A 141497-nucleotide genomic window follows, 5' to 3' on the forward strand; every position below is an offset into this window, starting at 1 on the left:
TCGCAGCTCCCGGTGTGTGCGGGGCGGGCGGGCTTGGGAGCCAGCCTGCGCCCTACTGTGGCTTGTACTTGTCTACTTGTATTAGGTGAATTTAAAAATGCTATTTCTTTTGTTTTTTTACAGTGCAAATATTTGTAATCAAAATAAATATAAAGTGAGCACTGTATACTTCACATTCTGTGTTATAATTGACATCAGTATATTTGAAAACGTAGAAAACATCCACAAATATTTAAATAAATGGTATTCTGTTACTGTTTAACAGCACAATTAATCGCGATTAATTTTTTTAATTGCTTGACAGCCCTAGTTGTAATTTGAGTTCAGTGCTGACTGATTTCATGGGCTGGTCTCAAAACTCCTTCCATTTGCTTTCATCCACCAACGGTGCTTGCCTTCCTGGGGTTCTCAAACTTCATTGCATCCTGGCCCCCTTCTGACTGGAAAAACTGCTACACAACCCCAGGAGGGGGACCGAAGCCTGAGCCCACTGAAGCCCGGGGCGGGGGGACAGCTCGGGCTTTGCTTCAGCCCTGAGCGGTGGGGCTCAGGCTTCAGCACCAGGCCACAGCAAGTCCAATGCCAGGCCTGGCGACCCCTTTAAAATGGGGTCATGACCCACTTTGGGTTGCTGACCCACAGTTTGAGAACCGCTGCATGGTTTAGCCAATTGTTATTTTGTCTCTCTACTTAGCACCCTAGTGCTTTTTCACATGTCCCATTTGTATATAGAACTTGATTCCCAAATATTCGCTAATGGCCAGAATTTTCAAGGTTCAAGGCACCTGGATACTTTTTAATATGCCACTAGTAGCCTAAATCCTTTTAAAAATCTGTCCCTAGTGGCGTTATAGTATCTTGTATGAATTGCTTCTCAAAAGGACATTTCTATGGTATTATTTACTAAGCATAGATATACAACCCCAAGATCGATTGACAGCCCCAAGAATTCAAACCCCATGAGTTATGCACCCAAAAGTCTAGAATTTAAATAAAGAAAAAATAAACTTTGTTTTCCTTTTATTTATCTTTTTATGTCTGAGCCTTTAGAGCATACTCGCTTCATACTTTTACTGCTACCCCTTCCAAAGGGTCCATATACTTATGTGGAGGAAAAATCTAGTAGGCCTAGACTAATAGGCCTAAAACTTTGGTCAAGGTAATTGTGTATATGAAGCATAAGAAGAGAGTGAGGAAAATTCCATTGTGGGGCAATTGCATCAGCACAACTTAAGAAATGTAACCATAACCGCTCAAAGTTAGAAAAGACCGTTAACCACAAAGGAAACACCTGTCAATAACAGGAAAAGCTGTATTCCAAATAAGGTAAAGTACTGTTAAAGCTTGCATTACATGCCAAATAAGGAAAAGACGCTCTTGATGAAAGTGTGCTTAACTAATTTTGGTTTTCAGCTATATAAGCTCCTGTATTTTCTGTTTACGGTAGAGCAGCTCCGGCTGACTCTCCCTGTATGTGCATGCTTGACTAAAGCTGGCCTCAGGCTTGTTCTGATCCAAAACACAATGCGTGGTTAATTTTCCACCACACCTAGAATGGCTGTACAATCCTGTAACATTCAATGCCATTTTGCCCTTCCGGGAACATTTGATTCCCCACCACCACTTGTAATTAACAATTGATTTAAAAACCTTATTTCTGTGAGTAACCCCCCATTCTGCACACACTGAAATGCACATTTTACTTTTCTATGATGTCATTTATTGTATGTATTGATGTTGATTTTTCTACAACATTTTTTATACTTCTAATAGCTTATTTTAAGTTCACAGCCTTTTATGGGTGCTACATTTTTTGTGGTGATACCTTTCAGGACTGTTCTTCATTCTGACACATGTACTAATTTGTCCGGCCAAAGTCAAAGGTTTTTTAAAATGAACTGTTCTGTTTCTCCTTTGCCTTAGTCAGGAAGGAGGACACAGTGCTGACCACACCTATGCTGTGGAGAAATTTACCATGCATTGTGTTTGGATCAGAACAGCCTGAGGCTCCTTTATTACAAGCATGCAGGGAGAGCTCTGTCGAAAAAGGGAACACAGAAGCTTATAGTATAGATCAAAACCGCATTTCGTTACACATACTTCCTTATTAATATTTTCCCTTATTAGGAATACAGCAAAAACAAGCTTTTCCTGTTATTCACGGTTTGTTCTTTTGCGGTTAACGGCTTTCCTAACACTAATTGTTGCAGTCACATTAAACAAGATTGGCTGTTGCAATTGTGTCTTGTCAGTAATTTTCCACACTCTCTCCTCCTGCCCCTTGACCACTTACACAGTTTTCTTGACCAAATTTTAGGCCTACTCTTATTTTTCCTTTACACCTAGTTTACCTTTTGGTGAAACTGAATTACTTTGCCTCTTTTATGTTTTCACAGTGGGACAGCTAATGCAGATTAGTTACCCCATGGTATAAACACCCATTGTCTTATAGACACAGACTATACTGCTGACTCCGATGTTAAATGAACGATTATTGTTGATGGGCTGAAAACTCTGGCACTGATTGTGTGGCTACTACTCCTGCTCCTTTGCCAGGCTCTGTGTCTGAATGTCTGCGCCCATTTGTGAGGGCAACCTTGGAAAACCAGTTGAAGCATTTAAAACTAAAGGAATTAGTAGGGGATTCCACCCCCTCCCCATAATTTCCCTTATTCCTTTCCCTTTACTCATTGAGGGCTTGTCTGCATGGTCTGACACTAAAGGTCTGAAGTTAATGCACATAAATTCTAGCACCTTAACCCCCTGTGTGGATGCTCTCATTCAGAATTAAGGTGGCCTTAATTTTGACAGTGGCAGTCAGGGTAACCACAGACCAGTGCAGGAAACCTTCCCCCAAAATTCTAATAATTATCAGACCTTTGATCTGTCTTGAACATTTTTAAAGTTTTGTATCATCCAGGTGTAACCCACATTAGGTTTTTCAAGTCCAAAAAGGAGGAGTGAAGCAGTGAGGCACTCATCTCACCTTTCCTGAGCATTGCGTTGGGTAGAAACGCCATTACGATATTTCACAGTTTTGGCCTGACAAAATTTCAATAAATGGGTTAAGGTTGAAATTTAAAGTGATCTGGCTCCTTCTCCCTGCCCTGCGCCGGTTAGGACATCTGTTCTGAGCAGGAGAATAAAGGCCGGATAGTGATGGGAGATCGTGCTGTGCAGGGATCCCCTCTATAAGCAACTTAGACAAAGTGGGGGCACTCTTCTCCCATGAGAACGAACCAATTGATTCACGGTTTTGGTGCTTTAAAATGTAAAGATTCCTCTTTGATCTCAGCCTTTAGATGCTTGCTCACCACATGCTATGCAAACTTTATCTCTTACTAGCTAAGCACTGCCGGAAAATGTAACTTAGACAGCATTGTCTGTTACCTCTGTCTTACATGAGGATAGTTACATCAATGAGTCTGTGGCTGCGATAGGTGTGAGGACGCACCCTGACAGGCATAGCATAGGTATTTTCAGCTCACATAAAACATTATGATGTGTCTCAGCACAGGTGCAGCGTGCGGGGCTGATCTCCTGGTTCAAAAGCATCCAGAAATAGGCTGTGGGTGTAGTTACTAGACATGCTCTGTATTTGTTTCCAAAGCTGTATAGGATGTCCACCTCGCAGGCTGCTCCCTCTTTATTCACCTGATAGCTGAGGCAATCAGAGCTTGGAGGGGAGATCTGTGTTTAAGACAGTCCTGTGTCATGGAGTCCCAGTCTCGGTGCTCTGGGACTGCTCTGAATGAAGCCAGGCAGGACTCTAGTACGGTGTGTCTCCCCTCAGGGCACACTGGAACCAGGGCAAGAAGCCTCCTCAGCTTCAGCACCTCGTGGGTCTGACATTGGAGCGTTCAGCACCCCGTCACACCGTGAGCTCTCAGCAGGGAGTCCACCTGGATGAGACACCTGGGGAAGCCTTACACCGTGCCCCTTAAAGGGGCCATGCACCCCAGCTCTGCAGTCAGCAGTGACTCCCAACCAGCTTGGAAAACAGAAGGGTTTGTTAGTCGTTGGGAACGCAGCACAGAACAGAGCTTGTTAGCACAGAAATCAGGATCATTCAGCAAAGTCCATCTTGGGGGGGATCCAGAGCCCTGGACTCTCCCCGCTGAGTCCCAAACCAGGACACTGACCCGCTTCCAGCTGCCCAGCCTCAGTCACACCCAGCTGCCCTCCTCCATGCTTTCTCTCTTTCCTGGACAAACAGGTCACCTGGCCTCCCCTTCTCTCTTTGTTCTCCAACACCTTTGCCTGGCTCCTTGCAGAGGACGGGTTCCGGCCACCACTTATGAGGATACAGAGTGTTCAGCCATTCTCTGTGCCCAGGGAACGAGCCTGCAGTCACCCCTGCCCTCTAGGTGTTGTCACAATGATCACACACCCTTGTGCCACCACCTCGAAGCTTGAGTAACACATCAGGGAAACTGAGGCACACACGCATTATTCCGAGAAAACATTAAGAACATTCCCACTTTGTCACACCCTGGGGTATCAGTGGGCTGCTTGGTGCAAGAGCAGTGCTTGGTGCACTGATCATAGTGTTGTGAAAGGAAGGAGACCCTGACATTCTTCACATCCGATGAACCCAGGTGCTTCTGCTACATACGGTCACATTACAGAGACTGAGGGCTGGATTCACAATGGCATGTAGGCACCCAGACCCTAGGCTAAACACATAAATCTGGTATTAGGTGCCTAAATCCCAGTTTAGGCTCCATGGAGCCATACAAAACTCTTGACAAACCCCCTAGGTGCCAAAGCTCACTCAGCCGTAGCTATATTTTCAGGGTAAAAGTTACCTGGGGAACCTTAGTTTCTCCCTCTGAGCATGCGCCCTGCTAACTTCTCCGGAACATCTGGATCTAGATATCGGTAATGGCTACCTCTAGGAAATTGTGCTGGCCGCCATTTGTGCTGTAACGCCAGCAGGGAGTCCCGGGGGTCAGGTGGATGTGAGAGGTTTTGCCTACAGGCCAGTGATGAATTAATGAAGCCCTACAAATCCCCACAGTGGCCTAGCAGGGACAGTTCCATAGGCGGCACCCTGGCTGGGGCAGACATAAGGGGGTTTTGTCTAGAGCCCAGTGACGGGTTAATCTGGCCCTGCGAATCACCAGAGGGAACTTGGCTGCAAAGCACTGACAACTGAAAACTTTGTTGCCCGAGTTAGGGGAGCGGGCTTTGTAGATTAGGCCCAGGGCTACTTACTCCTGTGGGAATTCTACTCCAAAATGATTAAAAATTATGCACCAAAAAATTAAAAATTCTGTGCATAATATTTTAAAATTATGCAAATCACACACAGAGTCAGTGTCACCGTGAAATGTGTCCCCTGACGTTCTGGGCAGCCTCTTTAGGACCAGGACCCCTTCACCCCTGAATCCTGGTTGATATTGGGGACTCTCTGGAACAATTGTTGGTCTCCATAGACATGTCCCTTCTCCCCCCTCCCTGGGATCAGAATGGCTCCTTTCTTTTGTCCCATTGACTTGGCTTTTATGGATGCTGCCCCCATAGTGCTGTGGTCAGGAGACGAGGAAGCTCTGAGGGGCAGGGTCTGGGGCAGGGAGGTTTCAGTTGAATGGGTTTATGGCTAGGGCCCAAAAGGAGCTGGAGTGATGTGGGAGTAATCAGTGGGCTCCCTCATTCCCAGCAGCAGGAAGTGAATGGCAGTTACTGCAGTAACTGGTCACTGCTGTGCAGAATCCCCATTCCAGGCAAAATCCCTGGCTGCAGACAGGAGAGGTTTATATTGTAAGGCAGGAACATTCCCGCTGCTCCCCAGGAGCCTCTCCCAGTGCAGTAACCCCAGCCTAGCCTGGGCCCCCTTCCCAGGGAGGGCACTGCTTGGAGGGAAGCTATGAGAGACCTTCACCCCCTCTCCCCTCTATGAGAGCCGTGCCTTAACCCGGGCTGCAGGGGGAGGAGGCTAAAGAGGTGCACCGGGATGTGTGGGCAGGAGGGGCGAACAGGGATGCATTAGGTGACAGGAGATGGGTGATGGGAATGCAGGGGCTAGGATGGGGGCAGGGAGGATGGGGCAATGCAGGGGAGTCAGGCTGTAGGAGGAGAATTATGGGGCTGAGGGGAACGAGTCTGCAATAGAGGAAAGATCTGAGGGGGGGGCACTGTGAGGGAAAGGGAGGATGTGGGGAGGGGAGGCTGGAGGGAGAATGTGAGAGCAAGAGGAGACTGGCTGGGGAAGGCAGAGCCAGATGGCAGGGAGAAGGCAGAGGGGTGGAAAGAGATACAAGAGCAGCTCTCCCACCCCATGGGGTAGGAGAGGGTGAAGGACTTCCCCACCCAGCAGCCAGTGGGGAATTTTTTTCCTGGTTCTGGTCAAACAAGCATGTGAGGTGAGGAGACTGTCCCCTCAGGGCTCAGAAACTACAAAGCAAATATCCACAGGCAGCCTCCTCCCCTCCCCGCACACCCTGCTTCCAATTTATGATTTGATTTAAAAATAAAAAGGACACACTCCTCCTGATTTGGGGTCTATCTCCTGAGTGTTTGGGGCTGCTCAAGGCCCTGGTTTGATTTCCATGCAGAATTCAGATCTCAGCCAGACCCCTTGTCAGACTGGAGTAACTGCTGGTTGTGGCAGGCAGATGGGCCAGTGAAATTAGCCTCTGCCTGCCTGGATCTGGGGGCTGCAGGGGCAGGACAGAGAGACTCATCCTTATCTGGTTATTGCCAAAGGAGGGCTCTGGTTATTGCTAAAGGAGAGGAGGAGGCTGGTGTGCGTCTCTCTCCCTGCTCATGCTATCAGCGCTCTGGAGTTGAGCTCCCTGGCTCACAAGCTGCTGCCTCCTCCATTTTGACCGGGGACTCCAGATTGAGAAGCTGCTTCTTACCCAGCAGAGGAGAGACGTCTGTTACAGCCCCTCTGTGCCCAGCCTAGGTGGGGACTTTCTCCGGTGGCTGGAACCAGTCCCTGGGGCATCCCCTGGCTCTTCGGTAACCAGCTCCTCAGCTGGAACCTGCAAGTGATGGAGAGACCCGGGGGACAGGGCTGGGGCCGGGCAGGAAAATGACTCTGCACAAAGGCCCCCTTTTAGGGACCTGCTGGTGAGTTTGGCCTACGTGGGGAGGGGGCTCCCTGTGTGTCTGCAAGTCCCAGAGCTGCTGTGCCCATGGACACAGCCAGGTTCAAACCCCTGTTAGCAGTGGCTGATCTGCCTAATGAGAGCAAAGGCCCACGTCAATGGGGCAGTCAGCAGTTCTCCCATGGGGAGGGAAGACGATAAAAAGGGAGAAAGGAGAGACTGGAAGGGGCAGCAGGAGCAAGAAGTGGGGAGGGAGTTTGCCAGGTCCAAGACCTGTCTGGATCCATTCCCTGCACCCCCAGGGCAGAGTGACTCTCCTGGGAACAAGGCGAGGAGCTGAGAGAAGAAAAGCCAGTTGCTGACTCTGCTGAACACCTCACTATCTGGAGAGAAGGGGGGTAGCTTTAGAGGGGGTTACACGATAATGTCATGGGGAGCCCCCAAAGTGGTTCTTTCGATTTCCTCTTTTTCTAGCATTTGGCACAGAGATAATCTTACGGGGAGGGTTTAAAAGTGTCCCTGGTGGGTTTAGTTCTGCTGGGTGGGGCCTGACCTGGCAGCATGGCAGAGTCCAGAGCATGTGTCTGCAGGGAGGGAGCCTGGGGGGAATCGGGGTGTGAAATGGACTCGAGCTGCTTCTGTAACCTCCCCCCATCACCCCTCTCGCCCTGACAGGCTGAGGAATCACGTCCAGATTTCGCTGCAGATCGTCCGGACTTCCAGGGGACAGGGAAGGGAAATGGTTGTGATGGAGCCAGCTCAGGTAGGGGATTTTCAGGGAGCTGCAGGGGGGTGTTGTAGAGGGGGAGGGGCAGGAAAGACTCAGGATGAAGCAGGGAGGGGACAGGCTGTGATAAACCTGCTGATATTCTGAGTAGGTCCATTGACGTGGGGGAGGGGGTGGAGAGACACTCCCCCATTTCTCAAAAAGGACACAACCCCCTTGGGCAGGACTGGAAACATTTTCCAGACTCCCAGTGCTGGAGCCTGAACCCACTAGCTAGAGGCTGCTGTGAAATACGAAGGGAAGCTGTCGAGATTCCTGTCCCTGTCCCTGTCCCCGGCTCAGAGCTCTGCTTCCCGTATCAGCCTGTGGCTGGCAGGCGTGTGGGAAATGAGAAGACCCTGCCCTGCTCTGTCTTCTGTGGGGGACAAGCAGCTCTCACCTTCTCCCCACCCCCTGAAGCCTCCGGGCTGCTCTGAGCAGGGTGGGGGAGGAATTCTGCTACACTGGTCTTCCCAGAGCTTCCGTGATGATTTTATTTTTTCTTTCTTCCTTTCCCGTGACTAGTGGGATTGTGGCTGGGGCAGCAGGTGCTGAGTGGGGGACTCTTGTTGTTCCAGATGCTGGTGACCTTCGAGGAGGTGGCTGTGTATTTCACAAAGGGTCAAGGAGCTCTGCTAGATGCTGATCAGAGAGCCCTCTACAGGGACGTCATGCAGGAGATCTACGAGACGGTGACCTCACTGGGTAAGGGATTCCTGTCCCCTCAGTTATGAGAAAATGTAGGGCCTCCATTGCTGAATCTGGTCAGGTTCTTCCCTGGTCAGTTAAATTGAAGGGGAATGGGTTGTATAATCCACAGCTGCCCTGTGAGAGAGACCTGCATCTCCATACCCTCACCAATGGGATAAGGGTGTCAAACCTAATGGACATGTTAAACCATCCCCATCCATCCAGCTTTCAAGGGGGAGAAGCCGTGTATTGTGCCATCTATATTGTTTCTCATTCATACAGATAATCCCTGTTCACCTGCCTCCTTGGGAATCACTCCAGCCATAGGGAAGGCTCTGCAGCTTTAGAAATAGGCCGGGGTTCTCTAGAGCTGTGTGTTTGTCAGCAAGGCCCCCAAAGTGCACAGATCCTGGGAACTGCTAGTGAGGGCGTAACAGTTCTCCCCAGATGTCTCCCCCCACCAAGGGGGCTCAGTGACATGTTCCCGTCCCCTTGGATTCGATATTCTCCCAGCACAGCACCGGGACATGGAATGCCCTTTATGACGGACACTCTCTCAATGCTGCATGCATCATAATCTGGTCTGATTTCACCCCCTGCGCAGGGTTTCCCATGCCCAAACCTGAGCTGATCGCCCAGCTGGAACGAGGGGAAGAGCCGTGGGTGCCCGATCTCCAGGCCTCGGAGGAAAGAGAGATCTCAAGAGGCGCCCGCCCAGGTGAGGACTGACATAGAAACCATCTGGCGAATGAAGGAAAATGTTGAGAATCCCAAAAATGTGGTGTGAGTAAAAGCCCTGAGTTCTTCCTCATCTCACCCAAAGCAGGGCTGGAGTCAGCAGATATCGCTCATGGCTCTCCACCCGTCCTGTTAGCTGCACAAGTTTCCTTCCCACTTTTCTTTCTCTCTGAGTGTTTCGGGGGGATGTGGAGGCAGAATCCAATTGCTCAGTCTTCACAGCATTTGCGCGTTGGGTTTTCTCTTGGTGTTATTCCTCTTTATCCCTAGCACAATGACTCCTCTCTGGATTGTCTCTCTCCCAGCAGGTGATGGGAAGGAGGAGGAGAAGCAACATGAGCACGTTCCTGGGGAAGTGGAATCACAGGAGACCTTTGTGGGAAGAGCTGAAGGGAATTTTTCCCAGTGTTTGGAAGAGGGAGAAGCCTGGGGAAATTGGCACAGGTCAGAGAAGCTGCTGGTTAACTACCCAAGGAAGAAAGTGGATGAATCCATTAAATGTTGGGAAGGAGACAAGGATCCCACAGCCCAGCAGACAAATCCCAAGGAAGAAAAACCCTATCAGTGCCTCAAATGTGGGAAAGGATTCATTCTGAGATCACATCTTGTGACACATCAGACAATCCATACTGGACAGAAACACCTTCAATGCTTGGACCGTGGAGAAAGCTTCAATAAGCACTCAGACCTGAATAACTATAGGAGAAACCACATGGGAGAGAATCCCTATCAATGCCTCGAGTGCGGGAAACGTTTCAGTGGAGAGTCAGCTCTAATTATGCATCAGAGAATCCACACAGGAGGGAAACCCCATAAGTGCTCAGACTGTGGGAAAGATTTCACACGTAGATCAGCCCTTGTTATACATCAGGCAATCCACACAGGAGAGAGACCCCATAAGTGCTTGGACTGTGAGAAAACTTTTATACGTAGGTCAGACCTTGTGAAACATCAGGCAATCCACACAGGAGAAAGACCACATAATTGCTTGAATTGTGGGAAAAGTTTCATGTGGAGATCAGCCCTTACTCAGCATCAGGCAATCCACACAGGAGAGAGACCGCATAAGTGCTTGGACTGTGAGAAAACTTTTATACGTAGGTCAGACCTTGTTAGACATCAGGCAATCCACACAGGAGAGAGACCACATAATTGCTTGAATTGTGGGAAAAGTTTCATGTGGAGATCAGCCCTTGTTCAGCATCAGGCAATCCACATAGGAGAGAGACCCCATAAGTGCTTGGACTGTGAGAAAAGTTTTATACGCAGGTCAGACCTTGTTAAACATCAGGTAGTCCACACAGGAGAGAGACCCCATAAGTGCTTGGGCTGTGAGAAAAGTTTTCTACGTCGGTCAGCCCTTGTTAGACATCAGGCTATCCACACAGGAGAGAGACCCCGTAAGTGCTTGGACTATGAGAAAACTTCTATACGTAGGTCAGACCTTGTTAAACATAATTGCTTGGATTGTGGGAAAAGTTTCACAAATAGATCAGCCCTTGTTAGACATAAGGCAATCCACACAGGAGAGAGACCCCATAAGTGCTTGGATTGTGGGAAAAGTTTCCTGTGGAGATCAGCCCTTGTTCAGCATCAGGCAATCCACACAGGAGAGAGACCCCATAAGTGCTTGGACTGTGAGAAAACTTTTATACGTAGGTCAGAGCTTGTTAAACATCAGGCAGTCCATACAGGAGAGAGACCACTTAAGTGCTTGGATTGTGGGAAAAGTTTCCTGTGGAGATTAGCCCTTGTTCAGCATCAGGCAATCCATACAGGAGAGAGACCCCATAATTGCTTGGATTGTGGGAAACGTTTCACAAACAGATCAGCCCTTGTTAGACATCAGGCAATCCACACAGGAGAGAGACCCCATAAGTGCTTAGACTGTGGGAAAAGTTTCATGCAGAGGTCAGACCTTGTTAAACATCAGGCAGTCCATACAGGAGAGAGACCCCATAAGTGCTTGGATTGTGGGAAAAGTTTCCTGTGGAGATCAGCCCTTGTTCAGCATAAGGCATTTCACAGAGGAGAGAGAACCCATAAGTGCTTGGACTGTGAGAAAAGTTTTATACGTAGGTCAGACCTTGTTAAACATCAGGTAGTCCATACAGGAGAGAGACCTCATAAGTGCTTAGACTGTGGAAAGAGTTTCAGAGACAGATCAGCCCTTTTTAAGCATCAGGCAATCCACACAGGAGAGAGACCCCATAAGTGCTTGGATTGTCAGAAAAGTTTCACAAACAGATCAGCCCTTTTTAAGCATCAGGCAATCCACACAGGAGAGAGACCCCATAAGTGCTTGGACTGTCGGAAAAGTTTCACAAACAGATCAGACCTTGTTAAACATCAGGCAGTCCACACAGGTGAGAGACACCATAAGTGTTTAGACTGTAACAAAAGTTTTACGTGGAGATCAGTCCTTGTTAGACATCAGGCAATCCACACAGGAGAGAGACCCCATAAGTGCTTGGACTGTGAGAAAAGTTTTGTACGTAGGTCAGACCTTGTTAGACATCAGGCAATCCACACAGGAGAGAGACCCCATAATTGTTTGAATTGTGGGAAAAGTTTCACACAGAGATCACACCTCATTAAACATGGGATAATCCACACAGGGGCTAAACTTCTGTGACACACGGCCAGAAAGGGTTAAGAAACTTGCAAAATAATTGACCCAGATTCAACTTTTAGAGACATATTCAAAAATTCTGTAAATGGTAAATACAGCCATTCCACGTTAGATAGACTAGAACTTTGAAATGTAAACTTTATTTTTAAAGACCTGGAAGAAGATGGTAACTGTAGTAGTCTGTGTTTACTTTTATCTTGTTAGAGGTTAACAGTGTAAACAAACGGTTCCTGTCTAGGGCTGTATTCTGTTGTCAGAGATCAAAAGGGAATATTAACATTTAGATGAAACTTGGGTGTAATAATGTCATTGTCTGCATGTCTCTTTAAAGTCTGTGGTTAACTGTCTATGAACTGCTTTATGGATAATTACCTTATGTTAATCCCTGTAATTAATTACCTGTGACGTTTAGGAAATAGAAGCTTACTTCAAACGCTTATTGTTCACCCAAGGACTGCCTGCTGATGAGAGACAGCAAAAATCTCTAGAAAAACTCTTGGGACCTGATCCTTTTATCTCAGTTCTTCTTAAACGTTATTTGGGAGGGAGTTTGAGTAGTAAGACTGAGATCTCCAGTCCAGCTGGACCCCCCTGATATTGAACATTTGGACATTGGACTAGAACGTGATGAAATGATTCCGAAAAGGACTCTTTGCAATTGTAAAGCACCATCTCTGCAGTGAAACTGCCCTAAGGACTCTGTTCATGTCTGTGTATATAATGATCTTTTAACCAATACTCTCTCTCTTTTCTTCTTTTAATAAATCTTAGTTTAGTTAATAAGAATTGGCTGTAAGCGTGTATTTGGGTAAGAACTCTAGTGTTCACTAACTTGGTGGGTAATGTGTCTGATCCTTTGAGATTGGTAGAACTTTTTATATGATGAACAAACCCCACCATATTCACTGGACTGTCTGGGAGGGAGCCCCAGACTGGGTTGCTTCAAGGGAACTGTGCTTTCGCCTCTGTGTAGCCAGTAATGTATTGTAGAAGCTGTTTTGTTGCTGGCTTGGTGAATTGAAATATTGGAATATCCACCAATTTTGAGGATTGTCTGCCCCATTCTTTGCAGTTTGCCCTAACTGAGGAATCTCAGTGTGCCCCTCAGGACACTGGTAACAACTTCACAAATGCCTTGCCTGTGGGAAAACGTTTCATTCAGCGATCGCACCTCATTAAACATCAGAGAATCCACCCAGGTGTGAGAGACCCTAGGAATAGCTTGACTGCAGGAAAAGACTCAATCCGAGCTCACACATCCGTGACCCGCACAACAGAGAGACCTTGAATGTGCGGGAAGCTTCATTTGGTGCTCCCAGAGTATCAGGCATCAGCAAATCCACGCATGGAAGAAACCTCTGAGATTTTTTCAATGTGGAAAATGTTCGACATGGCACTAACTCCATACTGCACACCAGAGACTCCTCCATACATGGGGGAAATTCTCTTAGTGCCCTGACTAGGGCTGGTCACAGTGGTCTTGTTGGGATTAGCCAGTGCATCTGTGTGACCCTCCACCAGATTTCCTGGTGTAAACTGTCTGACGCTGGGAGAACAGCTGCCAGCACATGCCAGAGCCCTAGACCAATTCACTTGTGTATTAGGATAGATCAAAGTGATTGTGAAATGTATAAGAGGGTATTTGGTGTTTAAACTTCATGACAACTAATGGGACATTACTTGCATTGTTTTCACTTAACTATATCTTGTTATAATGTAGTAGCGAACATTTCCATAGTGTATACCCCTGTAACTAAATAACCCATCAAATGAGGAAGAAGCCTCATGGAATACAAATGAAGAACTTGAACAGAAAAGAGCTAATTTGAAGAAAGTGGGTGTTGTGTGTGAGGATCAGGACTGGGAGCAACGTAATATGATGTGATTTTTGTTTAAGTGATCTTTTATCACAAAGTCCAGTTTGTTTAGGTGGCAAGACAGACTGGAGAGTCTGAGGGGACTGTCCATGAGTCTAGGGTAAGACTGGGATAGTGATCCAGGAGTTCACATTTGTCACTAGTTTGGTGAAATCTAATTACAGAACACATCACCAGCTTGGGGTATCTACCCGTTTTTCTGCCAGACTGCCTGTAGGTTGGCACTCATAGCTGTGAACCACTCCAGAGAGCGTGACAAACTCCCCCTGAGCATCTTATCTATTCTGATCCCCTCCGTTAGCAGAGTGATCGTTAGTCCCTGAGTTCTCTCTCTGGGGCCGGATTGTCTCATTTCCAGATAGTATCACATTACCCTGGGCCGTGCTGAAAAGCATTCAGTGTTTGTACATTTTCTCCCTTATGGGCCAGAATTAAACAAATGCTAAAAAAGTGGGAGCAGGGACAGTAAAATGTGGTGTTTTAGCTTCTGTGCTATTTCAGGGCGATGGGGTGAACCCGAGGGATTCCCTCTTTCCCCCAGCACCGTCACCCTTCACACTCAACACAGCAGCTTCTGTCCCAGCAATGGAGAGTTTTATCCTGTCCCCGTTCTACCCCTGCACCTCCCAAGGTGTCACTTTCCGCCGCATCCCTGGTTCTCCATACTTAGGAATCACAGGTTTGATGTCCGTGATCCCAAGTCAGAGCCCTGAGGGCTGGAGAAGGAAGTGTCACAAACCAGGAAGGGAATAAAAATTAATCTGAAGGCACATTTTGACCTTTCTGATCTTATAGCCCTGCTTGCATCTCTTGGTAAAATTGCTTTCAATTTTTGTCTAGGCTAGTCCAGATCATTTGTAGATGAGAAGCTGGTTTGTGAGTTTTTGATTTATTATGATGATGCTAAAACTTTTGTAAGTAACAGGATGAAATAACGAGATGAGAAGTAAAGCAGGTCTAGCCCCTTTAGAAGAAAATGGGTACACTTATTTTCTGGATTTTGAGTCTTCAGATTCTCTAGGATTTCACATTATGAACGTGAAAATGTTTTATCGCCCACCCTGTATTGTGGCTTTTTCTCTGTTCCCGAAGGCTGTTTGGTCACGTACTTGGATGTTAGATTAGTCTGCCAGGACGTAGTTCAGATTTATTGACGGTGTTAGGCGGCTTATTTCTTCACCCACTTACTTCCCTGGTCCTTCTCGCATGAACAGAGAACATCAATACCCGAAGTCCAAAAGTGCAAACAATTCGATGTTTATAGGGGTGAACTTCCAGCAAGCATGATTCGAGTTTCCTTCCTCAGTGTCCCCCTTCCCAGCTCTGACACCACAGAGCCTTACACCTGTGTCCCTGTTCCCATTCCTGCCCTTAGCCAAACATGATTCCAATTTCCCCACCCCCATTCCCTGTTCCCATTTCCCCCACCCACACACTCACTCCCTGATTGACTGCAGACTACATAGTAAAACTTGAGTTCTGCTTAGCTATACCTTAACCAATCATTTTCCTAACCAATCCTAACATATTGTAACATGATTATTTAACCAATTATATCCCACCACCTTAATTAGTTTACACCCAGCAAAATTAATTATACAGACAGAAACAATCACAGAACCAGACAGAGATTATACAGACAAACAATAGGGAAATGGGGACTACAGTGATAGAACAAACACAGAAATGAGGATTTCCCATCCCAGCTATTGATAAGTGAGTTCTTGCCAGACAGGATGCTATCAAACTAAGTTTCCTTTTACGTCCTCTAGGCTCTTCCCTTTCTCTGGCAGTGATAGGCATTATCAGGAGAGGAGTGTATTCCTAACAGCCCAATAGCACCTTCTTTCAATGTGACTAGGTTGGAATGTGAGGAGGTGACTGGTCTCTTCCCAGCTTATGGCTGCCTCTGCTGATTAGCCAAAGGCCTTAGCCTAAGCGCAGGGCCTCAGAGTGTCCCCGCAAGAGAAGGCCCTTACACTGGCAGACAGTGATTTTGATTCTTTCTTTTATACCTCTAGAACTAGCTAAGTGATAAGAATACACCTAAATTCTTAGCATATAGGCCTTTACAGACAGGCCTGAATATCTGTATCTTAACAGACGGCTTCATGAAACAAATGTTGATTTGCAAGAACACTCCATTTCAATTAAATTTGTATCTTTTTCTACCCCTTGTCAACTGATTTTTTTCCTCCAAACAATGACAATTATCAATATCCCTCAGCGCAAACACTGAGGGTGCAAGCTAGATTCACTCTCCCAGAGGCAGACACTGAAATGGGGAAGGAAGTTACTGCCTGATCGCTGCAGTGATGTGGGGCATAGCTAGGAGGGGTAGAGGGTGGGAGATGGTGGGGTGGGGAGGGGGAAACAGAGCTGGGAATCTGCTGGGTTTGCACCTGAGAGCCAGGCAGTTGAGGCTGAGAACTGTGAACTCGCTGCATCAGAGCCTGTCATAACCATACAGCTAAGGGTAGCCTAGAATTCCTCCGTACCTGTAAGGGGTTAAGAAGCTCAAATAACCTGGTTGGCACCAGACCAAAAGGACCAATGGGGAAAGAAGGTACTTTCAAATCTTGTGGGGGAAGGCCTTTTTTTGTGCTCTTTGTTTGTGCTCTCTGCTGGGACTGAGAGAGGCCAGGTAGAAATCCATCTCCTCCAACCAATCCTGAACCAGTCTCTAATATTACAAAAATAGTAAGTAAAGCCAGGCAAGGTGTGTTAGAATATGTTTTGTTTTAGCTTGTGAATTTTCCCTTTGCTAGAGGGAGATTTATTCCTGTTTTTTGTAACTTTGAAACTAAGCCGAGAGGGAGTTCCTCTGTGTTTGTGAATCTTTTGTTCCCCTGTAAAGTTATCTTCCATCCTGATTTTACAGAGGTGATTCTTTTACCTTTTCTTTCAATAAAATTCTTCTTTTCAGAACCTGATTGATTTTCAGTGTCCTACAGACCCAGGGGTTTCGGTCTGTGCTCACTTTGTAACCAATTGGTTAGGGTATTATTCTCAAGCCTCCCCAGGAAAGGGGGTGTAGGGCTTGGGGGGATATTTTGTGGGAATAGGAACCCCAAGTGGTCCTTTCCTTGATTCTTTGTTTAAATCACTTGGTGGTGGCAGCATACCACCCAGGGACAAAGGATTTGTGCCTTGGGGAAGTTTTTAACCTAAGCTGGTAGAAATAAGTTTAGGGGGGCTTCCATGCGGGTCCCCACATCTGTACCCCAGAGTTCAGAACTGGGAAACTGCTGGATTTGGTGCTGAGAGCCAGGCAGCTGAGGCTGAGAACTGTGAACTCGCTGCATCAGAGCCTGAGAGAGACAGGGATTCTCCTGCAAGTGTCTGGTCAAGTGGTGCTTGAATTGTAAAATGCTGTGAATCCCGCTCAAGAGGAATGTTGTGTGGAGGGGGCAGTGTCTCCTGACTGCTGAGAGGACAAGGCTGGGCTGAGATGAGAAGGAGGCCAGGGATGTCACTGGGCAGCTTTGAAGTCAGGCAGATCCCTATTGTGGAGGCCAGAAGGAGATGAGGAGTCTGACAGCCCATCTTGTTGGGGACACTGGGGCATGGCCACTAGGTAACTCGAGGGGATGGAAGACCACGAGTGTCGATGAAGCCCCCTTGCACTAGGCCCCGGTGTCCTTGGCCCCCCCTCCCGCCTGGAGGCACTCGCAGCAGCTCTGCGTGCTAGGCCCAAGTGTCCTTGGCCCCCCGCCTGGAGGCACACACAGCAGTTATGCTGAGAATCTGCAACAATACGCTGCAGAGTCAGACTGCCTGAAACTAAGCAAGGCCAAACAGGGCAGATATGGAAGAACAATGCTGAATAAAGCAGCTTTATGTATAGTTTAATAAATGATATAGAGAACCAGGGAACTAGCTGGGAACTGGATTGGCTGGCTATATTGATACTTGGGGCAGTTTGCTATTGGATAAGTATGCTGGGGAAAAGGATGTATAAAAGTCTGTGTAACTTCCTGCTCTGTGTACAGGATTTGAGATTCAAATCTCCCTGTACCTATTTGAAGCTTCAAATAAACTTTTCTGCTTCTCCACCCCGTTGTGATTATTGGGTGTAGCACACCGGGTAACGAACCACTGAAGCTGTTGTTCAGCCTCTCGGCACTGGGTGCCGGCAACAAGCTGGTCACCCCTTCCCCCATCTACCGCTGTGTCCTGTGTGGGGACGATAGCGACTGTCTCTGACCCACTCACTCCAATCTGCATCCCTGTAACCTGAGCTCTTTGGAGTCCCTGCTCTCGGGGGGTTTGCTTCTGTGACGGGCTCCCAGCGCCTCTCGCGGCTTCTCGGCACGTTTCTCCCAATGTGTAGCTGTTGCTCTCTTGCTGGCACTTGGGGGAGTTGGATGGAGCCGTGGGCTGGGCTGGGACTGGACTGGGCTGGGCTGGAGCTGGGGAAAGGAGTCGGCCTTTTGCTTGACCTTTGGAACAATAAAGTAGAATTTAGTTTCTCCCACTCCCAGTCTCCTTTGCTTTGCATGAAATGGCTGCCAGCTGCAGAGGTAAGGTGAAAGGTAAAGGTGATGCAGACGTGATCTGGGATGGAAATGTCACCCAGCCAACTTCATCCCTGCCCTGTCACAAGCTCCTCAAACTTCCCAAAGAGAGAAAACTCACTGAAAAATTGTGCCTCCCTCCCTGACCCCAGTACAAATCAGGAACAGTCTGATTGGGCTCCCGGGCTCATCCTCCTCTCCCTCCCCCTGGTACTAATCAGGAGTAATCCCACTGGGGCCCTGTGACCTATCTACACCAGTGTGAGGTTGTTGTGAGAAGAGAATCAGACCATTGGCCTCTAGGTCTATTTGCAGGAGACACACTCATGCATTGTGCTAAAGTGATTGTGATCACTGAGCTGGGTTTCCCAAAGCCCCTGTTCTCTCAGCCTTACCACCAGTGTTTCCTCTAATTTTTCCCACCCATGTGCAGAATGAATTTTGTTATGTGCACCTATATGGAGGTGATATGTGACACAATACCTTCATATCAGTGCACATAACAAAACGCACGTGGTGGGGGTGGGTCCAAGGGATTCAGAGTATGGGAGGGGGCTCAGGGCTGAGGCAAAGGGTTGGGGTGCAGGGCTCCGGCTAGGGTGCAGGCTCTGGGGTGGGGCCAGGAATGAGTTGTCTGGGATGCAGGAGAGTGCTCCGGGGCTACGTCAGGGACAGAGGACTCCCCCCAGCTCTGTCTCCCCACAGCAGTACCTGGGCTGGGGGGGAGAGGCACCTCTCCCCATTGTGGCTGCAGGATAGGCTCCCCTAGCTCAGTCCCCGCAGGTTCAGGCCGGGGCTAGGTTCAGGGAGAGGTGCCCCATGACAGGGCTGGGCCAGGCCACCCTGACCGCGGCTGGTCCAGGCTGGGCCAACACACTTGGGTCTCGGCTGGGCTGCCCCGGCTGCAACTGGATTCAGGCCGCGCCGTCCAGCCACGGCTGGCTCCAGGCTGGGCCACCCGGGTTTGGGCTTGGCTGGGCCACGCTGCTGCGGCTGGGTCCAGGTTGGGCTGCCCGGGTTCGGGGCTGGGCCAGGCCACCGGGGCTGGGTTCGGGCCGGGCTGCACCTGGCTTGGGGCTGGTCCGCCTGGGTTCGGGCCGGACCGCCCTGACCATGGCTGGCTCCGGGCTGCACTGTGCTGCCCCATCCTTGGCTGGGTGCCGACCGGGACGCCCAGGTTCGTGGCCAGGCCCTGTAGCCCGGGTTCAGGTTTGGGGCCGGGCCAGGCCACTGTGGCTGGGGCGGGGCCGGGCCGGGGTAGGTGCACCCCAGATGCAGCAGGTCCGGTCCACGGCATACTTGGGGCTGGGCAGTGGCCCTGGCCATGGCATATTGGGGGCTGGTCTTGGTTGGGGCCAGAGAAGGGGCGCCCATCTCCCGGCCGCGGCAGGTCCCCAGGTGGGTTCTCTGCGCGGCGCTAAATAGGCTGCTTACAGGGAACTTAGCTCACCACCTGCCTAATTCTACCCCAGTCCCATTGCAATCACTGGGGCTAGGGGCTGAAAGATTGTGGAGATGGGAGGGAATGTTATCGCTGAAATCTCACATGCATCATCCCCCCCGCCCCCATTTCTTCTGCTCTCTCCCTCTCCTTTTGCCTTCTCTCTCCCACACGTCCGGCTCAGCCCCCCAAGTCAGCGCCACATTTTGCACCAGTGCCGGTAGCCTGTGAACAGAGAGGCAGCTCCAAGCAATGCCTTAGCCAGCCCAATGCGGAGAGAAGTTTGCCACGTCTCAGAGGGGCTGATCAGCCGGCAGGCCGTGCCCAGTTTTCTCCTGCAGTGAGGCTGCAAGGGAGGCTGAGCCCCGGCACCAGAGGCTGCGATTTCTCTTTGCTGAGCTTTTCTCTCCCCTTTTGTGGGTCGTTGTTTTCTTTTGTCTCATAGGGAGCAGGATTGGACTCCAGCCACAGCTCCAACCTGTCTCACCTCATTTATTCTCTTTTCCCCTCAAAAGCACAGTTAGTACCATCCTTAAGGCAGCTAAAAGACTGTGAAGCAGGGATTTCCCCCCTATGGCAACAGATTCTATCCAGCTTGTTTTTACCATGAGAGGATGCCGTGCTAACTGCAGCCAAACCCCACTTCTCTGTTTAATGCTGGAGCGCCGAACGAGGGATTTGTTAACGTCTTACCCACCGCTGGGAATGAGACATCCCCATATCAACACCACAGCTCCTCGAACAGGGAGGAAACATCTCCATCAAGTTGCAGTGGGGGAGGTTTAGATTGGATATTAGGAAAAACTTTTTCACTAAGAGGGTGGTGAAACACTGGAATGCGTTACCTAGGGAGGTGGTAGAATCTCCTTCCTTAGAGGTTTTTAAGGTCAGGCTTGACAAAGCCCTGGCTGGGATGATTTAACTGGGAATTGGTCCTGCTTTGAGCAGGGGGTTGGACTAGATGACCTTCTGGGGTCCCTTCCAACCCTGATATTCTATGATTCTATGATTCCATTTTCAAATGTCGCTGGGAAAATTGATCCTTGTCGGGTTTAAACCCCAACCCCCCACGCTGTGAGAATGACTCAGCACAGTCAATTTTCTCCCAAACTGAGGGAATTTGGTATTATTCAGTAATTCCAGAGAGAAATAATCTGTGAAGGTCGAGGAGAATTTATAGCAGCATTTGATAATGAGGAAAAATCTGAGAAGATTTACACAAATTGGCTAAGTCGACAGGAAAAAGCAAAAATCAGAAAGGTTTTGTATCAAGTGGGTATTTAAAGGAAAAATAAGTGATCTTTATGCAGAGATTATATTAGTAATTCTTCAACAGAGAGAAAGTGATCAATATCTGAGTGGAGTGCAGTAAAAATGAGTAAGTGAATAAAAGGGAAAATGTGTACCACAATAATTGATTATGGGAGAGAAAAGGGGCAAGATTGGAGGATGTAATATGTTCCTATTCAATAATTCTATGGTAGAGCAGGAAAATTGGAGGGAATTTCTATCCACTTTACCCTCAAAATATTCCAGTAAAAGCATGTTCTGAATGGTGCAAAGTCGAGCGCTCTGAGGCAAGGCCAGAATCAAGGAATTTTGTTATGTGCACCTATATGGAGGTGATATGTGACACATTACCTTCATATCAGTGCACATAACAAAACTCATGTGGTGGGGGTGGGTCCGAGAATCAAGGATGTCTGGGCCTTGTTAATTCAGCCCCCTTGTGTCTGTGCATTATTATATAATCTTTAATGACAGGATCACAACTGCAGCGCTCATTAACACAGGACCCTGCCTCATTCAGGGTATGTCTATCTACACTGCAAAAATAAAACGAAACAAAAACACAAGCAAAAGAAGACACTGCAACAAGCCTCAGAGTGGGGGGTCAGCTGAATCTGGTTGTGGAGAGGGGCTTGGACTGTAGGGATAAAATTAGCAGAGCAGATGCAGGGGCTGGAGCCTGGGGTCTGAGATCCTCCCCACTTTCCAGGTTTCAGAGCCCCGACTCTGCCCAGCCCCGAAGGTCCCCAGGAAGGGGTGTTCTGTAAAGTCCAGCCCTGTCCTGGAACAGTCAGAGGAATGTTAAGGGTGTTCTCCCTTTAAGGAGTCAATGTGCAACAGTTTGTTACTTTTCCCCAGAGTCACTGAACAGTTCCATTTAAACACAGTGGCTGGATCGATCTCTTCCAGAATCCAATGAACCTTTGAAAAGGATTCTTCTGAGGATGGCCTTCAGACAAAAGTCTATTTCGAGCTGTGAGCCAGGCGACAGGCCCTCTGTTTTCAGGGCAGGGTCCTGCTTCTTTCTCCCCCGCCAGAGCTGGGTGTCTGCTAAAATGCAAAATGTTTAGCTCCTGCCCCCTCTGGTGAAATGGATGGGGTCACACCCCCTCTTTAGTTTGAGGGGGTCTGTTTACCTGAGATGCAAATACATTCTCATCGTCCTTCCAAGTCCTATGGCAGAAACTCCCAGGGCGATTTTTTTTTTTTTTACATTCATAATTGATGCAGCAAGCCCAGAGGTGCTTAGGCTTTGAACTGCCCAGCCCAGAGGTGCTTAGGCTATGAACGGCCAGGCCCAGAGGTGCTGTCTGGGGCCCACCCCTGGGAAGCCCTGGCACAAATTAAGCACTGGAAAAACGACATTCCTATGTCTAGGGTGAGGTGTCACACAGAGTCAGCGTCCCCGGGAAATGTGTCCCCTGCTGCTAGGGCTCTGGGCAGCCTCTCTAGGACCGGACCTCTCATCCCCTCGTTCTTGAGGATATTGGGGACCCTCTGGAACAATCCCCAATTTCCATTAGAAACGCCCCTTCTCCCCCCTCCCTGGGGTCTGGATGGATCCCTTCTGTCCAGTCACTAGCAGGGTGGCTTCCATGCACGATGCCCCGTTAATGTGGGGAGAAGCTGCAGGAGCCCGGGGAGATGGGTCCCCAGGGGGCAGGGTCCGGGGCAGGGGGGCTGCAGCGCGGATGGTTGATCGCTAGGACCCAGGAGCGGCTGGGGGGCGGCTCTGGGGGGAGGATCGCGGGGCTCAGCCCGGCCCAGGAAGTGACTCGCCGCCGCTGCGGGGACTCTGGCTCCCGGCGAGATCCCCGCGCCCCGGCGGCTGGTGCTGGGAGCCCGGAGCCCGGGCTGCAGCCGGGAGAGGGGAACCTCCAGCCGGGCTCTGCCCGCTGCTCCCCGGGAGCCTCTCCCAGGGCAGAGCCCCCAGCCCGGCCAGGGCCCCTTCCCGGCCCGGCCCCTGCCCCGGGGGCCCCGCTCGGAGGGAAGGTAAGAGAGACCCGCCCCCCCCGGCACCCCCGGGCTGCTCCCCACGGAGTTGGCTGCGATTCCCTGCCCCGGGCCCGGGAAAGCTGCCGCAGCCCCCGGTGTGCGCGGGGTGGGGGGAACCAGCCCGCGCCTGCAGAACAGGCCCATTGGCACGGCTGGGGGGGGGATTCCCCCTTTTCTGAAGCAGGAAACACCCCCCCCCCGAGCAGGGCTGGGAAAACGGACCAGACTCCCAGTGCTGGAGCCTGACCCCACTGGCCAGAGGCTGCTGTGAAATACGAAGGGAAGCTGTCGGGATTCCTGTCCCTGTCCCCTGCTCCGGCTCGGAGCTCTGCTTCCCGTCTCAGCCTGTGGCTGGCAGGCGGGTGGGAAATGAGAAGACCCTGCCCCGCTCCGTGTGCTGGGGGGGACAAGGAGCTCTCACCTTCTCCCACCCCCTGAAGCCTCCTGGCTGCTCTGAGCAGGGTGTGTGTCTGGGGGGGGGGGGATTCTGCTTTTCTGGGTCTCCAGCCCCATGGCTAGTGGGATTGTGGCTGGGGCAGCAGGTGCTGAGCGGGGGACTCTTGTTGTTCCAGATGCCGGTGACCTTCGAGGAGGTGGCTGTGTATTTCACCCAGGGGCAGGGGGCTCTGCTGGACCCCGCTCAGAGAGCCCTCTACAGGGACGTCATGCAGGAGAATTACCAGACGGTGACCTCGCTGGGTAAGGGATTCCTGTGTCCTCAGCTATTATAAGCTGTAGGGTCTGCGTGTCTGACTCTGCTCAGTTGGATTAGGAAGGAATGGGTCTCAAAGTGAAGTGCTTCTCAACCAGGGGCCCCTGTGGGGCCTCGACCAGGTTTCAGGGGGGCCGCCATGCAGGGCCAGCGTTAGATTTGTGGGGCCCAGGGCACAAATTGGGAGCCCCACTGCATAGGGCTGGAGCTAAAGCCTGAGCAATTTAGCTTTGTGGGGCCCCATGGGGCGTGGGACCCCGGGTATTTGCCCTGCTCCCTACCCCCGAATGCTGGTGCTGGCTTTTATAGGCAGACAAACAGTTGGTGTGGCAGAGGTGGGCCGTGGCGTTTTTATACCATGTCGGGGGGGCCTCAGAGAGAAGAAGGTTGAGAACCCCTGGTAGAGTCCACAGCTCCACTGTGAAAGATACGCTCCTCTCCATGCCCCCTTCAAGGAACAGGGGAGGCAGAAACCTAATGGACAGGCTAATTCATCCCCATCTCTCCAGCTTTCAAGGGGCCAGAAGCAGGGGATTGCCCTGCCTGTGTTATTTCTCCTTCACACATCATTCACCAGTCCTCTCGGGACGAGCTCCATCCATGGGGAGGGCTTTCGGTGCTGCAGGCTCAGGGGTGCTGGGACAATCTGTACAGTGGGGGGCTGAGAGCCATTGAACCAAACTGTAAACCCTGGATAGAATGGAAACCACTTCAAGCTGGGGGTCTGGCAGCTCCCCCAGCACCGCTAGATCCAGCACCGATGTGCTGGTTTGGAAATAGGCAGGAGTTTAACACCAGAGCTGCGTGTACCAGAAAGTCCCCCAGAGCTCATCTACCCTGAGAACTCCTAGTGAGGGCATGACAACACCCCTCCCCCAGATATCTGCTGCTCAGAAAGCGTCAGAGTTACCATAGTCCCATGTAGGGTCAGCTAAAACTCAGGGAATGTTCCTTGTGACAGATTCTCTACCAATGCTCCATGCTCCCTGATCTTGCCTGTTTTCACCCCCTGTGCAGGATTCTCCATTCCCAAACCTGACCTGATCGCCCGGCTGGAACAAGGGGAAGAGCCGTGGGTCCCGGATCTCCAGGACAGTAATGAAAGGGAGAGCCCGAAAGACACCCGCACAGGTGAGGAGTCAGGAAACCTGAGACAGAACCATCTTGAGAGTGAAGGAAAAAGCTGGGACTCCCAAAATGTGCTGTGAGCGAGAGCCCGCAGTTCTGCCCCTTCTCACCCAGGTGAGGGCTACAGTTACAGGTTTCGTATCATGAAGGCAAATATCAAGTCACAGCTTCCCACCCATCCTGTTAGCTGTCAGGAATTTCCTCCCTGACTTTCCTTCCCTGGGAGTGTTTGGGTGGGATGTGGAGGCAGAATCCAGTGTCTCCATCTCCCCAACAGTCACTGTGTTGTGTTTTCCCTCTTTGCTATTCCCCTTTCTGTCCTTTCTCCCGGCACAGGCAGTGACTCCTGTCTGGGTTCTCTCTCTCCCAGCAGGTGATAGGACAGTGAGTGAGAACAAGGAGCAGAATCAGCAGGAGGAAGGTTCTGGGAAAGTGGAATCGCAGGAGATAGTTTTGAGAAGAGCTGAAGGGAATTTTTCCCAGTGCTTGGAACAGGGAAATGCCTGGGGAGATCGACACAGATCACCGATGCAGCTGGGAAACTATCCCAGGAAGAAACTTGATGAATCCATTGACCGTGGCGGAGGATGCAAGGATCCCAAGGAAACCACAGTCCAGCAGAAAAGTCACAGTGAAGAGAAACCTTACAAATGCCTTGACTGTGGGAAAAGTTTCCGTTTCAGTGCAAGCCTTATTAAACATTGGAGAACCCACACAGGAGAGAAGTCCTATAAATGCCTAGACTGTGGGGAAAGCTTCAGTGAGAAGTCAAACTTGATTATGCACCAGAGACTGCACATAGGACAGAAACCCTATAAATGCCTGGAGTGCGGAAAAAGATTTAGCCAGAGATCACCGCTTATGGCACACCACAGATCCCACACAGGAGAGAAGCCCTATAAATGCTTAGTCTGTGGGAAAAGCTTCAGTAAGAAACCATGTCTTATTGTACACCAAAGACTGCACACAGGAGAGAGACCATATAAGTGCCTTGAATGTGGGAAAAGTTTTAGTCAGAGTTCAAACCTTACTGCACATCAGAGAATCCACACTGGAGAAAGACCCTATAAATGCCTCGAGTGTGGGAAAGGTTTTATTGAAAGTTCACACCTCACTGCACATCAGAGAATCCACACAGGAGAAAGACCTTATGAATGCCTTGCATGTGGGAAAAGTTTCAATTTGAAATCAACCCTTAATACACATCAGAAAACTCACACAGGAGAGAAACCCCATAAATGCTTGGACTGTGGGAAAACTTTCCGTCAGCACTCACACCTTATTGAACATAGGAAAATCCACACGGGAGAGAGACCATATAAATGCCTTAAGTGTGGGAAAAGTTTCATTCATCACTCAAACTTTATTAGACATCCATGTCTGAAGACAAGAGAGAGACACTATAAATGCCTTCAGTGTGAGAGAGTTTTCTATGCACGATGGAACCTTATTAAACATGAGAGAACCCACACCAGAGAGAAACCATATAAATGCTTGGTCTGTGGGAAAACTTTTGGTCAGAGCTCATACCTTATTAAACATAGGAGAATCCACACAGGAGAGAGACCATATAAATGCTTTGAGTGTGGGAAAAATTTCATTCATCACTCAGTCCTTATTAAGCATCAGAGAATCCACACTGGTGACAAACCGTATAAATGCCTTGACTGTGGGAAAAGTTTTGCTGACAGAACAAAACTTACTAGACATCAGGCAATCCACACAGGAGAAAGACCCCATAAATGCTTGGTGTGTGGGAAAAATTTCATTCAGAAGTCACAACTTACTATACACCAGAGAACCCACACAGGAGAGAGACCCTTTAAATGCCTGAAGTGTGGGAAAACTTATATCCATAACTCAAAGCTTACTACACATCAGAGAACCCACACAGGAGAGAGACCTTTTAAATGCCTGCAGTGTGGGAAAAATTTTATTCATAACTCAAAGCTTACTAAACATCAGAGAACCCACACAGGAGAGAGACCCTATGGATGCCTTGAGTGTGGGAAAAGTTTTATTCAGAAGTCACATCTTACTACACATCAAAGAACCCACACAGGAGAGAGACCTTATAAATGCCTGGAGTGTGGGAAAACTTTTATTCATAACTCAAAGCTTACTACACATCAGAGAACCCACACAGGAGAGAGACCTTATAAATGCCTGGAGTGTGGGAAAAGTTTTATGGAAAGTTCATCCCTTATGAAACATAGGAGGATCCACACAGGAGAGAGACCATATAAATGCCTTGACTGTGGGAAAACTTTCAGTCAGCGCTCACACCTTACTCAACATGGGAGAATCCACACAGGGGAGAGACCCTATGGATGCCTTGAGTGTGGGAAAAGTTTTATGGAAAGTTCATCCCTTATTAAACATGGGAGAATCCACACAGGAGAAAGACCCCATAAATGCCTTGACTGTGGGAAAACTTTCAGTCAACGCTCACACCTTACTCAGCATGGGAAAATCCACACAGGGGAGAGACCCTTCAGATGCCTTGAGTGTGGGAAAAGTTTTATGGAAAGTTCATCCCTTATTAAACATGGGCAAATCCACATGGGAGAAAGACCCTACAAATGCCTTGAGTGTGGGAAAAGTTTTATGGAAAGTTCATCCCTTACTAAGCATGGGAGAATCCACACAGGAGAAAGACCCTATAAATGCCTTGAGTGTGAGAAAAGTTTCATTCAGCACTCAGTCCTTATTAAGCATCAGAGAATCCACACAGGTGACAAACCCTATAAATGCCTCCACTGTGGGAAAAGTTTTATTCATAACTCAAAACTTACTAGACATCAAGCAATCCACACAGGAGAGAGACCCTTTAAATGCCTTCAGTGTGGGAAAAGTTTTATTCAGAATTCACATCTTACTATACACCAGAGAGTTCACACAGGAGAGAGACCCTATGGATGCCCTGAGTGTGGGAAAAGTTTTATGGAAAGTTCATCCCTTACTAAACATGAGAGAATCCACACAGGAGAAAAACCCTATAAATGCCTTGAGTGTGGGAAAAGTTTCAGTTTAAAATCAACCCTTAATACACATCACAAAACTCACACAGGAGAGAAACCCCATAAATGCCTGGACTGTGGGAAAACTTTCAGTCAGCGCTCAAACCTTACTCAACATGGGAGAATCCACACAGGAGAGAGACGTTATAAATGCCTTGACTGTGGGGAAAGCTTCAATAAGAGCTCAGAGCTCACCAAACATCAGAAAATCCACAAAGGTGAGAGACCCTAGAAATAGCTTGTCTGCAGGAAAAGATTCAATTCGACTTCACACATCAGTGATCAACACAACAGAGAGACCTTCAATGTGGGGAAAGCTTCATTTGGTGCTCCAGGAGTATCAGGGATCCACAAATCCGCACAGGGAGAAACCTCTGAGATGTTCTCAGTGTGAAAAATGCTCCAAGTGGAGCTGACATCAGAGACTCCTCCTCACAGCAGGGAAATTCTCTGAGTGCCCTGACAAGGGCTGGCCATGGTGACAAACCCATTTCCTCATTCCCACACACAGGGGCATTTGGCTCCCAAGGACCCAGCTACCCATCGCTGGGGTGAGGATACAGCAGCAGCTGAGCAGCAGCTGGTCAGTGACCCTCTGGCTCTGCCTGGTCTAAGCAAACCCCAGGCAGAGGAGAGGCCCCGATCAGCACCTCCTCCCTGCTACAGCCCTGGCTGCTGAGCTGATGGGCCAGAGGTGGGGGAAGAAGAGAGAGAAACTCCTGCAGATGCTCCCTCTGCCTGGCTGAAGTTCCCCCCCTCCCTTCCTCTCCCAGCCGGGATCCCCCTGACATAGAAATGAAGAGAAGGACACTTGGGCCAGGCCCCACCTTCATTTTAGACCCCTGTCCCCACCCCCCATCTTCCACCAGCCCCTGGGCTGGGCTCCCCGACTTACCTGGACCTGTTCCCTGCAGGGGGAGAGTCCCTGGGGGTTAGTAACTCCTCCCCTCCCCAAATCCCCCAGGGCGCTAGGCTCTGGGGATCAAATATTGAGGGACCAGGAGGATGGGTTTTGGGGAGGGAACTGGGGATTGAATGGTTGGGGCTGGTGGAGCTGGGAAGCAGGGGGAGCTGGGTGCTGGATCACCGAGCGTTTGGGGATCATGGGATAAGAGGCGAGGAAGAGCACAGGGGTAGAGAGGTGCTGCCTCTCCTCGCTCTCCCATTCTGCCCCATCTCCCTGCCCCCGCTGCATTCAGACAGCACCACTGGGAGGGGCTGATTCCCACAGAGCCATTTGGGGAAGGCCGAGAGATCCCACCTCTGCTTCCGAGCATTTATCTATGCTAGGAAATGTGGTTGGGATTAGCCAGAGCATCTCTGTGACCCTCCACCAGATTTTCTAGTGTAACCTCACCCTGAGCATCTTATGTGTAAGGCTGAGATTTTGTCATGGATATTTTTACTAAAAGTCACAGACAGGTGACGGGCAATAAAGAAATATTCACAGAAGCCCGTGACCTATCTGTGACATTTACTAATAATATCCGTGACAAAATGGGGAGGAAGAAGTCTGCAGCACCCATTGCTCCTGGGACTCTGGGGTCCCATGGCAGCCAGGCAGATGTGGGGGCCCTGGTTGCAGCTGCATGGGCCTCCTGACTCCCGTGTTTCAGAGCTCTGGGGCCCCTGCAGCCCAGGGAAGTTGGGAACTGTGGGGGGGCCTTGCCCCCCGCAGTGACTCATAGATCTGGTGGCCACTCCTGGCAGCTGGGTGCTGCGGGGTACTCCCACGGCCTGCAGCAGCTTAGAGCTCCAGGGGGCAGCTCTTTGCTACTGCACGCAGCAGGGGAACCCCGCAGCTCCAAGCCACCATGGACTGAAGTCACAGAGGTCTCTGGAAGTCACAGATTCTGTGACTTCTGCAAATCCATAACAAAATCGTACCCTTACTTATGTGTTCTGACCCCCTCCCATTCGCAGAGTGATCATTAGTCCCTGAGTTCCCCCTGTGGGGCTGGATTTTCTCATTCCCAGATAGTCTCACATTACTCCAGGCCCTGCTGAAAAGCATTTAGTGTTTGTACATTTTCTGCCTTATGCACCAGAATTAACTAGATGCTAAAAAAGTGGGAGCAGGGACAGTAAAATGTGGTGTTTTAGCTTCTGTGCTATTTCAGGGCGATGGGGTGAGTCTGAGGGATTCCCTTGTTCCCCCAGCACCATCCCCCTCCACTCTCCACATAGCAGCCTCTGTCCCAGCAATGGACAGTGTGATGTTGCACTCTATGTGATTTTTTAAAAATATGCTTATGAGTGTGAATATAATGTAACTGGAATATGCTTCATGCAAAAGGTCTCTTGTAAGGTATCATTACAAAGTTTATAATCTACTGAGTGTGGTCATCCTATTTGTATAAATGTATCACTCTTGTATCTGAAACTAGACATATGAAATATAACTCTGAGGTCCTATTGTAGTTATGCAAAGTGGGGGCCATTAATGGTGGTTTGGAATCTTAATGGCCCCCATTAACCAGGACAATTGACTGTAGATGGCTCTGTTTTACTTGGAAGTCTCCCTGTATATGTGTGTGCTGGCAAGTGGGTAATGAAGTCTTACAGTGACATGTGATTATGTCACCTGAACTGGAATCCATCTTTAACCTGGTGCTTTTCCATTGAGGAGGGGTGGGAACCCAGAGGGACAAAGGATTCCCACCTTATGCAAAAGATATAGAAGAGGGTGGAACAGAACAAAGGGGGCGGCCATCATGAGAAATCCCCTAGCTACCACCTGAGCTGGCACAAGGGCTGGACCAGGGGAAAGGGTTGTGCCCAGACTAGGAAGGCATCCAGTCTGTGAAAGAAACTTATTGAAACATCTCAGAGGGTGAGATTTTATCTGTATTCAGTTTTATTACTGTGTTAGACATAGACTTGCGTGTTCTATTTTATTTTGCCTGGTAATTCACTTTGTTCTGTCTGTTACTACTTGGAACCACTTAAATCCTACTTTCTGTAGTTAATAAAATCACTTTTTACTTATTAATTAACCCGGAGTATGTATTAATACCTGGGGGGAGGGGCAAACAGCTGTGCATATGTATCAGTGTTATAGAGGGCGAACAATTTATGAGTTTACCCTGTATAAGCTTTATACAGGGTAAAAGCTTTATACAGGGTAAAACGGATTTATTTGGGGTTTGGACCCCATTGGGAGTTGGGCATCTGAGTGTTAAAGACAGGAACACTTCTTACGCTGCTTTCAGTTAAGTCTGCAGCTTTGGGACATGTGGGTCTGTGTTGGAGCAGACCCTGGGTCTGTGCTGGAGCAGACTGGCATGTCTGGCTCCACAAGACAGGGTGCTGGAGTCCCAAGCTGGCAGGGAAAGCAGGGGCCGAAGTTGTCTTGGCACATCAGTTGGCAGTTCCCAAGGGGGGTTCTGTGATCCAACCTGTCAGTTTTATCTTCTCCTCATTCTACCCCTCTGTCTCTCACGGTGTCACTTACCACCATATCCCTGGCTCTCCAAGCTTAGGAATCACAGTTTTGATGTCTATGATCCTAAGTCAGACTCCAGAGGGCTGGAGAAGAAAGGGTCATAGACCTACGAGTGGGTGGGGAAATCCCATTGAACCTAAAGCACAGTTTGGCCTTTCAGATCCTATAGCCCTGTTTACACCTATGGGTGAAATTAGTTCCCAGCTTTTTCTAAGCTAGTCCAGATCATTTGTAGATGGGAAGATTTGTCTTTCTTTCTCTTTCTTTTAGTATAATGATGCTAAAACTTTTGCAACTAATACAACCAAATACGGAGGCGAGGAGTGAAGCTGGTTTAGCCACTACAGAAGAAACTGGGTACATTTATTTTCCTGATTTTGTGTCTTAAAGGATTCTCTGAGATTTCACTTTATGAACATGAAAGTGTGTTATAGCCCACCCTGGATTGTGGGTTTTTCTCTCTTCGTGAAGGCTGTTTGGTCACATACGTTAATATTTAGTTTGACAGGATGTAGCTCAGATATATTGAGGACTTCACGAGACAAATGACCATTTGCCAGAATAGGCCTTTTTTAGATTTTGTTATTTTAATCTTTATCTGACCCTTTGTCATGAGATTTTTGTGTGTGGTTTGAACAATGACAGTGATCAGTATCTCTCAAAACAACCACTGATGGTGCAAGCTAGATTCACAGTGCGGGAGACAGAGGAATGAAGTTACTGCCTGATCCCTGCAGTGATGTGAGATACAGTTTGGAGGGGGAAAAACGAGGGGAAACAGAGCTGGGAAACTGCTGGGTTTGCTCCTCAAAGCCAGACGGCTGAGGCTGAGAACTGGGAATTCACTGCATTAGAGCCAGAGAGCGACTAGACTTGGCCTGTGAGTGTCGTGTGAAGCTGTCCCTGAAATCTAAAGGACCATGAATGACACGAGGGGGCTGTGCCTCCTTATTGCTGAGATGCCGAGGTTGGGCTCAGGCAAGAAAGGAGCCGGGGATGTCAACAGGCCTGGGCAGCCTTTAAGTCAGGCCGACCCCCATCACCGAGGCCAGAGGGAAATGAGGAACCTGACAGCCCAGCTGATCACCCCCTCCCCCTGTATCCCAGTGTCCTGAGTTGTGATGACAAAGATTCTCTTTGCCACACTGATCCCTCTTGTGACTAACCCCTTGTGCCCCATGTTCACCACTTGCCTATGGTTATGATATATAGTGTACAAAGAGTGCCTGGTGAGGGATCACTGGAAAACTCACGATCAGCTGAATATTATGCCATCGAAATGTATGTACCACCAGTGCATGTAGAATGGTGAGATTTTACTGTATGTTTGTTACTAGGGTGACCATATTCCAGGTGCCCAAAAAGAGGACACTGATGAGGGGTGGGAGCCTGGGGGGGGGGTAGAGTTCTGGGTGCTGGAGGGGGTGTGGTGGGGGTATTCACGAGGTGAGGGCAGTGTCGGTCACTGTCACAGTGGCAGGGCATTGACACAAGCCCAGAACGCAGCGACAGCCGTCCGTCAGCACCTACCTGTGGGACCACCTGCCCAGGGCTGGGGCCTGGGTGGGAGGGATCCGGCAGCAATCAATCGGCTGCAGATGTAGGGGAATGGACCAATCAGCTGTGGATGCCAGGAACTAGACCAGTTGGGAAGCTGACCAATCAGTGCCATTCCTGAGCTGCAGCCCATCTGCTCTGCAGAACCCCTGGACATTTGCTGTTATAGGAAAATCCCGCTTGGACAGAGAAAGCAGGTTCAAAAAAGAGGCTCTGCGGGAAAACCCGGACATATGGTAACCCTATTTGTTGCTGAAATATGTCGTCGTTCTGGGGAACGCCCACAGACTAACTCCTCAGAGACGAGAAAGATCTGACCATCTGTGTTAGAAAACTCTTATCTGTCTGTCCACCAAGAGGAAGAAGGGGGTAAACAAAGAAATTTACAATTCATCCAAAGGACGCTTTTGGAGCTCACATATGCCATGGAGTTGCCTGACGCCATGACCCAGCAAAGACTTTTCCACTAGAAAGGCTGTGAGTATAAGAAGGGGGGGAAAAGCCTCTGGCCACATCCCCTTCCTCATCTCTACTCACAGTAGCAAGTTCGCTTGAAAGACAATAGGAGCATCACTGAATTGAGGGAAGTGGTCCTAGCTGGTCCCTCCTGTAAAGTTCTAAGCGCCACCAAAGAGCTGTAAGGCGGCAGGGAGCGCTGGGAGGGGGCGGAGCTGGGATGTGGGGCACTGGGGGTGGGGAGAAGGAGGCGAGGAGCAGGGAGCTTGGCTGCTGGTGGGTGCGGAGCACTTGATAATTTTTTCCCTGTGGCTCTCCAGTCCCAGAGCACCCATGGAGTTGGCGCCTATGGCTCCCTCCCAGGGGCCTAGCTGCCCCACAGGCTCTTAGTGGGCTGCCTGCCCACCACTCCCTGTTTTCCGTAAAGAGTGGGGGAAGGCACCTGCAGCTTTTCAACTCCCCGTTCCCTGCTGGGAGTGTGGGAAAGCCACCTGGGGCTCCCCCTCCATCACTCCCCTACCAGGTTGACACCAGACCATTAATAACTACTCTGAGTACAGTCTTTCAACCAGTTGTGCACCCACCTTATAGTAATTTCATCTAGACCAACAAATTCCTCCCTGCTGGTCAGAACTGAGTCTAACCCGACTGTCCCATGGTTACTTCCCCCACCATAAGAAAGCAGAAGTTGTCCCTGACATGTACCCAGCACTTATTGCACATTGGGTGCTGATGATAGGGTGGCCAATTGCCCGGTTTTTGAGCAGAAAGTCCAGTTAAAAAGGGAACCTGACATTGTCCGGTCAGATCTACTGACTGGCCACCCAAAGTCGAGTTACTGCAGGTGGGGAGGCACTGGGTCATCACCCACACCAGCCCCACTCAGCCGGGGCTGCCTCCTACCTGCATTGGGCGGCTGCAGCTCCCAGCCCCGGCTCCACAGGCAAGTCCCTCCTGACCTGGATAGGGAGGGTGTAAAATGAGTGGATGGGGGAGGAGCCTCCGGGGGAAGAGGCGAGGCAGGTGTGGGGCCTCAGGGGAAGAGATGGGGCGGGGAGGTTCCAGCACTCCTGCTGGAGTGTCTGGGTTTTTTAAATTACCAAATTGGGAACCCATATAGCTAGCTGAGAGGCTGTGAAAAATATTAACAAACAAACAAATATCACTTTTCACAGCAGCAGACTTACTAGCTAGCAGTAAATAAATTACAATGATTTGGGTGTGTATCTGGGTAAGGGGACTGTTGGCCCCTTACTGAAACTTAATGGGGGGGTTTTGGTTGGCTCCCTCCCAGTACCAAAAGCTAAGGGAAGGACCAATGAGAAATCAAGGCCCTGAGAGTAGTCCCCAGGGCCGATGGGGAGAGGCTAATGCTCTAGGTCAACCTCGTTGACAGGGCAGGCAGGCCAATGAGGGAGTCAGGAGCCCGTTCTCTGTGTGAGCTGGAGCTGCCTGCCAGAGAAGGGCAGAGCTAAGGGGAGAGCAGCAGCCTGAGTGGGGCTGGAGCCAGAGCAGCAGCAGTGCTGAGGCAGAGGGGGGCTGGGGCTGGGGCTGGGCCAGTCTGGAGCCGGGTGCGGTGAGCAGCTGGAGAGAGCGAGGGGGACCCTGGGCAGAGGGCCCAGCGTAGGGAGATGCCCCCAGCCAAGGGGCCTCGTAGGCCAGACTTGGAGGGGAAGCCTAACCCCAACAGGAGGAGGCTGACGCTGGGAAGAAGGGTCCTGCCACCTAGAGCCTGAAAGCACGTGGCCACCGTCAGTGCACGTGTCTGACCCGCAGCATCCCTGCAGCACAGCCAGGGCCTGGGCAGGAGGCCTGAGACATGTGAGGAGCAGACTTGGAACTGCCCTTACATCTCAGAGACGCTGGTTGTGGTTCCCCCCATGCCCACAGAGCGGGGTGACATGTTTTCCTTTCACCTTTCCCATTTTTTTCCTTTTTTTTAAATTACTTGCTGTTTAATTAATTTGTTCTGAACTCTGTGCAATGGTCAGTGAAGGTGTCAGGGAAGAGTCCAGAGCGAAGAGAGTACCCCGCAGTGGGGACACTGTCACCCCTGTCTTCAGTGATCACAACAAGATTGGGGGTCGAGCCCCTCAGGAATCCTTAGCCCAGCCTTGTCAGGGTTATGGGGACTAGAGTGGAAGGGGAGTCCTTGGGGTCAGGCAGGCCTCTGGATGAAGGGAGTGGGAGCGAGGACTCAGATCCTTCTGCTATTCAATTCCACTGGGGTGGGGTGTATAAGCCAGGAAAATTCCCCACAATAGAGGGACCATTCCCCCGCTTAGCTCTCTGTAGGGGTCAGCACCACCATGTTGCACAATGGAAACTTAACAAAATTACCAGACTTAGTGATGGACATTGGAGGGGGCTCCAGGCTGAGGCAGGGGGTTGGGTGTGGGAGGGGGTTCGGGCTCTGGGCTGTGGGTGCAGGTTCTGGGGTGGGGCCAGAATTGAGGGGTTCAGGGTTGGAGCTCTGGGCTGGATGTGATGTGTGGGGGGGTGAAGGCTCTGGCTGGGGGTGCAGGCTGTGGTGTGGAGTTGGGGATGAGGGATTTGGGGTACAGGAGGGGGTTTGAGGCTGGGACCAAGGGGTTCGGAGGATGGTAAGGGGATCAAGGCTGGGTCCTGGGGGCGGGGGTAAGCGATCCAGTTGCAGGTGCAGGCTCTGGGGTCGGGCTGGGGATGAGGGGTTTGGGATGTTGGAGGGTGCTGCGGGCTAGGACCAAGGAGTTTGGAGGGCGGGAGGGGGATCAGGGCTGGGGCAGGAGTGTGTGCCGCGGGAGGCATATTCAGGCTCTGTGCAGCACTTCCCTCAAGCAGCTCCTGGAAGCAGCGGCATGTCCCCGCTCTTGCTCCATCTGCAGGTCTCAGAGCCACGGGGAGGGGGAACGGAGGCAGCCTGCAGAACCCCCTGGCTGCGCCTCTGCCAGCAACAGCAGGGATGGGGAGCCGCTTGCGGGATCATCCCCCATTGACCTCAACACTGTTACCGTGGACACTTGTGTCCGGGTACAGACATGTTACAGCCCCCTACCTATGTGCACATCTCATGGTTTTTCCTAAAGTTAATTAAGTGTTTTAGGGAAAAGTGTCAGAGCGGCCACCAGCCAGAGCTGCTGGCCGCACTCTGAGGCCACCAAAAATGTGGCCGTGAGAACCCCTGGGCTCGATGCTCATGAGGGGCCCTTCTGACCTTGGAGCCTGTGAGTGTAACAGGAGCCGGGCACAGGGATGCTGCAGCGCGGTGGGTTGATCGCTAGGACCCAGGAGCGGCTGGGGGGCGGCTCTGGGGGGAGGATCGCGGGGCTCGGGCCCGGCCGCAGGAAGTGACTCGCAGCCGCTGCGGGGACTCTGGCTCCCGGCGAGATCCCCGCGCCCCGGCGGCTGGTGCTGGGAGCCCGGAGCCCGGGCTGCAGCCGGGAGAGGGGAACCTCCAGCCGGGCCCTGCCCGCTGCTCCCCGGGAGCCTCTCCCAGGGCAGAGCCCCCAGCCCGGCCAGGGCCCCTTCCCGGCCCGGCCCCTGCCCCGGGGGGCCCCGCTCGGAGGGAAGGTAAGAGAGACCCGCCCCCGGTCACCCCCGGGCTGCTCCCCGCGGAGCTGGCTGCGATTCCCTGCCCCGGGCCTAGGCAAGCGGCCGCCAGGTCCCGTTGGGGGCGGGGGGAGCCAGCCCGGGCCGTGCTGGGGCAGCCCCACGGAGTGGGGGAAAAGATCGGAGTGAGAGCTTTTTCTTCCCCCAAAATTAAACATATGCATGGCTGAGTCATTATGCACGCGTGCAATAGTGCAAAACTCCCCCAGGAGCAGCCGCTGGCCAGCGAGCCTCGTGTGAAGGCCAGAGACCGTCTCTGCTAAACTGCTGCCTGATCCAATCTCTTCCCATAGCGAATCAAACACAGAGTCAGTGTCTGGACAGCCTCTTTCGGACCAGGACCCCTTCACCCCTGAATCCTGGTTGATACTGGGGACTCTCTGGAACAATCAGGGGTTTCCACAGACATGCGCCTTCTCCCCCCTTCCTGGGATCAGATTCTCTCCTTTCTTTTCTCCCGTTGACTTGGCTTTTATGGATGCTGCCCCCATAGTGCTGTGGTCAGGAGACAAGGGAGCTCTGAGGAGCAGGGTCTGGGGCAGGGAGGTTTCAGTTTAATGGGTTTATGGCTAGGGCCCAAAAGGAGCTGGAGTGATGTGGGAGTAATCATTGGGCTCCCTCATTCCCAGCAGCGGGAAGTGAATGGCACTTACTGCAGTAACTGGTCACTGCTGTGCAGAATCCCCATTCCTGGCAAAATCCCTGGCTGCAGACAGGAGAGGTTTATATTGTAAGGCAGGAACATTCCTGCTGCTCCCCAGGAGCCTCTCCCACTGCAGTAACCCCAGCCTAGTCAGGGCCCCCCTTCCCAGGCTTCAGCCCCTGCTCCCAGGGAGGGTACCGCTTGGAGGGAAGGTAAGAGAGACCTTTACTCCCGCCCCCCAGGCAGCCGTGCCTCCCGTTTACACCCGGGCTCCAGGAGGAGAAGGCTAAAGAGGTGCAGGAGTGGGGAACAGGGATGCATTAGGTTACAGGAGATGGCTAATAGGAATGCAGGGGGCAGGATGTGGGGGCAGGGAGAATGAGTAATGCAGGGGAGTCAGGCTGTAGGAGGAGAATTATGGGGCTGAGGGGAATGAGGGAAGATGTGATTGGGGGGGCACTGTGAGGGAAAGGGGGGATGTGGGGAGGGGAGGCTGGAGGGAGAAGGTGAGAGCAAGTGCAGACTGGCTGGGGGAGGGAGAAGGCAGAGGGGTGGGGAGAGATACAAGGGCAGCTTCCCCACCCTATGGGGTAGGAGAGGGTGAAGGACTTCCCCACCCAGCAGCCATGGGCAATTTTTTTCCTGGAACTGGTCAAACAAGCATGTGAGGTGAGGAGACTGTCCCCTCAGGAATCAGAAGCAACAAGGAAAATATCCACAGGCCGCCTCCTCCCCTCCCCGCACACCCTGCTTCCAATTTATGATTTGATTTAAAAATAAAAAAGACACACTCATGATATTGGGGTCTGTCTCCTGAGTGTTTGGGGCTGCTCGAGGCCCTGGTCTGATTTCCATGCAGGATTCAGATCTCAGCCAGACCCATTGTCAGACCCGAGTCACTGCTAGCTCTGGCAGGAGGTGAGCGTGGATGGGCCAATGAGATCATAGAATCTCAGGGTTGGAAGGAACCTCAGGAGGTATCTAGTCCAACCCGCTCCTCAAAGCAGGACAAATCTCGAACTAAATCGTCTCAGCCAGGGCTCTGTCAAGCCTGACCTTAAAAACCTCTAAGGATGGAGATTCCACCACCTCCTTAGGTAACCCGTTCCAGTGCTTCACCACCCTCCTCGTGAAAAAGATCAGCCTCTGCCTGCCTGTCCCTGGGGGCTGCAGGGGCAGACCAGAGAGACTCATCCTTATCTGCTGCCACCAAAGGGCTCCGGTTATTGCTCAGGACGAGGAGGAGGCTGGTGTGTGCGTCTCTTGCTGCTCATGTTATCAGCGCTGTGGAGTTGAGCTCCCTGGTTCAACCGGGGACTCTAGATTGAGATGCTGCTTCATACCCAGCAGAGGAGAGATGTCTGTTAAAGCCCCTCTGTGCCCAGCCTAGGTGGGGACTTTTTCCAGTGGCTGGAACCAGTCCCTGGGGCATCCCCTGGCTCTTCGGTCACCAGCTCCTCAGCTGGAGCCTGCAAGTGATGGAGAGACCCGGGGGACAGGGCTGGGGCCGGGCAGAAAAGTGACTCTGCACAAAGGGCCCCTTTCAGGGACCTGCTGGTGAGTTTGGCCTACGTGGGAAGGGGGCTCCCTGTGTGTCTGCAAGTCCCAGAGCTGCTGTGCCCATGGACACAGCCAGGTTCAAACCCCTGTTAGCAGTGGCTGATCTGCCTAATGAGAGCAAAGGCTCAAGACAATGGGGCAGTCAGAAGTTCTCCCAGGGGGAGGGAAGACGATAAAAAGGGAGAAAGGAGAGACTGGAAGGGGCAGCAGGAGCAAGAAGTGGGGAGGGAGTTTGCCAGGTCCAAGACCTGTCTGGATCCATTCCCTGCACCCCCAGGGCAGAGTGACTCTCCTGGGAAGAAGGGGAGGAGCTGAGAGAAGAAAAGCCAGTTGCTGACTCTGCTGAACACCTCACTATCTGGAGAGAAGGGGGGTAGCTTTAGAGGGGGTTACACGATAATGTCATGGGGAGCCCCCAAAGTGGTTCTTTCGATTTCCTCTTTTTCTAGCATTTGATGCCGGGATGCTCTTACTGGGAGGGTTTAAAAGTGTCCCCGGTGAGTTTAGTTCTGCTGGGAGGGGCCTGACCTGGCAGCATGGCAGAGTCCAGAGCATGTGTCTGCAGGAAGGGAGCCTGGGGGAAATCGGGGTGTGAAATGGACTCAAGTCTCTTCTGTAACCTCCCCCCATCACCCCTCTCGCCCTGACAGGCTGAGGAATCACGTCCAGATTTCGCTGCAGATCGTCCCGTCTTCCAGGGTACAGGGAATGGAAATGGTTGTGATGGAGCCAGCTCAGGTAGGGGATTTTCAGGGAGCTGCAGGGGGGTGTTGTAGAGGGGGAGGGGCAGGAAAGACACAGGGTGAAGCAGGGAGGGGACAGGGTGAGATGTACCTGCTGATTTTCTGAGCAAGCCCATTGACAGTTGGAGGGGGGGGGCGCGGCGGGACATTCCCCTATTTCTCAAACAGGACACAACCCCCTTGGGCAGGGCTGGGTACATTTTCCAGACTCCCAGTGCTGGAGCCTGAACTGACTAGCCAGGGGCTGCTGTGAAATATGAAGGGAAGCTGTCGGGAATCCTGTCCCTGTCCCCGGCTCAGAGCTCTGCTTCCCATATCAGCCTGTGGCTGGCAGGTGTGTGGGAAATGAGAAGACCCTGCCCTGCTCCATCTTCTGTTGAGGGACAAGCAGCTCTCACCTTCTCCCCACCCCCTGAAGCCTCCGGGCTGCTCTGAGCAGGGTGGGGGAGGAATTCTGCTACTCTGGTCCTCCCAGAGCTTCCGAGGTGATTCTGTTTTTTCTTTCTTCCTTTCCCGTGACTAGTGTGATTGTGGCTGGGGCAGCAGGTGCTGAGTGGGGGACTCTTGTTTCAGATGCTGGTGACCTTCAAGGAGGTGGCTGTGTATTTCACCCAGGGGCAGGGGGCTCTGCTGGATGCTGGTCAGAGAGCCCTCTACAGGGACGTCATGCAAGAGATCTACGAGACGGTGACCTCGCTGGGTAAGGGATTCCCGTCCCCTCAGTTAGAAAATGTAGGGCCTCCATTGCTGAATCTGGTCAGGTTCTTCCCTGGTCAGTTAGATTGAAGGGGAATGGGTTCTATAATCCACAGCTGCCGTGTGAGAGAGACCTGCATCTCCAAACCCTCACCAGTGGGATAAGGGTGTCAGACCTAATGGACGTGCAAAACCATCCCCATCCCTCCAGCTTTCAAGAGGGAGAAGCCGTGTATTCTCCAATCTGTATTGTTTCTCAGTCGCACAGAGAATTACTCCAGCCATAGGGAGGTTTAGAAATAGGCAGGGGTTTAACTCCAGAGCTGTGTGTGCATCAGCAAAGCCCCCAAAGTGCACAGATCCTGGGAACTGCTAGTGAGGGCGTAACAGTTCTCCCCAGATGTCTCTCTCCCCCAAGGGGGCTCAGTGACATGTTCCCGTCCCCTTGGATTCCAGATTCTCCCAGCACAGCACCGGGACATGGAATGCCCTTTATGACAGACACTCTCTCAACCCTCCATGCACCCTGATCTGGTCTGATTTCACCCCCTGCGCAGGGTTTCCCATGCCCAAACCTGAGCTGATCGCCCAGCTGGAACGAGGGGAAGAGCCGTGGGTGCCCGATCTCCAGGCCTCGGAGGAAAGAGAGATCTCAAGAGGCGCCCGCCCAGGTGAGGACTGACATAGAAACCATCTGGCTAATGAAGGAAAATGTTGAGAATCCCAAAAATGTGGTGTGAGTAAAAGCCCTGAGTTCTTCCTTACCTCACCCAGAGCAGGGCTGGAGTCAGCAGATATCGCTCACAGCTCTCCACCCGTCCTGTTAGCTACACGAGTTTCCTTCCCACTTTCCCTCTGAGTGTTTGGGGGGGATTTGGAGGCAGAATCCAATTGCTCTGTCTTTGCAGCATTAGCGTGTTGGGTTTTCCCTCGGTGCTATTCCTCTTTCTCCCCGGCACAATGACTCCTGTCTGGATTGTCTCTCTCCCAGCAGGTGATGAACGAGGGAGTGAGGAGGAGGAGGGGAATCATCATGAGCACGTTCCTGGGGAAATGGAACCACAGGGGACATTTGTGGGAAGAGCTGAAGGGAATTTTTCCCAGTGCTTGGAAAAGGGAGAAGCCTGGGGATATTGGCACGCGTCAGAGAGGCTGCTGGGAAACCACCCAAAGGAGAAAGTGGATGAATCCATTAAATGTTGGGGAGGAGACAAGGATCCCACAGTCCAGCAGACAAATCCCAAGGAAGAAAAACCCTATCAGTGCCTCGAATGTGGGAAAGGATTCATTCTGAGATCACACCTTGTGACACATCAGACAATCCATACTGGACAGAAACCCCTTCCATGCTTGGACTGTGGAGAAAGCTTCAGTAATGGCTCAGACCTCAATAACCAGTGGAGAAGCCACACAGGAGAGAAACCCTATCAATCCCTTGTGTGCTGGAAATGTTTCAATTTCAAGTCAGCACAAGTTACACATCAGATAAGCCAAACATGGGAGAGACCCCATAAATGCTTAGACTGTGGGAAAAGTTTCATACAGAGGTCAGACCTTGTTAAACATCAGGCAATCCACACAGGAGAGAGATCCCATAAGTGCTTGCACTGTGAGAAAAGTTTCACATGGAGATCAGCCCTTGTTCAACATCAAGCAATCCACACAGGAGAGAGACCCCATAAGTGCTTGGACTGTGGAAAAAGTTTCATATGGAGGTCAGACCTTGTTAAACATCAGGCAATCCACACAGGAGAGAGACCGCATAAGTGCTTGGACTGTGAGAAAAGCTTTATACGTAGGTCAGACCTTGTTAAACATCTGGCAATCCACACAGGAGAGAGACCCCATAAGTGCTTGGACTGTGAGAAAAGTTTCATTCAGAGGTCAGACCTTGTTAAACATCAGGCAGTCCATACAGGAGAGAGACCCCTTAAGTGCTTAGACTGTGCCAAAAGTTTCAGAGACAGATCAGCCCTTTTTAAGCATCAGGCAATCCACACAGGAGAGAGATCCCATAAGTGCTTAGACTGTGGAAAAAGTTTCATATGGAGGTCAGACCTTGTTAAACATCAAGCATTCCACACAGGAGAGAGACCCCATAAGTGCTTGGACTGTGGGAAAAGTTTCATACGGCGGTCAGACCTTATTAAACATCAGGCAATCCACACAGGAGAGAGACCCTACAAATGCTTGGACTGTGGGAAAAGTTTCATACGGAGGTCAGACCTTGTTAAACATCAGGCAATCCACACAGGATACAGACCCCATAAGTGCTTGGACTGTGGGAAAAGTTTCATACAGAGGTCAGACCTTGTTAAACATCAGGTAATCCACACAGGATACAGACCCCATAAGTGCTTTGACTGTGGGAAAAGTTTCAGAAATACATCAGCCCTTGTTACACATCAGGCAATTCACACAGGAGAGAGCCCTCATAAATGCTTAGACTGTTTAAAAAGTTTTGTATGGAGGTCAGACCTTGTTAAACATCAGGCAGTCCATACAGGAGAGAGACCCCATAAGTGCTTGGACTGTGGAAAGAGTTTCATATGGAGGTCAGACCTTATTAAACATCAGGCAATCCACACAGGAGAGAGACCCCATAAGTGCTTAGACTGTGGGAAAAGTTTCACACAGAGATCATATCTTATAACACATCAGAGGATCCACACAGGAGAGAGACCCCATAATTGCTTGGATTGTGGGAAAAGTTTCACAAACAGATCAGCTCTTGTTAGACATCAGGCAATCCACACAGGAGAGAGACCCCATAAGTGCTTGGACTGTGGGAAAAGTTTCACACAGAGATCACACCTCATTAAACATGGGAGAATCCACACAGGATCTAAACTTCTGTGACACACGGCCAGAAAGGGTTAAGAAACTTGCAGGATAATTGACTCAGACTCAACTTTTGGAGACATGTTCGAAAAGTGTGGAAATGGTAATTAGGGCCATTCCACGTTAGATAGACTAGAAGTTTGAAATGTAAACTTTTATTGTCAACGATCTGGAAGAAGATGGTAAGTGTAGTAATCTGTGTTTACCTTTATCTTGTTGGAGGTCAACAATGTAAACAAACGGTTCCTGTCTAGGGCTGTATTCTGTTAAGTCAGAGATCAACAGGAAATATTAACATTTAGATGAAACTTGAGTGTAATAATGTCATTTTCTGTATGTCTCTTTAAAGTTTGTGGTTAACTGTCTGTGAACTGCTTTATGGATAATTACCTAACGTTAATCCTTGTAATTAATTACCTGTGACGTTTAGGAAATAGTAGCTTACTTCAAAAGCCTATTGTTCACCCAAGGACTGCCTGCTCACGAGAGGCTGCAAAAATCTCTTGAAAAATTCTTAGGACCTGATCCTTTTATCTCAGATCTTCTTAAACCTGTAACGAAATAACGCATGAAACGAGGAAGAAGCCTCGTGGAATGCAAATGAAGAACTTGAACAGAAAAGAGCTAATTTCAAAGCAAGTGGTCGTTGTGTGTGAGGATCGGCGGTCAAAGAATCAAAATGCCTTCCTCACTCTCTGTCATCAGAGGAAAAACCTGTGTGGGTAGTGACCCTGTCAGCCTTTTTTTGTGTGAGAAGAAGCCGTAAGCATGGATTCAAGGAAAGATCCTTTACCTCTGGACTGTTTGGACTCTTCCAGGGAAGTGTCCTGGATAGAAAACGGAGCTCCCCAGAGACAATCTGAGTACCCCGAAAAGACTTTGGGGAAACTGTCAGTTTATTATATCACTGCCACCCTTTGGAATTACAAACTGACTCACCTGTGCGTACATTTTACCTGCTTTATCCTCTCAGTAGCTCTCACTTCCTTTCCTTAGCTAATGAACCTTCAGTTGGTTTACTACAGAATTGGCTGCCAGCGTTGATGTTGGTGTAAGATCTAGGGTACCAATTACTCTGGGGTAAGTGACTGGTCTCCTGGGACTGGGAGCAACGTGATGTGATGTGATTTTTGGTTTAAGTGACCTTTTATCACAAAGTCCAGTTTGTCTGGGTGGCAAGACAGACTGGAGAGTCAAAGAGTACTGTCGGTGAGTCTAGGGTAAGACAGGGATAGTGATCCAGGAGTTCACATATGTCACTGGCCTGGTGAAATCTAATTAGAGTATGTCCCACCAGCTTGAGATGTCTGCCTGGTTTTCTGCCAGGCTGCCTGGAGGTTGGCACTCCTAGTTGTGAACCACTCCTAGAGTGTGACAAACTCACCCTGAGCATCTTATCCTAATCCCCTCCATGATCAGAGTGATTGTTAGTCCCTGAGTTCCGCCTTTTGGGACTGGATTGTCTCATTCCCAGATAGTCTCACATTACTCGAGGCCGTGCTGAAAAGCATTTAGTGTGTGTACATTTTCTCCCTTATGGCCCAGAATTAAACAGATGCTAAAAAAGTGGGAACCAGGACAGTAAAATGTGGTCTTTTAGCCTCTGCAGTTTCAGGGCGATGGGGTGAGTCCGAGGGATTCCCTCTTTCCCCCAGCACCGTCACCCTCCACACTCGACACAGCAGCCTCTGTCCCAGCAATGGAGAGTTTTATCCTGTCCCCATTCTACCCCTCCAGCTCCCAAATTGTCACTTACCACCATGTCCCTGGCTCTCCAGGCTTAGGAATCACAGGTTTGATGTCTGTGATCCCATGTCAGAGCCCTGAGGGCTGGAGAAGGAAGTGTCAGAAACCAGAAGGGAATCCAAATGAATCTGAAGGCACATTTTGACCTTTCTGATCTCATAGCCCTGTTTGCATCTCTTGGTAAAATTGCTTTCAGTGTTTGTCTAGGCTAGTCCAGATAATTTGTAGATGGGAAGCTGGTTTGTGAGTTTTTGGTTTATTATGATGATGCTAAAACTTTTGTAAGTAACACAACGAAATAATGATGCGAGAAGTAAAGCAGGTCTCGCCCCTTTAGAAGAAAATGGGTTCACTCATTTTCTGGATTTTGAGTCTCCAGCTTCTCTGGGATTTCACATTAAGAATGTGAAAATGTTTTATCGCCCACACTGTGTGGTGGCTTTTTCTCAGTTCCCGAAGGCTGTTTGGTCACATACTTGGCTGTTAGATTAGTCTGCCAGGACATAGCTCAGATTTATTAAGGGCTTCATGAAACAAATGTTGATTTGCAAGAACACTCCTTTTCAATTAAATTTTAACCTTTTTTACCCCTTGTCAACTTATTTTTTTTCTTTGAACAAGGACAACTATCAATATCCCTGCAGGTCTGGGCCAGGGCTAGATTCAGGGAGGGGTGCCCCAACTGCGGCTGGGTCCGGGCCAGGCCAGCACGGCTGGCTCCAGGCCAGGCTGCCTGGGTTCGGGCTTGGCTAGGCCACGCCACCACAGCTCGGTTCAGGCCGGGCTGCCGCAGCTGTGTCCGGGCCGCGCTATGGCACCGCGGCTCCGGCTGGCTCTGGGCTGGGCCGCCCGGGTTCAGGTTTGGGGCCGGGCCAGGCCGCTGCGGCTGGGGTAGGGCCGGGCCAGGATGGAGTAGGTGCACGCCAGATGCAGCAGGTCCGGACCACAGCATACTTGGAGCTGGGTGGCGGCCCTGGCAATGGCCGGTTGGGGTCCGGAGTAGGATGGGGCCGTGGGAGGGGCGCCCCTCTCCCGGCCGCGGCAGGTCCCCGAGTCCCGGTGGGTTCCCTGCGCGGCGCTAAATAGCCTGCTGCACGGCCGCACAGCAGCCTAATTACCTCACCACCGGCCTAATTCTACCCCAGTCCCATTGCAATCGCTGGGGCTAGAGGCTGAAAGATTGTGGAGATGGGAGGGAATGTTATCGCTGAAATCTCACATGCATCATCCCTCCCGCCCCCATTTCTTCTGCTCTCTCCCTCTCCTTTTGCCTTCTCTCTCCTGCACGTCCGGCTCAGCCCCCCAAAACAGCGCCACATTTTGCACCAGTGCCGGTAGCCTGTGACCAGAGAGGCAGCTCCAAGCAATACCTTAGCCAGCCCAATGCGGAGAGAAGTTTGCCACGTCTCAGAGGGGCTGATCAGCCGGCAGGCCGTGCCCAGCTTTCTCCTGCAGTGAGGCTGCAAGGGAGGCTGAGCCCCGGCACCAGAGGCTGCGATTTCTCTTTGCTGAGCTTTTCTCTCCCCTTTTGTGGGTCGTTGTTTTCTTTTGTCTCATAGGGAGCAGGATTGGACTCCAGCCACAGCTCCAACCTGTCTCACCTCATTTATTCTCTTTTCCCCTCAAAAGCACAGTTAGTACCATCCTTAAGGCAGCTAAAAGACTGTGAAGCAGGGATTTCCCCCCTATGGCAACAGATTCTATCCAGCTTGTTTTTACCATGAGAGGATGCCGTGCTAACTGCAGCCAAACCCCACTTCTCTGTTTAATGCTGGAGCGCCGAACGAGGGATTTGTTAACGTCTTACCCACCGCTGGGAATGAGACATCCCCATATCAACACCACAGCTCCTCGAACAGGGAGGAAACATCTCCATTTTCAAATGTTGCTGGGAAAGTTGATCCTTGTCAGGTTTAAACCCCAACCCCCTGCTGTGAGAATGACTCAGCACAGTCAATTTCCTCCCAAACTGAGGGAATTTGGTATTATTCAGTAATTCCAGAGAGAAATAATCTGTGAAGGTCGAGGAGAATTTATAGCAGCATTTGATAATGAGGAAAAATCTGAGAAGATTTACACAAATTGGCTAAGTTGACAGGAAAAAGCAAAAATCAGAAAGGTTTTGTATCAAGTGGGTATTTAAAGGAAAAATAAGTGACCTTTATGCAGAGATTATATTAGTAATCCTTCAACAGAGAGAGTGATCAACATCTGAGTGGAGTGCAGTAAAATTGAGTAAGTGAATAAAAGGGAAAATGTGTACCGCAATATTTGACTATTGGAGAGAAAAGGGGCAAGATTGGAGGATGTAATATGTTCCTATTCAATAATTCTATGGTAGAGCAGGAAAACTGGAGGGGATTTCTATCCACTTTACCCTCAAAATATTCCAGTAAAAGGATGTTCTGAACGGTGCAAAGTCGAGCGCTCTGAGGCAGGGCCAGAATCAAGGATGTCTGGGCCTTGTTAATTCAGCCCCCTTGTGTCTGTGCATTATTATATGATCTTTAATGACAGGATCACACACTGCAGCGCTCATTAACACAGGACCCTGCCTCATTCAGGGTATGTCTATCTACACTGCAAAAATAAAACAAAACAAAAACACAAGCAAAAGAAGACACTCCAACAAGTCTCAGAGTGGGGGTCAGCTGACTCTGGTTGGGGAGGAGGGCGGGGAGAGGGGCTCGGGCTGTACGGATAAAATTAGTAGAGCAGATGCCGGGGCTGGGGTCTGAGATCCTCCCCACTTTCCAGGTTTCAGAGCCCCGACTCTGCCCAGCCCCGAAGGTTCCCAGGAAGGGGTGTTCTGTAAAGTCCAGCCCTGTCCTGGAACAGTCAGAGGAATGTTAAGGTTGTTCTCCCTTTAAGGACTCAATGTGCAACAGTTTGTTACTTTTCCCCAGAGTCACTGAACAGTTCCATTTAAACACAGTGGCTGGATTGATCTCTTCCAGAATCCAATGAACCTTTGAAAAGGATTCTTCTGAGGGTGACCTTCAGACAAAAGTCTATTTCGAGCTGTGAGCCAGGCGACAGGCCCTCTGTTTTCAGGGCAGGGTCCTGCTTCTTTCTCCCCCGCCAGAGCTGTCTGTCTGCTAAAATGCAAAATGTTTAGTTCCTGCCCCCTCTGGTGCAACGGATGGGGGTCACACCCTCTCTCTATAGCTTGAGGGGTCTGTTTACCTGAGATGTAAATACATTCTCTTCACCCTTCCAAGTCCTATGGCAGAAACTCCCAGGGGGATTTTTTTTTTTTTTTTACATTTATAATTGATGCAGCAAGCCCAGAGGTGCCGGGGCTTTGAACTGCCCAGCCCAGAGGTGCTGGGCCCATAAGCGTGGGAACTAGTGGTACAGGGGGGTGCTGCAGCACCCTAGGGCTTTAGCCAGGGCTCCGCTGCCGGCACCCTGCGCCCCATCTGCTGGCCCTCCAGGGCCCAGCTGCTGGCCCCCCACCCCCGGGTCCCTGCTGCCGGCTCGGAAGGGTGGGGGATAAAGGGACAGGGATAAAGGCACTGACCTTCAGCACCCCCAGTATCCAAAGTGTTCCCGCACCACTGGCGGGGGCTATGAACTGCCAGGCCCAGAGATACGGGGGCTATGAACGGCCAGGCCCAGAGGTGCTGTCTGGGGCCCACCCCTGGGAAGCCCTGGCACAAATTAAGCACTGGAAAAACGACATTCCTATGTCTAGGGTGAGGTGTCACACAGAGTCAGCGTCCCCGGGAAATGTGTCTCCTGCTGCTAGGGCTCTGGGCAGCCTCTCTAGGACCAGGACCTCTCACCCCCTCGTGCTTGAGGATATTGGGGACCCTCTGGAACAATCCCCAATTTCCATTAGAAACGCCCCTTCTCCCCCCTCCCTGGGGTCTGGATGGATCCCTTCTGTCCAGTCACTAGCAGGGTGGCTTCTATGCACGATGCCCCGTTAATGTGGGGAGAAGCTGCTCGAGCCCAGGGGAGGTGGGGCCCGCAAGAGGCAGGTTGTGGGGCAGGGGGGCTGCAGCGCAGTGGGTTGATCGCTAGGACCCAGGAGCGGCTGGGGGGCGGCTCTGGGGGGAGGATCGCGGGGCTCAGCCCGGCCCAGGAAGTGACTCGCAGCCGCTGCGGGGACTCTGGCTCCCGGCGAGATCCCCGCGCCCCGGCGGCTGGTGCTGGGAGCCCGGAGCCCGGAGCCCGGAGCCCGGGCTGCAGCCGGGAGAGGGGAACCTCCAGCCGGGCCCTGCCCGCTGCTCCCCGGGAGCCTCTCCCAGGGCAGAGCCCCCAGCCCGGCCCGGCCCCTGCCCCGGGGGGCCCCGCTCGGAGGGAAGGTAAGAGAGACCCGCCCCCCCCGGCACCCCCGGGCTGCTCCCCGCGGAGCCGGCTGCGATTCCCTGCCCCGGGCCCGGGAAAGCTGCCGCCAGCGTGTGCGGAGCCGGGCTGGGGCAGCCAGACGGGGACGGGGACGGGGGGCGGGGACGACAGATGGGAGTGAGATCCGGGGTACAGGCCGTACCGGACAGGGCAGAGGGGGTAACCCAGGAATGGTGGGTGGGGGCAGAGGAGTAAAAGCGCCCCCCCCCCCGATGGAGTGAGCCAGCTGCCGTGGTTGCAAAAATCAGGGGAGGCGGGGGCAGAGGGGCTTTTCCTCCCCCTTTTGACAGGATCTCAGCTCCCATTTCCCCGGGCGGTGTCGTTAAAGGCCCAGTGCATCGCAGAGCCTGGACAGGGCCCCTCTCCCCTCCTGTATACGATGTTTCTGAGCTGCTAAAGGAGGCTTGATCCAGGGAAATATTTACAGACCCCCCGCCCCCCTCCCCAATAATTGTCCCACTTGTTTTTAGTGTTTAAAAGAATCTGGTTCACAGTTTATATGTTTGCTTAAAGCCGCCCAGCGCGTCATCAGTGTGTCTGAGGGCTTGGCTACACTTGCAGACGTAGAGCGCTTTGAGTTAAACCAGCCCTCGGAGAGCGCCGCAGGGAACGCGCCGCAGTCTGTCCACACTGACAGCTCCAAGCGCCCTGGGCGTGGCCACTTTTGCGGCACTTGCAGCGGCATTGGGAGCGGTGCCTTATGGGCAGCTCTCCCAGCATGCAAGTGGCTGCAACGTGCTTTTCAAAGGGGGTGGGGGGGTGGAGTGTGACAGGGACTGTGTTGTGTGTATGTGGGGGGAGAGGAAGTGGGTTGGGGGGGCTGAGAGTATGTCAGCAGGCTGTCTTGTAAGTTCAGACAGCAGCAGACCCCCCCCCCCTCCGCCCCCGCCTCGCTCGCTCTCACACAGCACTCCACAGTAGTGGCTGCTTTGTCTCGGAGCAGCGAAGCAGCCGGCTGTCAGAAACGGAGCTTTCACAGGGCGTATCCGCATTCCTGCAGCGATTCAAAAACAATGACAAGAGTGGCCACTTGACTTAAGGGGATTATGGGACATTTCCGGAGGCTGATCAGAGCGCAGTAATGCAACCCCTGGTCCACACTGGCGCTGCGGCGCTCCAGCGGGATGCAGCAAAGTTTATTCCACTCGCCGAGGTGGCATACCAGCAGCTCTGTAGCCGCAGAGTCAGAGCGCTCTATGTGCCTTGCCCGTGTGGACGAGGAGTGAGCTAGTGCACCCGGGTCTCCTTTATTGTGCTGTAACTCGCAAGTGTAGCCAAGCCCTTGCCACTGTGCCTATTCCCCTGGGTTTGACTCCCCTTGGAATCCAGTCTATGGAGTTTCACTCCTGTAAATTATTTACCTTTAAAAATAGTATTTTTATTACTCTGAGCTCTTCATCCTAAACTTCATTAATGTTGTGCAGGTGGACGTCATTGTGCTACGGAATTCATATTTTTAAAGGCAAATAATCATGGAAAATATTAATAGTTGCTCATAGCTTCAGCAGTCACATCTCACAGTGACACTGTAACATTTCCTGTTTCTATTGCAATATTGTCATTTGAGTTCAGTGCTGACTGATTTCATGGGATGGTCTCAAAACTCCTCCAGTTTGCTTTGATCCACCGATGGGGCTTGCCTTAGCTAATTACTTTGTCTCTCTGTCCAGCACCCGTGTGCTTTATCCCATGTCCCATTTGTGTAAAGAACTTGGTTCCCTAATATTCATTAACGGCCAGAATTTTCAAGGTTCAAGGCACCGAGATACTTTGCAATATGCCACTAGTGGCCAAAATCCTTTTAAAATTCTGTCCTTAGAGGCCTTAGAGTGTCTGGTATAAATTGCTTCTAAAAAGGAAATTTCTATGGTATTTTTTACTAAGCATAGATATACAACCCCAAGATAGATTGACAACCCCAAGAATTCAAACCCCATGAGTTATGCACCCAAAAGTCTAGAATTTAAATAAAGAAAAAAATAAATTTTGTTTTCCTTTTATTTATCTTTTGGAGTCTGAGCCTTTAGGGTGCCCTCGCTTCACACTTTTACTGCTACCCCTTCCAAAGGGTCCATATACCTAGAATGGCTGTACAGTCCTGTAACATCAGATGCCATTTTGCACTTCCCAAAACATGTGATTCCCCACCACCACTTGCAGTTGACAGTTGATTTAAAAACCGTTTTTCTGTAAGTAACCCCCCCATTCTGCACACACTTGAATTAAATGCACATTTTACTTTTCTATGACGTCATTTATTGTATGCATTGATGTTGATTTTTCTACAGCATTTTGTATACTAATGACCTATTTTAAGTTCACAGCCTTTTATGGGTGCTACATTTTTTGTTGTGATACATTCCAGGAATGTTCTTCATTCTGACACGTGTACTGATTACAGCCAAAGTCAAAAAAATTTTAAAACAAATTCTACTGTTTCTCCTTTGCATTGGTGAGGCAGGAGGACACCGTGCTGACCTCACCTAGTTTACCTTTTGGTGAAACTAAAATGTCTTACCTCCTTTATGTTTTCACAGTGGGATCGCTAATGCAGATTAGTTGCCCCATGGTATAAACACCCGTTGTCTTATAGACACAGACTATACTGCTGACTCCGATGTTAAATGAACCATTATTGTTGATGGGCTGAAAACTCTGATACATTGTGTGGCTACTACTCCTGCTCCTGTGCCAGGTGCTGCGTCTGAATGTCTGCGCCCATTTGTGAGGGCAACCTTGGAAAACCAGTTGAAGCACTTAAAACTAAAGGAATTTGCAGGGGATTCCACCCCCTCCCTCCAATTTCCCTTATTCCTTTCCCTTTACTTATTGAGATCTTGTCTGCATGGTCTGACACTTAGGGGATGGCTACACTCAAAACTTCAAAGCGCTGCCGTGGGAGTGCTCCAGTGCTGCGAGAGACACTAAAGAGCTGAAGTTAATGCACATAAATCCCAGCACCGTAAACCCCTGTGTGGACGCTCTCATTCAGAATTAAGGTGGCCTTAATTTTGACAGTGGCAGTCAGGGTCACCACAGACAAGTGCAGGAGACCTTCCCCCAAATTCTAATACTTATCAGGCCTTTGATCTGTCTTGAACATTTTAAATGTTTTGTATCATCCAGGTGTAACCCACATTAGATTTTTCAAGCCCAAAGAGAAGGAGTGAAGCACTCATCTCACCTTTCCTGAGCCTTTCCCTATGTGGAAACATCATTACGATATTTCACAGTTTTGGCCTGACAACCCATTTATTGAAATTTTAAGGTTGAAATGTAAAGTGATCCCTGCCCTGCGCAGGTTAGAACATCTGTCCTGAGCAGGAGAATAAAGGCCGGGTAGTGATGGTAGATCCTGCTGTGCAGGGATCCCCTTTATAAGAAACTTAGATGAAGTGGGGGCACTCTTGTCCCATGAGAATGAACCACCTGATTCTCGGTTTTGGTGCTTTAAAATGTAAAGATTCCTCTTTGATCTCAGCCTTTAGATGCTTGCTCACCACATGCTATACAAATTTTCTCTCTTACTAACTAGGCACTGCCAGGAAAATGTAACTTAGGGTACGTCTACACTACCCGCCGGATCAGCAGGTAGTGATCGATCTATCGGGGATCACTCTGCCGTCGACTCCGGAACTCCACCACGGCGAGAGGTGGAAGTGGTGTCGACGGGGGAGCAGCGGCCGTCGATCCCGCACCGCGAGGATGCGAAGTAAGTGATTCTAAGTCAATCTAAGATACGTCGACTTCAGCTACACTATTCTCGTAGCTGAAGTTGCGTATCTTAGATCAATTCCCGCCCCCCCGTGTAGACCAGGCCTTAGACAGCATTGTCTGTTACCCTTGTCTTAGATGAGGATGATTATATTGGTGAGTCTATGGCTGCGATAGGTGTGAGGACGCACCCTGAGAGACATAGCAAAAGTATTTTCAGCTCACATAAAACATCAAAAGCATCCAGAAATAGGCTGTGGGTGTAGTTACTAGACATGCTCTGTATTTGTTTCCAAAGCTGTATAGGATGTCCACCTCGCAGGCCGCTCCCTCTTTATTCACCTGATAGCTGAGGCAATCAGAGCTTGGAGGGGAGATCTGTGTTTAAGACAGTCCTGTGTCATGGAGTCCCAGTCTCGGTGCTCTGGGACTGCTCTGAATGAAGCCAGGCAGGACTCTAGTGCGGTGTGTCTCCCCTCGGGGCACACTGGCACCAGGGCAAGAAGCCTCCTCAGCTTCAGCACTTCGTGGGTCTGACATTGGAGCCTTCAGCACCCCTGTCACACCCTGAGCTCCTGGCAGGGAGTCCACCTGGATGAGACACCTGGGGAAGCCTTACACCGTGCCCCTTAAAGGGGCCGTGCACCCCAGCTCTGCAGTCAGCAGTGACTCCCAACCAGCTTGGAAAACAGAAGGGTTTGTTAGTCGTTGGGAACACAGCACAGAACAGAGCTTGTTAGCACAGAAATCAGGATCATTCAGCAAAGTCAATCTTGGGGGAGATCCAGAGCCCTGGACTCTCCCTGCTGAGTCCCAAACCAGGACACTGACCCGCTTCCAGCTGCCCAGCCTCAGTCACACCCAGCTGCCCTCCTCCATGCTTTCTCTCTTTCCTGGGCAAACAGGTCACCTGGCCTCCCCCTCTCTCTTTGTTCTCCAACACCTTTGCCTGGCTCCTTACAGAGGACGTGTTCCGGCCACCACTTATGAGGATACAGAGTGTTCAGCCATTTTCTGTGCCCAGGCAGCCAGTCTGCAGTCACCCCTGCCGTCTAGGGGTCTCCGCAATGATCACACACCCATGTCCCACCACCTTGATACTTGAGGAACACATTGGGGAAACTGAGGCACACACACACACACAGTATTCTGAGAAAAAATTAAGAACATACCCACTTTGTCACACCTTGGGATATCAGTGGGCTGCTCAGCGCAAGAGCATACTTGTGGCTGCTGTGTGGGATGCATTTACTGACAACACTGACTGTAGCGTTGTAAAAGGAAGGATACCCTGACGTTCTTCTCATCCGATGAACCCAGGTGCTTCCGCTACATGTGGCCACATTACAGAGACTGACTTCTGGATTCACAATGGCACATAGGCACCCAAACCCCAGGCTAAACACATAAATCTGGGATTAGGTGCCTACATCTCAGTTTAGGCTCCACGGAGACGTACAAAACTCCTGACAAACATCCTAGGTGCCAAAGCTCACTCAGCAGCAGCTATATTATCATGGTAAATATTACCTGGGGAACTTTAGTTTCTGCCTTTGAGCATGCGCCCTGCTAACTTCTCTGGCACATCTGGACCTAGATGTTGGTAACGGCTACCGCTAGGAAATTGTGCTGGGTGCAGTTTTGTGCTGTAACACCAGCAGGGAGCCGTGGCGGTGCGGTAGATGTGAGAGGTTTTGCCAACAGCCCTGTGATGGGTTAATGTGGTCCTACAAATAACCCCAGGGGCCTAGCAGGGACAGCTCCATAAGCGGCACTGTGGCTGGGGCAGACATAAGGGGGTTTTCTCTAGAGCCCGGTGATGGGTTAATCTAGCTCTGCGAATCACCAGAGGGAACTTGGCTGCAAAGCACTGACAAATAACAACTTTGTTGCCCGAGTTAGGGGAAACAGCATTGTATATTAGGCCCAGAACTAGTTACTCCTGGGGGAATTCTGCACCAAAAAATTAAAAATTCTGAGCACAATATTTTAAAATTATGCAAAATTCTGCATATTTTATTCATCAAAATAACAGAATATAATCACACCAGTTTCAATTATTTTGGGAATTTATTTCAAAATACCAGTCTGCAGGTACGTCTGTAACAATACAGAGAACAAAAAGATTCAGGAAATGTTTTTTGACAAATAGATTCCTTACTAGGCATATTCATTCAGAACTCTGAGTAATAATTTCTTGAAACTACATACAGAACCATATTTCCCATGCCCCTGAGAAGCAATATAAAGGTTTGGGGGAGTAAGGGGTAATGGAGGAGCTGAGGGAGAGAGAAGTAAATTGCTGGAAAGGAGCCTGGGTGTGAACTTGGAGCGTTTGGGGGTACGGGTGGGTAAAGCATGGAACAGGGTTTTTTGGGAAGCGGGGTGGGATTGTTAGGGAGCTTCCCCCATGCAGATCCTGGCTGACCCCTAGCCTCTCCCATTCAGTCAGGCACATCTGCCCCGTCCCCATCTGTTCCTGCCCCTGCCATGTGTCCTTGCACCCCCGTCTACATGTGTCCCTCTACCCCCACTCAGACACCCCCTCCCCCAATCCCATGTGCCCCTACACCACCTCCCCCATCCCCATGTGGCTCTGTGCCCCCACCCAGCCACTTCCCTGTCCTTAGGTGTCCCTGTACCCTCTCCCCATCCCCATGTGTGTCTGTGCCCCCACTCAGTCACCCTCTGTCCCTATGTAGCTCTGCACCGCCTCCCCCATCACCATGTGGACCTGCATCTCCCTCCCCTCTGAGGCCCTTTGCCTCCACTACCATTCACCCCCTGGCCCCACTCTTTCCTCCCCCACTAGCCCTTATGAGCCCCTGTCTGACCCCCCAGCTCCCCTCCAGCATGCCACGCTGTCTGTTTCCCCATAACCCCTGTCTCCTGACCTGGCCTGACAGGCGCTTTGAAGAAAGCAGACTTTCTCTCTTCCCAAGCTGGCTGGGAGCTGTTGCTGTGTTATATTACCACCATGCCCTCTGCTGGGAAAAAGATGGAACTGCATCAACAATGTTACAGAAGCTTTTTCGTCCCAAAAAATTAAAAAGATGCATGGCTCATTCATTATGCATGCGTGCAATAGTGCAAAACTCTCCCAGGAGTAGCTGCTCGCCAGCGAGCCTTGTGTGGAGACCAGAGACCGTCTCTGACAAACTGCTGCCTGATCCAATCTCTTCCCAGAGCGAATCACACACAGAGTCAGTGTCACCGTGAAACGTGTCCCCTAATGTTCTGGACAGCCTCTTTAGGACCAGGACCCCTTCACCCCTGAATCCTGGTTGATACTGGGGACTCTCTGGAACAATCAGGGGTTTCCACAGACATGCCCCTTCTCCCCCCTTCCTGGGATCAGAATGTCTCCTTTCTTTTCTCCCATTGACTTGGTGGCTTTTATGGATGATGCCCCCATAGTGCTGTGGTCAAGGGATGTGGAAGCTCTGAGGGGCAGGGTCTGGGGCAGGGAGGTTTCAGTTGAATGGGTTTATGGCTAGGGCCCAAAAGGAGCTGGAGTGATGTGGGAGTAATCAGTGGGGTCCCTCATTCCCAGCAGCAGGAAGTGAATCACAGTTATTCCCCTAGCAAAATCCCTGGCTGCAGACAGGAGAGGTTTATATTGTAAGGCAGGAACATACCCGCTGCTCCACAGGAGCCTCTCCCACTGCAGTAACCCCAGCCTAGCCAGGACCCCCTTCCCAGGCCTCAGCCCCTGCTCCCAGGGAGGGTACCGCTTGGAGGGAAGGTAAGAGAGATCTTTACTCCCACCCCCCAGGCAGCCATGCCTCCCGTTTACACCCGGGCTCCAGGAGGAGAAGGCTAAAGAGGTGCAGGAGTGGGGAACAGGGATGCATTAGGTTACAGGAGATGGCTAATAGGAATGCAGGGGGCAGGATGTGGGGGCAGGGAGAATGAGTAATGCAGGGGAGTCAGGCTGTAGGAGGAGAATTATTGGGCTGAGGGGAATGAGGATGAAATAGAGGGAGGATGTGATTGGGGGGGCACTGTGAGGGAAAGGGGGGATGTGGGGAGAGGAGGCTGGAGGGAGAAGGTGAGAGCAAGTGCAGACTGGCTGGGGGAGGGAGAAGGCAGAGGGGTGGGGAGAGATACAAGGGCAGCTCCCCTGCCCCATGGGATAGGAGAGGGTGAAGGACTTCCCCACCCAGCAGCCAGTGGGCAATTTTTTTCCTGGAACTGGTCAAACAAGCATGTGAGGTGAGGAGACTCTCCCCTCAGGAATCAGAAGCGACAAGGAAAATATCCACAGGCCGCCTCCTCCCCGCCCCACAGACCCTGCTTCCAATTTATGATTTGATTTAAAAATAAAAAAGACACACTCATGATGTTGGGGTCTGTCTCCTGAGTGTTTGGGGCTGCTCGAGGCCCTGGTCTGATTTCCATGCAGGATTCAGATCTCAGCCAGACCCATTGTCAGACCCAAGTCACTGCTAGCTCTGGCAGGAGGTGAGCGTGGATGGGCCAATGAGATCATAGAATCTCAGGGTTGGAAGGAACCTCAGGAGGTATCTAGTCTAACCCGCTCCTCAAAGCAGGACAAATCTCGAACTAAATCGTCTCAGCCAGGGCTCTGTCAAGCCTGACCTTAAAAACCTCTAAGGATGGAGATTCCACCGCCTCCTTAGGTAACCCGTTCCAGTGCTTCACCACCCTCCTCGTGAAAAAGATCAGCCTCTGCCTGCCTGTCCCTGGGGGCTGCAGGGGCAGACCAGAGAGACTCATCCTTATCTGCTGCCACCAAAGGGCTCCGGTTATTGCTAAGGACGAGGAGGAGGCTGGTGTGTGCGTCTCTTGCTGCTCATGGTATCAGCGCTGTGGAGTTGAGCGCCCTGGGTCACAAGCTGCTGCCTCCTCCATTTCAACCGGGGACTCTAGATTGAGATGCTGCTTCTTACCCAGCAGAGGAGAGATGTCTGTTAAAGCCCCTCTGTGCCCAGCCTAGGTGGGGACTTTTTCCAGTGGCTGGAACCAGTCCCTGGGGCAGCCCCTGGCTCTGCTGACACCAGCTTCTCAGCCAGAGCTGCAGGTGATGGAGACACCTGGGGGACAGGGCTGAGGATGGGCAGGAAAGTGACTTTTCACAAAGGGCCCCTTTCAGGGACCTGCTGGTGAGTTTGGCCTACAAGGGGAGGGGGCTCCCTGTGTGTCTGCAAGTCCCAGAGCTGCTGCCCCTATGGACACAGCCAGGTTCAAACCCCTGTTAGCAGTGGCAATGGCTGATCTGCCTAATGAGAACAAAGGCCCACGTCAGTGGGGCAGTCAGCAGTTCTCCCAGGGCGAGGGAAGAAGATAAAAAGGGAGAGTGGAGAGACTGGAAGGGGGAGCAGGAGCAAGAATTGGGGTGGGAGGTTCCCAGGTCCCAGACCTGTCTGGATCCTTTCTCTGTACCCCCGGGGCAGACTGACTCTCCTGGGAAGAAGGGGAGGAGCTGAGAGAAGAAAAGCCAGTTGCTGACTCTGCTGAAAACCGCACTAGCAGGGGAGATGGGGGGTAACTACAGGGGGTTACACGATAATGTCATGGGGAAACCCCCAAAGTGGCTCTTTTGATTCTGCTCTTTTTCCAGCATTTGGCGCAGAGATGCTCTTACTGGGAGGGTTTAAAAGTGTCCCTGGTGGGTTTAGTTCTGCTGGGAGGGGCCTAACCTGGCAGCATGGCAGAGTCCAGAGCATGTGTCTGCGGGGAGGAAGCCTGGGGGGAATCGGGGTGTGAAATGGACTCACGTCGCTTCTGTAACCTCGCCCCATCACCCCTCTCGCCCTGACAGGCTGAGGAATCACGTCCAGATTTCGCTGCAGATCGTCCGGACTTCCAGGGGACAGGGAAGGGAAATGGTTGTGATGGAGCCAGCTCAGGTAGGGGATTTGCAGGGAGCTGCAGGGGGTGTGTTGTAGAGGGGGAGGGGCAGGAAAGACACAGGATGAAGCAGGGCCACTGATCGGGGGGGGGGGGGCATTCCCCCATTTCTCAAACAGGACACAACCCCCTTGGGCAGGGCTGGGAACATTTTCCAGACTCCCAGTGCTGGAGTCTGAACACACAAGCCAGAGGCTGCTGTGAAATACGAAGGGAAGCAGTCAAGGTTCCTGTCCCCGTGCCCGGCTCAGAGCTCTGCTTCCCGTCTCAGCCTGTGGCTGGCAGGCACGTCGGAAATGAGAAGACTCCGTGTGCTGGAGGGGACAAGTAGCTCTCACCTTCTCGCCACCCCCTGAAGGGTCCTGGCTGCTCTGAGCAGGGTGGGGGTGGGATTCTGCTACTCTGGTCCTCCCAGAGCTTCCGAGATGTTTATTTTTTTTTCTTCCTTTCCCATGACTAGCGGCATTGTGGCTGGGAAGCAGGTCCTGAGTGGGGGATTCTTGTTGTTTCAGATGCTAGTGACCTTTGAGGAGGTGGCTGTGTATTTCACCCAGGGGCAGGGGGCTCTGCTGGACCCCGCTCAGAGAGTCCTCTACAGGGACGTCATGCAAGAGAACTACGAGACGGTAACCTCGCTGGGTAAGGGATTCCCCTCCCCTCAGTTATTAGAAAATGTAGGGCCTGCATTCCTGAATCTGGTCAGGTTCTTCTCTGGTCAGTTAGATTGAAGGGGAATGGGTTCTATAATCCACAGCTGCCGTGTGAGACACTCTCTCAACCCTCCATGCACCCTGATCTGGTCTGATTTCACCCCCTGCGCAGGGTTTCCCATGCCCAAACCTGAGCTGATCGCCCAGCTGGAACGAGGGGAAGAGCCGTGGGTGCCCGATCTCCAGGCCTCGGAGGAAAGAGAGATCTCAAGAGGCGCCCGCCCAGGTGAGGACTGACATAGAAACCATCTGGCTAATGAAGGAAAATGTTGAGAATACCAAAAATGTGGTGTGAGTAAAGGCCCTGAGTTCTTCCTTACCTCACCCAGAGCAGGGCTGGAGTCAGCAGATATCGCTCACGGCTCTCCACCGGTCCTGTTAGCTGCATGAGTTTCCTTCCCACCTTTCCTTCCCTCTGAGTGTTTGGGGGGGATTTGGAGGCAGAATCCAATTGCTCTGTCTTTGCAGCATTAGCGTGTTGGGTTTTCCCTCGGTGCTTTTCCTCTTTCTCCCCAGCAAAATGACTCCTGTCTGGATTGTCTCTCTCCCAGCAGGTGATGAACGAGGGAGTGAGGAGGAGGAGGGGAATCATCATGAGCACGTTCCTGGGAAAGTGGAACCACAGGGGACATTTGTGGGAAGAGCTGAAGGGAATTTTTCCCAGTGCTTGGAAAAGGGAGAAGCCTGGGGCAGGTCAGAGAGGCTGCTGGGAAACTACCCAAAGAAGAAAGTGGATGAATCCATTAAATGTTGGGGAGGAGACAGGGATCCCACAGCCCAGCAGACAAATCCCAAGGAAGAAAAACCCTATCAGTGCCTCGAATGTGAGAAAGGATTCATTCTGAGATCACACTTGGTGACACATCAGACAATCCATACTGGACAGAAACCCCTTCAATGCTTGGACTGTGGAGAAAGCTTCAGTAATGGCTCAGACCTCAATAACCAGTGGAGAAGCCACACAGGAGAGAAACCCTATCAATCCCTTCAGTGCGGGAAATGTTTGAATAGGATGTTAGCACTAATTACACACCAGATAAGCCAAAAACGAGAGAGACCCCATAAATGCTTAGACTGTGGAAAAAGTTTCATACAGAGGTCAGACCTTGTTAAACATCAGGCAATCCACACAGGAGAAAGACCCCATAAGTGCTTAGACTGTGGGAAAAGTTTCACATGGAGATCAGCCCTTGTTCAGCATCTGGCAATCCACACAGGAGAGAGACCCCATAAGTGCTTAGACTGTGGAAAAAGTTTTCTATGGAGGTCAGACCTTGTTAAACATCAGGCAATCCACACAGGAGTGAGACCCCATAAGTGCTTGGACTGTGAGAAAAGTTTTATACGTAGGTCAGACCTTGTTAAACATCTGGCAATCCACACAGGAGAGAGACCCCATAAGTGCTTGGACTGTGAGAAAAGTTTCATACAGAGGTCAGACCTTGTTAAACATCAGGCAGTCCATACAGGAGAGAGACCCCATAAGTGCTTAGACTGTGGAAAAAGTTTCAGAGACAGATCAGCCCTTTTTAGGCATCAGGCAGTCCACACAGGAGAGAGACCCCATAAGTGCTTAGATTGTGGAAAAAGTTTCATATCGAAGTCAGACCTTGTTAAACATCAGGTAATCCACACAGGAGAGAGACCTTATAAGTGCTTGGACTGTGGGAAAAGTTTTATACGTAGGTCAGACCTTGTTAAACATCTGGCAATCCACACAGGAGAGAGACCCCATAAGTGCTTGGACTGTGAGAAAAGTTTCATACAGAGGTCAGACCTTGTGAAACATCAGGCAGTCCACACAGGAGAGAGACCCCATAAGTGTTTAGACTGTGGGAAAAGTTTCATACAGAGGTCAGACCTTGTTAAACATCAGGTAATCCACACAGGATACAGACCCCATAAGTGCTTGGACTGTGGGAAAAGTTTCAGAAATACCTCAGCCCTTGTTAATCATCAGGCAATCCACACAGGAAAGAGCCCTCATAAGTGCTTAGACTGTGTAAAAAATTTTATATGGAGGTCAGACCTTTTTAAGCATCAGAGAATCCACACAGGAGAGAGACCCCATAAGTGCTTGGACTGTGGAAAGAGTTTCATATGGAGGTCAGACCTTATTAAACATCAGGCAATCCACACAGGAGAGAGACCCCATAAGTGCTTAGACTGTGGGAAAAGTTTCACACAGAGATCATATCTTATAACACATCAGAGGATCCACACAGGAGAGAGACCTCATAATTGCTTGGATTGTGGGAAAAGTTTCACAAACAGATCAGCCCTTGTTACACATCAGGCAATCCACACAGGAGAGAGACCCCATAAGTGCTTGGACTGTGGGAAAAGTTTCACACAGAGATCACACCTCATTAAACATGGGAGAATCCACACAGAATCTAAACTTCTGTGACACACGGCCAGAAAGAGTTAAGAAACTTGCAGAATAATTGACCCAGATTCAACTTTTAGAGATATGTTTGAAAAGTGTGGAAATGGTAATTAGGGCCATTCAACGTTATATAGAGTAGAACTTTAAAATGTAAACTTTGATTGTTAAAGATCTGGGAGAAGATGGTAACTATAGTAGTTTACCTTTGTTTACATATGTTTACCTTTATATTGTCATACGATGAAGTGAGCTCTAGCTCGCAAAAGTTTATGCTCAATAAATTGGTTAGTCTCTAAGTTTCCACAAGTTCTCCTTTTCTTTTTGCGGATACAGACTAACACAGCTGCTACTCTGAGATCTTTATATTGTTAGATGTTACCATAGTTTACCTATGTTTACCTTTATCTTGTTAGAAGTTAACAATGTAAAGAAACGGTTCCTGTCTAGGGCTGTATTCTGTTAAGTCAGAGATCAACAGGAAATATTAACATTTAGATGAAACTTGGGTGTAATAATGTCATTGTCTGTTTGTCTCTTTTAAATTTCTGGTTAACTGTCTATGAACTGCTTTATCAATAATTACCTTATGTTAATCCTTGTAATTAATTAATGGTGACGTTTAGGAAATAGAAGCTTACTTCAAAAGCCTATTGTTCACCCAAGGACTGCCTGCTCACGAGAGACTGCAAAAAATGTCTTGAAAAATTCTTGGGACCTGATCCTTTTATCTCAGATCTCGGATCTTTTATCTCAGATCTCAGATCTTCTTACTTATCTTACTGTGTAGCCAGTAAGATATTGTAGAGTATCTGGCATCTGCAAATCTGCACAGGGAAGAAACCCCTGAGATGGTCCCAGTGTGTACAATGCTCCAGGTGGCGCTAACTGCATACATGGGGGAAATTCTCTCAGTGCCCTGACTACGGCTGGTCACAATGGTCTTGTTGTTGGCATTAGCCAGCGCATCTCTGTGGCCCTCCACCAGATTTCCTGGTGTAAACACTCTGACGCTGGCAGAACAGGTGCCAGACCCCTAGGCTCATTCACTTGTGTATTAGGATACATCAAAGTGATTGTGAAATGTATAAGAGTGTATTTGGTATTTAAACTTCATGACAACTCGTGGGATGTTACTTGCATTGTTTTCACTTAACTATATGGTGTTATAATGTAGTAGCAAACATTTCCACAGTGTATAGCCCTGTAACGAAATAACCCATCAAACGAGGAAGAAGCCTTGTGGAATGCAAGTGAAGAACTTGAACAGAAAAGAGCTAATTTCAAAGCAAGTGGGCGTTGGGCGTGAGGATCGGCGGTCAAAGAATCAAAATGCGTTCCTCACTATCTGTCATCAGAGGAAAAACCCGTGCAGGTAGTGACCCTGTCAGCCTTTTTTTGTGTGAGAAGAAGCTGTAAGTATGGATTCAAGGAAAGATCCTTTACCTCTGGGCTGTTTGGACTCTTATAGAGAAGTGTCCTGGATAGAAAACGGAGCTCCCCGGAGACAAAATGGGTACCCCAAAAAGACTTTTGGGAAACTGTTTATTAAAAAAAAAAGGAGGACTTGTGGCACCTTAGAGACTAACAAATTTATTTGAGCATAAGCTTTTGTGAGCTACAGCTCACTTCATCGGATGCATTCAGTGGAAAATACACTGGGGAGATTTATATACACAGAGAACATGAAACAATGGGTGTTACCACACACACTGTAACCAGAGTGATCACTTAAGTTGAGCTATTACCAGCAGGAGAGCGGGGGGGGGGGGGGACCTTTTGTACAACCTTTTGCCCAGAGGTTGGCACTCCTAGTTGTGAACCACTCCAAGAGTGTGACGAACTCACCCTAAGCATCTTACCTATTCGGATCCCCTCCATGATCAGAGTGATTGTTAGTCCCTGAGTTCCCCCTTTTGGGACTGGATTGTCTCATTCCCAGATAGTCTCACATTACTCGAGGCCGTGCTGAAAAGCATTTAGTGTGTGTACATTTTCTCCCTTATGGCCCAGATTTAAACAGATGCTAAAAAAGTGGGAACCAGGACAGTAAAATGTGGTCTTTTAGCCTCTGTGCAGTTTCAGGGCAATGGGGTGAGTCCGAGGGATTCCCTCTTTCCCCCAGCACCGTCATCCTCCACACTCGACACAGCAGCCTCTGTCCCAGCAATGGAGAGTTTTATCCTGTCCCCATTCTACCCCTCCAGCTCCCAAATTGTCACTTACCACCATGTCCCTGGCTCTCCAGGCTTAGGAATCATATGCTTGATGTCTGTGATCCCATGTCAGAGCCCTGAGGGCTGGAGAAGGAAGTGTCAGAAACCAGAAGGGAATCCAAATGAATCTGAAGGCACATTTTGACCTTTCTGATCTCATAGCCCTGTTTGCATCTCTTGGTAAAACTGCTTTCAGTGTTTGTCTAGGTTAGTCCAGATCATTTGTACTTGGGAAGCTGGTTTGTGTGGTTTTGGTTTATTATGATGATGCTAAAACTTCTGTAAGTAACACGACGAAATAATGAGGCGAGAAGTAAAGCAGGTCTCGCCCCTTTAGAAGAAAATGGGTTCACTCATTTTCTGGATTTTGAGTCTCCAGCTTCTCTGGGATTTCACATTATGAATGTGAAAATGTTTTATCGCCCACACTGTGTGGTGGCTTTTTCTCTGTTCCTGAAGGCTGTTTGGTCACGTACTTGGCTGTTAGATTAGTCTGCCAGTACTTAGCTCAGATTTATTAAGGGCTTCATAAAACAATTGTTGATTTGCAAGAACACTCCTTTTCAATTAAATTTTAACCTTTTTCTACCCCTTGTCAACTGATTTTTTTTCTTTGAACAATGACAATTATCAATATCCCTCAGCGCAAACACTGAGGGTGTGAGCTAGATTCACTCTCCCAGAAGCAGACACTGAAATGGGGAAGGAAGTTACTGCCTGATCCCTGCAGGGATGTGGGACATAGGAGGGGTAGAGGGTGGGAGATTGGGGGATTTAGCGGGTGGGGGGAATCGAGCTGGGAAACTGCTGGGTTTGCTGCTGAGAGCCAGGTAGCTGAGGCTGAGAACTGTGAACTCGCTGCATCAGAGCTGGAGAGAGACAGGGATTATCATGCGCGTGTCGGGTCAAGCCCTACCTGAATTGTATAATGCTGTGAATCCCACCCAAGAGGAATGTTGTGGGGAGGGGGCAGCGTCTCCTGATTGCTGAGAGGACGAGGCTGGGCAGAGGTGAGAAGGAGGCCAGGGATGTCAGAGGACCTGGGCAGCTTTCAAGCCAGGCTGATCCCTATGTGGAGGCCAGAGGGAGATGGGGAGCCTGACAACCCAACTGGTCACCCGCTCCCCATCTACAGCTGAGTCCTGTGTGGGGATGATAGTGATTGTCTCTGCCCTACTCACCCCAACCTGCATCCCTCTAACCTGAGCTCTTTGGGTTCCCTGCTCTCGGGGGGTTTGCTTTCGTGACGGGCTCCCAGAGCCTCTTACAGCTTCTTGGCACTTTTCTCCCAATGTGTAGCTGTTGCTCTCTTGCTGGTCCATGGGGGAGTTGGGTGGAGAAATGGGCTGCGCTGGGGATTGAGAGAGGAGTCGGCCGTTTGCTTGTCCTTTGGAATAATAAAATAGAATTTAGTTTCTCCCACTCCTAGTCTCCATTGTTTTGCATGAAATGGCTGCCAACTGCAGAGGTAAGGTGAAAGATTAAAGCAATGCTGATGTGATCTGGGACGGAAATACGCAGTGAGGTCACCCAGGCAACCTCACCCCTACCCTGTCACAGGCTCCTCAAACTTCCTGTAGAAATAAAACTGACTGAAAAATTGTGCCCCTCTCCCCGACCCCAGGAAGAGTCTGACTGGGTCATGGGCTCATCCTCCTCTCCCTCCCCCTGGTGCTAGGCAGAAGTAATCCCACCGGAGTCACGTGACTTGTCTACACCAGCGTGAAGTTGTTGTAAGGGGAGAATCAGACCATTGGCTTCTCGGTCTGTTTGCAGGAGATTGTGCTAAAGCGATTCTGATCACTGAGCTGGGTTTCAGCCCAGTGCCCGTTCTGACAATCTCACCACCTGCCTAATTCTAGCTCAGTCCCATTGCAATCACTGGGGCTAGGGGCTGAAAGATTGTGGAAATGGCCAGGGAGGGAATATTTGAGCTGAAATCACTGAAATGTATTTTGCAAGGTTTATGTTAAACATCTGCTTCGCTCTCCTGCTTGGATGTTTTCTCTGGGGATCCCAGGGACAAAAAGGAGCAAGCGTTACCATCTTGGCTGCCAGTCCCCACTACGACTATCTACACCAGTGGTTCTCAAACTATGGGGCACGTCTCCCAAGCGAGTCACAGGAATGTGTCAAGGGAGGCGTGACCTGTGTGAGTTTTTATTTTTAAGAGAGCACTGGCTAGCAGCCCCAGGTGGCTGGGGAAGATGAAGGAGGGCCGTGCATATCTGGGAGGTGGGCATAAAGGGGACAGATGGAGCCCTGCTATCCAGGCTTGGGCTCTCCTCCCGCCACACAATCCCTCACCTGGAGGCAGGGGGGCTCCAGCTGTCAGCCCCAGGTGGAGCAGCAGCGCAGAAGTCAGGGTGGCAATGGGTGATAAGTCTGCGGTGAACAGTGATATTGGTGAATATCACTTTTCACATGGCCACCCTTCCTTCTGGGCTGCTTCTGGCCCGGCCAGCAGCCGCTGCTCTCTGCTCTGCCTTCAGAGCTGGGGTTGGGGATTTAAATTGTGACAGAAACAAATAAGGGGGGGGGGGGATGAAATAAATTGGAGAACCACTGCTCTAAACTATTACGGTCACCACTTTTGCAAAATGATAAATGTTGTGCAAAGTATGCCTTGAGAGGTATCATATAAAAAGTCATTGTCTGCTGAATATTATTGTCCTGTTAAAATGTGTGTATTAACATTGTGTATTTTGCTATATGTTTGTTACTGAAACATGCCGTAAAGCTGAAAAACACCCTCAGGGTCAGGTGCTCTGTAAATCTGAACGATTAGCTCCTCAGAGCCAGGTGCTAAGTGTCCATTGATTGCTTAACCGGCCATTCACTAGCAGGGGAGATGTGAATAAGAAATTTACTATTCACCTGAAGGATGGTTGGACGCTCACCTGGGCCACAGACTGATTGTCACCTGCCTTCTCCCCCTACCCCCACCTCCCGCCTGCTGGCAAACCTCAAAGAGGAGAGCGATATGCAAATACAGAGTAGCCTCCATTTTTACCTCTTTAGTACCCAGGAAATCTAGCCTGGGTACTAAGAACTGTGAACTGCCTGCAACATCGGGTGGGGTGAGAAAAGCTGTTTGCTTCACATCTTAATTACGTAGGTTGATAAAATGTAGGATTTAAAATGCATGTTGACCATTTATTTTTGCTGTAACCAAATTGGACCTTTTACATCTTTATCACTTGTGACCACTTAAAATCTACCTTTCTCTTGATAGTAAACTTGTTTTATTGTTTTATCCAAACCACTGTGTTTTCATCAAAGTGTTTGGGGAATTTCACTTCAGATAACAAGGCTGTTGCCTGACCAGCATCCTTTGTGGGGAGGACAAAGGAATTAAAGAGCTTGGACAGCACAATGCACAGACTGGGCAGTACAAGACTCACATTTCTGGGGTGCAAGGCTGGGACTAGTGAAATTGGTTTATGTTGCTCTGTAGTTTACTTCATGAGTGGCTGGCTAGTGGCACTCAGTCCTGTATAGCTGGGAGTGACTTTGAAGGCTGGTGGCTGTGTGGGAGAAGAGCCTGGAGGGGTTTGTTGTTGGAAGGGGGAAGCAGTGTGAAAGATGCCCTGGGATGGAGAACTAAGCAGTTCAACAGACTGTACCCTGGGGTATGTCTCCCACCCACTGTCTCCTGGGGCCCAGCATGGCACCATTGGGCTCTCATCATCCTGCTGCTGAAAGACGACCTGAGCAGGGCTAACCAGAGAGGGGGAACCAGCCAACATCCTCTATTCCACAAGCTTGGGCTAAATCCTGAACCATTCCTGGGATGTGACTTGGGGTTGTGCTGTCACCCTTCCCCTCACGCATCATTTTCCTTCCCCACCTTAGTTCTGCTCTCTCCTCTCTCTCCCTTCGCCTTGTGTCTCCTACAAGTCTGGCTCAGCCCGTCCCGACAACGCCACCTCTTCTTCAGCCCTGCTTGTAGCCTGTGACCAGAAACGCCGCAGCACGGTGGGTTGATCGCTAGGACCCAGGAGCGGCTGGGGGGCGGCTCTGGGGGGAGGATCGCGGGGCTCAGGCCCGGCCGCAGGAAGTGACTCGCCGCCGCTGCGGGGACTCTGGCTCCCGGCGAGATCCCCGCGCCCCGGCGGCTGGTGCTGGGAGCCCGGAGCCCGGGCTGCAGCCGGGAGAGGGGAACCTCCAGCCGGGCCCTGCCCGCTGCTCCCCGGGAGCCTCTCCCAGGGCAGAGCCCCCAGCCCGGCCAGGGCCCCTTCCCGGCCCGGCCCCTGCCCCGGGGGGCCCCGCTCGGAGGGAAGGTAAGAGAGACCCGCCCCCGGCCTGCGGATAAAGAGATGCAGGGGGGCGTGTGGGCAGGACGGCGGAACAGGGATGCGGGGGGCAGGATGGGAGGGGGCGATGCAGGGGAAAGGGGGTGGCTGGAGGGGGACTGTGAGAGCAAGCGCAGACTGGTTGGGGAAGGGAGAGCCGGGGGCAGGGAGAAGGCAGAGGGGTGGGCAGAGATACAAGGCAGCCGGGAATTGTTTTTCCCTCGATCTGGTCAAACAAGCGTTGGGGGAAGAGTGGGCAGGGGACTAACCCCTCACACAGGGGGGGGCATTTCAGACTTTGGGTGGGGGAGCAACTTTAACTGTGATTCCAGGGGCTACTGAGGCCCCTGAAAACTCTTCGGTTTTTTCAGATAATATCATAGAAATTAGCTGACAGGCTCACCAGATCTAATTCTTACATTTTAAAAAAAGAGAATGAAATAAATATTAGACCCACTCAGCTCTAATACTGACATGATCTAAGCTTGTGTCATGTCACTTAAGGGAATTTCAATCTCTATTCTGAGTTTTTTAGTAACTCTTGAATACAACAATTGAAAGAATTGTAGAAAAATCTGGATTTGTTCCTATCACCATTTTTTGCCGTTCACCAAGTTTGGAATAGATCATTTAACGTTCGGAACCATCCTCCTAGGGCAAGACCCCGTGAGTTTATACGGCAGGTGCCTGGGGCTCTAGGGGTGTTACCCCACTACAAATAATTAACTTGAAGCTGACTCTAAACAGGAGTGAAACTGACGCTTTAAAGTCCCTTTCCCAGTATTGCCAACTCCAAATGTTCAGAATTGTGAGATTGGCTTTAAAATCATGAGGCTGTGTACAAATAATAGATTTGGTGCTTATTGCCTTCTGCTTTTTGAGCCTTTCGGGTGTACTGGGGTCTCATTTTGAAGCTTTCTCCACAGCCACAAGGGTGAGAAACTTCATTTTTCTTTAAGAAGGAAGGCTGAAATCATCACATTTCCACCTGACTCCAGGAGCTGGGGCTTTAAGGAAAACAATCATTCTCCTGAGGCTCATGAGAAAATCGTGAGAGTTGGCAATGCTGCTTTCGCTTTTGGTTAAAGTCTAGTTACTTTCCAGAAGGCTCTTCAACACGACAGTATAATGACTGAGTTGCAGTTCTCACAGGAGAATATTTAAAACCAAACACCAGGAAAATTCCAGATTTGAAAGCTGAGGGGGAAAAAATGAGACTTCTGAGGTGTATCAAGGCCACGGCAGGCAGGAAAGGAAAATAAACAGGCCCAGGAGCTCTGGGCAGCTTTTCCTCTTGAAAGGAAGTTGGAGGGTCAAATCTAGTCCTTAATCCAGTAAAACATCACCTCCACTCATAGATCTTAACATGTGCTGAATAACTATGCACTTCCTACTTAAATAGCAGAGTCATCTTATCCAGGGCTACACTCTGAAACCTGACATTTTATACACACTGGCTCAGGGATTGTATTTACTGGCATATTCTGAACTGTGCTGAGCGCACAGATGGTGCCCACTGAATAATACAAATCATGACAATTGTCAACTTTATAGACTCAGAGGATGCAATTTCTGTTCTTTGTTCTGGAATTTGCCTGGGTCCAGCTGCAACCCTAAGAATCTGAGCATGAACACACCTGATAGAATCATAGAATATCAGGGTTGGAAGGGACCTCAGGAGGTCATCTAGTCTAACACCCTCCTCAAAGCAGGACCAATCCCTAACTAAATCATCCCAGCCAGGGCTTTGTCAAGCCTGACCTTAAAAACCTCTAAGGAAGGAGATTTCACCACCTCCCTAGGTAACCCATTCCAGTGCTTCACCACCCTCCTAGTGAAAATGTTTTTCCTAATATCCAACCTAAACCTCCCCCACTGCAACTTGAGACCATTACTCCTTGTTCTGTCATCTGCCACCACTCAGAACAGCCGAGCTCCATCCTCTTTAGAACCCCCCTTCAGGTAGTTGAAAGCAGCTATCAAATCCACCCTCCTGCTTCTCTTCTGCAAACTAAACAATCCCAGTTCCTTCAGCCTCTCCTCGTACTCCTACAACACTTTCTCATTCCTTCCTTTTCTCTATCTCAGAACAAAAAATGACAAACCAAAATGGTTTCCAGTTAAAATCCACATGAGTACCTCAGGTCGAGTGGGAACCTCTCTATACCACCGCTAGCCCTTCCCTGGGTTTTGGCCCCTTCTTTTCACCTATGCCCCCAAATCACCCCCTTTTCTGAATGTAGCCTTTACTCCGGGGGGAATTCTGGGCCGCTGACGCAAGGCAGAATTTTTGGGAAACTAAATGTTGTGCGTGCAGAATTTCCTTCCTTCCACAGAGCCCAGCTCACACAGAGAAGTCACTGCTGGGTGGCGGGAGAGGGAGCTAGGGGGTTCCTGGCAGCTGCAGTTCCCAGCATGTCCTAAGGGAAGGAGAGGGTGGTGCTCAGGAATCCCCGTGCAAGCCTGTGACCGAGCATCCGGCTGTTTTTCCCTCTGGATCTCTGGGGTGTGGGGGTGCAGGTATCTGGGCAAGGGGGGGCCCTGTAGCTGGGCTCTGGGGGGAAGGGGGTGCAGGTGTACTGGCTGGGGGGAGCATGGCTGGGTTCTGAGGGGGAGGAGCTGTGAGTGTCTGGCCCCTTGGCTGGGCCTGGAGGGGGATGGGGGGATGGGAAGGGGGCAGAGGAACAGGAACTGGGGTGTCGTAGGGGTTTCTTTAACTCTCTGCTCCTGAGGGGATTTCTGTGTGTCTGTATTGTTACAGACATCCTTGTTGACAGGTATTTTGAAATAAATTACCAAAACAATTGAAACTGGCATGATTATGTCGTGTTATTTTGACAAATAACTGTTGCAGAATTTTACAATATTGTGTGCAGAATTTTTAATTTTTTGGCGCAAAATGCCCCCAGGAGTAAACTTTGGCGCAGAGAGCTTGGCTGTATTTCTTCGGAGTCCTCCACGTGCTTTCTTAAAACACCCTCCCCCACATCCCCACCTTCTGAAAAGGTTTTACAGGCAATTGCCAGCATGGTCTTATGTTAATCACCCTGCCTCTGTCTGTCAACAAAATACTGACTCTCTGCAGAACTCACATTCCGCACTGACTAGTGTGGTGTAGTTTCAAGCTCTACCTAGAAACACAACTCCTTTATGAAACTCCTGGGGGGGGGGAAGCCCCCGCTGAGTCCCACAACTGGCCCCTCTGCCCTCACAGCTCAGAAGCTCCAAGGCAAATATCCACAAGCCACCCCCTCCCTTCCCGCATACACACACCCTGCTCCCACCTTCTTATTTGATTTCTAATAAAAGACAAACTCATGACCTTTGGGAGTCTGTTTCCTGAGTGTTCAGGGCTGGCTGGGCTGCCCAAGGCCCTGGGCCGATTTCTGTGCAGGATTCAGATCTCAACCACGCCCGGTGCCAGACCAGAGTCACTACTGGCTCTGGCAGGGGGTGAGTGCGGATGGGCCAATGAGATCAGCCTCCACCTGCCTGTCCCTGGGGGCTGCAGGGGGAGTCCAAGGCAGCTCATTCATCGGGTGTTGCCACCAGAGGGCTCCGGATATGGCTAAGGGAGAGGAGGAGGCAGGTGTGTGTGTGTGTGTGTGTGTCTGTCTGTCTGTCTCTCTCTTCCCTGCTCATGTTATTATAGCCCTGGAGTGCAGCTCCCCGGATCAGAAGCTGCCTCCTGCATTTAAACCTGGGAACCCAAAATGAGAAGCTGCTTCTTACCCAGCAGAGGAGAGACCTCTGTTAAAGCCCCTCTGTGCCCAGCCAAGGTGGGGAATTTCTCCGGCGACTGGAACCAGCCTCTGGGGCTCTGCTGACACCAGCTCCTGAACCGGAGCCTGCAGGTGATGGGGAGACCTGGGGGAAAGGGCTGGGGGTAGGCAGGAAAGTGACTCTGCACAAAGGGCCCCTTTTCTGGACCTGCTGGGGAGTTTGGCCTACATGGAGAGGGGGCTCCCTGTGTGTCTGCAAGTCCCAGAGCTGCTGCCCTCACAGACACAGACAGATTCAAACCTTTGTTAGCAGTGGCCGTGGCTGATTTGCCTAATGAGAGCAAAGGCCCACATCAATGAGGCAGTCACCAGCTCTCCCAGGGAGAGGGAAGATGATAAAGAGGGAGAAAGGAGAGACTGGAAGGAGCAGCAGGAGCAGGAAGTAGGGAGGGAGATTCCCAGCTCCTAGACCTGCCCGGGTCCATTCCCTGCATTCCCCTGGGCAGACTGACTCTCCTGGGAACAAGGGGAGGAGCTGAGAGAGGAAAATCCAGTTCCTAACTCTGCTGAATACAGCCTTACTTGGGGGGGGGGGCTAGAGAGGGTTACACTACATCAGTGGTAAACCTTTTTTTATGCACAAGATCAACTTTTGAATTGAAGTGCAACCTGGGATCTATCCTACCCCTTCCCTGAGGCCCCGCCCCACTCCATCCCCCCTCCCTCCATCACATACTATCCCACACCCTCACTCACTTTCACCGGGCTGAGGTGGGGGTTGGGGTGCTGGAGGGGGTGCAGGCTCTGGGCTGGGGCTGAGGGGTTTGGGGTATGGGAGGGGGCTCTTGGCTGAGCCTGGGGCAGGGGGTTAGGGTGCAGAAGGATGTGAGGGGTGCATGCTCTGGGAGGGGGGGTTTGGAGTTTGGGTGCAGGAGGTGGCTCTGGGATGGGGCAGAGAGTTGGTGTACAGGAGGGGGTGGGGGGGTACAGGCTCTGGGAGGGGGCTCAGGGCTGGGGCAGGGGGTTTGGGGTGCTGGCTATGGGAGGGGCCTCTGGGCTGGGGCTGGGGTGTGGGAGGGGGTGCGGGGTACAGGGTCCAACCGGGTGACGCTTAACTCGGGCGGCGGTGCAGAAGGGCTAAGGCAGGCTCCCTGCCTACCCTGGCCCCATGCTGCTCCTGGAAGCTGCCGGCACATCCCTGTGGCCCTTGTGTGTGGCGGGGGGGGGGCACATAGCTCCGCTCTCTGCCCCCCTCTGCAGGCACCGCCCCCACAGCATCCATTGGCTGCAGTTCCCCATTCCCGGCCAACGGGAGCTGCATGGGCAGTGCCTGCAGACAGGAGCAGGGAGCTAAGACCCCCCTGCCCCCTCCCCCCAGGGGCTGCACTGCCATAGGGACATGCCGGCTGCTTCCGGGAGTGGCATGGGCCCAGGGCTTAGCCCCGCTGCACCGCCGGACAGTTAGCGGCCGGTGATCGCGATTGACTCTCAGAGGCTCCAGGGTCCACCGCTTGGTGATGACTGCACTACGCTGTAGGGCAATCCCTCGAAGTCGCTCCTTTGATTCTGCTCTTTTTCTAGAGTTTGACACAGAGATGCTGTTATGGGGAGAGTTTAAAACTGCTCTGGGGGGCTTAGTTCTGCTGGGAGGGGCCTGGCCTGGGTGGTAATAAACTAACTGGGTTTCTTCCCAGCATGGCAGAGTCCAGAGGATCTGTCTGCAGGGAACGAGCCTGGGGGGAATCGGGGTGTGAAATGGACTCAAGCCCCTTCTGACCCCCCCCCCCCTCCCCAATTGACCCTCTCGCCCTGACAGGCTGAGGAATCACATCCACATTTCGCTCCAGATTGACCCAGGAGACAGGGCAGGGAAATGGCTGTGATGGAGCCAGCTCAGGTAGGGCTTTTCAGGGAGCTACTGGGCGGGAGGAGACAGGATGTGATAAACCTGCTGATTTTCTGAGTTGGCCTATTGGGAGGGGGGAAACATTCCCACATTTCTGAACCAGGAAACACCCCCCTTGGCAGGCCTGGGAACATTTTCCAGACTCCCGGTGCTGGAGCCTGAACCCACGAGCGAGGGGCTGCTGTGGAATACGAAGGGAAGCTGTCGGGATTCCTGTCCCTGGCCCCGGCTCAGAGCTCTGCTTCCCGTATCTGCCTGTGGCTGGCAGGTGTGTGGGAAATGAGAAGACGCTGCCCCGCTCCGTGTGCTGCGGGGGACAAGGAGCTCTCACCTCCCCACCCTCTGAACCTTCCTGGCTGCTCTGAACAGGGGGTAGGTGGGATTCTGCTTTTCTGAGCCTCCCAGAGCTTCCAAGATGTTTATTTTTTCTTCTTCCTTTCCCGTATGACCAGTGGGGTTGTGGCTGGGGCAGCAGGTGCTGATTGGGGGACTCTTGTTGTTCCAGATGCCGGTGACCTTCGAGGAGGTGGCTGTGTATTTCACCCAGGGGCAGGGGGCTCTGCTGGACCCCGCTCAGAGAGCCCTCTACAGGGACGTCATGCAGGAGAACTACGAGACGGTGACCTCGCTGGGTAAGGGATCCCTGTCCCCTCGGTTATTAGAAAGTTTCTGGCCTGCATTTCTGACTCTGTTCAGGTTCTTCCCTGGTCAGTTAGATGAGAGGGGAATGGGTTCCATAGTCCATAGCTGCCGTGTGAGAGAGACCTGCATCTCCAAACCCCCTTCAATGGGACCAGAGTGTCAAAACGGACATGCTAAACCCTCCCCACCATTCCAGCTTTCAAGGCCAAGATGCCGTGTATTGTCCTGTGTGTATTGTTTCTCATTTGAACACAGAATCCCTGTTCACCTCCCTCCTTGGGACTAGCTCTAGCCCTGGGGAGGGCTCTGGGCTCTGCAGGGGTAACTCCAGAGCTGGGTGTGCATCAGCAAGGGCCCCAGAGTGCACAGATCCTGCAAACTCCTAGCGAGGGTGTAAAAATTGTCTCCACCTCCCCAGACATCTGCCTCTCCCTGGGGGGCTCAGTGACCATGTTCCCATCCCTTTGGATTCCTTATTCTCCCAGCACAGCAGGGGGACAGGTTCCATTCACGGATTGTCCTTTGTGACACTCCCAATCCTCCATGCAACCTGATCTGGTCTGATTTCACCCCCTGCGCAGGATTTCCCTTTCCCAAACCTGACCTGATTGCCCGGCTGGAACGAGGGGAAGGGCCTTGGGTCCCAGATCTCCAGGCCTGTGATGAAAGAGAGATCCAGAGAGGCACCCGCACAGGTGAGGACTGACAAACCATCGGGCAAATTAAGGAAAAAGTTTTGAATCCCAGAAATGTGGTGTGAGTAAGAGCCCTCAGTTGCTCCTCATCTCAGCCAGAGTAGGGCTGTAGTCAGTAGATATTGCTCATGTCTTTCCACCCATCCTGTTAGCTGCAGGAGTTTCCTTCCCAACTTTCCTTCTGCGTGAGTGTTTGGGTGGGAAGTAGAGACAGAATCCAGTTGCTGATTCTTTGCAACTTGAGTGTGTTGGGTTTTCCCTCGGTGCCATTCCTCTTTCTCCCCAGCACAATGACTCCTGTCTGGATTGTCTCTCTCTCCCAGCAGGTGATGTGACAATGAGTGAGAAGGAGGAAGGGAATCATCATGAGGAAGTCCCTGGGAAAGTGGAACCACAGGGGACCTTTGTGGGAAGAGCTGAAGGGAATTTTTCCCAGTGCTGGGAACAGGGAGAAGCCTGGGGAAATTGGCACAGGTCAGAGAGGCTGTTGGGATACCACTCAAAGAAGAAAGTGGATGAATCTATTAAATGTGGGGGAGGAGACAAGGATCCCACAGCCCAGCAGACAAATCCCAAGGAAGAGAAACCCTACCACTGTCTCCAGTGTGGAAAAGGATTCATTCTGAGATTACACCTTGTGATACATCAGACAATCCATACTGGACAGAAACCCCTTCAATGCTTGGACTGTGGGGAAAGCTTCAATAACTGCTCAGATCTTAATAACCATGGGAGAAGCCACACGGTTGAGAATCCCTATCAATGCCTCGAGTGCAGGAAACATTTCAGTGGGGAGTCAGCAGTAATTATGCATCAGAGAATCCACACAGGAGGGAAACCCCATACGTGCTTGGACTGTGGGAAAGATTTCACACGGAGATCAGGCCTTACTACACATCAGGCAATCCACACCGGAGAGAGACCCCATAAGTGCTTGGACTGTGGAAAAAGTTTCACATGGAGATCAGGCCTTGTTACACATCAGGCAGTCCACACCGGAGAGAGGCCCCACAAGTGCTTGGACTGTGGGAAAAGTTTCATGCAGAAATCACACCTTATTAGACATCAGACAGTCCACACAGGAGAGAGAGCATATAAATGCTTGGTGTGTGGGAAAAGCTTCAGTAACAGCACAAACCTTACTAACCATCGGAGAATCCACAGAGGAGAGAGACCCTATAAATGCCTCTACTGCGGGAATGGTTTCCGTTGGAAGTCAGCCCTTATAATACATCAGAGAATCCACACAGGAGAGAGACCCCATAAGTGCTTGGACTGTGAGAAAAGTTTCACACAGAGATCAGCACTTGTTACACATCAGACAGTCCACACAGGAGAGGGACGCTATACATGCTTGGAGTGTGGGAAAAGTTTCCTTTGGAAGTCAGGCCTTATAACACATCAGAGAATCCACACAGGAGAGAGATCCCATAAGTGCTTGGACTGTGGGAAAAATTTCATACAGAGATCATCCCTTACAAGGCATCAGAGAATACACCGAGGAGACAGACCCTATAAATGCCTCGAGTGTGGGAACTCCTTCAGTTGGAAGTCCGATCTTATCACACATCAGAGAATCCACACAGGAGAGAGACCCCATAAGTGCTTGGATTGTGGGAAAAACTTTAGGTGCAGCTCACAACTCACTCAACATCAGAGAACCCACACGGGAGAAAGACCCTATAAATGCCTTGAGTGTGGGAAAAGTTTCATTGGGAGTTCTCATCTTGTTGCACATCACAGAATTCACACTGGAGACAAACCTCAGAAATGCCTCAACTGTGGGAAATGTTTCAGGTGGAAGTCTGCCCTTATAACACATCAGAGGATCCACACAGGAGAAAGACCTCATAAGTGCTTGGACTGTGGGAAAAGTTTCACAAACAGATCAGCCCTTGTTTTACATCAGAGAATCCACACAGGAGAGAGACCCCATAAGTGCTTGGACTGTGGGAAAAGTTTCACACAAAGATCATGCCTGATAACACATCAGGTAACCCACACGGGAGAAAGACCCCATAAGTGCTTAGACTGTGGAAAAAGTTTCACACAGAGATCAAACCTCATTAAACATGGGAGAATCCACAAAGGTGTGAGATTCAATCTGAGCTCACACATTAGTGATCCACACAAAAGAGAGAGCTTGAATGTGAGGGATGGTTCATTTGGTGCTGCCGGAGTATCAGGCACCCGCAAATCTACATAGGGAAGAAACCTCTGAGATGTTCTCAGTGTGGAAAATGCTCCAAGTGGAGCTAAGACAATGTTGGACATGAGAGACTCCTGCACACAGCACGGAAATTTTCTCAGGGCTCTGACTAAGCCATAGTAATCAATTTCCTCATTCCCAGACACATCAGGGGCATTTGGCTCCCAAGGACCCAGCTGCCCATCACTGGAGTGGGGATCCAGCAGCAGCTGATCATCAGCTAGTCAGTGACCCTCTGGCTCTGCTTGGTCTAAGCAAACCCCAGGAAGAGAGGGAGAAGCCCCGATCAGCCCCTTCTCCCTGCTACAGCCCTGGCTGCTGAGCTGATGGGCCATGGGGGAAAGGAAAGAGAGAAACTCCTCCAGCTGCTCCGTCTGCCTGGCTGAAGTTCCCACCTCTCCCTTCCCCTCCCAGCCGGGATCCCCCTGCCATGGAGATGAGGAGAAGGACACTTGGGCCAGACCCCACCTTCACTCTACACACCCTTCCCCACACCCCATCTTCCACCACCCCTTGGGCTGGGCTCCCCCACTTACCTGGAACTGTCTCCTGCAGGGGTAGTGTCCCTGGGGCTGGTTATTCCTCCCCTCCCTGAATCCCCCAGGGCACTGGGCTCTGGGGGATCAAATATTGAGGGACCAGGCTGACGGGTTCTGGGGAGGACACTGAGGATTGAATGGTTGGGGCTGGGGGAGCTGGGAAGCAGGGGGAGCTGGGTGCTGGGGCTATCGAGTGTTTGGGGATCATGGGATAAGAGGCGAGGGAGAGCACAGGGGTAGCGAGGTGCTTCCTCTCCTCACTCACCCCCTCTGCCCCTTCTCCCTGCCCCCGCTGCATTCAGACAGCACCACTGGGAGGGGCTGATTTCCACAGGGCCCTTTGTGGGAGGCCTGGAGTTCCCACCTCTGCCTTCGCAGCATCAGCCTCTGAACGTCTGTCTATGGTAGGAAAATTGTTGGAATTACCTAGCACGTCTCCCCTGACTCTCCAACACTCTTTCTAGTCACACTGACCCTGAGTATATTATCTATTCTGATCCTCGCCATGAGCAGAGTGATTGTTAGTCCCTGAGTTCCCACTTTGGGGCCGGATTGTCCCATTCCCAGCCAGTCTCACATTACTCCAGGCCGTGCTGAAAAGCATTGAGTGTTTGTATATTTTTCTCCCTTAGGGAGCAGAACTAAACAGATGCTAAAAAAGTGGGGGCAGGGATAGCAAAATATCGTGTTTTAGCTTCTGTGCTATTCCAGGGCAATAGGGTGAGTCCAAGGGTTTCTCTCCTTCCCCCATCACTGTCATGTTCCACTCTCGACACAGCAGCTTCTGTTCCAGCAATGGAGAGTTTTATCCTGTCCCCGTTCTACCCCTCTGCCTCCTAAGGTATCATTTACCACCGCGTCCCTGGCTCTAGATGCTTAAAAATCAGTTTTGATTTCTATGATCCTCCGTGAGACTTCGGAGGGCTGGAGAAGAAAGTGTCACAGACCTCCGAGGGAGGGGAAAGGAGGAATCCCAAAGAACCTCAAAGCACAGTTTGACCTTTCTGATCTGTTTCCATCTATTGGTGAAATTGCTTCCAGACTTTTCTGAGCTAGTCCAGACCATTTGTAGATGGGAAGCTTTTTTGCCTTTGTTTTCTTTTCTTTCTTTTATTATGATGATGCTAAAACTTTTGTAGCTAATACAACCAAATTATTAGGCAAGAAGTGAAGTTGGTTTAGCCATTTCAGAAGAAAATGGCTATATTTATTTTCCTGATTTTGAGTCTTCAGATTCTCTGAGATTTCACTTTATGAATGTAAAAGTGTTTTATAGCCCACCCTGGAGTGTGGGTTTTTCTCTATTCCAGAAGGCTTTTGGTCACAGACTTTGATATTAGTTTAGTTTGGATGTAGCTCAGATTTATTGAGGACTTAATGAGACAAATAATCATTTGCCAGAATAGTCCTTTTTTATTTTATTTTAACCGTATTCTACCCTTTGTGATGTGAACTTTGTTTTATTTGAACAATGGCAAAGGTCTGTGTGTCTCAGCACATACACTGAGGGTGCCATCTCGCGTCACGTCCGAGAGGCAGAGATGGAAACGGGGAATGAAATCGCTGCCTGACCCCTGCAGTGACGTGACTTAGGGCCCAGCCACCCTTCAGAGGCTGCTGCGGCGGAACTGCACTGATGCAGCTTTTGCTCTTCGAGGGGGATGCTACGTGGACCAAGGAGAGGGGTTCTCCCATCGGTGTAGGTCACCCACCTCCCCAAGAGGGGGCAGCTACGTCGATGGGAGAAGTCCTCCTGTTGCCATAGTGCTGTCTACACCAGAAGTTAGGTTGGTCCAGCTGCGTCGCTTGGGGGTGTGGAGTTTCACAACTGACGTAGGTTGCGAGTGCAGATCAAGCCACAGCATCAGGAGGAGAAGAGGGTGGGAGGTGAGAACAGAGCTGGGAAATGGCTGGGTTTGCTCTTCAGAGCCAGACGGCTAAGACTGAGAACTGTGAACTCGCTGCACCAGAGCCAGAGAGACACTAGACCTGACCTATGAGTGTTGTGTGAAGCTTCCCCTGCAATCTAAAGGACCATGAACGAAACCGCAAAAATGATTGGGGGAGGGGGCAGCGTCCCCCTATTGCTGAGGTGCTGAGGTTCTGCACAGGCAAGAAGGGAGCCAGGGATGTCAACAGACCTGGGCAGCCTTGAAACCAGGCCAACCCCTAGCATTGAGGCCAGAGGGAAATGAGGAGCCCTAGAGCCCTGCTAGTCACCACCTCCCCATCTGCCGCGGTGTCCTGTGTGGGGACGAGAGAAACTGTCTCTGCCCCACTCACCCCACACTCATCCCTCCTTTCTGAGATCTTTGGATTTCCTGCTCTCAGAGTGTTTCCTTTTGTGATGGGGTCCCAGTGTCTCTCGTGGCTTCTCACCACTTTTCTATCATTTATAGGTGTGGCTCTGTTTTTGGTTCTTGTGAGAGTTGGGCGTGGCACTGTGCTGGGATGGAACCGAAAAGTACCCCCCTGAGCTGGGCTGGGGGTGGGGAATGGAGTCTGTCTTTGTTCGTCCTTTGGAATAATAAAGTAGCATTTAGTTTCTCCCACTGCCAGTCTCCTTCGTTTTGCATTAAATACCCACCAGATTCAGAGTGGAAGTTAAAAGTGAAAGCAATGCAGATGTGGTCTGGGATGGGAATGCTCAGTGAGGTCACCCAGCCAGCCTCATGCCTGCCTTGTTGCAGACTCTGTCTAACTTCCCATAGAGATAAAACTGTCTGCAATCTGGTGCCTCTCTCCCTGACCCCAGTACAAATGAGGAAGAGTTTGACTGGGTTTCTGGGGTCATTATCTTCTCCCTCACCCTGGTGTAAACCAGAAGTAATCCCACTGGAACCCTTTGAACTGTCTACACCAGTGTGAAGTTGTTGTGAGAGGAAAACCAGACCATGGGCCTTTAAGTGTGTTAGCAGGAACAATACTCACACATAGAGAGTGGTATTGTCACTCCAACACTTCAAATATCATGAGTCAGACCCCCCAAAATCGTGATATTGGCTGAAAAATCATGCCATTCTTCCATAAGACGAAATCACAATTTCTTTTGAAGCCCACCTGTTTTTTGATCTCCTCCTGCCTACTCCCAGTGTAGTGTGACTAGCACGGCACTGCCCACCCGTGCATATTTATGGAAAGGAAGTGGATTTGGGCTCCTGCTGCAGGAGTTCCCACAATAATGCAAAGATCTTTACGCAATTATGGAGCAAGGCCTGCAGGTGCCACTTCCTATCTCTTGCCCGCCCAGGCCATGGCAGTAACCTGTTCCCATAGCTGCTAAAGTTTGTACAGCTCCATGCAGGACATTTAGCACCCTTGTGAAAGTCACTAGTTTCCCCTAAATGGTCCCTGGCCACCAGTTGTGAGAGGGACAAGCACAGGAGGAACATTGAAGACTCACGGATGAGGAAGCTTTTCTCCCCCTCAAAAAGTCGAGGCATGCCCCATATCTTTTGTGGCCCTTCTAATGCCTCCGATCCTGTCCTGCCGATCTCCGGCAGGAAGCCCTGACTCAGGAGTGGGGGATGCAGAGGAAGATGATGGAATCTTCACTCTGCCTTGCTCCTGGTCCGGAGCAGTAGCAGTGCCTGGAGCAGCCCTACCATCTGCCCCGTTCTATCTCAGACACATGGAAATAAATTGGTTCGTCTCTAAGGTGCCCCAAGTACTCCTTTTCTTCTTGAAAGCAATGGGGCCATTAGCAGTGCAGTAGTACAATGAAACGTGTAAGATTTTGCAGGATTGGGAATTTAGTTTGCTTGGCTTGGGGGTTTCTCTCTACTGATATTCGGTCTGTTCCTCACACCACAACTTTCCCCAGTTTCCTTCTTCTCTGACTGCAAAGTAAGTGTTCCTATGGATACCAAGATTATTTTTAATACGGTAGCAGCTAGAAGCTGCACCCAAGACCGAAGCTCTGTTGTGCTCAGCATGGTAGTCTATATACAGAGCATGAGAGACGGCGCCTAAGGGACAGAGCTTCTTGTCTAAATACACAAAACAGACAAAGTCACGATTCTGTAGGTACTGGGAGCGTCTCCATGATTAAAGCTGGGTGCTTAAAGTAGGTTTTCAACTTCCCACATGTAAGAGAAATACATAAAGCATGGGGCCATGTTCCCAGCTGGTGTAAATCAGCCTAGATCCAACAAAGTCAACACAGCTTTGCTAGGTGACAGCCAGTGAGATTCTGGCCATTGTTTCTGCCCTGGAATCACAGTGTGATTAAGTGATTAGCTCCATTGTTGTAGCTGGAAATAGCTATTCTCTGTGATTTAGCTTCTCCAGGTTTGTGCTCTCTGGCAGCCAGATGCTGCATCCTTGCCCTTTGAACTGGGATCGCCCCCAAAATAAAGTCACACAGTCCTGTGTCTCCAGCTTTTTCCCTTTAGATCCCACCTTTTAGGCCATGTGCATGCTGAGAGAAAAGAGGGTTTTTTTAACTAAGGGTCCCCAAACATGAGAAACAGATCTTGTACAAGCCTGCTGGAGACAAGGTAAGTCACAGCTTCACCTTGTTGTACCTGATCGAGATGCACCCCACCCCATAGTGTTCCTCTCTACCAGTTACACTGAGGTGAAACTACCATTTGCATTGTCTACACCAGGGTTGGTCAATAGGCGGGCCAGGGGACAAATCTGGATCTCCAGACACTTTTGAACAGACTGCAAAATCTTTTATTATCATTATTGTTATTATTGTTGTATTGTTTTCTCAGGAATGTGGACCTTGAATATACCCTGACCAAGAAATTAGGACCCTGACCAAAAAAAAAAAAAAAATTGTCCCTGATCTACAGTATGAGTTTACAATAAGAGAAAGAGAATCAACATCCTAGTGCAGACAAATCCTCAGAGACCGTCTCTTGGAGCAGGCTTCGCCCTTTAACACCTCCATGGCCACCTCAGTTAATGCTGATGGGCAGGAGAAATGCAAAATATTTCATATGTCTTTACCCAGCTTTGAATACATTTCAATCCACACGGGAACCAAGCTAAAGAGTCAGCACTCTATGGCACGCAGCTGAGGAATTCCTGATTTATGTGGCTACAGCCAGCACAAGAGACAGAGCACAGGCTAGCCAGTGACATGTCAGAGTAAAACCCCAGCTCTCATCAGAGGGACATGCCGGCCTATTCCCCATTGTTGTTGTGTCCTGCTGAACATCTAAGTTCCTAACTCCCCTCCCCAGGGAGAAGCAGAATTATGGTCACACCCTGGGTGATGACCAGGTGCAGCTTGTGTGCTGGTAACAAGCTGTGGCCTGTTTGCTCTTGGTTGATTCTCACTTGAGCTCATCAGTATTTTCTCCTGTCATCACCCTGAAAGTGAAAAGGTCTATAACTCTCTAATCACACCCGCAGCAGGTTGGATCATATTAAAGAAGTTCTGTATTAAAATCACAAATGAGTTTGATTCCCCATAGTTTAAAATCCAGGGTATTACTAATTAAGAGGTCTCTTGGTTTTTGGTACTGTATCTCTCCCTCTACGTGTGAAACTTGCAAGCTGCTAATTGCGTTAGTACATTCTAAGACAGTCTGTTCTCAAAGCAATTCACACAGAGAGAGACTCAAAGCAATACTCTGTAACAACAGAAACAGCACCCAGAGACTCCCCGCCCTTTTATTGTATTAACAATTGTGATTAAAATAGAGATAGAGGATGTATGTGGATGGATGCTTGGTGTGGATAATAACTGAATGATCAGGGAGGTGCCAGCCTAAGAATGCAGTGTCCATTGGCTGAAGAAGGCGTCAAGTGGAAATAACCAGAGGACCCCCGGAGGGCAGACTGGAATTCACCCAACAGCCTCAAGAATGGGAGAACCAAAGAACAAGATAACATCTGGCAGTATGGAGCCGTCAGGAAATGTGACATCTGCTGATTGATTCAGCAACAGCATGATGAAGCAATTCCCATAGACTGGCATAGGAAGAAATTCCTATAAAAATGGACTCTAGAAAGTGAGAATTTTGGGGGTCTGATTCTGCAAACCAACTTCCAGGAGCATCAGATGAGCATCTGACAAGGCCCTGCTCCCTCCTCATGTCCAGGCCACCTGGCCAGTGGCTTGGCATGAGCAACTCTAAGGCTTTTAACCATGATAACAACCTTGCAGAACCTGTGTGTGTGTTTGTATGAATGAATGTGTGAATAAATATGAGACCGAATGGAATGTTATAGCTATAACTAACTGCTTACTATGATTCTTTCTGTATTCACAATAAATGTGGTATTTTGCCTTTTCCCCTTTAATAAGATCCTGCTGGTTTTTATTTTATTAGTATAACAAGAACCCCTGAATTCATGCCCTGCACACTAGGTAATAATATTTGCACCAACATGCCTTCAAGGGTGTCAGCGAAAAGCTCAAACAACGAGGAGTCCTTGTGGCACCTTGGAGACTAACAAATTGATTTGGGCATAAGCTTTCCTGCGCTAGAACTCACTTCATCAGATGCATGGAGTGGAAAATATAGGAAAAGGTATATATGTACTTGTGGGGTTGGGGGTTTAAATTGCGACAGACACAAAGAAGGGGGCCCGATTAAATGAATTTGAGAACCGCTGCTGTACACTATTATGGTCACCACTTTTATAAAATGAAGATAAAACTTCTACAAAGTATGCCTTGTGAGGTATCATATGAAAAGTCATTGTCTGCTGAACATTATTGTTCAATTAAAATGTATGTATTAACATTGGGTATGGAGTTATGAGATTTTGCTACATGTTTGTTACTGAAACATGCTGTAAAGCTGAAAAACGCCCTCAGAGCCAGGTGCTCTGTAAATGTGAAAGACTAGCTCCTCAGAGCCAGGTGCTAAGTGTCCATTGATTGCTTAGCCGGCCATTCACCAGCAGTTGAGTTGTGAATAAGAAATGTACTGGTTTCAGAATGGTAGCCGTGTTAGTCTGTATCAGCAAAAAAGAACGAGGAGTCCTTGTGGCACCTCAGAGAGTAACAAATTTATTTGGGCATAAGCTTTCATGGGCTAAAACCCACTTCATTGGATGCATGCAGTGGAAAATACAGTAGGAAGATAGATAGATAGATTAGATATACAGAGAACATGAAAAAAATGGGTGTTGCCATACCAACGCTAAGGAGACTAATTGATTAAGGTGGGCTATTATCAGCAGGAGAAAAAAAGCTTTTGCAGTGCTAATCAGGATGGCCCATTTCCAACAGTTGACAAGAAGGTGTGAGTAACAATAGGGGAAAAATTAGCATGGCGAAATAGTTTTTAGTTTGCCTAATGACTCGTCCACTCCCAGTCTTAATTCAAGCCTAATTTAATGGTGTCCAGTTTGCAAATTAATTCCAGTTCTGCAGTTTCTCATTGGAGTCTGTTTTTGTAGTTTTTTGTGGAAAAATTTGCAAAAAGAAAAGGAGTGCTTGTGGCACCTTAGAGACTAACCAATTTATTTGAGCATAAGCTTTCGTGAGCTACAGCTGTGAGCTGTATGCTCAAATAAATTGGTTAGTCTCTAAGGTGCCACAAGGACTCCTTTTCTTTTTGCGAATACAGACTAACACGGCTGTTACTCTGAAACCTGTGGAAAAATTGTGACTTTTAGGTCTGTGATTGAGTGTCCAGGGAGATTGAAGTGTTCTCCGACTGGTTTTTGAATGTTATAATTCTTGACATCTGATTTGTGTCTATTTATTCTTTTGCATAGAGACTGTCCGGTTTGGCCAATGTACATGGTAGAGGGGCATTGCTGGCACATGATGGCATATATCATATTGGTAGATATGCAGGTAAACAAGCCCCTGGCGGTGTGTCTGACATCATTAGGTGCTGTGATGGTGTCCCTTGAATAGATATGTGGACAGAGTTGGCAATGGGCTTTGTTGCAAGGATAGATTCCTGAGTTAGTGTTTTTGTTGTGTGGTGTGTGGTTGCTGGTGAGTATTTGCTTCAAGTTGGGGGGTTGTCTGTTAGCAAGGACTGGCCTGTCTCCCAAGATCTGTGAGAGTGAGGGATCGTCCTTCAGGGTAGGTTGTAGATCCTTGATGATGCTCTGGAGAGGTTTTAGTTGGGGGCTGAAGATGACGGCTTGTGGTGTTCTGTTACTTTCTTTGTTGGGCCTGTCCTGTAGTAGGAGACTTCTGGGTACTCTTCTGGCTCTGTCAATCTGTTTCTTCACTTCAGTAGGTGGGTACTGCAGTTTTTTCACCTGAAAAATGGTTGGAAGCTCACGTGTGCCACAGACAGATTGTCGCCTGCCCGCCAGCTGGGGGTTAACCTTGAAGACGAGAGTGGTATAAAAACAAGGGAGAGTGGCTTCCATTTTTACCTCTCCTTCTAAAATCTACCTTTCTCTCGTTAGTAAACTTGTTTTATTGTTTTATCCAAACCAGTGTGTTTTCATCAAAGTGTTTGGGGAATTTCACTTCAGATAACAAGGCTGTTGCCTGACCAGCATCCTTTGTGGGGAGGACAAAGGAATTAAAGAGCTTGGACAGCACAATGCACAGACTGGGCAGTACAAGACTCACATTTCTGGGGTGCAAGGCTGGGACTAGTGAAATTGGTTTATGTTGCTCTGTAGTTTACTTCATGAGTGGCTGGCTAGTGGCACTCAGTCCTGTATAGCTGGGAGTGACTTTGAAGGCTGGTGGCTGTGTGGGAGAAGAGCCTGGAGGGGTTTGTTGTTGGAAGGGGGAAGCAGTGTGAAAGATGCCCTGGGATGGAGAACTAAGCAGTTCAACAGACTGTACCCTGGGGTATGTCTCCCACCCACTGTCTCCTGGGGCCCAGCATGGCACCATTGGGCTCTCATCATCCTGCTGCTGAAAGACGACCTGAGCAGGGCTAACCAGAGAGGGGGAACCAGCCAACATCCTCTATTCCACAAGCTTGGGCTAAATCCTGAACCACCCCTGGCATGTGACTTGGGGTTGTGCTGTCACCCTTCCCCTCACGCATCATTTTCCTTCCCCACCTTAGTTCTGCTCTCTCCTCTCTCTCCCTTCGCCTTGTGTCTCCTACAAGTCTGGCTCAGCCCGTCCCGACAACGCCACCTCTTCTTCAGCCCTGCTTGTAGCCTGTGACCAGAAACGCCGCAGCGCGGTGGGTTGATCGCTAGGACCCGGGAGCGGCTGGGGGGCGGCTCTGGGGGGAGGATCGCGGGGCTCAGGCCCGGCCGCAGGAAGTGACTCGCAGCCGCTGCGGGGACTCTGGCTCCCGGCGAGATCCCCGCGCCCCGGCGGCTGGTGCTGGGAGCCCGGAGCCCGGGCTGCAGCCGGGAGAGGGGAACCTCCAGCCGGGCCCTGCCCGCTGCTCCCCGGGAGCCTCTCCCAGGGCAGAGCCCCCAGCCCGGCCAGGGCCCCTTCCCGGCCCGGCCCCTGCCCCGGGGGGCCCCGCTCGGAGGGAAGGTAAGAGAGACCCGCCCCCCCCCGGCACCCCCGGGCTGCAGGGGGCAGAGGATAAAGAGATGCAGGGGGACTTGTGGGCAGGAGGGGAGGAGGCGGGTGATGGGGATGCAGGCGGGCAGGATGGGATGGGGGAGGGACAGGGATGATGGGGCGATGCAGGGGGAGGGGGGATGTGGGGTGGCTGGAGGGAAACTGTGAGAGCAAGCGCAGACTGGCTGGGGGAGGGGAGAGCCTGGGGCAGGGCGGGGGGGGGGGACACAAGGCAGCTCCCCCGCCCCATGGGGTAGGAGAGGGTGAGGGGCTGCCCCTCCCAGCAGCCAGCCAGATTTCTTTTCCTGGATCTGGTCAAACAAGCTTTGGGGAGTGAGTGAGCAGGGGACTAACCCCGCACACGGGGCAGGCATTTCAGATTTTGAGTGTGTGGGGGGGGGGCAACTTTAACTGTGATTCCAGGGGCTACTTAGGCACCTGCAAACTCTTGAGGTTTTTTTGCTGACAGGCTCACCAGATCTAATTCTGACATTAAAAAAAGAGCATTAGATAAATATTAGACCCACTCAGCTCTAATACAAACATGTTCTCAAAGCTTGTGTCAAGTCAGGTGAGGGACACTGGTTAGGTTTTGGGATTTTTGGTAACTCTTGAATACAACAATTGAAACAATTGTAGAAAAATCTGGATTTGTTCCTATCACCATTTTTTGCCGTTCACCAAGTTTGCAATAGATCATTTAACGTTCGGAACCATCCTCCTAGGGCAAGACCCCGTGAGTTTATACGGCAGGTGCCTGGGGCTCTAGGGGTGTTACCCCACTACAAATAATAACTTGACACTGACTCTAAACAGGAGTGAAACTGACACTTTAAAGTCCTTTCCCCAGTATTGCCAACTCCAAATGTTCAAAATAGTGAGACTGGCTTTAAAAATAATAGATTTGGAGTTTTTTATTTGCCTTCCTGACCTCTGTGCTCCTTTGCATGCTGTCAAGCTGGATGTCCTTCCCAACCACCTGTGACCATTTGCTGGAGTCTCAGAGAACCGACTGCCCTGTTTTGCTCCCATCCGTGAGTCCTCTTTTCCTGCAGCATGCCGCAGAGAGATAGGCTGGGCCAGTGGATAGGGAGCTGGCTCTGGGAGACCTGGGTTCTACCCCCCATGCACTTCCTGTATGACCTCAGGCCAGTGCCTTAGGGACTGAATTTCAAAGTTTTTTAGGCACCCAAAGGTGCAGCTAGGCATCTAGTGGGGTTTACAAAGCACCTGACCTTCGAGGCACTTTTGAAAATCGCATTAGGTGCCTAAACACCTTTGAAAATCTGGCCTTTAGTCTGTGTGTGCCTCAGTGTCCCATCTGTTCAATGGGGATAACAGCACTGCTCTGCCTCGCCGAGGGGCTCTGAGGCGGTTAGACCTTGTGAGGCGCTCAGGCACTGTGGTGACGGGGCCCCATAACTACCACAGGTCGAGTGGGAACCTCTCTATACCACTGCTAGCCCTTCCCTTGGTTTTGGCCCCTTCTTTTCACCTATGCCCCCAAATCACCCCCTTTTCTGAATGTAGCCTTTACTCTGGGGGGAATTCTGGGCCGCTGCGCAAGGCAGATTTTTTGGGAAACTAAATGTTGTGCGTGCAGAATTTCCTTCCTTCCACAGAGCCCAGCTCACACAGAGAAGTCAGTGCTGAGTGGTGGGAGAGGGAGCTAGGGGGTTCCTGGCAGCTGCAGTTCCCAGCATGTCCTGAGGGAAGGAGCGGTTGGTGCTCAGGGTTCCCCGTGCAAGCCTGTGACCGAGCATCCAGCTGTTTTTCCCTCTGGATCTCTGGGCTGGGGAGGGGAGGTACCTGTGCAAGGGGGTCCCTGTGGCTGGGCTTTGGGGGTGTGGGGATGCAGGTATCTGGGCAAGGGGGGGCCCCGTGTCGTAATTATGTCTTGTTATTTTGACAATAACATTTGCAGACTTGTACAATATTGTTTGCAGACTTTTTAATTTTTTTTTTTTTGGTGCAGACTTTTTAATTTTTTGGAGCAAAATGACCGCAGGAGTAAAGCTTGGCACAGAGAGCTTGGCTGTATTTCTTCTGAGTCCTCCACATTCTTTCTTAAATGGAAATGGCCCAACTTGATTATCATACCCATTGTAAGGAGAGTGATCACTTTAGATAAGTTTCAGAGTAACAGCCGTGTTAGTCTGTATTCGCAAAAAGAAAAGGAATACTTGTGGCACCTTAGAGACTAACCAATTTATTTGAGCATGAGCTTTCCTGAGCTACAGCCCACTTCATCGGATGCATACCGTGGAAACTGCAGCAGACTTTATATACACACAGAGAATATGAAACAATACCTCTTCCCACCCCACTGTCCTGCTGGTAATAGCTTATCTAAAGTGATCATCAGGTGGGCCATTTCCAGCACAAATCCAGGTTTTCTCACCCTCCACCCCCCCACACAGATTCACTCTCCTGCTGGTGATAGCCCATCCAAAGTGACAACTCTTTACACAATGTGCATGATAAACAAGTTGGGCTATTTCCTGCACAAATCCAGGTTTTCTCACATCCCCCCCACCCCCATACACACACAAACTCACTCTCCTGCTGGTAATAGCTCATCCAAACTGACCACTCTCCAAGTTTAAATCCAAGTTAAACCAGAACATCTGGGGGGGGGGGGGGAGGAAAAAACAAGAGGAAACAGGCTACCTTGCATAATGACTTAGCCACTCCCAGTCTCTATTTAAGCCTAAAGTAATAGTATCCAATTTGCAAATGAATTCCAATTCAGCAGTTTCTCGCTGGAGTCTGGATTTGAAGTTTTTTTGTTGTAATATCGCAACTTTCATGTCTGTAATCGCGTGACCAGAGAGATTGAAGTGTTCTCCGACTGGTTTTTGAATGTTATAATTCTTGATGTCTGATTTGTGTCCATTTATTCTTTTACGTAGAGACTGTCCAGTTTGACCAATGTACATGGCAGAGGGGCATTGCTGGCACATGATGGCATATATCACATTGGTGGATGTGCAGGTGAACGAGCCTCTGATAGTGTGGCTGATGTTATTAGGCCCTGTGATGGTGTCCCCTGAATAGATATGTGGACACAGTTGGCAACGGGCTTTGTTGCAAGGATAGGTTCCTGGGTTAGTGGTTCTGTTGTGTGGTATGTGGTTGTTGGTGAGTATTTGCTTCAGGTTGCGGGGCTGTCTGTAGGCAAGGACTGGCCTGTCTCCCAAGATTTGTGAGAGTGCTGGGTCATCCTTTAGGATAGGTTGTAGATCCTTAATAATGCGTTGGAGGGGTTTTAGTTGGGGGCTGAAGGTGACGGCTAGTGGCGTTCTGTTATTTCTCTGACCACACCACACGATCCATCGTCTACAGCCAAGCTCTGCGATACAACCGCATTTGCTCCAACCCCTCAGACAGAGACAAACACCTACAAGATCTCTGTCAAGCTTTCTTACAACTACAATACCCACCTGCAGAAGTAAAGAAACAGATTGATAGAGCCAGAAGAGTTCCCAGAAGTTACCTACTACAGGACAGGCCTAACAAAGAAAATAACAGAACGCCACTAGCCGTCACCTTCAGCCCCCAACTAAAACCCCTCCAACGCATTATTAAGGATCTACAACCTATCCTAAAGGATGACCCAGCACTCTCACAAATCTTGGGAGACAGGCCAGTCCTTGCCTACAGACAGCCTCGCAACCTGAAGCAAATACTCACCAACAACCACATACCACACAACAGAACCACTAACCCAGGAACTTATCCTTGCAACAAAGCCCGTTGCCAATTGTGTCCACATATCTATTCAGGGGACACCATCACAGGGCCTAATAACATCAGCCACACTATCAGAGGCTCGTTCACCTGCACATCCACCAATGTGATATATGCCATCATGTGCCAGCAATGCCCCTCTGCCATGTACATTGGTCAAACTGGACAGTCTCTACGTAAAAGAATAAATGGACACAAATCAGACATCAAGAATTATAACATTCAAAAACCAGTCGGAGAACACTTCAATCTCTCTGGTCACGCGATTACAGACATGAAAGTTGCGATATTACAACAAAAAAACTTCAAATCCAGACTCCAGCGAGAAACTGCTGAATTGGAATTCATTTGCAAATTGGATACTATTACTTTAGGCTTAAATAGAGACTGGGAGTGGCTAAGTCATTATGCAAGGTAGCCTGTTTCCTCTTGTTTTTTCCTCCCCCCCCCCCCCCCCAGATGTTCTGGTTTAACTTGGATTTAAACTTGGAGAGTGGTCAGTTTGGATGAGCTATTACCAGCAGGAGAGTGAGTTTGTGTGTGTATGGGGGTGGGGGGGATGTGAGAAAACCTGGATTTGTGCAGGAAATAGCCCAACTTGTTTATCATGCACATTGTGTAAAGAGTTGTCACTTTGGATGGGCTATCACCAGCAGGAGAGTGAATTTGTGTGGGGCGGTGGAGGGTGAGAAAACCTGGATTTGTGCTGGAAATGGCCCACCTGATGATCACTTTAGATAAGCTATTACCAGCAGGACAGTAGGGTGGGAAGAGGTATTGTTTCATATTCTCTGTGTATATATAAAGTCTGCTGCAGTTTCCACGGTATGCATCCGATGAAGTGGACTGTAGCTCACGAAAGCTCATGCTCAAATAATTTGGTTAGTCTCTAAGGTGCCACAAGTCCTCCTTTTCACTTTAGATAAGCTATTACCAGCAGGAGAGTGGGGTGGGAGGAGGTATTTTTTCATGCTTTTTGTGTGTATATAATAAGATCTTCTACACTTTCCACAGCATGCATCCGCTGAAGTGAGCTGTGGCTCAGGAAAGCTTATGCTCAGATAAATTGGTTAGTCTCTAAGGTGCCACAAGTCCTCCTTTTCTTTCTTAAAACACTCCCCGCATTCCCCTCCCCATTAAATCCCAGTTCCTGAAAAGGGATTACTGTTTTACAGGCAATTACCAGCACTTTCTTATGTTAATCACCCTGCCTCTGTTTGTCAACACAATACTGACTCTCTGCAGGACTCACATTCCGCACTGACTAAGAGCTCCACCTGGGACCACAGCACCTGCATGAAACTCCTTGTGGGGTGGGCTGAGTCCTGCAATTGGCCCCCCTGCCCTCACGGCTCAGAAGCTCCAAGGCAAATATGCACAGGCCACCCCCTCCCTTCCCGCATACCCACACCCTGCTCCCACCTTCTTATTTGATTTATAATAAAAGACAATCTCATGACCTTTGGGGGTCTATTTCCTGACTGTTCAGGGTTGCCTGGGCTGCCCAAGGCCTTGGGCTGATTTCTGTACAGGATTCAGATCTCAGCCACACCTGGTGTCAGACCAGAGTCACTGCTGGGTATGGCAGGGGATGAGTGCGGATGAGCCAATGGGATCAGCCTCCACCAGCCTGTCCCTGGGGGCTGCAGGGGGAGACCAGGGCAGCTCATTCATCAGGTGTTTCCACCAGAGGGCTCCAGTTCTGGCTAAGGGAGAAGAGGAGACTGGTGTGTGTCTCCCTGCCAATGTTATTATAGCCCTGGAGTGCAGCTCCCCGGATCAGAAGCTGCTGCATTTAGACCTGTGAGCCCAGACTGAGAAGCTGCTTCTTACCCAGCAGAGAAGAGACCTTTGTTAAAGCCCCTCTGTGCCCAGCCAGGGTGGGGACTTTCTCCAGTGGGTGGAACCAGCCCCTGGGGCTCTGCTGACCCCAGCTTCTGAGTTGGAGCCTGCAGATGATGAGATGTGGGAAAGGGCTGGGGGCCGGGCAGAAAAGTGACTCTTCACAAAGGGCTCCTTTCAGGCACCAGCTAGTGAATTTGGCCTGCGTAGGGAGGGGCTCCCTGTGTCTGTGAGTCCTAGAGCTGCTGCACTCATGGACACAGCCAGGTTCAAACCCTGTTAGCAGTGGGAGGGACTGATCTGCCTAATGAGAGCCAAGGGAGAGTGGAGGAACTGGCAGGGGCAGCAGGAGCAAGAAGGGGGGAGGCAGGTTCCCAGCTCCCAGACCTGCCCAGATCCATTCCCTGCACCCTCCTGGGCAGACTGACTCTCCTGGGAACAAGGGGAGGAGCTGAGAGAGGAAAAGCCAGTTGCTGACTCTGCTGAACACCCCACTACTGGGGAGGGGGGGGCGGCTAGAGAGGGTTACACTACACTAGTGGTTTCCAACCTTTTTACGCAAAAGATCAACTTTTGAATTTGGATCTACCCTGCCCCTTCTCTGAGGCCCCGCCCCACTCCATCCCCCCTCCCTCCATCACATGCTCTCCCGCACCCCCACTCACTTTCACTGGGCTGTGGCAGAGGGTTGGGGTGCTGGAGGGGGTGCAGGCTCTGGGCTGGGGCTGAGGGCGACTTCCCCCAGCGCCGGTGGGTGCCCGTACCCGCTTGCTCCCTGCCCCTCCCCAACTCCACCCCTTCCCCATCCCCATTCCCCGCCCCCCTTCCAACCCCTTCCCCAAAGTACATGCCCCAAATCCACCCCCTCCCTGCCCCTATTGGATCCCTTCCCCAAATCCCCACCCTGGGAGAAGCAGGACCCATCCGCGTGCTCGGGGGCAGGGGGGTGGGGAGGCAGAGCGGAGGTGAGCTCGGGTGGGGAGCTCCTGGTGGGTGCTCTGCAGGCACCAATTTTCCCCGTGGGTGCTCCAGCCCCAGAGCACCCACGGAGTCAGCGCCTATGCCTGAGGGGCTTGGGGTATGGAGGGGGCTCTTGGCTGAGCCTGGGGCAGGAGGTTGGGGTGCAGAAGGCTGTGAGGGGTGCAAGCTCTGGACCGGAGTTTGGGTGCAGGAGGGGGCTCTGGGCTGGGGCAGAGTGTTGGGGTAGAGGCGGGGGTGCAGGGTGCTGGCTCTGGGAGGGCCTTTGGGTGCAGGAGGAGGCTCAGCGCTGGGGGAGGGGGCTCAGGGCACAGGAGGGGGTTTGGGGTGCTGGCTCTGGGAGGGCACTCTGGGCTGGGGTTGGGGTTTGGGAGGGGGTGCATGTTGCAGGCTCCGGCGGGGTGGCACTTACCTCAGGCAGTAGTGCTGCAGGGCTAAGGCAGGCTCCCTGCCTACCCTGCCCCCACGCCACTCCTGGAAGTGGCCGGCCGGTCCCTGTGGCCTGGGGGGGGCGGACCTAGCTGCGCGCCCTGTCCCTCTCTGCAGGCACCGCCCCCACAGCATCCAGTTGCAGTTCCCCGTTTCTGGCCAATGGGAGTTGCGTGGGCAGGGCCTGCAGACAGGAGCAGCGAGCTGAGACCCCCCCTGTGCCCCACCCCCAGGGGCTGCGCTGCCGCAGGGACGTGCCGGCTGCTCCCGGGAGCGGCATGGGGCGAGGGCAGGCAGGGAGCCTGTCTGAGCCCCGTTGCACCGCTGGACATTTAGCAGCCTGTGATCGAGGTCGACTGTCAGAGGCTCCAGGGTCCACTGGTTGGTGACAACTGCACTACTTTGTAGGGCAATGCCTTGAAGTGGCTCCTTTGATTCTGCTCTTTTTGGCGCAGAGATGCTGTTACGGGGAGAGTTTAAAACTGCCCCGGTGGGTTTAGTCCTGCTGGGATGGGTCTGGCCTGGGTTGTAATAAACTTGGTTTCCTTCCAGCATGGCAGAGTCCAGAGCGTCTGTGTGCAGGGAGAGAGCCTGGGGGGAATGGGGGTGTCACATAGACTCAAGCACCTTCTGAAACCCCCCTCCCCTCCCATTGCCTCTCTCGCCCTGACAGGCTGAGGAATCACATCCACATTTTGCTCCAGATCGACCCAGGAGACAGGGCAGGGAAATGGCTGTGATGGAGCCAGCTCAGGTAGGGGATTTTCAAAGAGCTGCTGGGCGGGTGGAGGGAGAGGGAGGGAGGAGACAGGGTGTGATAAACCTGTTGATTTTCTGAGCTGGCCCATTGGCTGTGGGGAAACATTCCCCCATTTCTGAAACAGGTAACACCAGTGATGAGCTGCCAAAAGCTGAAGAACTGGTTCCTTCATTCACTCCAGGTCTTCGGCGGCGCTTCGGCGGCAGGTCCTGAAGGACGTGCCGCTGAAGTGCCACCGAAGACCTGGAGCGAGTGAAGGACCCGCCGCCACTGTGCCACTGAAGACCCGGAGCGCCGCCAGGTGAGTAAAAATGAAAAAGGGATTCTCACGGGAGCCTCCCCAGCCGAGAGATCAGGCAGGCCAGATCCCTTTAACAACTGGTTCTAAACCGGCTTCAGAAATTAACAACCGGTTCGCATGAACCGGTGCGAACTGACTCCAGCTCACCACTGGGTAACACCCCCCCCAGCAGGGCTGAGAACATTTTCCAGACTGACAGTGCTGGAACCTGACCCCACTGGCCAGAGGCTGCTGTGAAATACGAAGGGAAGCTGTCGGGATTCCTGTCCCTGTGCCCGGCTCAGAGCTCTGCTTCCTGTATCTGCCTGTGGCTGGCAGGCGTGTGTGAAATGAGAAATGCCGTGCTCCGTCTGCTGGGGGAACAAGGAGCTCTCACCTTCTCCCACCCCCTGAAGTGTCCTGGCTGCTCCGAGCAGGGTGGGGGTGGGATTCTGATTTTCTAGGCCCCCCAGAGCTTCCGAGATGTTCATTTTTTCTTCTTCCTTCCTTGTGTGACCAGTGGGGTTGTGGCTGGGGCAGCAGGCGCTGAGGGGGGACTCTTGTTGTTCCAGATGCTGGTGACCTTCGAGGAGGTGGCTGTGTATTTCACCCAGGGGCAGGGGGCTTTGCTGGACCCCGCTCAGAGAGCCCTCTACAGGGACGTCATGCAGGAGAACTACGAGACGGTGACCTCACTGGGTAAGGGATTCCTGTCCCCTTGGTTATTAGAAAGTTTCTGGCCTGCATTTCTGACTCTGTTCAGGTTCTTCCCTGGTCAGTTAGATGAGAGGGGAATGGGTTCCATAGTCCATAGCTGCCGTGTGAGAGAGACCTGCATCTCCAAACCCCCTCCAATGGGACCAGAGTGTCAAAACGGACATGCTAAACCCCCCCCCCCCCCATTCCAGCTTTCAAGGCCAAGAAGCCATATATTGTCCTGTGTGTATTGTTTCTCATTTGAACACAGAATCCCTGTTCACCTCCCTCCTTGGGACTAGCTCCAGCCCTGGGGAGGGCTCTGGGCTCTGCAGGGGTAACTCCAGAGCTGTGTGTGCATCAGCAAGGGCCCCAGAGTGCACAGATCCTGCAAACTCCTAGCGAGGGTGTAAAAATTCTCTCCACCTCCCCAGACATCTGCCTCTCCCAAGGGGGCTCAGTGACCATGTTCCCATCCCTTTGGATTCCTTATTCTCCCAGCACAGCAGGGGGACAGGTTCCACTCCTGGATTGTCCTTTGTGACAGACACACTCCCAATCCTCCATGCAACCTGATCTGGTCTGATTTCACCCCCTGCGCAGGATTTCCCTTTCCCAAACCTGACCTCATCGCCCGGCTGGAACGAGGGGAAGGGCCGTGGCTCCCGGATCTCCAGGCCTCGGGGGAAAAAGAGATCCCAAGAGGCACCTGCACAGGTGAGGACTGACAGAAACCATCGGGCAAATAAAGGAAAAAGTTGAGAATCCCAGAAATGTGGTGTGAGTAAGAGCCCTCAGTTGTTCCTCATCTCAGCCGGAGTAGGGCCGTAGTCATCAGATATTGCTCATGTCTTTCCACCCAGCCTGTTAGCTGCAGGAGTTTCCTTCCCAACTTTCCTTCTGCATGAGTGTTTGGGTGGGAAGTAGAGACAGAATCCAATTACTCAACCTTCACAGTGTTAGCAGATTCCTCTTTCTCCCCAGCACAATGACTCCTGCCTTGATTGTCTCTCTCCCAGCAGGTGATGAGCAAGGGAGTGAGAACGAGGAAGGGAATCACCATGAGGAAGTTCCTGGGGAAGTAGAACCACAGGGGACCTTTGTGGGAAGAGTTGAAGGGAATTTTTCCCAGTGCTTGGAGGAGGGAGAAGCCTGGGGAAATTGGCACAGGTCAGAGAGGTTGTTGGGAAACCACCCAAGGAAGAAAGTGGATGAATCTATTAAAACTGGGGGAGGAGACAAGGATTCCACAGCTCACCACACAAATCCCAAGGAAGAAAAACCCTATCAGTGCCTTGAATGTGGGAAAAGATTCATTCTGAGATCACACCTTGTGACACATCAGATAATCCATATTGGAGAGAAACCTCTTCAATGCTTGGACTGTATGGAAAACTTCAATACCTGCTCACTTCTTAATAACCATGGGAGAAGCCACACGGGAGAAAATCCCTATCCATGCCTCGAGTGCGGGAAATGTTTCAGTGGGAAGTCAGAGCTAATTAGACATCAGGCAATCCACACAGGAGAGAGACCTCACAAGTGCTTGTACTGTGGGAAAAGTTTCACACGGAGATCAGGCCTTGTTACACATCAGAGGATCCACACCGGAGAGAGACCCCATAAGTGCTCGGACTGTGGGAAAAGTTTCATATGGAGATCACATCTTATTAGACATCAGAGAGTCCACACAGGGGAGCGAGCATATACATGCTTGGTGTGTGGGAAAAGCTTAACTAACAGCACAAACCTTACTAACCATCAGAGAATCCACAGAGGAGAGAGACCCTATAAATGCCTCGATTGTGGGAACTCTTTCGGTTGGAAGTCCAATCTTATCACACATCAGAGAATCCACACTGGAGAGAGACCCCATAAGTGCTTGGACTGTGGGAAAAGTTTCACATTGAGATCAGCCCTTGTTACGCATCAGAGAATCCACACCGGAGAGAGACCCCATAAGTGCTTGGACTGTGGGAAAAGTTTCACATGGAGATCACGCCTTGTTACACACCAGGTAATCCACACAGGAGAGAGACCCCATAAGTGCTTGGACTGTGGGAAAAGTTTCACACAGCGATCAGCACTTGTTACACATCAGACAGTCCACCCAGGAAAGGGACGCTATAAATGCTTGGAGTGTGGGAAAAGTTTCAGTTGGAAGTCAGGCCTTATAACACATCAGAGAATCCACACTGGAGAGAGACCCCATAAGTGCTTGAACTGTGAGAAAAGTTTCACATTGAGATCAGCCCTTGTTACACATCAGGCAATCCACACTGGAGAGAGACCCCATAAGTGCTTGGACTGTGAGAAAAGTTTCACATTGAGATCAGCCCTTGTTACACATCAGAGAATCCACACCGGAGAGAGACCCCATAAGTGCTTGGACTGTGGGAAAAGTTTCACACAGCGATCAGCACTTGTTACACATCAGACAGTCCACCCAGGAAAGGGACGCTATAAATGCTTGGAGTGTGGGAAAAGTTTCAGTTGGAAGTCAGGCCTTATAACACATCAGAGAATCCACACTGGAGAGAGACCCCATAAGTGCTTGAACTGTGAGAAAAGTTTCACATGGAGATCAGCCCTTGTTACACATCAGGCAATCCACACCGGAGAGAGACCCCATAAGTGCTTGGACTGTGGGAAAAGTTTCACATGGAGATCACGCCTTGTTACACACCAGGTAATCCACACCGGAGAGAGACCCCATAAGTGCTTGGACTGTGGGAAAAGTTTCACACAGCGATCAGCACTTGTTACACACCAGGTAATCCACACCGGAGAGAGACCCCATAAGTGCTCGGACTGTGGGAAAAGTTTCATGCAGAAATCACACCTTATTAGACATCAGACAGTCCACACAGTAGAGAGACCCCATAAGTGCTTGGACTGTGGGAAAAGTTTCACACAGAGATCAGCACTTGTTACACATCAGACAGTCCACACAGGAGAGGGACGCTATACATGCTTGGAATGTGGGAAAAGTTTCAGTTGGAAGTCAAGCCTTATAACACATCAGGCAATCCACACCGGAGAGAGACCCCATAAGTGCTTGAACTGTGGGAAAAGTTTCACATGGAGATCAGCCCTTGTTACACATCAGGCAATCCACACCGGAGAGAGACCCCATAAGTGCTTGGACTGTGGGAAAAGTTTCACATGGAGATCACGCCTTGTTACACACCAGGCAATCCACACTGGAGAGAGACCCCATAAGTGCTCGGACTGTGGGAAAAGTTTCATGCAGAAATCACACCTTATTAGACATCAGGCAGTCCACACAGTAGAGAGACCCCATAAGTGCTTGGACTGTGGGAAAAGTTTCACACAGCAATCAGCACTTGTTACACATCAGACAGTCCACACAGGAGAGGGACGCTATAAATGCTTGGAATGTGGGAAAAGTTTCTGTTGGAAGTCAAGCCTTATAACACATCAGAGAATCCACACAGGGGAGAGACCCCATAAGTGCTTGGACTGTGGTAAAAATTTCATACAGAGATCAAACCTTACTAGGCATCAGAGAATCCACACAGGAGAGAGACCCCATAAGTGCTTGGACTGTGGGAAAAGCTTTAGCTGCAGCTCACAACTCACTCAACATCAGAGAACCCATATGGGAGAAAGACCCTATAAATGCCTCGAGTGTGGGAAAAGTTTCATTGGGAGTTCTCATCTTGTTGCACATCACAGAATTCACACCGGTGACAAACTTCAGAAATGCCTCAACTGTGGGAAATGTTTCATGTGGAACTCTACCCTTAAAATACATCAGAGGATCCACATAGGAGAAAGACCTTATAAGTGCTTGGAGTGTGGGAAAAGTTTCACACTAAGATCATGCCTGAAAACACATCAGGTAACCCACACGGGAGAAAGACCCCATAAGTGCTTGGATTGTGGGAAGAGTTTCACACTGAGATCAAACCTCATTAAACATGGGAGAATCCACACAGGATCTAAACTTCATAAATGCCTTGCCTGTGGAGAAAGCTTCATTCAGCGATCACACCTCATTAAACATCAGAGAATCCACTAAAGTTTGAGATTCAATCTGAGCTCACACATCAGTGATCCATACAACAGAGAAAGCTTGAATGTGGGGAAAGGTTCATTTGGTGCTTCTGGAGTATCAGGCACCTGCAAATCTACATAGGGAAGAAACCTGAGATGTTCTCAGAGTGGAAAATGCTCCAAGTGGAGCTAAGACAAAGTTTGACATGAGAGACTCCTGCACACAGCACGGAAATTTTCTCAGGGCTCTGACTAAGCCATAGTAATCAATTTCCTCATTCCCACACACATCAGGGGCATTTGGCTCCCAAAGACCCAGCTGCCATCACTGGAGTGAGGATCCAGCAGTAGCTGATCATCAGCTAGTCAGTGACCCTCTGGCTCTGCTTGGTCTAAGCAAACCCCAGGCAGAGAGGGAGAAGCCCCAATCAGCCCCTCTTCCCTGCTACAGCCCTGGCTGCTGAGCTGATGGGCCACAGGGGAGAAGGGAGAGAGAGAAACTCCTCCAGCTGCTCTGTCTGCCTGGCTGAAGTTCCCCCGTCTCCCTTCCCCTCCCAGCCGGGATCCCCCTGCCATGGAGATGAGTAGAAGGACACTTGGGCCAGACCCCACATTCACTCTTGACACCCATCTCCATCCCCCATCTTCCAGCAGCCCCTGGGCTGGGCTCCCCCACTTACCTGGAGCGTCCCTGGAGCTGGTTATTCCTCCCCTCCCTGAATCCCCCAGGGCGCTGGGCTCTGGGGGATCAAATATTGAGGCACCAGGCTGATGGGTTCTGGGGAGGACACTGAGGATTGAATGGTTGGGGCTGGGGGAGCTGGGAAGCAGGGGGAGCTGGGTGCTGGGGCTATCGAGTGTTTGGGGATCATGGGATAAGAGGAGAGGGAGAGCACAGGGGTAGAGAGGTGCTGCCTCTCCTCACTCACCCCCTCTGCCCCTTCTCCCTGCCCCCGCTGCATTCAGACAGCACCACTGAGAGGGGCTGATTCCCACAGGGCCCTTTGTGGGAGGCCTGGGGAGCCCACCTCTGACTCGGCAGCATCAGCCTCCGAGCATCTGTCTATGGTTGGAAAATGGTTGGGATTAGCCAGCTCGTCTCCCCTGACGCTCCAACACTCTTTTTAGTCACACTGACCCTGAAGTATATTATCTAGTCTGATCCTCGCCATGAGCAGAGTGATCGTTAGTCCCTGACTTTCCTCCTTTGGGGCCGGATTGTCTCATTCCCAGCCAGTCTCACATTACTCCAGGCTGTGCTGAAAAGCATTGAGTGGTTGTACATTTTCTCCCTTAGGGGGCAGAACTAAACAGATGCTAAAAAAGTGGGGGCAGGGATAGTAAAATGTGGTGTTTTAGCTTCTGTGCTATTTCAGGGCAATAGGGTGAGTCCGAGGTATCCCCTCCTTCCTGTATCACCATCACCCTCCACACAGCAGCCTCTGTCCAAGCGATGGAGAGTTTTATCCTGTCCCTGTTCTACCCCTCTGCCTTCTAAGGTGACACTTACCACCGTGTCCCTGGCTCTAGATGCTTAAGAATCAGCTTTGATTTCTGTGATCCTCCATGAGACTTTGGAGGGCTGGAGAAGAAAGTGTGACAAACCTGCAAGGGAGGGGAAGGGAGGCATCCCAAAGAACCTCAAAGCACAGTTTACTTTTCTGATCGGTTTCTATGTATTGCTGAAATTGCTTCCAGACTTTTCTGTGCTAGTCTAGATCATTTGTAGATGGGAAGGTTTTTTTTCTTTTTGTTTTTATTTCTTATGATGATGCTAAAACTTTTCAGCCGTGTTAGTCTGTATCCGCAAAAAGAAAAGGAGGACTTGTGACACTGTAGCTCACGAAAGCTTATGCTCTAATAAATTTGTTAGTCTCTGAGGTGCCACAAGTCCTCCTTTTCTTTTTGCTAAAACTTTTGTAACTCATACAACCGAATTATTAGGCAAGAGGTGAAGACAGTTTAGCCACTTCAGAAGAAAATGGCTACATTTATTTTCCTGTTTTTGAGTCTTCAGGTTCTCTGAAATTTCACTTTATGAGTGTAAAAGTGTTTTATAGCCCACCCTGGAGTGTGGGTTTTTCTCTATTCCAGAAGGCTGTTTGGTCACAGACTTTGATATTGGCTTAGCTTAGATGTAGCTCAGATTTACTGAGGACTTAATGAATGCCAGAATAGTCCTTTTTTATTTTATTTTAACCGTATTCTACCCTTTGTGATGTGAACTTTGTCACCCCCTTCCCATCTGCTGCAGTGTCCTGTGTGGGGACGAGAGAGACTGTCTCTGCCCCACTCACCCCACACTCATCCCTCCTTCCTGAGATCTTTGGATTCCCTGTTCTTGGAGTGTTTCCTTTTGTGATGGGGTCCCAGTATCTCTCGTGGCTTCTCGCCACTTTTCTATCATTTATACGTGTTGCTCTGTTGTTGGTTCTTGTGAGAGTTGGGCGTGGCACTGTGCTGGGATGGAACCGAAAAGTACCCCCCTGAGCTAGGCTGGGGGTGGGGAACGGAGTCTGTCTTTGTTCGTCCTTTGGAATAATAAAGTAGCATTTAGTTTCTCCCACTGCCAGTCTCCTTCATTTTCCATTAACGACCCAGATCTGCAATTGGACTTAGGTGCCCAAAGCCCAGCTTTAGACCCCTGACTCCCAGAATTAGGTGCCACTCAAATCCAGAAAGCCGCTGCCTGGCCCCTCACTCAGCACCAACATTTCTGTAGGAAAATTTCCCAATGTTTCTAAATTTCTGCTTCTGGGCCTGGGCCCTGCTGCCTCACGCTAGGCATCCAGCGCCTGCGTCACATCTAAACCCCAGAAGGATCCTCAATCAGAAGGCCGGCAGTGGAAAGCCTCTCTTGTCTGTGGAGCCCAGTCCTGTAAGAGAGCGTGCTGAGCACCCCTTTTGGATCAGGGCTCAGACAAAACCCAGGGGAGGTGCTGGCAGAGGCTCTTTTATAATATTGAACCCAGTGGTTAGGGCACTACCCTGGCATATGGCAGACTCAGGTTCTACTCTCCGCTCTGCCTGACGGGGAGGAAGGATTTGAACGCAAGTCTCCCACTGCTCAGTTGACTGCCCTAACCACGGGGATCTGGGACATTCTGATGTGAGGCTCCTGTAATCTTTTCTGATCAAACTGCTCCACTCTGGCTAAATAATTAAATAGTCCCTGGGTCAAAGCGAGAAGGTGACAATGACTCTATAGCTTGGACACTGGGAGGTAGAAGATGCAGGTGCAGGACCCTGCTTCAATGGCTATTTAATTATCGTCCCTTTCCTGCAGGAGGGAGCGTTCCATTGCAAACCAGTGGGTTCAACCTTTGACCTTTCTTTGGGTTGTGACCTAGGCTCAGTTGAGAGATTCCCCTGTAGATGCTGCTTCCGGAGCACTCCCAGTGCCCAACACCAGGGGGAGCAGCAGAGTACGACCAGGCACAGGGTCACCATCTGATCAGTGCCTAGAACGGTCACTGGGGTAGGTCACTTGCGGGAGGGCAGGGAGCAGCACATGATCTCCTGCTGGGATGATCTCAGAGAAACAGAATGTTCCGGTTGAGTGAAATTTAGACCTTTCCCTCTCCGGATCAGACTGAAATCTCAGCATATTGAAAATATTTCTGGAACTAACTATTCTGAAATGTTTTTCTGCAGAAATGTGGAAACAGAAAATGTGGGTGGACATTTTAGACTGAAAATGAAATAATTCAACTGTTCGACATTACATTTTGATTCTCCTGATCAGAATCTAGAGTAATGTCATAAAAAGCAACATTTCCAGGTTTCAGATTTTGCTGAAGCGATACTTTCAGGTGACAGACGTTTTTGTGTGAAAAATGTCAACTAGCTGTAATTATAGAGTACTTTAGATGCAGAGGAATTGAGATTTCTAATAAAGATTGTTCAAATTGTTCATGTTTTAAAAACTATTTGGATTATTCAGTAAGTAAATATAATTTCCTCCTTTCTCCTGTTTCATTTCCATTAAGCCAGAACAGAAATTACTTTGCACAGAGGAAACAATAAATAGTCTCTCACAGGAAAGAGCATGTTACTTGCTGTTACTCTCCTGTTACTCAGAGATCTGAGCACTGATAACATCCCTGTATTTATTGGTGAATAACAACGGCACCTAACATCAGTTCCTGGATTTTCCTTTTCCTCACTCTGGTTAAACACCATATTCTCATCTCCCTCTTTCTTCAAACTCCCCAAACAGCTCCAAAATTGATCCTAAGAAGAGAAAAGTTGCTCTGTGTTTTGGAGATTTTACCTCAGGAACAAAATGTATCAAGATACTATGGGCCTAGACCGTCACAGGAACAGCTCTGCAATCCACAAAGCTGAGTTAGGTGTCTAGACTCCCTGTAGAATATCCCTCAGGTCAGCATCTCCCATTGGCTGGCTTAGGCAGCTCTCTGCCTAGCATGCTGGCTTTTGTGTCACCCATTGTAAGACACATCTCCCCATAACTCAGGCTTTGTGGCTCACAGTGTCATTCCAGTGATTTTCCAGGCAGCTAACATTTAGATGCAGTGACATTCAACATTGTGATACTACTCCTGGGGATATTCTGTGCTACTGTGCACACGCAGAATTTATGTCCAGCTGCAGAATTCTTTTCTTCTGCAGAACATACACTCTGCCTGAGAAGTGCTGCAGTTTCGCCTTTCACCCACCAGGGGCGACCATGGCACCAGAACAGCTGAATCTATTTGTGAAAAAAATTTACCAGATTTTTTTTTTGGTCTGTTACAGATATAGTTGCTGACAGGTATTTTGAAATAAATTACCAATAATTGAAACTTGCATGATTATATTGTGTTATTTTGACACATAAAATATGCAGAATTTTAAAATACTGTGTGCAGAGTTTTTAATTTTTTGGTGCAGAATTCCCCCAGGAGTACAATATCTAGGTCCCTTCATGGATCTTGCTCTTTGTCTCCAACTCAAAAGGAGAGAACAAAGTAACCAGCTGTACATTTTGATTATGGTTTATGGAAAATATTTTTTCACTGGTTTGTACTGGGGTTGGCAATACTGTGCCAGTGAGAATTCAGCCCTTAATTCTCGACAATTTACCCATGGAAAGCCCACTAAATGAGTGTCACCAGTTATCAAAAACAGCAGAATCAACAGAAAGGGAAATGGACAGAGAGGGTAAGCTCTGGGACTGCACACGGAGCCGTGCTGTAGGCCCCAAGAAGAAAATGAGCACAGCCCCTCTGAACTGGGGGTGAAATAAAAAGATAAAGGAGAATGCTCAAGTTTACATTTAGATCCCTAGATCCAGATCCTCTAAGGTATGTAAGCTCCTAACTCACATTGACAGAAGTGGGAGTTAGATTCCTAAATACCTCTGAGGATCTGAGACTTAGAGTCTCACTTGGAGAAAACAGCTCTGGAAACATAAACTGATCAATGACCATGCACTACTGCCAGCACCAAGTATTCAAAATTCATGAGATTGGCTGAAGGAATCATGAGATCTTGTGTAAAATGTATCACTTTTTTGGTGCTGAGTGATGAGGTTTCACTTTGGTCATTCTCAAGTTTTTCCACTAATCCACAAGAGAAAATAACTCTTCAAACTTTTAAGCTTCTCCTGCAAGAAACTTGTATAAAAAAATATATATAGAGAGAGAGTTTCTCCTATATTCACAGGATTCCAGGAGCTGGGGATTTAACAAAACCAAAAGATATTGAAGGAATCCAGATGACATTAAGAGAGTTTATGAAACACACTTGTGATTTGTGTGTGATTTGGTGTGGAAAGGGAACAGCATCACTTCTTATCATTGCTGATACCTTTCTGTCCCCTGTCACTGCTGTATCTGGACACCTCACAATCTTCAATGTGCTTAGCCTTCAGGGGCACCATTTCAGATTTTGGGGTGGGGGGGGCATCTTTAACCATGATTCCCAGGGCTATTTTCTACTGCATCAGTAGTCCACAGTCACTTAAAAACTAGCCCAAAAGTAGACCAATCTATTTATTTAAACATTTTTTATTAACATTATGGTTTATGCCTTTAAAAAGAATGACTATCTAGAGTACAATTAAATGATTGATATTAGCAGCACAGATCTATAACAAACAAAATTTGCCAACTCAATTGTACAAATTGTTCAGATTGGCATAGAGTTATGTTCACTGAAGGGTTTATACAAATAGTTATGATAAATACAAAGGATTAAGCTGGAAGGAGGTTTCTAGTGTGTTGCTGTAAGGATTTGATACAGTAAACATCACCTCCATGAAATTCACTGATCATACTCAAGTTTGTGAGACTCTGCCACGCTCACAAATGTTGAACAGTAAGTACAATCGAAGATACGAATATTTACCAGCTGGAAGAGGAGATACAGCAGAAAGCTGCAAAATGGCTGCTCAAGGGTAGGAGTTGAGGGGCAGCAGCTCCTCAAAAGGTCTCTGGGGAAAAGGTCCAAGAAAAGTGCAGCCCCACTCTGGGGAGATTTGGTAAAATGCAGACATTCCCAGGGGAATCGGTGTTTCTGTGTCACAGCCGATGGACCTGACCCAAAGTCCATTGTTGGTAAAGGAAAGACTCCCACAGACAAGTGGGACTAAATGGTAGAATAAATGGCCACAATGGGGCACTGCCGTTCACTGCAAAATTAGAGAGTTGGAAAAAAATTGGAAAGTTTTAAGTGTAATTTAAACAATATTTGTGGTGGTGGCAGCTTATGCTTGTTTCCTCACAGCAGGGAAAGATTCCAGGTTTTCTATTCTGTAGCACGGCTCTTGCAGCCTGGCTGTGCTCTACTTTCTCCATTTGTCAAAGTGTGGCCACTGGAAAAAAAAAATCAGTGTTAATTTTTTAATTAACAACAACTTTTAATTCATTTCACTTTCAATGTCCTAGTGCTCCAATGTCTGGGTTTCAAACACTGCCCAGGAATCTGGGTCTAAGAACTATTTTCAATCAGATACGTAGCCTTTAAAAAAGAAGTTATAAGTGCTGGAAGTAGGGGCACTAGGGGTGCAGCACCTAGGGCTGCCAACTGTCATGACTATAGGGGGAAGGGTAGCAACCTTTATGTATGCTTGGCAGCTGTACTGGATTGCCTTACCTGTAAAGGGTTAAGCAGTTCAAATAACCTAGTTGGCATCTGACCAGAAGGACCAATGAGAAAAGAAGATACTTTCAAACCTGGGGGGGAAGGATTTGTTTGTTGTTCTGTGAGTTGTTCCCTCTCCGGATGGAGGGAGAAGCCAAGCAGGTACAATATCTCCTGAAAAATATACCTGGAATAATCCATCTAAATCCACAGAAACTGTGAGTAGGGCAAGGAAATTCATTAGGTTATCATTTGTTTTGGCTTGGGAATTTTCCTATGCTACAGAAGTAGTTTCATTCCTGTTTTTGTAACTGTGAAGCTGAGCCCCGAGGGGAATCCTCTGTGTTTTAAATCTTTTTCTTACCCTGTAAAGTTACTTTCCATCCTGATTTTGCAGGTGTGATTCTTTTACTTTTTTCTTTATAAATAAAGTTCTTCTTTTAAGAACCTGATTGATTTCAGTGTCTTGAAGACAAAGGGTCTGGTCTGTGCTCACTTTGGTAAGGCAACTGGTTGGTAGTTTATTCTCAAGCCTCCCCAGAAAAGGGGGTGAAGTGGCTTGGGGGCATATTTTGTGGGGATAGGGATTCCAAGTGACCCTTCGCTGAATATTTTGTGTAAATCACTTGGTGGTGGCAGCAATACCAGTCCAAGGACAAGGAAAGGGATTTGTACCTTGGAGAAGTTTTAACCTAAGATGGTAAAATATAAGCTTAGGGGGTCTTTCATACGGGTCCCCACATCTGTACCCCCGAGTTCAGAGTGGGGTGGGAACCCTGACACCAACTCAGTCAGACTGGATGCCATTGCCACAAATGGCGTCCGGTCCGACTGAGATGGGAACCCTAGCAGCACCTCCTGGCTTGAAGTGGTTTTCATCATACACAGAGCCAGCACAGTGGCTGTATGATCTCTAGATTATTCTTGGGCATGATGTATGTGGAGATCTTTCTAGTTCATCATGAAATAAATTTTCAGATTATGTGTTGTAATTTGATCTTTGATCACTAACAGAAATGAGCTGATGCTGAGCTACAGTGGGTAAGATGAACATTTAAAAATTTGTCAAGGGGGAAATTAACATTAGAGACAAAGTATGTTCATTAATTAACAAATTAAGGGGGTGAAATTAACGATGGCTCAAAAGTAGCTGAGGTACCAAACTTTTTTTTAAAAAACCCTCTTAAAAGTCACTCGATAACTAAATGACGGATTTTAGCAACATAGATCTAGACTAAAATAAATTTTCGCAGCCAAATATTACAGATTATTCAGATTGGTTTGGGATTATGTGCACTGAAGGGTTTATACAAATAGTTATGATAAATACAAAGGATTAAGCTGGAAGGATTTGGGAGAATAAACACGTCAATGAAATTCACGGATGGTACTCAAGTTTGTGAGACTCTGGCACCCTCAGAAATAAAGAGAAAGTAAACAGGAGCTAAGATTACTTACAGCTGGAAGAGAAGGACTCACAGCACAGCTATAAAATGGCTGCCTAGGGGCAGCAGTTGCTTGTATCTGCACAAGAGCAGACACCTCATGTTTGTTTCTTGACATCAGGGAAAGATCCCAGGTGGTCGTTCTTTAGCTCTGCTCTTGCAGTGAAGCCCTGAAACTTCCAAAGCTGGGCTGGGTGTGGGGATAATTAGCCCCTGAACGTGCATGGGGCAGCAGCCCTGTGTCTACTGGTGTCACAAGGGGCTTGTACCTGCCTTTGTAATATACCAACATGTGCCGGTGAGGGGCAGAGCGCGATGAAGTCCGCAGCAAGCATCTTCTGACCTAAGCACGGAGCTGCCTTCCGCCACCTCCCGCCTGAGCCTGCTTGTTTCAGTGAAGTCGAAAAACCTGCTGCGGAAGCTCCCGGTCCCAGCATTGTTATTAGCTCCACCAGATACACCTCCACATTCCTATTGGCTGAGCAAACAATAGCCAGCCCAGGAAGGGGAGGGGCAGAAGAGGAGGGAGTAGTAGTGTGGCTGAGAGCTTCGCTGTCACTCCTGGCTGGAGAGGGCGGAGGAGTAAGGGCGGCAAGCGGCGTGAGGGCCGCTGTCACCTTTGGGTTTTGCATTTGCTGCTGCGGTTCTCGCCAGTCAGGAGGTGGAACCGGTACCTCAGATTCGAACGCTGCCGCTCCTGCTTTGAGGGCTGGGCTTTTTGGTTCTGCTGGGTGCGGGGGCATTCCTCTCGCTCCCCGCTGGTGAGGGGAGGTGGGAGAGGAGTAAGCAGCATCCTGGTAAGAAACTCAGGGGTTTGGCTTCAGCCCCCAATCTGCCCCCCCAGATGGCAGCCTTGTTAGCCTCACGACACCTCTGTGAGGTGCATTTTAGAAAGGGAGACGTGTGAGACCGATAGGCCCTGACCAGGGGCAGCTCTACCTATTGTGCCGCCCGAAGTAGTCGCCGCCGAATTGCTGCCGTGGCAGGGAGAGCAGCGGGGCTGCAGCCGAATTGCCACCGCGGGACACGGACTGCTGCCCCATTCTCATTGCCGCCCCAAGCACCTGCTTGGAGCGCTGGAGCCTGGAGCCGGCCCTGTCCCTGACACACGCAGCCCTGCCCTGGCAGGTATATTACGTCTCTGTCCCACCATCTTCTCTCTTTTACACCAAAGGGGGTGATGTGGGGGCTCTGCCGAAAGCTAAGAACTAGCCGATTATTCCTGTTGTTGTGAGGGGTGTTTGTAGGGGAAACTATTTTGAGAGCTGTGGAACATGTAGGATATTGGGCTCCAAATGTGTTGGAAGTGAAACCTGCCCCCTGAGGAAGGGGAGTCTGGGACCCGACCCACTCTGCACTCTCCCTGGACGGAGCCAGTTTGTGTTGCTGTCTGGGGAAGACGCAGTGTTGAGCACACTCAAAGACACAGGAGAGTTCTCAGAAGAGGGGGGGTCCCTGGGCTAAGAGGCAAGAGCCTGTGACTGTATCAGAGAGGAGAACAAACCCAAGCAGGGATCCATTACAGAGTGACTCTGCCAGCGGGGGCTGGGTTGACTCATAAAAAGTGGCTCCAAGCCCTTTGAACTGGACAAGCCCTGCAAGGACTAACCTCTGGATGAGAAACACCTTATTGGCCAGGAAAGTGACTGGTTTGTAAGTACAGGCTGTAAACTGTGCTTTGTGTTTCTCTTTTACCTGTAACTTGGGTTTCCCAACCCTTACACTGGCTTTGGCGTGAATCAGTCTCCAGCTCCGTTAAATAAACTGCAGTTGGGTTTTTCTATAGATGCTCTTCAGTGCCTTGTGTGGAGGAGAGTGTTGGCCTGTGTTGGATCGGGGTTGTACTGCTTGCATGGATGCAGCGGATGGTGGACATTGTGGGTGTCCCGAAGATGGCATGCCTGTGCACTCGAGCATAACCAAGTTGGGGAGGTGTAAATTGCCAGCCTGCACTGGGAAAGAGTGGTTCTCATGGAGCCTCAGAGCAGCGCACCTGTGTTACCAGCAGCCCAGGCCTGGGGAGTGTTTCCCCTGATGGGCACAGACAGGGCTCCTTCCACTGTGAGCAGCTGGTGGTGATTCACCCTGAACACCTCAGGTAACCCTGAGAAGTGTCAAAGAAAGCCAGGCACAGGGGTTCTGATGCACAAAGCAGTTAGGTGACAGTCCCAGTTTCAGGGCCATTGTGATGCACAAAACTCCTGCTACACCCCAGAAGCTCCTAAATTCACTCAGCTGCTAAGTTTTCATGGTAAAACATTCACTGGGTGCCTGTGTTTCAGCCTGTGAGCATGCACATTGCTGCCTCCTTGTGGGCATCTGGACACCTATCTCCCACCTCTGCCCCAAAGCTTCTTCTCACTTGGTGCCTAACTCATGTGAGGGCCCAGCCCTATAGACATGCTCACAGGGGCTGTTCACTAGATTGTCACATTCAAAGTCCAGCTGAGGGAGGGGGTGGTGCCAACCTTTAACTTTTAGCCAAGCGGGCAGAGCATCACTTGTTCACAGGTTCAACCCACAGGCTATGTTCAGAGAATGTCCACCAGATCGGGCCCTGCAGGTGAATTAGATGGGGGAGTGTCCATCTTCCCCCGATTTGTGGATGACCCTCGGGCTTAGGGGGATGATCAGCATCCGGATGTGTAGAGACAAGTAGCAGCGCACAGCCTCAGAAGCAGAACATGGGGACCTAGAGAACTTTTACCCTGAAAACTTAGGCACTGAGTCACTTTTAATGTGCAGAGACAACCCAGATGCCTGGGCTATTATCATAGTGATGTTTGTCTGTCTGTGCCCTGATGGTGCTTAGGTCTGAGATGTTAGTAGGGAAACAAATCCCTGGTCCTGCCCCCCAGATTACTGCAGTTTAGAGGGGGAAACCTCCTAACACTCAAACCTTATTATTACTAGGGAACCCCCTAACACTCAGTCCTTATATGTGAGCAAAGAGGGAGGGTCATAGATCAGCACCATTCTCTGAGGGATGCTTCATTTTCATGCCACAAGAGGGCTGCATTTGGGAGCTCCAAATACTTATTCTTCTCCCTAGTCAAGAAGGAGCTGACCCCACAGAGCCAAGCAGAGCCCTTGGGTGTATCCACGCCCCACTGAGGGGTTTCCTGGCTCAAGGGGACGTCAAAGGTTCTGGCTATTTTGAACATCTGCCTGAGTTAGTATAACAAGAGTTTTTTGCTTTGGATGTTCCGAGATACTTTGTAGCACCACCTTAATAGAAGCTTACAGGAAAATCTCACAAAGGGTTTAAAAATGCTATAAAATTCACTTCTCCCAATTGACATAATTAAGGTGGTGATAGTATCAGGACACTTCGGTTTGCATAAAACAGTAATTAGTTTTAAGATTACAGCTCTAATTAAGTAGAAATTAATGACAGTTTAAATTTAGAAAATCCAAAATGGTAGAGACAAGGATGATGCAGTTCAAATAAAGGCCTGGTCTACAGTATGAGGCTATTTTGGAATTAGCCAAGTTAATTCGAAATAAAACTGATTCCGTCCACACGACCAAACCGGTTTTTTAGATTTAAAGGGCTCTTTAATCCGATTTCTGTACTCCACCTCGGCAAGTGGAGTAGCGCTAAAATCGAGATTGCAGTTCCGGGTTACAGGTACTGTGGACGCAATTCAAAGTTATTGGCCTCTGGAAGCTATCCCGAATGCTCCCTTGTGACCGCTCTGGACAACACTCTCAACTCCGATGCACTAGCCAGGTAGGCAGTAAAAACCCTGGGAACTTTTGAATTTCATTTCCTGTTTGGTCACCATCAGCACAGGTGACCATCAGCACAGTCCACCATCACAGGCAACCATGCAGAGTCCACCATCACAAGAGACCATGCGGTCCCGGATTCGTAGACGAGCTCCAGCATGGTTCGAACGGGAGGTACTGGATCTCATTGCATGTTGGGGAGATGAATCTGTTATGGCAGAGCTATGTTCCAAAAAAAGAAATGCAAATACGTACGCTAAAGTCTCCAGGGCCATGACGGAAAGAGGCTACTCCAGGGACACAGAGCAGTGTCATACAAAAATCAAGGAGCTCAGGCAAGCGTACAAAAAAGCCAGGGAGGCAAAAAGGCACTCTGGGTCACAGCCCCATACATGCCACTTCTACCGTGAGCTGCATGCAATTATGGGGGTGATGCCACCACTACCCCACCAGGGGGGAATTGCATGGAGTGAGGAGGATGAGTTATTGGAGGATGAAGAGGAGAAGGAGGACAGTGCACAGGCGGCAAGTAGGGAATCCGTTTCCCACCCCCCCCAGCCAGGAACTATTCTTAACGCTGGAGCCAATAGCCTCCCCCCACTCCCAAGGCATGCTCCCGGACCATGACCCTGGAGAATGCACTTCTGGTGAGTCAGAGCCTGACCGGTACCATGTGGTGGGTGTGGGGGGTAGGGGGAAACCCAATTGTGCTGGGCCGTTTGCGTTTAGTTTAAAGGGCTCATCCCTGCTCAGAGCCTCACTGGACCCACACGGTGGATGTGGGGAAGGGGCAGTGGGGGTGTTGTGTGAAGCGATCATCCCAGAGAGCCCATTGGCCCTTCTTTTATATGGCAAACCCTCCAGGCATTGCTTGCTATGGGAAAGGGGGCCTGGCAGTTTAAAAGCATTGAAATGACTGCAGAAGAAGCAGAACGCCATGTGCCCCTAGGGCTTACCATGGCTGCCTGCAAGCTGAATTCTGTTGCCCGGCTGCATGTGATGGCTTACTCACACCAAAGTGGCAGGCACTTCAGTATAAGAGGCAAAATGCGACCTTGTACAGAAAGAACATGTGCTGTGTACTATGAATTGCCTGTTTCAATGAGAAAGAGTGTCCCCTTTGTTCCCTAAAATGTATCTTTTAAATTACAACCCTCCCTTTTTCTCCTCACGCAGGTGCAAATGTTTCAACGCGACCCCTATCTACTCCATCCCAGAGGCTGGTCCAGATTAGAAGGCGGAAAAAATGAACTCGGGAAGACATGTTCGCCGAGTTCATGCAGTCCTCCTGCACTGATAGGGCCCAGCTGAATGTGTGAAGGCAAACAATTGCGGAGTCCCGTGAAGCGTTAAATGAACACGAAGAGAGGAAGGACGCACGCGATGAGAGCAGGCAGGATGCTATGGTCAAGTTCATTGGGGAGCAAACTGACATGCTCCACTGTATGGTGGATCTAATGTGGGAAAGGCAGCAAGACCACAGACTGCCACTGCAGCCCCTGAATGATCGCCCTCCCTCCTTCCCAAGTTCCATAGCCTCTTCACCCAGATACCCAAGAACACGGGGGTGGGGGGATGAGAGGCTACTGGGAGCCACACACTCAACCCCAGATGATTGCACAAGCAGCAGAAAGCTGGCATATCCGAAATTTTGATTTGGTTTCTGGACTTGTCCTTCCCTCCTCCTCCACCCCCCCCCCCGTCTACCTTCTGATTTCTCTCAATGTGTTGTGCAACAAATAATAAAGAACGTTTTTTTAAACACTTGTGACTTTATTTCCTTTCATATATATAGGGGGCGGGTAACTTCAAGAGAAACAAACACAACTGTCACACCGTAGCCTGGCCAGTCATGAAACTGGTTTCAAAGCTTCTCTGATGTGCAGCGCGCCCTGCTGTGCTCTTCTAATTGCCCTGATGTCTGGCTGTGTGAAACTGACCACCAGGCGAGTTGCCTCAACCTCCCACCCCACCATAAATGTCTCCCCCTACTCTCACAGATATTGTGGAGCATACAACAAGCAGCAATTACAATTGGAATATTGGTTGTACTGAGATCTAACCGACGCAGTAAACTGCACCAGCGCGCTTTCAAACATCCAAAAGCACATTCTACCACCATTCTGCACTTGCTCAGCCTATAGTTGAACTGCTCCTCACTACTGTCCAGGGTGCCTGTGTACAGCTTCATGAACCATGGCATTAAGGGGTAGGCTGGGTCCCGAGGATAACTATAGGCATTTCAACATCCCCAACAGTAATTTTCTGCTCTGGGAAGTAAGTCCCTTCTTGCAGCTGTTCAAACAGACCAGAGTTCCTGAAGATGTGAGCATCATGCACCTTTTCTGGCCATCCCACGTTGATGTCAGTGAAACGTCCCTTCTGATCCACCAGTGCTTGTAGCACCATGGAAAAGTACCCCTTGCGGTTTACATACTGGCCGCCCCGGTGTTCCGGGGCCAAGTTAGGGATATGGGTTCTGTCTATCGCCCCGCCGCAGTTAGAGAACCCCAGTGCATTAAAGCCATCCACAATGGTCTGCACATTTCCCAAAGTCACTACTCTTGATAGCAGCTGGTCAATGATTGCATTGGCTACTTGCAGCACAGCAGCCCCCACAGTAAATTTGCCCACTCCAAACTGATTCCCGACTGACAGGTAGCTGTCGGGCGTTGAAAGCTTCCACAGGGCTATGGCCACTTGCTTCTCAACTGTGAGGGCTGCTCTCATTTTGGTGTCTTTGCTCTTCAGGGCAGGGGACAGCAAGTCACAAAGTTCCATGAAAGTGGCCCTATGCATATGAAAGTTTTGCAGCCACTGGGAATCATCCCATACCTGCAACACTATGCGGTCCCACCAGTCTGTGCTTGTTTCCTGGGCCCAGAATCAGCGTTCCACGGCATGAATCTGGCCCAACACCATCATGATCTCCCAATCGCCACATGCCGTGCTTCTAGGAACGTCTGTGTCCATGTCCTCATCACTATTGTAATCGCGCTGTCATCGCTTCCTTGCCTGGTTTTGCAGGTACTGCACATACTGCTGGATAATGTGTGAGGTATGTACAATGGTCAAAACAGCAGCGGAGATCTGAGCGGGCTCCATGCTTGCCGCGCTATGGCGCCTGCATGGGTAATCCTGGAAAAAGTTCGCGAAAAGTAGGAGAGCGGAGTGGCAGCAGAAGAGGTGCTGTTCGGTTCACGATAGCCGAAGGAAGGCGGGAAATGGTTGTCTTCTGCTTTCATGGAGGCGGGAGCCCAGGACAGACAACATGGAGAAGCTCGGTAGAGCGGCGAGAGTGGGAGATCAGAGTTGGCGGCAGAAGCTGTGCCGCTTGGTTCACGATGGCCGAGCAGAGTTGACAGCGGAAATGACTGCATGTGTTAAAATATCCTGTGTATTGGGGCGGCTGTCCCACTTTGGCCTGGGAGGACCTAGAGCAGCCTTGGAGCGGCTGCACAGAGCCCAGCCAATGGCAAAAGAGCTCATTAAGAACTAGTCAGGAAAGGGCTTGCTGGAGCAGATATAAGGGGCTGCTCAGCAGACCAGAGCTCAGTCTCTCCCTGGAGGGTGAGGGAGAAGGATTCGTTGGATAGAGCAGTGCTGAGCAAGAGAGAGCTCCACCCTGACTGGCTACTGGGACCCCTGATACCAAGGGCCAGAAAGGTGCTGGGGCTGCAGGGAAGTGGACCAGGAAAGCAGACGCTGGGGGGTTGCAGCCAACACGGTGTGTGGCTGCTGTCCAGTTTGGGGGGGGGGGCAGTTCTTCCCCCTCACCTTGCAGTGCACTTGCCACTGAGGAGCGTGGCCAATCCAGACTTCAGTTTGCCCCTCAGGTGAGGGACTAGACTTTGGGCTGCTGAGGCAGGTGCAAGGACTGAGGATTCTTGGTACCCCTGGATTGTATCCTCCCCCCCCACCCCGAAGGGTTGAGCTGGGGGCACAGCTGGAGGGTCGCCATCTGAGAGTGACATAGGTCCGCAGACAGTGCAGAAGGAGGAGATAGCAGACTGATGGCAGGTGAGACACCACCTGAAAGGTGGTATACTCAACTGGACTGAGCTAATTCCCAGAGCAGCCAGCAGGAGGTGCCATGGTGGTGAGTCTGCACCCCATTACAGCCTGTGTCTTTTATTTTGTTGCACCACTTCAATCATATGATACTTTAAACTTCATTCTATTGCTTTTTACTACCTTCTGTGCATACTTTACTCCTGTTGGAATTCTGCAACTGTTCCATTTGGAGCCAGTGTACTGTTGCAGAATTCCAACAGAAATAATTCTTTCTGGCTTTATTAAATACATTGTAACCACTTATTTTCTATTAAATAAATCTTTTGTTTTTGAAGAATTACTGCTTGTGTGGCCATCCTTGAGTGGAAGGCTGAATCTGTGTCCTTTCAGGGGTCAGCAAGACAAATCTGGGGAGCCTTCTGTGGGTCAGAGTCAAGCCCCCCGGTAATACCCTGGCAATCCCTTTATGGTGGGACACAACTTTGTTACCCTTTTGTTAAATTACAAATTTGTAGGTAACATAATTGGTGTCTAAATTTTAAGGCAAAAAATTGGCATCCCTGGGTGGGCTCAAGGTACGACTTTAAACCCTGATCTTGAAAGGCTTATTGTAAAGTCCAGGAGGGTATAGCACCTCCTACTGGATAAAAGGATGATTGACACCAAGCAGTATTTTTTTCTTTCTCTCTTCTCTCTTCTTTCTTTCTTCTTCTGACAGATACAAACACATATTACATTGCACATTTCATTACATACACATCCGTATACATACACATACCTGCTCGCAGGCAGCCATGTGCAAGTTTGAATGGTAAGTAAAACTTGTCACTCAGGTGTGGCTGAAATATCTTAATTGTACTCAGATTTAATCACTACCTGGCTGGATTTGACACACACACACACATATATATCTGGCAGCCTGTAGGTGTGGCTGGATTGAACAGATGTACACACACCACACACATACAATACCCATTACATACATACACACACATATATATACCCCATACACATACACATGTACATACATAGACAAACACATCTTGAGCTGGCTGTATTTCAAGGAATCCCTGTTGAGGTTACAGGGACAAACCATCCCGATGTGTCGAAAGAATAGTAAATATGGCAGGCAACCAGCTTGGCTTAACGGTGAAATCCTAGCGGATCTTAAACATAAAAAAGAAGCTTACAAGAAGTGGCAGGTTGGACATATGACCAGGGAAGAGTATAAAAATATTGCTCGGGCATGTAGGAATGATATCAGGAGGGCCAAATAGCACCTGGAGCTGCAGCTAGCCAGAGATGTCAAGAGTAACAAGAAGGGTTTCTTCAGGTATGTTGGCAACAAGAAGAAAGCCAAGGAAAGCGTGGGCCCCTTAATGAATGAGGGAGGCAACCTAGTGACAGAGGATGTGGAAAAAGCTAATGTACTCAATGCTTTTTTTGCCTCTGTCTTCACTAACAAGGTCAGCTCCCAGACTACTGCACTGGGCAGCACAACATGGGGAATAGATGGCCAGCCCTCTGTGGAGAAAGAGGTGGTTAGGGACTATTTAGAAAAGCTGGACGTGCACAAGTCCATGGGGCCGGACGAGTTGCATCCGAGAGTGCTAAAGGAATTGGCGGCTGTGATTGCAGAGCCATTGGCCATTATCTTTGAAAACTCGTGGCGAATGGAGGAAGTCCCGGATGACTGGAAAAAGGCTAATGTAGTGCCAATCTTTAAAAAAGGGAAGAAGGAGGATCCTGGGAACTACAGGCAAGTCAGCCTCACCTCAGTCCCCAGAAAAATCATGGAGCAGGTCCTCAAAGAATCAATCCTGAAGCACTTACATGAGAGGAAAGTGATCAGGAACAGCCAGCATGGATTCACCAAGGGAAGGTCATGCCTGACTAATCTAATCGCCTTCTATGATGAGATTACTGGTTCTGTGGATGAAGGGAAAGCAGTGGATGTATTGTTTCTTGACTTTAGCAAAGCTTTTGACATGGTCTCCCACAGTATTCTTGTCAGCAAGTTAAAGAAGTACGGGCTGGATGAATGCACTATAAGGTGGGTAGAAAGTTGGCTAGATTGTTGGGCTCAACGGTTTTGTTCAATATCTTCATAAATGATCTGGAGGATGGTGTGGATTGCACTCTCAGCAAATTTGCGGATGATACTAAACTAGGAGGAGTGGTAGATAAGCTGGAGGGCAGGGATAGGATACAGAAGGACCTAGACAAATTGGAGGATTGGGCCAAAAGAAATCTGATGAGGTTCAATAAGGATAAGTGCAGGGTCCTGCACTTAGGACGGAAGAACCCAATGCACAGCTACAGACTAGGGACCGAATGGCTAGGCAGCAGTTCTGCGGAAAAGGACCTAGGGGTGACAGTGGACGAGAAGCTGGATATGAGTCAGCAGTGTGCCCTTGTTGCCAAGAAGGCCAATGGCATTTTGGGATGTATAAGTAGGGGCATAGCGAGCAGATCGAGGGACGTGATCGTCCCCCTCTATTCGACATTGGTGAGGCCTCATCTGGAGTACTGTGTCCAGTTTTGGGCCCCACACTACAAGAAGGATGTGGATAAATTGGAGAGAGTCCAGCGAAGGGCAACAAAAATGATGAGGGGTCTGGAACACATGACTTATGAGGAGAGGCTGAGGGAACTGGGATTGTTTAGTCTGCAGAAGAGAAGAATGAGGGGGGATTTGATAGCTGCTTTCAACTACCTGAGAGGTGGTTCCAGAGAGGATGGTTCTAGACTATTCTCAGTGGTAGAAGAGGACAGGACAAGGAGTAATGGCCTCAAGTTGCAGTGGGGGAGGTTTAGGTTGGATATTAGGAAAAACTTTTTCACTAGGAGGGTAGTGAAACACTGGAATGCGTTACCTAGGGAGGTGGTAGAATCTCCTTCCTTAGAAGTTTTTAAGGTCAGGCTTGACAAAGCCCTGGCTGGGATGATTTAATTGGGGACTGGTCCTGCTTTGAGCAGGGGGTTGGACTGGATGGCCTCCTGGGGTCCCTTCCAACCCTGATATGCTATGATTCTATGATCTTTCCTTTCTTCTCTTTTTACCTCTTTCCTTTCTGACATTGACGTATAAACACACACACACGTAAAAACCAATACACATACACATCTGGCAGCCGTGCAAATTTGAATGGTACGTAAAACTTTTCACTCAGGTGTGGCCAGGATATCTTAATTGTACTCAGGTTAAATCACTACCTGGCTGGATTTCTCACGCACACACAGCAGCCTTTAGGTATGGCTGGCTATATATATATATAAGTGTGTATTTATATACACACACATCTAAAACTGGTTTCGTTTGAATAAAAGCATACTGAAAGGTAAGTGAAAGCTTTCAGTTGTAAGATATTAAGGGAATTTAAGGTAAATAATTCTATGCTCATAAGAATGAGCCCTGTTTTGACTGATATGCCCGAGAAGGGTTAATTTGGTTACAGTGGATAGTAATATGATGATATGAACGTTTTGTTTTTGAGTGTTCAAGTGATCACAGCTATGGAAGGAGAGGGCGATCATAAGAACACTTTCATTTATTTTCTGCTCCTGGAGCAATTATTGGAGGACTCCAATGGAAGGGGACCCTGTTTGAAAGAGAGGCAGATTTGGGGGTCTGGCACCAAGGAAGAAGTGGGAGGCCTTGGAAGACAGGCTCTATTAAGACCTCGTTGCTAGGACCACTACAATCCTAGGTCCCAGCGGTGGGCTAGGATTGGTAACAGTGTAAGAAGCAATGAAGAGTCATCCAAATAAATGGTTGCTTAGACTCTTAGAAGGATCTGGCAGCCATGCAAGTTTGAATGTCCAATTAGTGTCCTTTTAAAATCAATTTTTTTTTAAAGTATTCTTCCCCAGAAGGTCTGAGATCATGTCCCCTCAAGGCTACATATCCTTTGAGTCAGTCTTTCAGAAACTCTGTCCCTGCACAACACCGTGACATCTGGTCCTCAACTGGACCCTTTCCATGTGAGCGAGAGATGCAGAAGGCTCGGCGGTGCCAGCACCTCTCCATGTGCTCCGCACTAATCCTTGGGGATCAAGGCCCAGGGTAACGCAATATCCTCACCAGCCATGGCAGCGACTGGGTGACCAGGGCCAGTCACTGAGACCTGGGCAGGGAATCTCCGGGGGCAGAAGGAAAATAAACACAGACAACCCTGGTGCTGACATCATATTTCAGACCACTTCAGGGGTGAAAGTAAGTAGAGGGACTTATTGGTATGTTGGGTCCCTCCTGGGCAAGGTGTCGGGGGGTGGCTCTGACCCCTGGAATGGGCGGGGCCTTGGGTGGAAGGAGCAGGGCTGGGGATCAGTCTCCCCCAGCCAGCCCTTCATGGCAGCTGCTGCCATGGTGGCCAGGAGCCCTGGGGCTGTGGTAGTCGGCACCCCAGGGCTTTGGAGGTAATTTGAAGGACCCAGGGGTCCCAGCTGCTGTCCCTCCCCCTCCCCCGTCACAACAGAGCCAGGAGAGAACCCAGGAGTCCTGATCTCAAATACTCTACTGCTGTCTAGTAAATGGTTGTGTAACCCCATGGCAAAATGTTTGTCAAGCTCCCTCCACTAGCGGCTGAGCCATAGAAACAAGAGCAATTAATCCTGAAACTCAAGTAATAGAGAAGGGTTATTTTGAAGGGTGATTTTGTGATTGAAGGTCATAATTTTTTTCAGGTTTCAGAGTAGCAGCCGTGTTAGTCTGTATTCGCAAAAAGAAAAGGAGGACTTGTGTCACCTTAGAGACTAACCAGTTTATTTGAGCATAAGCTTGATGTGAGCTATAGCTCACGAAAGCTTATGCTTAAATAAACTGGTTAGTCTCTAAGGTGCCACAAGTCTTCCTTTTCTTTTTGCATAATTTTTTTCAGTGCTTTATTTCATTCAGACCATAATGCTTTAACTATAATCTGTAGCTTCTGGTCTGACCTGCTGGAAACTCCAGGTGTTCCACATTGCAAACAGTTGTCACACGTTTCAATTGCTGGTATCCCACACTGGCCGGTTTGCAGGTTGACAGTGAGAAACTGGCTCCCTGCTACTGCTATTTAATCACATTGCCCCTGTGGTTGCAGCTCTGTACTGTGCGCTGGTGATATTTGGAAGATTTCTCTTTCAAGATCTTCCCATGTCTCTGTGGGTGGGTGGGGCTATGGATCTTTTTCTTAAACCTTGACCCCAGAATTCTGTACACCGTCTATCAGTCTGCTTTGCAGACTGGGAGGCCGATCTCAGCACAAACCACTGAGAGAACCTGGGTTCTGGGCTTATCGCTGGGAGCAATGCTGTTGCGGGTGCTGGTGGTGAACTCAGAGCTGATTTATCCATTGTCCACCTTAGGCCTCACCCACCTGCTCTATGGCTACAGTCTTATCAGAGAACTTGGCCCCCTTGTTCTGAGTCTGAAGCTACTCTCAGCGACTGCTCCCGGGGATGGAGGTTCAGGCATCCTGTGATTTTTTTTTTTTTTTTTTGGTTGGGGTGGAGAACGACAGGCAGGCAGAGCACCTGTCTGAGATGTGAGATTCTCCCAGGCCAAACAGGCACCTGCTATTCCCATCTGTCAGGGGGATGAGACCATCCCATGGTGGCACAGTTTGAAGCCCATCTTAGAGTCCATCACTTGTACGGGGAGGCGGGGGGTGTCTGTACAAGAGGGAGTCCCAGAGAGTGGGTTTGGTCACAGATTTTCCATTCCCTGTGAGGATTTCGGAGTGTAGGCGATGAAGGGGGGTAATTTAGAGGAGTTCTGAATTTTCAGACATTTTTTGGAAGAATTAGAATGCTGGAGATTGCTCACCAGAGTGGATTCCACTAGGTTCTAACTCACTTCAGCGGATGGTCAGAGGGACCTGAGGGAATGGCAGGAACGCTCCCACTTGTATTCCCTTGCACAGGAGCACAAGGAGGCTCAGGGCACATGCATGGCTCGACTGTATAACGCTACCTAAAGGAATCTGGTCTCATACACAGGGGCACATGCCCACTTAGCATGGGATCCACATGGACACATACTCGAAGAAGAATCTTCTGATTCAATGAACAGCAGCTTGTTGTCTGGTGAACTAAGGGAATGCAACAGACCCAAGGGCTGCCTGATCGCTCCTTAGGGGTCTCCCACTCACACACCTCTCAGCTAGTGTCTTGCCCCCGTTTCCTCCCCATCATTCCTGCCCGCTGCCATAGAAGCAGTGGTATGGACGCTGAGGAGCAGGCAGTACAGACAGAGCCCTGGACAAGGGAGCACACAGTGTGGCATTGACAGAACACTAGTTCTTGTGGCCACTCATGGGTGTGTGCAAGGGAGGGGGGGCGTGAAAGCAGGGGCAAAAGACTCTACTGGAGCGGGGAGAGTGAGCTCCTCCAGCCCTGAGACAGGGTGGGAGATAGCTCCCCAAGCCCTGGAGTCGTAGGGGGAGAGCCAGCTCGTCTGGCTGCCGGGAAAAGCAAGTTCCACAGACTCAGGGCTGCAGGGGGAGGAGGGAAGGGCCAGCTCCAGTCCACCAACCCTGGGGCCACGGTGGGGAGAACCAGTTCCTCCGGTCACGGGAGTCGGGTTTCTCATCCCCTCAGGTTTGTGTGTGTTGGGGGGAGGGTGGGGGGGAGCAAGCTCCTCCAGCTACAGGGAGAGGGAGAGCCAGCTACTCTGGCAGCAGGGCAGTGGTGGAGAACCAGCCCCTCTGGCTGCAGGGGGCACAGAAAATGCCCCTCCAAATGCAGCCACATTTTTATTCCTGTGCATGCCCCGGTGGCCACTTTTTCCCTCCAGCCAGCGGCGTATATCCATGAAGTCCGTGTTCTTTGTCAAGGCAGCTTTTTCCATGTGAATGGGCCTCCACTGTGAAACCTGGTATCTGTCAGCTTCCCTCTGCACAACTGGTCAAGTCACTCTCCTTCTCTGAAAAACAACCAGGAGTCCGTTAGCACCTGAAAGACTAACAGATTTATTTGGGCATAAGATCTGGTGGGTAAAAAACCCACTTCTTCAGATGCGTGGAGTGAAAATTACAGATGCAGGCATAGATATACTGATACATGAAGACAAGGGAGTTACCTCACAAGTGGAGAACCAGTGTTGACAGGGCCAATTCGATCAGGATGGATGTGGTCCACTCCCAATAATTGAGAAGGAGGTGTCAATACCAAGAGAGGGAAAGTTGCTTTTGTAGTGAGCCAGCCACTCCCAGTCCCTATTCAGGCCCAAATTGATGGTGTTAAATTTGCAAATGAATTGTAGCTCTGCAGTTTCTCTCTGAAGTCTGTTTCTGAAGTTTTTTGGTTGAAGGATGGCTACTTTTAAATCTGTTATTGAATGTCCAGGGAGAGTGAAATGTTCTCCTACCGGCTTTTGTATGTTACCGTTCCTGATGTCCGATTTGTGTCTGTAATTTTCACTCCATGCATCTGAAGAAGTGGATTTTTTACTCATGAAAGCTGATGCCCAAATAAATCTGTTAGTCTTTAAGGTGCCGCCGGACTCTTTGTTGTTTTAGTGGATACAGACTAACACGGCTACCCCATGAGACTTGTCTCCTTCTCTGAAGCATCCTTTAGTGTTAGTGTTGAACAATGGTTGCAACCTTTTTATACCACTTGGTGTGGCTGGAGACACCTTCGCTGGGCTCAGGTGTGTGTACTGTACTCCTGGGGGAATTCTGCACCAAGAAATTACAAATTCTGTGCATGTTTTAAAATTCTGCATATTTTGTCAAAAATAACACAATAAAATCACACCAGTTTCAATTATTTTAGTAATTAATTTCAAAATACTTGTCAGCAAGTATGTCAACGACACTGACAGCAAAAAAGATCCCTCTGGGAATGGAGAGTTAAACCCTAAAATAGGTGGCCAACCTGTGGCTCCGGAGACACATATGGCTCTTCAGAGGTTAATATGCAGCTCCTTGCATAGGTGCTGACTCCGGGGCCGGAGCTACAGATGCCAACTTTCCAATGTGCCTGGAGGGGGGGGCTCACTACTCAACCCCCTGCTCTGCCCCAGGCCCTGCCCCCACTCCACCCCTTCCCCCAAAGCCCCCGCCCCTTCCCCTGAACATGCTGTGCCCTCCCTCCTCCCCCTCAGAGCCTCCTGCACATGCAAAACAGCTGATCATGGCAGGCGGGAGGCATGGGGAGGGGAGAGGGGGAGGCGCTGGGGGCTGGAGGTGGATGAGCTGATGGGGGGGCTGCTGACATATTACTGTGGCTCTTTAGCAATGTACATTGGTAAATTCTGGCTCCTTCTAAGGTTGGCCACCCCTGCCCTAAAACAATCCAGTTCCAGTTGGGGGCTGCTGGAGGGGGTTGCGTGAGGCCCCCCCCCGGCCCAGACACATGCTCCCTTCCCTCCCTGGCCCCCCAGAGCCCAGCTGTAGGCTCAGCTTTGTCTCGCTGGTGGACGTGGTAAAGCCCTGTCCTTCCTCACCTTTTGCCAGAGCCGGGTCTCCCGGGCCCACTCCCATCTCTGGTGGATGATCAAGCCCTGCCGCACAGCGTACAGAGCCTCCATCCCTGCCCAGGCACTCGGCTCACTGCAAGAGGGAGAGTGGGCTCTGCAGAGTCCAGCAGCCCCTCGTGGTAGCCAGCAGCTCTGCAGCCCCAATTCTGTGCAGCACATGGGATTCTGTGCAAAATCTGCACAATTCCCCCAGGAGTAAGTTTCACATCGAGTTTTACACATCATTTTCTCTAGCACTCGTTTTCCATCTGTGTATTTCTCTGAATCTCCCTAACCCTTCTCTATTCCTTATCACTGATCATTCCACCTCAGGTTCCCAGGTCCTTCCCCTGAGTTTATTCCGTCATCTCTTGCTGCTCACTCAGATCATTTCCCTCCTCAGGATAATTTTGCATTCACTCTTCATTTGAATTTCCCTCCACTTTCTCCAGGCTTCTCTCTTTACACTGGTTTTACTTTATTTTTCCCTTTTTTATTCTTTCATTTCTTCTCTCCCTTAAACTTGCCCTGTGCGTGACCCTCCACATCTTCATCTAGCTGACATCACCCTGCCCTCTAACTCCTTCCCACCTAACCAGCCCTTCCTTCATGACTTGTAGGTCACACTCCTCAGTCCCTGGCTCTCCCACTCCCAGGATCCCTGCTGGTACAGAGCTTCCAGATTCTCCCCAACTCTCCAAATACTAATTAATTCTGTGTCCCTCCCACCCCCACATCTGCCTGTCCCCAGATGTTAATTCTCCCCCAACTCCACATCACTCCTTCCCCCAGCCCCTCCATCAGTTCTGACCCTTCCCAGCCCCCACATCTTCTCCTCAGAGCACCTATGATCCTCTTGCAGCTCCAGGGGTTCTTCCCCCTTCCCTCCCCTCCCCTTTCTTCCCCTCCCACCCCTGGTACTGCAGAGAGGAAGGAGGAGTTTCCAGGCATAGGTGCTGACTCTGTGGGTGCTCCGGGGTTGGAGCACCCACAGGGAAAAATTGGTGGGTGCAGCAGCCAACCTCCCCTCCCTGCCCCACCTCATCTCTGCCTCCACCTCCTCCTCTGAGCGCACTGCTTCCCTGCTTCTTCTCCCAGTGCTTGCTGCCACAAAACAGCTGTTTTGTGGCGTAACAAGCTCCGGGAGGGAAGGGGGAGGAGCAGGAATGCAGAGAGCTCAGGGGAGGAGGTGGGGAAGAGGCGGGGCCAAGGCGGGGATTTGGGGAAGGGGTTGGAATAGGGGCAGGGAGGGGGCAGAGTGGGGGTGGGGACTTTAAGAAAGGGGTTGGAATGGGGGTGGGGCAGGGGCAGAGTTGGGGTGGGGCTGAGGGGGGTCGAGCACCCACCGGTGCCAGCAGAAGTGGGTGCCTAAGTTTCCAGGGGTCATAAAGCTAAGAGGCCAGAGGATTGGGTAGACAGGAGTCCTCCAGACAATAGGGGCTAGGATGACTTGGCTAGAGAAGCCCATTTTTGCATGTCCAGTGGGCTGTTTCCCCCCCTCCATGTCTCAGTGACACTGTCTGACCCAGCATCCCCAGAGTCCTCCTGGACCACACAGGACAGTGGCAAACAGGCTGCACAATCCCTGGGGCAATGAGATTGGCTTCTCTGCCTCTCTCACTCCCTGATTTCTATGGTTTGGCAGTGCAGAGGCTGCACAGAGTTGAGACCAGAAGCAACCTCCAGGGTCACAGTGATGGCATGATAGAAAGCCCGCAGGCAGAGACAACGGTGTGTGAGGCTAGGGAGGCTGATCTCAGGGTCCCCAGAGGGATATTCCCCCCTCCCTTACGTGTCTCAGCGACACAGTCTGAGCCGGGATCCCCACCCGACCCAGAGCCAGCGTCGGATTCTCTCCCGAGGGATGGAGCCTGGTGGGAAAGTGAAGATTGGGGACTCGTCACCAGCATCAATAAATGTCACCTGCCCCCGGGTACAGTCCAGATAAACCCGGATCCTACTGGGGACCTGGCTCAGGGTCAGGGGGGTTTCAGGGGTGGTGAGAGCCCGGAACTGATCCCTGCACCGCTGCACAGCCCAGATCCCTCCCTCAGGGCTGAGGCTGATCCATCCCTTCCTCCTCAAAGAGACTCTGGCCACCCCCACAGCCCAGTATCTCCCACCCCCCACCTTCACCTCCCAGGAATGACTCCCTGAGGTGAATCCCTCACAGCCCAGCACACAGAAACAATAGTCAAATCTCTCAGGGTTGTCGGGCAGTTGCTGCCATGTGTCTCCCCATCTCACACTTTTCCGATCCTGAGACAGGATGAGTTGGGGATGAGCCGTGTCTGGATCCAGAGTCACATTCGCTGGAGAGAGAAAGAGAATCAGAGTGTTAGGGGCAGAGCTCAGCCCTGAGGGAGGCTGGGGCCATTTCTCACACTCTCCAGCAGCCCTGTTCTGGCTGGGACAGGCCTGGATCCCAGAAAGCTGCCTCTGTCCTGGCGGTCTGAGGCTGAGCAGAGGTGTCACTGAAGCTCCTCACTCTGTTTCTCATTTGCTTGCAGAAGCTTCAGCTCCCTGTTCCCTCTGCTGGGGCTGCTCATTTCCCAGCAGCAGAGACACAGGCAGGAAGGTATCAGAAGCGTTTGGTGAGGAGGGAACGGAGGAGGCAGGTACCAGCTTTAAACCCCGGCGAGAAGCTCCCTCCCCTAATGAAGCCTCCAGTCCCAGGCCAGGGAACAGAGAGGAAGGTGCAGTGCAGGGGAAGAGCTGCTTAAGACCAATGAGTTGGAAGTGGCATAGGGTGCGGGTAGCCCCATCCCCAGCCCAGAGAGAAGGGAGGAGCTGCCAGCCTCAGAGGTAGCGCATCTCCCCAACCCAGGAAGCAGCTCCAATGGGCGAGCCCAGCCCTGACCAGAGGAAAGGCTGGATGTTGGAGAAGGGCGATGAGGAGTTTCTGGGTAAAGCAGAGGGATGTGGCAGCCCTCAGGGGAGAGAGCTCTGTTCGGGTGCTGCTCAGTGAGAATGAGAGGGCATGAACGCAGCATCATTTCATCCGTGGGCCTGAACGCAGCACTAAGTTTGTTGTTAGGAGTGTTTGACTTCACTTTGGGATCTCCCCAGGAGTGCTGGAAGCTTGAGAGATGTTGCGGGGGTCACAAAGTCCTGCTGTCTGTGGCCCCACCCCCTCCGTAGCCCCGCCCCACTTCTCCTCTTCCTGCTGAAGCCCCACCCCCTGGCCAGGCTGAGAACCTTGGCCCCTGTGGAGAGCCCCTGTCCCTCCACCTGGCCTGGGCAGAGATCTGGGGGCACAGAGAGCAGCCCTTGGCCCATAGAATCATAGAATATCAGGGTTGGAAGGGACCTCAGGAGATCATCTAGTCCAACCCCCTGCTCAAAGCAGGACCAATCCCCAATTTTTGCCCCAGATCCCTAAATGGCCCCCTCAAGGATTGAACTCACAACCCTGGGTTTAGCAGGCCAATGCTCAAACCACTGAGCTATCCCTCCCCCCCAATATCCCCACTCTCCAGAGTGCGTCACCCAGAGCAGGTGGAGGATGCAGGGCTCCCCAGTGCAGCTCCCCAGTGGCAGCCTGGCTCTAGTTTTTGGCCTGGCCAGGAGGCAGGGCCTCAGGGGAAGAGGAGCAGGGGTGGGGCAACTGAGAGGGGCCAGCACTGGGAAGAGGCTGGAGCTGTGGGCAGCGGAGAGCTGATCAGCTGCCCCAACATGAAGCACTGTCTGCGATGCTCCACGCCTGCCCAAGGCTTGAGGTTTGGGGGAAACTTGGCCTCCTGCCACCAAACTATGCCCATGTTAAAAATTGGGGGTGGGGGCATGCCCCCCTGGTCCACCTTGTTCCTGTGGCCCTGGATCTCCTCGCTGTTCAGTGTGTTTTAGGGCTCTGTGTGCCATGGCCACTGTTGGTTTGTTTGGTAACTTTAGCTACAATCTCATGAAGATGTTTTCACTGGAATTTTCTCATAATTTAAAGACAATCTCCAGCTGCAAACTCACCCAGTCTGTGTGCTCCTAGGGGTTCCCCTCTTTTTGTCTCCACTTCATATGGCAGAGCGTCTGGAGCAGGAAAGGAGAAAAGAGACGAGATGTCAGGCTCTCATATCTATAATGACAACCTCACTCTGAACTCATAGACCTGTGTTTTAATTATGATAAAGAACCAGATCGAGACACATTCAGGTATTTAATATAAAAAGTTCTGAAACCTTCTATTTCCTCTCTCATTCAGGCCTCTCCCAGTAATGGCAGCAACATGATCTTCCATGAAGCCTCACAACCATCTCAGGACACACAATCTGTAACAGAGATTTACTTTTCCCTCATCATCCCCTCCCACCCTTCAGACTCCAGTTGGTTTGTCTCATTCACTTACTGCCTTTTATAGTAATCTAGACCCAGATCATACAAAGACTTTGGCATAAAAGTAATTTTACCCACTTTGGTCCCTTTGACACTAATGGGCTGTTAAGAGGCTGTGAAATCCTGGCTCTAATTGTGAGTCTGTTTACTCAGTTTCTCTAGCATGACCAGCACGATGGGGCCTTGTCCTTCATAGGCAGATATAGGAATAATAATAAAATCATTTTTTCAATGTGGAAAGTGAGGCTCAGAGAAGGTGGTTCAGTGAGCCAGATTCACCCCTGGCAAAAGGAAAGAGGGGAGGGGCCATTTGTGACTCCGCTGTTCAGTGGCTGCAGGGGCTGGTGCAGACTTTGGCCCAGGCTGAGGAAGTTCTGAAGCCAGACAGAGCTACCTCCCTCTGACAATGGCCCCTGTGTGCCTTGCCCAGCGTGCAGTGTCAGAGGCCCAGCTTTACACTGCCCACCTCCCTCTGTCCCTCGTCCACCCCCCCTCCCTTTTCCACCCGCCCTCGCCACCCCCACCCCATTCCCAGCCCTCTCAGGAACACGCCTTCTGCCTGCAGCTGCTGGGGAGGAGACACAAGAGGCTCCTGTGCTGGAGGGATCCCTCACCGGGGGGGAGGGGCTTTCTCCTTCCCTGCAGCCCATTTGGCCCAGACTAGCTGCCGTACGGGACCAGAACCCAGTGATGGGCTGGGGCCAGCTTTTGGACAGACCGAGATGGAGCGTTTATACTGACTGACTTAGCTTTGGCCTGGACTCTGGTTAGCAGTTTGCTTGGCAAAAGGAAATGTTGCCTTAAATTGCCTTGTTATTAAGTGATGTGTTCATAAGTTGCTATGTAGGACAAAGAGATGTTTTGACCATGCAACAGACACCCAAAGGAGCAGTTAGCAAAGTCTGCAACACCTATGCAGAGAAGAGAATAGAGACATGAAAATAGCTTTGACAGCAAAAGCCCTGCTTTTAAAAAGCTCATGCATGTGTAGTCTGAGTTATAAAAGGTGCTTAATATTCATAACACTCAAAGGTGATTGGAAAAGAAAAGACAGTTACCTTTTCCATAACTGGTGTTCTTCGAGATGTGTTGCTCACATCCATTTCACAGTAGGTGTGCGTGCTCGCCATATGCACTATTAATGGAAGTTTTTCCCCTAGCAGTACCCATAGGGCAGCGCCTCCATGGCGCAATATAAGGGGCGCTGTGCACTCCCCCAATCCTCAGTTCCTTCTTGCCGGACAACTCTGACAGTGGGGAAGGAGGGTGGGATGTGGAATGGACACGAGGAACACATCTCAAAGAACACCAGTTTCAGAAAAAAGAACGAGGTGTACTTGTGGCCTTTGTCCACACTAGGAGTTGAGGTCGAATTTAGCAGCATTAAATCGATTTAACCCTGCACCCGTCCACACGACGAAGCCCTTTTTTTCAACTTAAAGGGCTCTTAAAATCGATTTCCTTGCTCCACCCCCGACAAGGGGATTAGCGCTGAAATCGGCCTTGCCGGGTCGAATTTGGGGTACTGTGGACACAATTAGACGGTATTGGCCTCTGGGTGCTATCCCAGAGTGCTCAATTGTGACCGCTCTGGACAGCACTCTCAACTCAGATGCACTGGCCAGGTAGACAGGAAAAGGCCCGCGAACTTTTGAATTTCAATTTCATGTTTGGCCAGCTTGGCAAGCTGCAGGTGACCATGATGGAGTCCCAGAATCGCAAAAGAGCTCCAGCATGGACCGAACGGGAGGTACGGGATCTGATCGCTGTATGGGGAGAGGAATCCGTGCTATCAGAACTCCGATCCAGTTTTTGAAATGCCAAAACATTTGTCAAAATCTCCCAGGGCATGAAGGACAGAGACCAAAACAGGGACCTGAAGCAGTGCCGCGTGAAACTTAAGGCGCTGAGGCAAGCCCACCAGAAAACCAGAGAGGCGAATGGCCACGCTGGGTCAGAGCCCCAAACATGCCACTTCTATGATGAGCTGCAGGCCATTTTAGGGGGTTCAGCCACCACTACCCCAGCCGTGTTGTTTGACTCCTTCAATGGAGATGGAGGCAACACGGAAGCAGGTTTTGAGGACGAGGAAGATGATGATGATGAGGTTGTAGATAGCTCACAGCAAGCAAGCGGAGAAACCGGTTTTCCCGACAGCCAGGAACTGTTTCTGACCCTGGACCTGGAGCCAGTACCCCCCGAACCTACCCAAGGCTGCCTCCCAGACCCAACAGGCGGAGAAGGGACCTCTGGTGAGTGTACCTTTTAAAATACTATACATGGTTTAAAAGCAAGCATGTTTAATGATTAATTTGCCCTGGCATTCGTGGCTCTCCTGGATGTACTCACAAAGCTTTTGTAAAAGGTTTCTGGGGAGGGCAACCTTATTCCATCCACCATGGTAGGACAGGTTTCAGAGTAACAGCCACACTCCAAGCCAGTAGCACGTACTCTGGAATCATTGTAGAACAAAGCCTTGCAGTGTATGTTTGCTTGTGTTCTTTATCCGTTCTTTATCTCTCTGTGTTATCGTCAGGAGAGTGATATCATTCATGGTCACCTGGTTGAAATAGGGTGCTTTTCTGAAGGGGACATTCAGAGGTGCCCTGGAATCATTGTAGAACAAAGCCTTGCAGTGTATGTTTGCTGGTGTTCTTTATCTGTTCTTTATCTCTCTGTGTTATCGTCAGGAGAGTGATATCATTCATGGTCACCTGGTTGAAATAGGGTGCTTTTCTGAAGGGGACATTCAGAGGTGCCCATTCCTGCTGGGCTGTTTGCCTGTAGCTGAACAGGAATGTTCCCCGCTGTTAGCCACGGGGACGGGGGAGGGCCTAGCCACACACTGTGGGGAGGCAAAATGCAACCTTGGAGCGAAAGCACATGTGCTACGTATGTAATGTTAACAGCAAGGTTTACCGTGAAAGAGTGTACCCATTGTTCTATAAAATGTGTCTTTTTAAATACCACTGTCCCCTTTTTTTTCCCCACCAGTTGCATGTGTTTCAATGATCACAGGATCTTCTCCTTCCCAGAGGCTAGCAAAGATCAGAAGGTGAAAAAAACGCACTCGTGATGAAATGTTCTCTGAGCTCAGGCTGTCCTCCCGCACTGACAGAGCACAGAGGAATGCGTGGAGGCAGACAATGTCAGAGTGCAGGAAAGCACAAAATGACTGGGAGGAGAGGTGGCGGGCAGAAGAGAGTAAGTGGCAGGCTGAAGACAGGGCTGAAGCTGGAAGGTGGCAGCAGCATGATGAGAGGAGGCAGGATTCAATGCTGAGGCTGCTGGAGGATCAAAGTAATATGCTCCAGTGTATGGTTGAGCTGCAGGAAAGGCAGCAGGAGCACAGACCGCCACTACAGCCCCTGTGTAACCAACCGCCCTCCTCCCCAAGTTCCATAGCCTCCACACCCAGACGCCCAAGAATACGGTGGGGGGGCCTCTGGCCACCCAGCCACTCCACCCCAGAGGATTGCCCAAGCAACAGAAGGCTGGCATTCAATCAGTTTTAAACTTTTAAAGTGCTGTGAGGCCTTGTCCTTCCCCCTCCACCACCCCTCCTGGTGCTTCTCTCCTCCACCATCCCTCCCGGGCTACTTTGGTAGTTATCCCACTATTTGTGTGATGAATGAATAAAGAATGCATGAATGTGAAGCAACAATGACTTCATTGCCTCTGCAAGCGGTGATCGAAGGGAGGAGGGGAGGGTGGTTAGCTTACAGGGAAGTAGAGTGAACCAAGGGACGGGGGGTTTCATCAAGGAGAAACAAACAGAACTTTCACACTGTAGCCTGTCCAGTCATGAAGCTGGTTTTCAAAGCTTCTCTGATGTGCACAGCGCCCTCCTGTGCCTGTCTAACCACCCTGGTGTCTGGCTGTGCATAACCAGCAGCCAGGCAATTTGCCTCAACCTCCCACCCCACCATAAATGTCTCCCCCTTACTCTCTCAGATATTGGGGAGCGCACAGCAAGCAGTAATAACAATGGGAATATTGGTTTTGTTGAGGTCTAACCGAGTCAGTAAACTGCACCAGCGCGCTTTTAAACCTCCAAATGCACATTCTACCATCATTCTGCACTTGCTCAGCCTGTAGCTGAACAGCTCCTGACTACTGTCCAGGCTTCATGAGCCATGGCATTAAGGGGTAGACTGGATGCCCAAGGATAACTATAGGCATTTCAACATCCCCAATGGTTATTTTCTGGTCTGGGAATAAAGTCCCTTCCTGCAGCTTTTGAAACAGACCAGAGTTCCTGAAGATGCGAGCGTCATGTACCTTTCCCGGCCATCCCACGTTGATGTTGGTGAAACGTCCCTTGTGATCCACCAGAGCTTGCAGCACTATTGAAAAGTATCTATTGCAGTTTATGTACTTGTCGGCTTGGTGCTCCGGTGCCAAGATAGGGATATGGGTTCCGTCTATGGCCCCACCACATTTAGGGAATCCCATTGCAGCAAAGCCATCCACTATGACCTGCACATTTCCCAGGGTCACTACCCTTGATATCAGCAGATCTTTGATTGCGTTGGCTACTTGCATCACAGCAGCCCCCACAGTAGATTTGCCCACTCCAAATTGATTCCCGACTGACCGGTAGCTGTCTGGCATTGCAAGCTTCCACAGGACTATTGCCACTCGCTTCTCAGCTGTGAGGTCTGCTCTCATCTTGGTATTCTTGCACCTCAGGGCAGGGGAAAGCAAGTCACAAAGTTCCATGAAAGTGCCCTTACACATGCGAAAGTTTCGCAGCCACTGGGAATCGTCCCAGACCTGCAAAACTATGCGGTCCCACCAGTCTGTGCTTGTTTCCCGAGCCCAGAATCGGCGTTCCACCGCATGAACCTGCCCCATTAGTACCATGATGCATGCATTGCCAGGGGCCATGCTTTGAGAGAAGTCTGTGTCCATGTCCTCATCACTCTCGTCACCGCGCTGAGATTGCCTACTCACCCGGTATTGCTTTGCCAGGTTCTGGTGCTGCATATACTGCTGGATAATGCGTGTGGTGTTTAATGTGCTCCTAATTGCCAAAGTGATCTCAGCAGGCTCCATGCTTGCCATGGTATGGCGTCTGCACAGAAAAAAGGCACGGAACGATTGTCTGCCATTGCCCTGACAGAGGGAGGGGCGACTGACGACATGGCTTACAGGGTTGGCTTACAGGGAATTAAAATCAACAAAGGGGGTGGGTTTGCAAGAAACAGAATGGCCCCCTCAAGGACAGAACTCAAAACTGGGTTTAGCATACCGTTGATTTCACAGAGGGAGGAAGGAGAAAATGAATACAAAACAAATCTGGTCTATTTCTTGTTTTGATCCACTTCATCTATCTTTGTACATCTTGCTGGCAGCAGACTGTGCAGTACGACCGCTAGCCGTCGTCATCTCCTGGGTGCTCGGCAGAAGACGGTGCAGTATGACGACTAGCCATCATCTTCTGCTGGCTGGAGGTTAAAAGATAGTACACTGCCGGTAGGACTGAATCGCCATGAGACGAAACTTAAAAGGGAAATGACCTGGCTGAGTCACTCCCATGTTTACCCAGGTGCCCGGTTAAAAGAGCACCCAGGACTACGTCGATGACAGCTACCAGTCATACAGCACTGTCTGCTGCCAAAAGGCAATAAACTGCTGCTGTGTAGCAATGCAGTACCACGTCTGCCAGCACCCAGGAGACATACAGTGACAGTTTGCTGAGCGGGCTCCATGCTTGCCATGGTGTGGCATCTGCACAGGTAACTCAAGAAAAAAGGTGCAAAACGATTGTCTGCCCTTGCTTTCATGGAAGGAGGGAGGGAACGGGGGCCTGACAATATGTACCCAGAATCACCCATGACAATGCTTTAGCCCCATCAGGCACTGGGATTTCTACCCAGAATTCAAATGGGCGGTGGAGACTGTGGGAACTGTGGGATAGCTACCCACAGTGCAACGCTCCGGAAGTCAACGGTTGCCTCGGAACTGTGGACACACTCCGCCGACTACATGCACTTAGAGCATTTGTGTGGGGACACACACAATCGACTGTATAAAAACGCTTTCTACAAAACTGATTTCTATAAATTCGACCTAATTTCGTAGTGTAGACATACCCTGAGAGACTAACACATTTATTTGAGCATAAGTTTTGTGGGCTAAAACCCACTTCATTGGATGCATGCAGTGGAAAATACAGTAGGGAGATGTATATATACACCCAGAGAACATGAAAAAATGGGTGTTGCCATACAGACTATAACAAGAGTGATCAATTAAGGTGAGCTGTTATCAGCAGGAGAAAAAAACCTTTTGTAGTGATAATCAGGATGGCCCATTTCCAACAGTTGACAAGAAGGTGTGAGTGAGAGTAGGGCAGGGAAAATAAACATGGGAAAATAGTTTTACTTTGTGTAATGACCCATCCACTCCCAGTCTTTATTCAAGACTAATTTAATTTAGTTTAATCTGCTACCCAAGATCCATAAACCTGGAAATCCTGGATGCCCCATCACCACAGGCATTGGCACCCTGACAGCAGGATTGTCTGGCTATGGAGACTCCCTCCTCAGGCCCTACGCCACCAGCACTCCCAGCTATCTTCGAGACACCACTGACTTCCTGAGGAAACTACTATCCATCGGTGATCTTCCAGAAAACACCATCCTGGCCACTATGGATGTTGAAGCCCTCTACACCAACATTCCACACAAAGATGGACTACAAGCCGTCAGGAACAGTATCCCTGATAATGTCACGGCAAACCTGGTGGCTGAACTTTGTGACTTTGTCCTCACCCATAACTATTTCACATTTGGGGACAATGTATACCTTCAAGTCAGTGGCACTGCTATGGGTACCCCCATGGCCCCACAGTATGCCATGTAGATCCTTAATAATGCGTTGGAGGGGTTTTAGTTGGGGGCTGAAGGTGACCGCTAGTGGCGTTCTGTTATTTCAGCCCCCAACTAAAACCCCTCCAACGCATTATTAAGGATCTACAACCTATCCTAAAGGATGACCCAACACTCTCACAAATCTTGGGAGACAGGCCAGTCCTTGCCTACAGACAGCCCCGCAACCTGAAGCAAATACTCACCAACAACCACATACCACACAACAGAACCACTAACCCAGGAACTTATCCTTGCAACAAAGCCCGTTGCCAATTGTGCCCACATATCTATTCAGGGGACACCATCACAGGGCCTAATAACATCAGCCACACTATCAGAGGCTCGTTCACCTGCACATCCACCAATGTGATATATGCCATCATGTGCCAGCAATGCCCCTCTGCCATGTACATTGGTCAAACGGGACAGTCTCTACGTAAAAGAATAAATGGACACAAATCAGATGTCAAGAATGATAACATTCATAAACCAGTCGGAGAACACTTCAATCTCTCTGGTCACGCAATCACAGACATGAAGGTCGCTATCTTAAAACAAAAAAACTTCAAATCCAGACTCCAGCGAGAAACTGCTGAATTGGAATTCATTTGCAAATTGGATACTATTAATTTAGGCTTAAATAGAGACTGGGAGTGGCTAAGTCATTATGCAAGGTAGCCTGTTTCCTCTTGTTTTTTCCTACCACCCCCCCCCCAGATGTTCTGGTTTAACTTGGATTTAAACTTGGAGAGTGGTCAGTTTAGATGAGCTATTACCAGCAGGAGAGTGAGTTTGTGTGTGTATGGGGGTGGGGGGATGTGAGAAAACCTGGATCTATGCAGGAAATAGCCCGACTTAATTATGTAAAGAGTTGTCACTTTGGATGGGCTATCACCAGCAGGAGAGTGAATTTGTGTGGGGGGGTGGAGGGTGAGAAAACCTGGATTTGTGCTGGAAATGGCCCACCTGTTGATCACTTTAGATAAGCTATTACCAGCAGGACAGTGGGGTGGGAGGAGGTATTGTTTCATATTCTCTGTGTGTATATAAAGTCTGCTGCAGTTTCCACGGTATACATCTGATGAAGTGAGCTGTAGCTCACGAAAGCTCATGCTCAAATAAATTGGTTAGTCTCTAAGGTGCCACAAGTACTCCTTTTCTTTTTGCGAATACAGACTAACACGGCTGTTCCTCTGAAACCTGTCAACATTCAAAAACTATTCAGAGAACACTTCAATCTCCCTGGTCACTCGATTACAGACCTAAAAGTCGCAATATTACAACAAAAACACCTTCAAAAACAGACTAACAAGAGACTGCTGAGGTGGAATTAATTTGCAAACTGGACACCATTAAATTAGGCTTGAATAAAGACTACGAATGGATGTGTCATTACACAAAGTAAAACTATTTCCCCATGCTTATTTCCCCCCACTACTGTCACTCACACCTTCTTGTCAACTGTTTGAAATGGGCCATCCTGATTATCACTACAAAAGATTTTTCTCCTGCTGATAATAGCTCCCCTTAATTGATCACTCTCATTATAGTCTGTATGGCAACACCCATTTTTTTATGTTCTCTGTATATATATATATATATATCTTCCTACTGTATTTTCCAGTGCATGCATCCAATGAAGTGGGTTTTAGCCCATGAAAGCTTTTGCTCAAATAAATTTGTTAGTCTCTAAGGTGCCACAAGTCCTCCCCGTTCTTTTTGCTGATACAGACTAACACGGCTACCACTCTGAAACCAGTTACAGAAAAGGTAACTCTCTTTTCTTCTTCACGTGATTGCTCATGTGTATTCCGCAGTAGGTGATTCCCAAGCTATACCTGTTGGCGGTAGGTAGGAGTTCACAGACACTTGGGACGGAGCCCTGCCCTGCCCAACACGGCGTCTGGGAGGTGATCGCATAATGCGAGGTGAATGTGTGCACCGAAGACCATGTTGCAGCTCTACAAGCGTCTCGAATAGGGACGTGAGCCAGAAAGGCAGCGGACGAGGCTTGCTCCCTGGTAGAGTGCACTCTCACAGTTGGCGACGGGGGGACTCCCGCCAGGTCGTAACATGTACGGGTACACAAAGTGATCCGGCTAGAGAGCTGCTGAGTGGAGATCGGTCGACCCTTCATTCCTTCAGCCGTGGCGATAAACAACTGTGTAGATTTCCTGAACGGTTTTGTCCATTCCAGGTAAAAAGCCAGGGCCCTTCTCACATCTAGCATGTGGAGACGGCACTCCTCACTAGATGCGTGAGGCTTGGGACAGAGGACTAGAAGGAAGCTATCCTGGCCCATAGGATAGGCTGAGACTACTTTGGGGAGGAATGAAAGGTGTGGGCAGAACTGGACCTTGTCTTTATGAAAAAACGTATATGGGGGTTCGGAGGTCAGGCCCAAAGCTCTGAGACTTTCCTAGCTGAAGTGATTGCCATGAGAAAGGCTACTTTCCATGCAGGAGGAGGGGGTGTGGGCTGCAGGCTCTGGGGCAGGGGGTGAGGGGTGCAGGCTTCGGGACAGAGTTTGGGGGCAGGCTCTGGAAAGGAGTTTGTGGCCAGGACAGGATGTATGGGAAGGGGATGGGGGTGCAGGATCTGGGAGGCAGTTTGGGTACAGGTTGTGGACTGGTGCCAGAGGAGGGGGTGAGGGATGTAGGCTCTGGGCTGGGACAGGGGGTGCAGGAGGAGGGGTGAGAGGTGCAGGCTCTGGGACGAAGTTTGGGTGCAGGCTCTGGGCTGGGGCAGGGGGTGGGGGTGCAGGCTCGGTGAGGGAGTTTGGGGGCAGGAGGGGAGGTGTGGGAAGGGAGTAAGGGGTGCAGGCTCTGGGAGGAGGTGGGGGATGCAGCGTTTACCTGGGGCTCCTAGGCGGGGTGGGCTGGGGGCGGGTCTCCATGTTCTGCTACCCCCAGGCTCTGCCCCTGCAGCTTCCTATTGGCCACAGGAGTGCTTGGGATGGGGGCAGCAGGCGGAGACCCAGCCCCGCCCCACCCTGCCCAGGGGCCACAGGGAGGGGCCAACAGCCACAAGGAGTGAGCAGGCAGGAAGCCACTCAGCCCCGCTGTGCTGCCGGTGGTGGGTGGGGGCCCTGGACCATTTTAAATCGCCTGGGGGACGTGCGGGGAAGAAGCGCTTGGGGGCAGCAGGTGGGGCCGTGGGAGAGACATGGTCCCAAACATTGCTGGAGCCGGATCCCGGGCCAGGAATATTCCTGGTGCCCAGGCACCACGGGCCCATATAACTGGCCACCTATGTGTGTGTCCTTGCACAAGCTGGTGGAAAGCTGATACGGCTGCCAGGTGCACTTTGACGAACAAGGGCGCTAAACCCTGGGCTCTTAGATGAAGGAGGTAATCCAGTATTAGCTGGAGGGGAGCAGCCACTGGTGAGACGCCATGATTAGCGGCCCATCAAGAGAACTTTGACCATTTTGCCAGATAAGCCTGATGCGTGGAGGGCCTCCTGCTTTCCAGGAAGGCTTGCTGGACACCCTCCAAACAGGTCCTTTCCTCTTGGTCTAACCACTGAGCATCCATGCCATGAGGTGGAGGGCTGCAAGGTTGAGGTGGATGAGGTGACTTGGTCCTGACAGAGAAGGTTTGGGTGGCCCAGCAGCAGCCATGGGTGGGGCAACGGACAGGTCCGTCAGAGTCCTGTACCAGTGTTGTCTAGGCCATGCCAGGGCAATCATGAGGATGTGAGCCTTGTCCAGCTTGATTTTTTGCAGGACCTTGCTGATCAACAGAATTGGAGGAAAGGCATATAGCAGCTGGCCCAACCAGGACAGATGGAAGGCGTCGGAGATCACGCCCTTGCCCAGGACTCTCCTGGAGCAAAACTGGGGGTACCGGCGGTTCTGCCTGGTCACAAAGAGGTCCACTTGGGGAGTGCCCCACGTTTGGAAGATCATGTGAGCCACCTCCAGATGCAGCAACCACTCGTGCTGGGAGGAGAAGTCCCAGCTCAGGTGATCCACCTCGAGAGTTCTGGATGCCAGGTAAGTGGTAGACTTCCAAGTCGATATTGTGGGTGATGCAGAAATCCCACAGCAGGAGGGCTTCCAGGCAGAGGGCTATAGAGCGGGCTCTGACTTGCGTGTTGGTGTAGAACATCAAGGCCGTGTTGTCCATGAGAACTCTGACTACCCCGCCTGCAAGGCACTAGTGAAAAGCCATGCAGGCCAGACAGACTGCTCAGAGTTCTTTGATGTTTATGTGCAGGCCCAGTTCCTGCGCAGACCACAAGCCTTGGGTCTGGAGGTCTCTGACACGGGCTCCCCACCCCAAGTCCGATGCACCAATTCTATGGTGGGGGAGTGGCTCCTGAACGGGACCCCTTGGAGCTTGTTCTCCAGGGTGGTCCACCAAAGGAGGGAGGCAAGTATGGTCTCAGGCATGGTGAGGACTTTGTCCAACCTGTCTCCAGACTGGGAGAACGTCGAGGCCAACCAGAGCTGAAGGGGCCTCATTCTGAGTCTGGCATGGCGTACCACGTACATGCATGCTGCCATGTGGCCCAGGAGCTGGAGGCACTCCCTGGCCATTGTCACAGGAAACCCCTAATGAGATCCCTCAAGGTTTCGAACCTGTCCGGAGGGAGAGAAGCTCTGGCCGATGTCGCATCGAGAATTGCGCCAATGAGCTCTATTCGTTGTACCGATACCAACGTAGATTTGATGTTGTTTACCAACAGCCCCAGTGCGGTGCACATGGGCAGGAGGAGTGTTACATGGTCCTGTACCTGTGACCTGGAGCTGCCTTTGACCAACCAATTGTCAAGATAGGGGAAGATCTGGACCCCCCCGACGTTTGAGGTAGGCTGCCACCACAGACATACACTTGTGAAGACTCTGGGTGCTGTTGAGAAGCCAAACGGGAGGTCGGTGAACTGGTAGTGTTCCTCTCCTACCATGAAGCAGAGGAAACATCTGTGTCCCTCGAATATGTGAATGTGAAAGTACGCATCTTGGAGATGGAGGGCAGCGTATGAGTCTC

General features: G+C 50.3%; 5 protein-coding genes and 1 long non-coding RNA gene across 10 annotated transcripts in view; 5 read left to right on the forward strand and 1 right to left on the reverse strand.

Annotated features, from left to right (window-relative positions):
- The window catches only part of LOC140898075 (uncharacterized), a 21188-nt gene extending 8561 nt beyond the window's left edge, over nt 1–12627 (forward strand). The window contains exon 5 of the mRNA XM_073311535.1: nt 9801–12627. Coding sequence (XP_073167636.1) covers nt 9801–11884 — 2084 coding nt within the window. The 3' untranslated portion in view covers nt 11885–12627. The remainder of the gene's footprint in view (nt 1–9800) is intronic.
- Nucleotides 12628–22722: 10095 nt separating this feature from the next.
- LOC140898072 (uncharacterized) lies at nt 22723–45723 on the forward strand. Its single transcript, XM_073311531.1, has 5 exons — nt 22723–22998; nt 23574–23700; nt 24731–24844; nt 25212–28079; nt 42132–45723. The coding sequence occupies exons 2-5, from the start codon at nt 23574–23576 to the stop codon at nt 43406–43408; spliced, it is 4386 nt and encodes a 1461-aa protein (XP_073167632.1). The 5' UTR covers nt 22723–22998; the 3' UTR covers nt 43409–45723.
- On the forward strand, nt 36785–63300 carry LOC140898037 (uncharacterized). Of its 5 annotated transcripts, none has more exons than XM_073311445.1 (7): nt 49227–49449; nt 52030–52187; nt 53028–53204; nt 58992–59079; nt 59593–59719; nt 59903–60016; nt 60342–63300. In XM_073311445.1, exons 4-7 carry the CDS (start codon nt 59056–59058, stop codon nt 62198–62200), a joined length of 2124 nt encoding a protein of 707 aa, XP_073167546.1. In that variant the 5' UTR covers nt 49227–49449; nt 52030–52187; nt 53028–53204; nt 58992–59055; the 3' UTR covers nt 62201–63300. The 5 variants fall into 5 exon arrangements, with proteins under 5 accessions (XP_073167549.1, XP_073167546.1, XP_073167548.1 ...); XM_073311447.1 differs by having other exon boundaries at nt 52030–52061; XM_073311448.1 differs by lacking the exons at nt 49227–49449; nt 52030–52187 and adding an exon at nt 36785–36868.
- A 10482-nt stretch (nt 63301–73782) lies between these two features.
- Nucleotides 73783–114601, forward strand: LOC140898084 (uncharacterized). The gene is given in 8 exon segments (XM_073311542.1): nt 73783–74182; nt 74185–74272; nt 74275–74306; nt 74821–74947; nt 75539–75652; nt 75976–77742; nt 98083–113486; nt 114016–114601. Coding segments are annotated over 7 exon segments (4725 nt in total). The 5' UTR covers nt 73783–74104; the 3' UTR covers nt 100602–113486; nt 114016–114601.
- LOC140898088 (uncharacterized) lies at nt 88777–96422 on the forward strand. The gene is made up of 4 exons (XR_012154909.1): nt 88777–88855; nt 92817–92938; nt 95494–95574; nt 96277–96422. It is a non-coding gene; the product is annotated as an uncharacterized lncRNA (long non-coding RNA).
- An 11906-nt stretch (nt 114602–126507) lies between the features above and the next one.
- Nucleotides 126508–141497, reverse strand: part of LOC140898081 (E3 ubiquitin-protein ligase TRIM39-like) — a 22523-nt gene continuing 7533 nt past the window's right edge. The window contains exons 6-7 of the mRNA XM_073311540.1: nt 129263–129322; nt 126508–127611 (exon numbers count right to left, since the gene is read on the reverse strand). Of these exons, the coding sequence (XP_073167641.1) occupies nt 127097–127611; nt 129263–129322 (575 nt within the window). The 3' untranslated portion in view covers nt 126508–127096. The remainder of the gene's footprint in view (nt 127612–129262; nt 129323–141497) is intronic.

This window comes from Lepidochelys kempii, chromosome 14 (genome assembly GCF_965140265.1).
Source record: "Lepidochelys kempii isolate rLepKem1 chromosome 14, rLepKem1.hap2, whole genome shotgun sequence".
In the NCBI taxonomy this organism is placed as follows: Eukaryota; Metazoa; Chordata; order Testudines; family Cheloniidae; genus Lepidochelys; species Lepidochelys kempii.

Coding starts and splice junctions, on each gene's coding strand:
- LOC140898072 (XM_073311531.1), top strand. CDS start 23,574: ATGCCGGTGACCTTCGAGGAGGTGGCTGTGTATTTCACCCAGGGGCAG. Junction 23,701..24,730: donor CCAGACGGTGACCTCGCTGG/GTAAGGGATTCC, acceptor CCCCCTGTGCAG/GATTCTCCATTCCCAAACCT. Junction 28,080..42,131: donor ACATCAGAAAATCCACAAAG/GTGAGAGACCCT, acceptor CAATCCACACAG/GAGAGAGATCCCATAAGTGC.
- LOC140898037 (XM_073311448.1), top strand. CDS start 59,056: ATGGTTGTGATGGAGCCAGCTCAG. Junction 59,080..59,592: donor TTGTGATGGAGCCAGCTCAG/GTAGGGGATTTG, acceptor TTGTTGTTTCAG/ATGCTAGTGACCTTTGAGGA. Junction 59,720..59,902: donor CGAGACGGTAACCTCGCTGG/GTAAGGGATTCC, acceptor CCCCCTGCGCAG/GGTTTCCCATGCCCAAACCT.